Genomic DNA, 140,674 nt, shown 5'->3' on the forward strand with positions numbered 1-140,674 from the left:
TCTCAGCTGCTCTTCTCTTCTTCTCCTCCTCTATGCGGGAGAAGAAAACATACACAATCTCTTCCTCATCTGATGACAAGGTGTACTTGACGACATCCTGAAAGCATGCTCTTTTTTCACAAAGCTGCACTCCGAGCTCCTCTTCCACAGCTGCAGGGAGGCAGGAGCCTGACCGAACCCTTGCCTGCCTTTCACTTCTCTGCTGAACCTGCAAGACAGGTCAAGGAAGCTTTTAATCTCCCTTCCAAGCACACTCAGAGCCTCTCTACAAGCACCAACACAGCAGCCAGTGACACTCCGCTTTCCCAGTGGCACTTCTCCCGCAAGCTCTGATCCCTCCTGACAACATAAAGGACCAAAGGGAATAGCGACTTGCACAGCAGGACACCTGCACTGCATTCATCCCAGAGAAAGACTGGTGATGGGGGTCCAGCCGCGCTGATTCTTCCTGCAGCACACTATTTCTTCTGCTGCTTGACTTGCACCAGACACTCAGCAATCTTAAGCTAGTAGTTGCAATATTCAGCCTCAAGCCCCGTAAGCAAATAGAGCCCACAGACAACTTCTCATAGGGGCTCTTTGCAACGCAGAAAGCAACCTCAATACGGCGCAAGCAACCTCCCCCCATCCCCTCCAGCAGAAACTGAAGTGTCCATCACCAGGGCAAAGCTGCAGCTCCCCAGTGGCATCTGCTATTCCCTAGGATCTCTTTCCTCACATCAAGAATGAGCGAAAGGCATTTGCATTGCCAGAGCAGAACTCCAAAAGGAAATCCTGCTGCCAGGCTCAGCAGCCCAGAGCACACAAGCCTCACACGCCCTCCTGAGCTCCAGTTTCCCCCTCACAATCACATACACTCACTCCGCAGACCGTCTCTTCTGAGGACTGCTGCTCTTCCTTCTCCTGCTTGTCTATGTGGGAGAAGTAAACAAACACTGTTTCCTCCTCCTCTGGCCCCAGGTGGTAGATGTACACATCCTTCACACTTGGCTTTCTCGCTCGAGGAAGATCATCAGCCCTCTCATCCTGGCTGGTCGAGGGTAGGCAGAGGTCAGGCCGCAGGTTTGTCAGCGTCTGTGACATCCGCCGAACCTGCATTGGCATCAGAGCAGCATTTGCATGACAGGTCTCCCCTCACTCGGACACACTGAACATCCTGCACGAGAGCAGCCGGTGCCTGCAGGAGCTGGGTCCTCAGCAGCCCCCAAGACTGCTGCTGCCTCAGGCACCCAAGGCAGCGGAAACCCCTGCCCAGTCAGGGACACTGCAGTTGTAACTGGAGAAAGGCCACAGCCGCCTCCACGCAGCCCTCAGCGCATGTCCCAGCCTCACCAAGGCTCACCAGCGCTGCCAGGCAAACCCTCTTGCTCAGGCACAGAGCTCGCACAGAGCAGAGCAAAGGAGGGGAAGGAATTGCTGTGGGCTCAACAGCAGCTATGCCTGCAGCCCTGCTGTGGGCTTCAGCACAGCACACTGAATGACCCTAAACACCCCCTGTGAGCCCTGCCCTTACCAGCAGCAGCAGTCCTCAGCACTCAGGGCTCAGCTTCCTGCTTCCCCAACACCCAACAGACCGCCAACGGCCCTTTACTAACACTGGCGCTTCTCTCGGACCACACACTCCATTCCTCGTGCTCCTTTGCCTCTTAGGCCTCTTTTCTTCAGGAAAAGACCCCCAGGGGAAATACTGGGCTCCTCTTCCAACATTCCTCAAACGAGCTCCCTTCTCTTCACTTGCCTTGCTTGTCTTTTCAGCAAAACCCACGGGAAAGGGAAAGGTGCAGCTCCCGGGGGCTTCAGATTTTAGCAAAGTCACGATGCCCCTGCCCCGCTCCTCGGCAGCAACAAGGCACCTCCAACCCTGCATCCCTGGGGAACCTTCAAGGCGCAGGTCCCCTGCAGTACGGCAAAGGCCTTTCCTGGCTGAACGTTTAGAAAGGCTTCCTGTACCTGGGTCCTCTCTGACTCTTCCGCTTCTGCCTTTGCTTTCGGAGCTGCCCTTTCTTTCTTCTCCTCCGCCTCAGACCAGCATTCCCAGAGACCTCTTTGCTCCGGCAGAACAGACGGGAAGCCTGTGGGCTGGAGGGCCACAGAAAAGACACAGCAAGCAGCATTCTTGGCATCTGCTTCTTTCCAGGGCCCAAAGGTAATTTCTCACCCCCTCTTCGGCCCCTTCTCTTCAGCACTCCTCTCAGTGGTCTCAGGCACAAAAGCTAATACTGGCCAGACAGAAAATGCCTGCTCTCTTCTGAACAAGGAGCTAAGGGATCACTGAGAGAAACAGAAGGTTTCTCCTTTCATTCTCCTGAAAGGCCCAGCACGTACCTTTCCACTCAGAGCAGGGCCAAAGTGGGGCTTCAAATGGGATTCCTGAGAAGGCAGTAGCGGCAAAGGCAGAGAGAAAAGACAGCTCAGCCTGCGCTTTTTCAAGCAAGCCCCTGGAAAGGTCACGGCGGGCTCGAAAGAACTCTTAGGAAGAGGGCTTTTCTACCCACTGCCCGCAGAACCGCGCTTTGCCACGCGCCCCTGTGGCACAAGAACCACCTCAATCACTATCACATACCTGCCCTGCCCTCTCTTGGCTTTTATTAGGAGGGCTCACAGCTGGCAGCCTGCCTTCCGCACTTGGCTTCCTCCTGCCTTTCTCCAGCTTCTTTGAGGAGCTCCCGCGGATGGCTGGGAGCACACTGAAAATACACAGCACGGGGGTCTGGTGTGAGCAGAGCGGGACTTTGCTCTCCAGACCACGCTCACAAGCTGGGCACCTGCTTCTGCAGCACAAGGCACTTCTGCACAACAATGACGTGGCTTCAACTAAAGGCATTCACTCCCACAGAGACAGACATCAGCCCCAGCTGAAACGGCAAGCCTACACGACATGCCCAGAGGAAAGCTCCAGATGGCAAATACAGGCTCCCTCCTGAGGCAGCACAGACAGAAGCCAGCTCTTCTGCAAGCACAGGCCGCAGAAGACACCGTTAACCCACACCCCCACCCTGGCAGTTGCATTCACCACAGCTCCATGCTCCTAACCCTCCGGGTTTAGGCATGGAGAATGCTTTTGCACTGGCGACTCTCGGGCAAGAATGCAGCAAGTGCTCAAGGGACAAAAGCATGCCTACCATTTACCCATCCCTGCACTCTTGCGTGCCAGGCATAAAAACAGCCTGTAGTCCAAAGAAGAAGTTTCTAGGGAACTCAGGAAACCTGAAACACTGCCAATGCCCACTGCTCTGTCCCTTTGACTCGGCATTCCTCCAGCACTCCTGGCCCACGTGGAAATCCTCCTCTGAGGCACCAACAACTAAGCCTTTGGTGGAAGGGCCACCTCATCCAGGCACACAGACTTGCAAGCCTGCTGCTCGCTGTCCCCTCACACCTCTCCGCAAAAGACCCTCCTTCCCCCGTGCTGCTGGGCGGGCAAGCAAGGGCACTGCACAAAGGGAAGCCACGCTCGTTTGGGGAGATACGCACCTGAGGCACTCCGCTTCCGCAGCAGCATTCCTTCCTCCCACCTCTTCCACCTGACTCTTCTCTGCCTCCTGCACTAGGCTGCTCGCTGCTGCTCGAAGCACCCGCACACTTGGCTTGGAAAGCATCCTGCGAGAGCGGGCACACACTCTCTCTTACACTCGGCATGGAGCCCTCCTCTCTCCCAAAGGCCCTGTGCACATACACTCCCAACTGGACTTACAGCCCACAGCTCCAGAGAAGTTTCTCCTACTTGCTGGAGGATGCTGAGAGGTGCTTGCCCACAGGGTCTACCCGAGTCGTTCCCATGCCCAGCAAAAGCAGAGCCTCCTGGGCCAGTACAGCTCCACCACCCAGCAACGTGTCTTTCTCACCCCGCAGGCGGGCACCGCTATCCAAATGCCACAGGCCTTGCTGCACCTGGGCCACACGTACCTTTTCAGGCAGGTGCCGCTGGCCTTGTAGCTTGCAGATGACTCTCCTTTATATAGCTCCCACTCCTCCATCATCCAGCAAGTGGACGAATCCTGCACATGCACACAGATTCTCAGACAACCTTCCGACTGTGCACTGCTGCTGCCCACACCACAACACCCACCAGCGACTCCCCACAGGAGCACTTTGCAGCAGCGCGACAACCCAGAAACGCTGGAGCTCAAGGTGCTCTCCGGGAGAAACTCATGCGTCACCGGTGCATCCCTGCTGCTCCCCACCGGACCCCACTACCCCACCGGGGCCTCGCTCCTCACATCAACAACAAGCAGAGAGAATGGCCATTGCCAGAGCAGAACTCCAGAAGCAAGGCCTGCTGCCAGGCTCAGCAGCTCAGAGCACACAATCCTCACAAGCCCTCCCGAGCTCCGCTCTCACCCTCACAATCACACACACTCACTCCGCAGACTGTCTCTTCTGAGGACTGCTGCTCTTTCTTCTTGTCTATGTGGGAGAAGTAAACAAACACTGTTTCCTCCTCCTCTGGCCCCAGGTGGTAGATGTACACATCCTCAATGCTCGGCTTTCTCGCTCGAGGTGGATCCTCGGCCCTCTCATCCTGGCTGGTCATCGGCAGGCAGAGATCAGGCCGCAGGTTTGTCAGTGTCTGTGACATCCGCCGAATCTGCATTGGCATCAGAGCAGCATTTGCATGCTAGGTCTCTCCTCACTCGGACACACTGAACATCCTGCACGACAGCAGTCAGCGACTGCAGGAGCTGGGTCCTCAGCAGCCCCCAAGACTGCTGCTGCCTCAGGCACCCAAGGCAGCGGAAACCCCTGCTCAGGCAGGGATGCTGCAGTTGCCCTTAGGGCATGTCCCAGCCTCACCAAGGCCTACCACCACTGCCAGACAGACCCTCTCACTCAGGCACAGAGCTCGCATATAGCAGAGCAAAGGAGGGGAAGGAATTGCTGTGGGCTGAGCAGGAGCTAAGGCTGCAGCCCTGCTGTGGGCTTCAGCACAGCACACAGAATGACCCTAAAGAGCCAGGCGGACCTCACGTTTTACCCTTACCGGGACTGCACATGGCCTCACTTCCTGCTTCCCTAACACCCAACAGACCCGCAACGGCCCTTTACTAACACTAGCACTTCTCTTGGACCACAGAGCCCATTCCGGATGGTTCTTGGCCTCCTCTAGATGCCTTTCAAGGCACCTGGGACAGGTCCCCGAAGCACCTTCGAGCCTCAGATCCCCCAGAGTAGAAGAAAGGCTTTTCCTGTCTCAAGGTTTAAAAACACTTCCTGTACCTGGGTCCTCTCAGCCTCTTCCATTTCTCTCGTGGCCTTCAGTGATGCCCTTTCTCGCTTTGGCTTTGGCTTTGCTGACGATTCTGCGCCTCTGCCTTCCGCACTTGCCTTCCTCCTGCCTTTCTCCACCTTGCTCAAGGAGCTCCCTTGCGCAGCTGCGAGCACACTGCAAACGCACAGCAGCGGGAGGCGGTGTGAGCACAGGGGCAGTTTGGTCTCCACCCCAAGCTCACCAGCTGGGCTCTTGCTTCTGCAGCACATGGCACTTCTGCAGGGCAAGCACCTGGGTTCAAATGCACGTGTTCATTTCCACAGAGGCACAGAGACCCCCAGGCTGAAATGCCCCCAGCATTAAACCAACAAAGCATGCCCACAAAAATCCTCACGATGCCCAGATCCAGGCTCCCTCTTGACACAGCAAGCAGTGGGGCCAGCTCTTCTGCAGGCACAGGCTCTGAGAGACACCACTCCCCCCGAATCCGCCGCCTTGCCTGGCACTTCCATTTAGCACTGCTCCCTGGTCCAAAATACTCTGTGTTTGGGCACGTCAAATGTAGTATCATGGGGAGCCAGGGCCCAAGAGGGAGCAAGTTACACAGGCAGCAAAGCGTGCCTGCCTTTTACCTGTCCCTGCCACTCTCTTGGGCCAGCCACAAGACAACTTTTCAGAGGAAGGAGAAGGCTTCAGCCTCACCATGTCAAACTGAAATCTGGACAAGACTCTCTGCTCTGTATCCTGGGTGCCAGGATGACTGCAATTTCACTCTGCCATGCAAAGCAACATGCTTTCCCTTCCAAGAAAGAGCTCCCGCATGTTTAAGCCATTCTGACTTGGGACTCGTTGCCCCTTGGCAACAGCCCAGAGAATGGGACCAAGCTCCCACAAACATCTCCTCTCTTTGAAAGGCATTGCAAGAGCATTCAGTCTTGCCCCCATCCTCAGACAATGCCTATAGGCCCCCAGTACTCTTGTCCCCAGCAGAAAGCGATGCTGGGTACTTAAACATGAAGGCTCTCAGAAAAGGGCACTCATCTCCCACAGGCTACGTGTGCACCGAGTCTCCAAAAACCTTGTAACCTGAAGGCAGAGGCCGGAGAAACAGGAAGCAAACATGGGGGTCTCCCAAGAACTCCCTGGCTGCTGGCCAGCCACCAAGGCATCAGCAGTCAGGATGACACATGCTCAAAGGCAGTCAGAGCTGCTAGAAACACGGTGTCCAAAGAAAAGGTCTCCCTCAAACAACCCCAAGAGTACAGGGTCACTTCCACAACTGTCTCACCTGCCAGGAGCAGCTTTGCCCTTGCCCCTGTCTCCCCTTCCCTTCTCCAGAGTGACCGCAGTTGCTCTGCGTTGAGGAGGCTGCTCTTGCAAGACGAGGTGCTTGGCAGGAAGATTTCCTGAAAGCAGGAGACAAGAAGACACTTTGGGACAGTGTTGTGGAGACTTCTGGAACAGGAAGGATATGCAAATCTCCTCAAGCCTGTGGTAAAACTCCCATGCCTCCAGCCTTGTTTCCCGGGCACTCCTAGGCCCGTCCAGACGCTGGCTCCTCTCCAACTTGCCATTTTTACTGTGCAGCATCATTTCTTCTGCTACTGCTTTTCTCATGCTCTAGCCCAGTCACATGCTGGAAAAGGGGGCTTGTGGGCATGTGCTGCTGACCTCAGAGAGTCTCTCTGGGGGCAGGAAGCTCACTCAAGGGGAACACAGTCTTGGATCTCTCTACTGTTCTCCTATGCCGACAGGTCCCCTCTTGACACCGTCAAGGCAAAGGCATTGTTCTGGGCATGAGGATGAGAAATTCAGAAAGACAGGTTACACCTTGCTTTGAAAATGAAAGGAAGTTGTGGCACAGCTTGCCAGACTTTTCACCAGCTCCTCAAGGTGACTCTTCCCCTCAGAGACAAACAGAGGAATCCCTGAGACAGGTGAACCCTTGCGTTACCTACAGCTCCAGGCCCAACCTCTGACTGGCCTCACGGTTGACTCCTTTCTGCACCGCCTCCTCCAACACAAGAGTCGCTTCCAATGCACACCAGGGCATGGATTCCCCTTGCAAGTGGGGGAAAGTGTAACTCGGAGGCATCCACTGCAGGTGGGAGGGCTGGGCTGCCCTGAGGCCTGCTTCCCTCATGAGCTTTCCCAGAACGGCTAAGCAGCATCACGTCTAGTGCCTCAGGCTGCCCGAGCCATCACATTGGCACCCTGGCTCTGATGCCCCAGCCAGGAGCCCTGGCGGCCAAGGCACAAACCCCAGACACTAATCAGCTCTGCCATTACCTTTCTTGCCACCGCAGTCAGCCTCTCTCTTCTCCTCTTCCTGGCTCGCCTTCGCACGTGCCACGCGCCTCACAGCTGGTCTCCCAGCTACACTCTCCAGCTTGTACCTGGACACAGGAAAAACATATCACTCGGGACGCAGGGCACCACCCTTCCTTGGCACCTTGGGGGAATAATGGGCACACAGTGGTACTGGGGAGCTTCTCTGAAGCCCATCTTTTTCCAAAGCAGACTATGCCCCATCCTGGACGAGTGTAGTAGCAAGCTGAGAAACGTGCAGAAGTCCTCCTGGAACCACAAACCCACCACCACCTGCCGGGGGGCACCAGCTTCCTCATCAAGCTCTTCCAGGCCTTCCCCCTCCTTCCCGTGAGAAAGCTCCTTGCAACCTCAGTCCTCTCGGCTGCCGTTGCACACCACCTCCCATCTCCTGTGGGAGCCAGCCGCTAAGAAGCAAATGTACTCACTCGGGAAATACAATGACACGACCAGAAAGGGTCTGAGAAGCAGCAGTTCTGGTGCCCGAGAGGACTGAATCCCTCATCGCTGGCATCTGCAAGGCGAGAGACACAGGTGAGAGGATGCCAAGACGAGTAGCTCAGGGCTCACAAGGGCAGCAAATCTTCCCACTGCTCAGAGAAGCAGCTTCCTCTCAGCAATGCTGCAACAAAGAACTGCCTTCCTCTCAACAGCCCCTCACAGAGTCACCGTAGCAGCTGCCGGGAAATCAGTGAGCAAGGGTAAGAGCACTGGCAGGCTTTGGGCAAGGGAAGGAATCCAGAGACACAGCCCACGCACCAGGTCTTTCCCAACGCAGAGGCCGATGGAGGCAAGCACATGAGAAGGCATTGCACTAGCCAGCCTTCCTGGCTGCTGCCTTTTCCCGGATGCCTTGAGTTGATGCCTCGTGAGCTGAGAACAGAGGGCAGCTCAGCGGTGGCAGTAACCCGCCCCCCCCCAGGGTCTCCTCACACTCAGGCCGCTGCCTCTGCACCCCTGAGGTGGTGAGAGAAAAAGCCCAGCCTTTGCCTTTGTACAGTGGGTAACAACTGGGAGGGCCAAACCTCTGCGGTGTACTCAAGGGGCTGCTGAGGGTCCTGCCCTGGGACTCCCTGGAACAAAGGCGGCAGAAAACCCCTGGCCCAGAGAATGGCCTGAAGAGACACCACAGACTCGGACGGAAGGAAGAGACAGAGCTGGGAACCAGGGCCGGGCTACGGCTAAGTTGCATCTCCAGCTTAGTCCTAAGGGGCTCAGCTTGAACTGCTCTCACATGTCCTCTTTCTGGCTGCACCTGAAAGCCCACAAGAAGGACGGGGCTCAGCTACAGACCTGGGGAAGAGCATGGGCTGCAATAATGTTCTCTGTGGCCACCACTAGCAGCGTGCAGATGCACACATCAGGAAAAGCCCTGCTTTGGGCTCCTCCGCCTCCAGGGGCCCTCGGAAGAGCTGCTCAGCACAACTAGACCAACACAGTGACAGCGGCAAAAGGGGTCTGCTGCCAGCTGGGCCTTGGTCTGCTTGTGTCTCCGCTTCCCGTCACCAATCCAAACATGATCCTAACGCAAAAAGGCGCTAAACTGTAGCTTGCTGGAAGGCGAGATCTCCAGGAAGAAAATACATTATCAGCCTGCCCTTTCCTTTGATCTTTTTCCCTGACCACATCACAACGGAACCCTGGGCTGCAGGGAGCGTTGGTTGGACCCAGTACAGAAATTCCCAGGCTCTGCTCTGCCACCAAGGTCTCAGAATGTTCCAGAAGAACGGGGCAGGGAGCTGCCGGTACTCGAGGCCACAGCTATGCGGGTGCCCAGAAAGGTCGTGGCAGGCCAGTAAAAATCCATCCACTTGGCTAGGATTTCCAAAGGACTAGAAGCAGCGGCACAGAAATGGAAACGGTACCCTAAGAGAAGCTGCTACCAGCTGTGCCGTCCCATTCAGCCTTTGCAGCAAGTCTCTGTAGAACCTCATTTTCACGTTGCTTCCTTGAATGACAAGCATGCCAATGTGCTTCAGAACAAAGGCAACATTCTTCCCGCTCTCCAGGCAGCGGCAGAAAAGATGCACGGTCTCCTCTATGCAGGCCTGCACTCTTTTCCGAGGCACAGAGATGTCCGAGGCTATGCGAGCATACTTCAGGGGCTCAGCTTGCTTGTGACCTAGGAAGCAGCAGAAGAGCCACACAGTCACTAACAGAGCGCCTGAGCAGGCAAGACCAGAGTGTCAGCAGCTTGGAGCTCTCCAAGCAGGACCCTGATTCGGGGCTGTCTTCTTTAACGTGCGGGAAAAGCTCATGGGGGAAGCTGACACCATCCCTCCCCAGGACAACTCCCAAGCACTCTACAAGCGCGTGTGCCAAGTGTACTGCAACATTTTCTTCCCCACACAGCTAGAAGGAACGGGTCCCTGCCATCTCCTAGGAACATGACACATGACGGCAGGACAAGGAGAGCAGCAAGGGGGGCAAGTTCCTCCACTCTGTGCATTCCAGCCTGGGAGAGCTTTAGCTGTGCCATGTCTCATGGCTTCAAGGAGGAAGGAGAACACAAGCATTGCACCGCAGCCCGTCAGAGCCTTCCAGCTACCCTCAGCACCTCAGAAGTGCACAGCTGTTCAAGCAAGACATCCAGAGAGGGAGTATAGTGGTAATGCGCATAATGATGTCTGGATTATTTTAAAAAATCGGAAGCTGTTCTCAGGACCTGGTGACACAATTCTCAATTTCTAACAATCACTGACAAACAGCAGTTGTGCACTCCCCAGAGAGGTCCCCAGGGCAAGCAACAGTCTCCACCTGTCTTCTTACCAGGAGCGTAGGCCTCACGGTGGGTGAGGCCGTGAACCGCTGCAATATTCTGCGCAAGGCGGAAGACGGGTCTGCGAACAGTCAGGAGACCAGCCTTCCCACCCCCAAGTTGCTCAGTAACAACGTCCAAGGTCCCAAGCCGAATAATTCGGACTCCCTGAAAACAGCAAAGAAGAGGAGACGTATGAGACTCTTAGGTGGAGAGGCTTCTAACCTGTGAGCGCATGGCAACGGTGCTTGGTGGCCTGCCCACCCTTGGAACGCTTTGGAGAAGCCCTGGAGAGGTTCTTTGGAAGAATTTCCTAGAGATGTTCACCCCTCTCCTCTTCACCCTCTCCAAACTACCAGGAAAAGCAGAGAGGTCATCCCTCCCCTCACAGAACATGCACAAGAAGGCTTTCCTGGGGAGGCCCAGGACGGCAAACCCACCTGGTTCAGCATCAGCTGCCGTACAATGTAGTCCGATACACCTTCCCAGATAGCAAGGCGCTCTGCAAAATAAGGGAAAGACACGTCATGCTAGGGTGGGCCACCTCACAACCGTTCAGCACATGCCGAAGCAAGGAGATGGCAAGTGCAAGCTTCTTCAAAGAGCCTCCCCCTCCCCAATGTCAGCCCAGTGCCGACAGGCACTCAGCAGCTAAGGTGGGAACCACCTTGAGGTGAGAACCTTGTATCTGCTCCCTGGAGGGGTCTGGAGCTGAAACAGAGCCATTAGCATGCAGACACCTTTCCATGGGACATCCACAGTGTGCCCCGAGCTCAAAGCCTGCTCTACCAGTCTGCAGCTACAAGGAGAACCAAGGGGAAGGAGTAGAGGCAGTGGCTGGGATCCTGCCCAAAAAGCCCTGCTGAGCTGAACAGAAGTCCAAGGTTTCCTTTCCAGCACAGGTGTTCCCAGCAGCCTCTCCAGAGCCCAGCAACAGCTGCAGGACCCCTCAGCCTTCTTCAGGCAGGGCTCCTTTCCTTCCAGATGCAGCTCTCACAGGGCGGCCCCCTCCCTCGGGTATTGGCAATGCATTTCCACGATGCCGAGGGCACGATGCTGTGCCCATGGCAGTTCAGGGACTCAGAGCATCCGCAGGGTCTCCCCTGCAGGGCAAGTCTCCCCGTATGGCATCCCTGCATGCCCAGGCTCTGCACGTCTACTGCAGCAGCTCCAGTTCTTTCTCCCAGCAGGAGCTGGGCTGCCCGAGCCCCTTCTGCCAGGCCAGCAGGGTCCCTCACCACTGGGACTTCTGCCCAGCGGTGCCACGAGATGGCAGGGCATCATGCTTGGGACGCAGGAGTCCTGGCAGCCACACTGGCACCTGAGCCAGAGAGGACCATCAGTCGGGGCTTTGGCCGCAGCCTCCAGCTCCCTCCAAGCACACTTTCCACAGCCATGTTCAGCATTAATGATCTCTGTGACAGCTCCCGGGGAAGCGCTCCCAAACTTCTTACCCTCTAAGGGAAGCGTTAGCACCCGCTGTCCACGCTGCCTCCCCTGGCCAGCGTCCCAGAGCTCCATCCTTCTCCTCCCTGCTCTGGGTCACCCCTACAGCAGGAGGTGATGAGGAAACACCACCGCCTCCTCTTCCTCCTCCTCTTCCACACTTCACGGTAGCCCGTGCTGCCCTGGCCTCCCCTCGCTGACTCCCGCTCGGCCTTGGCGGCTCCTCGCAGCAGACTGGTGCCAAGAGCAGCTCCAGTGCCTGGGCTCCGCCAGACTGGCCAGGACGTGTGTGGAGAGGCTGTGTCCGTGTGCGAGAGGGCAGCGGTCACTGTGACACGGGATGTCCCCTGTGAGCACAGCCCGTGTCACAGAGGGGCACAGCCATACTCGTCCCCACGCCCCCCTCACCCACTTGGAGGCAGGCACTGCATGGGATGCTTGGGGGCTGCCCCTGACCCCATGCAGGTCGTGCGGCAGGGACAACCCCACTGGAGGTCCTGCCTGGGCTGGGCATTATGGCTGCTCTCACCCGGCCATGGCCCTGTGCACGAAACCTGGTGGTGAGGGAGGGCGGTGAGCACGGTGCTGCGCTCGCCCCACGGCGACACAGCCGACGTGGCTGCCGTCACTGGGGCAGGAAGCGCTGACAACTGACTGCCACAAAACCTCCACCAATTCCTTCGCGGTGACTGAAACATTCTTCCAGCACCTTGAACCCACGGTCCTGCCCTTGGCAGTTTGCTTGTGCAGAAAACTGGCAGGGAATCCCCGCTCAGCGCTGTCAACCTGGCACTTGGCATCAGGTTAAATGCAAGTTCCCAGGATTTCAAAAAGATGCCCGAAGGAACATCTCTAAGACACAAGAGACCCTCCGAGGTGTTCCACAGATCTCCGCTCCGAACACACACAAACCGGGGGTAGAAATGCCTTAGGAGGTGAGGAACTAAGAAGCACGGAAATGCAACCCATCCACACACGGAAATAACCCACTGCTCAAGAAGGGCTCAGCAACTAGGTCTTTCAAAAACTCTCAGCTGCACACCTCCCCACCAAGCAGAAGGCAGGAGTCAAAGCAGTACGTCGGCTAAGACAAAGAGGAAGCCTTCTGAAAACTTCTGCCTCAGGAACAGAGACTGAAAGCAGTTTCTAAGGGCTCTTTTCCTTTTTGGTATTTGGTTTTTCTATTTCCTTTCCAAAAGAATAGCAGGTGCTCCAAGGATACATTGGTCTTTTTTCAACAGAAATCATGCTTTTGCCAAAGGTAGGCTCCCCAGGGCAGCTGGTACCATCACTGCTGCGCTCTCTCCCTCTTGGATCAGATGCACAAAGACTTCTTACAACAGAACTGCAGCTTTCGTAGGACACACGGAATATTTGCCGTCAAGATGCTACTGAAGTCCTGCTGAAGAAATTGGGAAGTTTGTGCTAAAGGCAACTTCATCCCTCTGGAAACTCATTCTCCTTCAGCACATGCTGCTATTTCAGAAGGTAGCACTCAAGACAGGGCCAAGACGCAGCACAGGGAAAGAGCTGCTGCAGGAAAAGCTCCAGGCACTGGAGCCAGGGCCACAGAAGGAGCGGAAACTCAAGCAGAAATGCTGCGGGAGGGGGAACCTGGCCAACGCCCACACACCCCTCCCGTGCAGCCATCCCCCTCAAAGCAAGACCCACGTGCCCTCTGCCACCCGCAGAGCCGCCACACTGCAGGCCCCGGGGCCAGGCCACCAGCCCCCTGCGCTGCAGCCAGACCTCCGGCAGAGCAGAGGGGCACAGCTCCTGGAGCGGGCCCGGGTGCCGCTGCCCTGCCGCTGCTCGGTGTGCTGTGCCGAGGGCCTGGCGGTCTCTGCTGCCTGGGCTACCCCCGCAGCTGCATCACAGCGTTTCCCCTCCTTTCTCCCCTGCGTGTGCTGCTCTGGGGCTGCTCTGGGGCTCCCTGGGGCTCCCGGTGTGGGACGGAGGAGCGGGGGGGTGAAGCTCCTGTGCTGACACTGATGCTGAGGGTCCCCGCGCAGCCGAGACGGCCCTGACCAGCCTCCACCGCAGGCGGCTCCGAGCCACGGGGCCGCCCGCAGCAGGGGCGCAAGAGCCGGGGGCTCCCGTGGGGCCGGAGGCGGCCCAGGCCCGGCCGGGCCTCGCCCAGCCGCTGCTGGCACACGGCCGGGCTGCGGCGGCTCCGGCCCCCCCGCCCGCACAGCCGCTCGCTCCGCCCCGACAGCGGCCTTCGGCCCCGGCGCTGCAGCTCCCGGCGCCGCGGCTAAAGGCTCCGGGCGGCCCCGCGCCGGCAGACGCCGCCCCGCGCCGCAGCAGCTGCCTCCCGGCCCCGCCCCGCCCCGGCCCCGCCCCTCGCCGCCCTCCTCCGTGCCAGTGCGCATGCTCCGCCCCACCCCGTCACTGCTCCGCCCCTCCCCTCGGGGACCCGCCCCCCGCGGCCCCAGGCCCGCCCAGCGCACGCGCACTGACGACCCTTTCAGGCCCGCCCCGCCTCCGTCTTTCCCAGCCCCACCGGAGCCAATGGGGGAGCGCCGGGTGGGAGGGTCCTGGGCGCGGGAGGCGTCACTTCCGGCGGTGGGGGCGGGGCCCGTGTGGCCATGGTGCCGGCGCAGGTGCCCGCTGGCCCCGCCGCCACCTGGCCCTGGCGCGGCACCGCTCTGCGGCCGCCGAGAAGCAGCTGCGGCAGCGACGGGCGTTGGCGGCGGCTGCACAGGGAGCCCAGAGTGACGCTGCCGTGCGGCAGCTGCTCCTGTACGTGGAGCCTGCAGCGGTGGCTGCTGCCCGTGGCCCAGGCCGTGAGCGAGGGGCAGCGGCGCCCGCGCTGGCCCTGGGCTGCGGCAGTTGTGCTGCAGGGCAGCGTCCGCAGGGAAACGCTGCTGCCGGGCGCTGCTGCCGCAGGGCCCCGCTCTGCTCTGGGGCCTGGGCGAGGCTCGGGGAGGGGCGGGTGAGAAAGCTCTGTGCTGGGCTGTGGCGGCTGCTGCCTGTGAGCATCCCAGGGACACAGAGGGGGTTTTTGGCTGCGCTGCGGCCTGTCAGGGGCCGAGAAGGCCTGAGGTGTGAGAGCTGCAGCACTGGTGGCACCGCAGGCAGCCGTGGAGGAGTGAGCGGAACAGAGCAGCTGCTTTCTTTGCTGCTTCTGCCGCTGAATGCTCTGGCCTGGTGGAAAGCAGAAACGCTCTGGGTGTGCGTGGGCAACTGGTGGGGAAAGTAGACAGGCAGGAGCTGGTGTTGTAGTGTGGCGGGGCAGTGCAGCTTTCAGTTGTTCGTGATTAACTGTGAAAATTTAAGTGTTTTTTTCTTCAGCTTCAAGTGATGAACTGTCCTCACCGGGCAAAGGGGAAGGATGTGAGCAAGCCCTTGCACGGCGAGTGTTTTCAGAGCATTGACAGGTTATGGCCTGTCTTTCCCAACGTTTCCAATATTCCTCAACCCCAATAACCTTATTCCTTACAAGCATGGCCGCGTAGTTAAGCTGTTAGCCCTGAAGGTCACATTGTGAGACTAGCCAGTAGTGATGCTACTGGCTGGGACTGGGAGCCAAAGAGCTGCAAAGACGAGATTTTGTTGAAGAAAGCTTGAAGAAGACTTACAGTGTTTCCTACTCTTTGCATCAGCTGTGAATCACTTGACAAAATAGTTCCAGCAACTGTTGCCTTCTGCCTAGTGAGGAAGCGTGCAGCGCAGACCGAGCTCCGGAGCAGAGCTTTAGCAGGACCTTATTAAAGTGGGTATTTGTGAGTTGCTTTTCTGTCTTTCTTCCCTGTCGGACGTAGACTTTTCTTTTCCTGGAGCTTTCAGAAGGTCAGGATGAACTCGTTAGCTTTGGACCTTCAGTGGCTCAGTACTCTTTAGCGTGTCGCTTTCCTTGAGGAAGGAGGCAAGCTTTACATCTCAGCCTGGGTAGTCCATTGTTGCTAGCAGCACTGAGAAAGCAGCGTTGGGTGCTCGAAGGGGTGTTGCTGGAAGGCCTGTGAGAAAGGGGGGAGAGATGTGGTGGTGGTGGGAGAAGTAGCTGTGTCTGAGTGGGCAAGGTGTGTGGGGTGCTGCTGAGATGCTGCAGCGGTGTCAGTAGCTGCCGGTAGAGAGGCCTTCCTGTGTTTTGGTGGGAGGTTCTGCCCATGGAGGCCTGGGTGGAAGAGCATGGCCAGACTGGCGCAAGGAGGAGAAAGGGAGGGGTTACCCATCGTTCAAGTAATGAAGACGCCTTATTGTTCGTAGGTGTCATGTATTGCGGAAAACCCTGGCTCTTCTGTTAAGTCCTTGTGCAACTGTGTGGCTTTTCATCCGTTCTTTTCTCTTTGTGACCACCTGTGTGTCCCGTGGCCTGAGGAGGTGTCGTGGGAGCTAGCCCTAGGCCTGATGTTACCGTGCTGCGTGAATGTGAGAGGCTACTCTACTTCTGCTGCCAGCAGGAGGGATCTCATGTCAGTAGAGTGACCTGTAGTCCAGGCATTGTGTTCTGGTTGTGTGCCTCTAGCCATGGGCAGCAGCCAGTGCATTTGAGCGGAAAGCCTAAAATGTTTAGGTGGAGGAAATGTAAATCAGCCAGAGCACTTATGCTCCTTGTGCCTCTGTCGGAAGCTATGGGAGGCAGCAAGGTGTGCCTGGAAAGAAAGAAAGAAAAGGCAGAAAGAAAAATCGCTGTGGCTGAAGTGGCTTTGTAAGGTTCATGTGAAAGGGAAAATGTGCGTTCAAAAGTGTATGAGAGAGGCTTTAGTGTGCCAGTGGGTTTCTGTGGTGTAGGCTGAACTGTGTTCTCACCTCACAGCAGTGACCATTGCTTTGTAGTGGCTGGCCGCTTGCAGGGACGGGAGATGATAAAGCTCTGGTGCCCCCTTGGGCGCCTTTTCCTTAGCTTAATCGTGGAGTTACAGAAAATTCTTAACTAATTCCTTTGTAACTGTTGGCAATTTTGTTGGTGGGTTGTTTTTTGTGATGGCAGAGCTTCCAAAAGAAGTAAGTGACTTGCAGCTTTTCTGGACAAGCCTGGTTGCATTGTTTGCATTACTATTTATTTGAGGAAAGCTTGTCTTGTGGTGCAACTGAGAAGCTCTGCTGGAGAGCCAGAAGCAGCCTCTGTTGTTGCAAAATGGCTAGTACGGGCCAGTGTGGAGTCTCAGAACGAACCCGCTAGCAGCTGCCCTACTTCAGTTCTCACGAGCTTTCACAGGCTTGTTTGTTGGAGTTGAGACTTTCTCCTCAGGCAGTCAGGATTAGCTGTCTGCACTAGCACGCCTAAGCATAGAGCTCTGTACATTTATTTCTCCTTACAAGTCGGCTTGAATTTTTTCTCTCAACACGTTGCCCTCTTTCAGTGCAGCTATGAAGGGCGGTGATCTTTGGGGCCAGCTGGGCTCTCTGTTACCCTGCTGGATTGCCTGCCTCGAAAGCACCATGGGATAGCATGAGTGTCCATTGTAGGTCTCCCCTCTGCAAAGGTGGATGCTTGGTGACAAAAATAGCTATTTTTGGAGGCGAAGGGATGCATGTAGGAAGCAGTGCAATGTGTGTGTGTTTGCTTGGTCTTCAGAGTCTGCATGGTTCTACTCGTGCTCCCTTCCAACGGAGGATAATCCGCCTCCTGACTAGCCTCTAGAATGCAAGTGAACGTCTTCAAGACGTGTTTGTCACTCAGTGAGGTGGTCTTTAGTCAGAGTGAGCTAACAGTGCTTTGGGTGCAAGGGTGGTTGGAAACATCCAAGTTTTGCCTTGCAGGATAACACCTGGTTTGCAGTATTCCTCCGCAGTAGATGCCCAAGCGCTTGACAGAGGAGGTGCTGGTGGCTTGCCTGTGTCCCAGGTAGTGAAAGTGCTGCAGAGAAAGAAAGGGCTCCTGCTGTGCGTTGAGGGAAGAAAGTGGGAAAGGAGCCCAGCTTTCCCTTCTCTCCTCACCTTGTTGCTCTGGAAGAATTGTGCTAGGTGCTGACAGGATATTTTCCCCTGCTCATGCAGGCAACAGAGGTCGTAGCCGGATGCAGCACTGCAAAAAGCCTTTCGTAGCTAGGAGGTGGATTCCTCAGAATCGACTGGGACAGCAGTGACAAGAGCTGAGTTCTGTCTTTCTGTGCTTCTCGCAGGCGTTGGAGAGCAGCGGAACAGCCTGCAGACATGAAGGGACTAAAGAGTCCCATGAGCAGGACAAACCAGTGAAGCAAGGCAGTGCAGAGGTAAGCTTCTGTTGTTTATCATTTCTGTTTTAGGGAAAGATGATAGAGTATATTCAGCCGTAAATATTTGCCCTCTTCCGTGTATGTTGTTGAGTGAAGAATGCTGTTGTGCCAGTTCTTTTTCCCCTGGGAAGGGGCAGCATTCTTCGGCAGATGGCACTTTCAGGGAGGATTCCTGCTGTCATGTCTTTTGTTGCTGTGCCATTCTGAGCACTCTGCACTGCGCTCTTTGAATTCTTCCCCTCTTGCCTGTTGAGTGTAACACTTCAAAGCCCACCATGCATCAGCTTAGTTGACTCACAGTACAAGGTTGCAGCATGTGTTGAGTCTCCTCTTAGGCATTTGGTGAGCTACACGATGCATCTTTTGCCTTTCAGTTGTGATAAGGACTGAGATGAGAAGTACAAGCCTGACTGTGGAAATGAGCATGATCAGTCTGAGTCTCACCTGCAGGCCTATCTAGGGAGTCTTTGCTGAGCTTCTTAACGCTTGTTCAAAGCAAAGCACCTCTGTGGCTTTCTTGCATCTCTTTAAGCGTGGAAGCAGTAGCACGTGGTTGCAGAGTTTGAAAGCAGCCATGCCGAAATGGTGCTGGTTTATTGATTGTGTGTGCAGAATATCCTTCTCGCACTTGTCTGCATGATCAAGATGTTTTTGCATTGCCTGTTAGTCAGGCTGTGCTTGCTTGCTAGCACTGGGCTTGGAAAGGGCTAGCAAAAGAAGGTCTTCCTAAAGGCTGCAGAGTAGTGCTGTGGCCTGAGGAGAAAGGGTGTTTTTGGTTTACGCAGCCTCCACAAGCAGAAGATGCTGTTGCAGATCCGATTGTCGGACTCCTGAGTGGTCACCTCTGTTTCCCGTGGCACTGTCAGTTCGGTTGCCGTGGAAGCTGACCACCTTCCAGACCTTCCAGGTTACTGTCTGAGCTGCCTTGGTGTGCAGAATGCCTGCTGTGGTTGGCTGAAAGCTCGCTGTTGCGAGGGCTGCAGCCTGCTGTGGGAGACGAGGCATTTGCTGTCCTTGTGTTCATTGCTCCTCTGCTTTCTTGTGTTTACTAGTCCTGGTGACTTCTGTCAGCTTGTGCTCTTGCTTCTTGCACCTGTTAGCCCTGCCATGAAAACAGGTGGAAAGAACGCTGCCCTTCAAAGTAAGCACTGTGAGACAAAACACCAGGCTGCTGTGGCTAACTGAGCAGCCAACCGAGGAAGGCAGTGATGCTGTGCTCTGAAAGACGATTGCAGTTTCCAAGCTCTAGCTTCGGAGGCTTGAGAGGCCTTGTTTCAGCTGCCTGCTGCGCAGAGGTTAGTGTGCTGAGGACTTTGTCTCCTGGAGCTGTGTCTTTTCAGGCCACGGCGAGAGGGCTCATTGCTGCCTTTGAGGAAGGCAAGCCGGGGAAGATGCTGCCCCTGGAGAGTGTGTGTGAGTTTGCTTTCCAAAGGTCTTTGCTGACCTGCCGCTGCAGATCTCAGCCGTGTCCGTGGGCAGCTTCTGATTTTCAGCCTTGAGAAGCACAGTATTCCCGAGAGCACCTGTACGTCTTGTGTGGTGATGCTGCGCACAGTTAGTCACACCTCAGATACTCAAGAATACTCAGAATACTGAAGAACCTAGGTGAGTTGGAGCGGGTGACAAGTGTTTCTAGGCAACTCTGTAGTAAGCAAGCAAGCACCGAAGCGTGGGAACAGAAGCTGAGACTGGAGCTCTCTCAGGCAGCTGCCTGCTCCCGTTTTGGCAGCAGCAAAGTGTTTGAACCAGCCGTTTCCAGGTATGTTAGGTGGCCTAACACCAATCGCTAGCTGGCCTGGCATCCTTAGATGTCTTTGCCACTGATGTAGAGGTAGTGAGGACGGTTACAGCAAGAGCTTGGCAGAGCAGATGGGCTGCTGAGCTCAACGGGAGTTTTTTTCAGCCTGGTGCTCTCTTGGACAGTGTTGAACTTGTACCGCCTCGGAGGGAGAATCGGAGCAGGGCCGTATATAGTGATTCTTTTCCTGAGCCTCTTCTTCCGGCAGGCTGTGGCCTGGGAGCTTCCGCAGCTAGATGCAGTAGCTTTAGATAACCTTCCTGGTGTTTGTTCTTCCAGAAGCACCCCCGCTCTGTGGGCTCTAAGGACACCATGAATCTACAGAAGGGCCGAACGAAATTCCATCCTCAGATTTCCTGTTGCTTTTCTCAGGATGTTTGCTTTACTTCTTCTGAGCTCTGCTGAGCAAGGGGCTTGTGGTTTCGTGGACATCTCCTTTGACTGGTTGGGTCCCTTTGCCAATCGGCATTATTGGTCACAGCCTGTCACTGCGCATGTAAAGTTAAGATTTGGGATTTTTCTCCGACAGATGCTTTGCTTCCCCTGCAGAGAATATCCACGGACACTGTCTTGCCCAGTCGTTGAGTGTCCTTTGATGCTTCTGCAGCAATTTTCTGTTGGCCTAAAAGACGGAGATGAATGAATGCTTTTTTGTGTTTTGTTTCCAACAGGCAGCCCTTGCTGGAAGCAAACAAGTCAAAGAGACGCCTGGAGCTGTTTTTATCTGGAGTGGTTCTGCAGAGCCTGGAGTCCTGTGTATGAGAGCACAGCTTTGACTGGAAAAAGGACCTGGAACTCCTCTTCACAGGGGCCCTAAGTGGTGCTAAGGAGGCTAAGCTGTTAGAGAAAGCCCATCAGCATCTCCTGCTCTTCTTAGTGTACCAGCTGAGAGGGCAAGTGGGCCAGGAAACCAGCACAGAGGAAGCTTCTCCCTCTGTTCTCCCTTCTCCATTAGGAAAATCCACACCACCTGAATAGAGGCAACTGTGTTTTTTTTTTCTGTGCAAGTTCAGCAGGTTATGTCTGCAGAGACAAGTGTGTCATCTGAGCCGGGCATGTGAAGCCCCTCAACAGTTGCAGATGTCTTGCCCAGAGGAAAGAGGAGGGGAAGTTCTGTTGCTGTGAAGTGTCTGGGGCAGGGCCTGGAGTCTTACAGCTCTCTGCATGTTTGGTGCGTAGGCGCAGGTCAGGGGGTTCACGGGGCAGAGCTGTATTGTCTGTCTTGCTTTCTGGTACCTGCTTCCCACCAGTAGCTGTGCAATTCTTCCTGGGCCAGGGACTGCTGTGAATGGCTTTGTGATGTGTGTGGTGCCTGTGTCTTTTGGGGAGGAATGTGTTTTACTCTTTGCCCTGTTAGACCAGTAGTTGTTTTCAGGTGCAGCTTTTCCTCAGGGGCTTGCAAGCTGTTATTACTGAAGTAAAAGTGTTAGCATCTGCCCATCTTCTGAAATCAAGTTCACCAGTCCCCTCCTGTCCCTTTCATCCACTGGTGTGCCTTTGCATGCAGAATGTCAGCCAAGAGACTAAGGCAGGCCTGTGCTGCTCGCAAAGCCGCCAGTTCTGTGGGCTCTTGCAGTGCCTTGCCACTGAAGGAGGCTACTTTCTGGTTTCAGCTGCCTACTTCCCCTGGACAGTGCTGGGCTTTCCAAGGAGCAGAGGGCCAAGTGGTCATTCGGTTGACTGAGGAGATCTGGCCAATGGCTGTCACCGTGGAGCACATCTCCAAGGCAGTCTCTCCTTCCGGGGAAGTCAGCAGCGCCCCCAAAGATTTTGCTGTCTCCCTAAGTCTCTGCCTTGCACCTCCGTGGAGGGCGGGGAGGGAACGAGGCCCTGCGGCCCTGGCCGAAAGCTGCAAAGGAGCCTTGTATCTCCTGGCGGCTTCTCCCAGAGAAGCGTGGGCTGGTTTCTGCAGAGCACTGCATCCCTGCGTGGGGTGCGTGGTGGCCCACGGTGGTGGTATGCCACTCGGGCTTGCTGAATGCTCTCTGGCCAAGGGTCTTGGAGCGCTTGCTCAGAGCAGCCTCACCCACACCCACACTAAGCTCTTCTCGGCTCCTGCTAGAGGAGCGGCACACGAGGCAGGGTTGCCCAGTTGCACCTCAGCAGACACTTTTCCTTCAGCTCTGCTTGAGCGTGACATGCTCCCCTTGTCGCTTGCCTTTGAGGGCGTGGATGAGGAAGCAGCAGAAGAAACTCTCCTGGGGCTCTTTGTGTTTGAGGTGGACCAGGAGGCTGTTCAGACCTTCCGCCTCAAGGTACCGGGAGTGCGTGTGGGCACGACGCGAGCAGCAGACTGAGGTTTGCCTGCAAGTGCTTGGACGACAGAGCGTGGAGGATGAGCCAAAGCATCCTGTGCCTTTTGGCTGTGGCAGGGGAAGCACGGCTGCCTCCTCTGCCAGGGCTGTGTTTGGTTCCCCAGCAGGGATGGGGCTGGCAGAGGAAGCGCCCTTGCTGTGCTGTCGCTCTTTCCACCCGAGCAACAATGGCTGCCTCCGTTTCCTTTACAGAAGCAGCTGCCCAGAGCCTTCTGCTACATCGAATTCCAGGTGCAGAGCAACTGGGGGAACCCCAGGTACACGTGCATTTATCGAGTGCAGGTTCATGGGGTGATGGCAAGGCAGAACTACCAGCTGAGCCACGAGACAAGAGAGTTTCTGTAATCCGGAATAAAAAGAGAAGATGTGGCAGCTCTCGTTCATGTTTTTTTGCCCCACCTGGAGCTTGATTCTTGAGGCAGACTATAGGGCATGTGCGTGGTGAGCATCTGAAGAGAGAGGCAGGAGAGGCGCTGGGTCTCTGCAAAGCATGGCTATGCATCCAGGAAGTCTGAGGGCACTCGGCTTGCTCTGAGAACATTCTGCAGAGTAAAGGAGGAAGGAGACTCTTTGAAAAGGATCCTCCACAGGTCCTGTGATCTGTAGCAGAGGCATGTGCCACCTTGTCTCTGCAGGGCCAGTGAGCCTGCCTCAGCCCTCAGCTCCCGCAGTGCTAGTTCCGCTTGCATCTCTCCTGAGGAAAGGACCTTTCTGGCAGCGTTGAAAGATGGGCCCTGTCTTTGGCTCTGGGGGCAGGGCAGGGTCCTTGGACTCCAAGCGAAAGCCCCAGCTAGTGCAGCTGCAGCTTTTGCAGCTGAGTGGATAGCCTGCAAGTTCTCATTTCATGGGAGAGCAGCACGCCAAGGCAGGGAATACATTGCAGCGGGCAGAGCAGAGGAGTTGAAAGCAGCCCTCTCAGCAAGAGTGTGCCCACTCTCTCCCTTCTTCAGTGGTGGTGGGAGACCCAGAGGGCTTGAGGCTGTCCTGCCTTTCCCACTCCTCACCCACATAGTAACTACTAAGGCAGCGGAGCTGCCTGCATGCAGGCAGTGTGGCCAAAGGCAGTCCTGCCTGACTATACACACGACAAGTGCATTGTAGAAGTACCAAGTAGCTTGCACTGCTCAAGGAAGTTCCCCAAGAAGTGTCTGAATGCTCCAGGGAACACGCTGCCAAGGATCTTTGCAGAGTTGAGTGCCATGCACTCATATTTTCTAAACACACAACATCCCCCGCTAAGTACCTAAGCCAGTGTGAAGCCACAGCAGTCCCAGTCCCGCTCTCCTGTGGTCTGCACAAGGCTTGGGTTGGGATTTGGGTTTGGCTTTGCTGGGGGGCTTGGCTGGCTCTTGCCTTCTGCACCTGCTGGCAGCAGTGGAAGACTAGACAAGAGGGGCAGTCAGCGTGAGCACAGAGTGGTCTGCTCTGCTTCTTGGCCTCAGCAGCTGTGTGCTTGCTGCGTCAGCTCCTGTAGAGCGAGCACATGGAGCAATGTGAGCTGACACGCCACAGTTGCTAGGCCTCGCCTGTGTCCAGTTGTGACCGTGCCAGTTCAAGGGAGGCACTGCAAAACTGGAGCGGCTGCAGGAGGGAACTGCAGAAACTGTGGCCTGGAACATCAGGGCCTGGCGTGCACTGAGTAGGACTCATTTCCCCTGAGCAGTCTGCCCTGGCACCTCCAGCCCTGGCCAGGAGCCTAACTGAAGCTCCAGCCCTCTCCTCGTGGGAGCTGTCTGGAAGCTGTAGCCGTCTCCGTAGAATCACAGAATCATAGAATCCTAGAATCGGTAAGGTTGGAAAGGACCTCTGGAGATCATCTAGTGCAACCTCCCTGCTCCAGTAGGGTCACCTAAAGCATGTTAGACAGGGTTGCATCAAAGTGGGCTTTGAATATCTCCAGAGAAGAAGCCTCCGCAACCTCTCTGGGCAACCTGTTCCAGGGCTCTGTCACTCTCACAGTGAAGAAATTCCTCCTCATATTCTGGCAGAACTTTCTGTGGTTCATTTTTTGCCCATTGCCTCTTGTGCTTTCGCATGGGACAGCTGAAAAGAGTTTAGCCTCATCCCCTTGACACCCTCCCCAGGATGTATAAGGGAGGATGTATAAGTATACACATTGATAAGATCCCCCCTCAGCCTTCTCTTCCCCAGGCTGAAGAGGCCCAGCTCTCGCAGACGTTCCTCAGAGGGCAGACGCTCCAGCCCTCTGATCATCTTTGTAGCCCTACCCTGGACTCTCTCCAGCAGCTCCATGTCTCTCTTCTACTGGGGAATGCAGAACTGGACACAGTACTTGAGATGAGGCCTCCCCAGGGCTGAGGAGAGGGGCAGCATCACCTCCCTCGACTTGCTGGCAACACTCTTCCCAATACACCCCAGAACACCATTGGCCTTCTTGGCCACAAGGGCACATTTCTGGCTCATGGTCAATTTGTCATCCACCAGCACTCCCAGGTCCTTCTCTGCAGAGCTGCTCTCCAGAAGGTCAGCCCCCAGCTTGTACTGGTGCCAAGGGTTATTATTCCCTAGGTGCAGGACTCTGCACTTGCCCTTGTTGAACCTCAGGAGGTTCCTCGCCGCCCAGCCCTCCAGCGTGGCCAGCTCTCTCTGAATGGCAGCACAGCCCTCAGCTGTAGCAGCCACTCCTCCCAGCTTGGTATCATCTGCAAACTTACTGAGGAGCCACTCTGTCCCTTCGTCCAGGTCATTGATGAAGAAGTTGATCAGGATGGGACCCAGTACTGAGCCCTGGCAAACTCCAATAGCCACAGGCCTCCAGCTCCGCAGCACTGATGACGACCCTCTGAGCTCTGCCTTTCAGCCAGTTCTCAATCCACCTCACTGTCCACTCATCTAACCCACGCTTCTTGAGCTTCTCTAGGAGGATGTCAGGGGAGACAGTGTCAAGAGCCTGTTCTAGTTAGATTCCCGGGGGCCAAACATCCGGTTTGGCCAGGCAGCACAAACTCACACACACACACACACAAACACTCTTCAATAGCAAGCAGTTTATTAGTAGATACTTACAAACAGACCGACCCAATGGTAATCTCGAGAAGGAGCACCTCAGTGCTTGTCCTGATCATCTGCATGGCGAGAGGGAGAGTCGGCAGGCACAATCTTTTCGGGCGTCCCCGAGGAGGCAACGTGGTCCTCTGTTGTGTAGCAGCCTCACCCTCCTTTGGAAAACTCCGGCATTTATGATTACTTGCAGTAGGCGAGAGTCCCGGCACCTGGGGCCAGCAAGTGCAGGGAGTCTAGTCCAACTCCGCCCCGGTTGCATAACCGGGCTCTGATACTGCACACGTGTGCAGACTTATTTCGGGGCCACATTTGACTTTGGGGGTCGCTATTTCACTACTCTTCAGCTTCTGACCTTCATGTTGACTGCTTCTCATGGTGATTCTGTGGCTTCCAGACCATATATGTGTTCACTATATGTGACCAACCGCTGTTCTTTCTCACAGATTTCCATGACCTTGTTAGTTACTTGTTTGTATCCCGCTTAACACAGCGGTATTGTTCTAGGCACTAAGAAGTTACAGCACTAGACTATTCTCACCAAATAGCAGGTGGTACAGATACAAAAGTTGCAACACGGACCATTCCCATCAAGTATCACGTAGCACGGATACAGAGCCTTGCTGAAGTCAAGGGACACAACGTCCACTGCTCTCCCCTCATCTACCCAGCCAGTCACGCCATCAGAGAAGGCTATCAGATTGGTTAAGCAGGATTTCCCCTTGGTGAATCCATGCTGACTACTCCTGATCACCTTCTTTTCCTCCATGTGTCTGGAGACAACATCCAGGATGAGCTGTTCCTTCACCTTTCCAGCGATGGAGGTGAGACTGACCGGCCTATAGTTGCCTGGGTCCTCCTTCTTGCCCTTTTTGAAGGGTGGAGTGACACTGGCTTTCTTGCAGTCCTCAGGCACCTCTCCAGTTCTCCAGGACTTTTCAAAGTTGAGGGAGGATGGCCTGGCAACAACATCCGCCAGCTCCCTCAGTACCCGTGGGCACATTCCGTCTGGGCCCATGCATTTGTGAATGTCAGGCTTGCCCAGATCTCTAATCCTCTCCTCCTCAACCAAAGGAAAGTCTTCCTTTCTCCAGACTTTCTCCCTTTGCTTCCAGGCTCCGGGATTCTTGAGGGCTGCCGTTAGCAGTGAAGACTTTAGCAAAGAAGGCATTCGGTAATTCTGCCTTCTCTGTAGCCTTTGTCACCAGGGCCCTGTATCCGTACTACCTGATACTTCATGGGAATGGTCCGTATTGTAACTTTTGTATCTGTAATACCTGATACTTGGTGAGGATGGTCCAGTGTTGTAACTTTTTAGTGCCTAGAACAATACCGCTGTGTTAAGCGGCATACAAATAAGTAACTAACAAGGTCTTGGAAATCCATGGGAAAGAACAGCAGTTGGATACATATAGATTCTGTGGCTTCCAGAATCTCCTTCTTGAGATTACCATCGGGTCACTCTGTTTGTAAGTATCTACTAATAAACTGCTTGCTACTGAACAGTGTTTGTGTGTGAGTTTGTGCTGGCTGGCCAAACCGGATGTTTGGCCCCCGGGAATCTAACTACAACAGGCCCCCGCCCCATTTGGTAGTGGGCCCGCATTTTCACTAGCCCTCCTCTTGCTACTGATGTATTTGAAGAAGCCCGCCCTGTTGTCCTTAACATCCCTTGCCACACTCAACTCCAAATGGGCCTTTGCCTTCCTTGCTACATCTCTACACACTCTGACAGCAGTCCTATAAGTCTCCCAAGTAGCCTGCCCCCTCTTCCACATTCTCTGTACTTTCTGCTTCTGTTTGAGTTTTGCCAGGAGCTCCTTGCTCACCCCTGCAGGTCTCCTGCCCCCTTTGCTGGACTTCTTTCTCCTTGGGGTGCACTGCTCTTGAGCTTGGAGGAAGTGATGCTTGAATACTAGCCAGCTCTCCTGGACCCTCCTTCCTTCTATGCCCTTAACCCATGAGATTCCTCCAAGTAGGTCTCTGAAGAGCCCAAAGTCTGCCCTCCTGAACTCCAGGGTTGCAATCATGCTTATTGGTTGAAGTCTCCCATGAGATCATGAGGCTCCTTCCAGCTGTCTGTAGAAGGCCTCACTGACTTCCTCTTCCTGGTCAGGTGGCCTGCAGTAGACACCCATGGCAGTGTCCCCCATGCTAGCCTGCCCTTTGTTCTTCACCCATAAGCTCTCGACTGCCTCCTCCTCCACCACCCCTAGGCAGAGCTCGATGCATTCCAGTTGCTCTCTCACATGAAGGGCAACTCCCCACTACCTCGCCTTCCTGGCTTGTCTTTCCTAAAAAGCACATAGCCATCCATGACAGCATTCCAGTCAGGCGAGCTATCACACCGTACCTCTGTAATTGCAATGAGATCATGGCCCTGCGACCACACACACATCTCCGGTTCTTCCTGTTTATTCCCCATGCTGCATGCCTTGGTGTACAAGCACTTCAGAGAGGTAGTCATGCATGCAGCTTTCCCAGGAAGGGTGATGTGTCTGCTGCTTGTGTCTCTTGGGGAGGAATGTGTTTTACTCTTTGCCCTGTTAGACCAGTAGTTGTTTTCTGGTGCAGCTTTTCCTCAGGGGCTTGCAAGCTGTTATTACTGAAGTGAAAGTGTTTTTGCTGAGATGTCCTGCTTTGCATGCATGTAGGAGGAGAATGGACAAAGCCATGCTGCCTGCAGAGTGGCAGGTGTTGAGTGTTCTCCAGATGAATGTTGTCACCTCCAAGAATTGCTTATCTTAGAGATCGGAGCCATGTAGTATAATATAGTATATAGAGAGGAGGTTATTTTAGATATTGGGGGTATGTAGTATAATATATATTCTATATTTTTATGTATATGATAAATGTGACTGTCATTCCCGTATCACAGTTATAATTTCAAATCCTCAGATCTTGCCACTGTGCAAAAGAAGTGACATGGTCATCATTCTGGGGTCATCCCCCACTACCTTCCTGTGCCTCTCCCCTCCCCTCAGAGCTCTCCTCTCCATGGGGAAGGTTTTCTCACCCGCTTCATGACCTTACAGTGCCTGCCTGCCTGCAACCCCAAAAGATTGCTGCAAGAGAAGTGACCTCCCAAAGCAGCTGCCAGCCATGCCACCTTTCCCTGCCTCTGCCTCCGCCCTCTTCAGGAGCTCTCCTTTCTGCTGGGGGTTTTGTGCTGCCCCCGCTGAGCTCACAGTGCCCACCCGCCTGCTTGCCTGCTGATGGCCTCTCAGGCCGCAGTCACAGAGGTGATCTGAGTCACTGTTGCGGGAGGGGGCATGGTGTGTGGGGCACTCTCCTCCCACGACATGGCCATGACGAGCACAGGCCTGTTGTCTGCTGGTGCTCTGAGAGCTTCAGCAGAAAGCAGCGTTCAGAGCCTCATGCTGGGCTGCGGGCTGCCATGGGGGAAGCTGGGCTTGCCTCTTAGCTGGCACTGCTCCTGGGCCAGGGCTGCCCCATGGAGTGCTGCCCCTTCACTGTCTCTGCAGCTGAAGGGGGCAGGAGGAGAGTCTTGTAGCGGTTGCTGCTCGCATGCTCTGGCCCTCCCAGGGAGGGTTGATGGAGAGGAACAAACCCCTTCCCTGAGTCCCCTCTGCCAGCCCGTGCAGCACTGCTGTGTGTGTCACACCTGTCGCCAGCAGCAGCAGCAGGAGGCAGTGGGCTGAGGGAAATGTCCTCTCCAGGGTGATGTGCCCACAGCTCCAAGTGCCGCCTGGGTGCACGGCAGAGGGGCCACGGGAGCAGGTGGCTCTCATCCTGGCCAGGGAGCTGTCCACAGCCCTGAGGTGGGCAGCAGGGCTCCGCCTGCGCTGCTCTGCCCACCAGCACCCAGCAGCTGCTGAAGGGCAGTGTGCCCTCCCCTGAGGCTGGCACCAGGCCTGGGATCAGGGACGTTCCCATTCCTGCAGCACTGGTCCCATTCCCGACTGTCCTGATGCCAGAGCTGCCCCGGCAGGGCCCCTGCTAGGGCTTTCTGTGGTGCAGCGTGTTCAGCTGCTAACCAAAAGGTGGCTGATTGGAGCCCACCTAGAAACGGTGCCCTCTTGGTGGGGTGCCTGGGGAGTTGTGCTGCCCGGCAGCCTGGGTTTTGCTCATGGTCCCCTTGAACCAGTGCAGAGGAAGCTGCGCTAATCCTGTGCCTCTGCTTCAGGCTGCTGAGTTGCTCGGGGAGGGGGCTGTCTCCTGAACCTGGGCTGCTGTGAACAGAGGGGTTGTTGCTGGCACGGCTCGTATCATTGACCTTCCCAGTCACACCTGTGTTTGTGTGTGTGCGTGCGTGCGTGTGTGTGTGTGTATGCGTGCGTGCGTGCAGAGCTGGGTCTTGCTGAAGAGTGTTACCCAGGAAGGGAATGGGGAGGAGATCAGCAGTGCTAGGATCACCACGGAGCACAAGGCACACACTTGACTACAGCTAAAACAGAGTAAATCCAGGTTTAGTGACTGCTGTGCCTTCTGCCCTGTGTCCCCCTCCAAAGGAGAGAAGAAAGGGAACCATGAGGAGCCACAAGAGAATGCCACAAGCTTTCCCAAAGCATCTCATGGACGTGCCTGCACCAGCCCCTTGATGTGCTGGGACTCTCCCAGGGAGTGCTCTTTTCTGACCCCAGGAACTGACCTGGGAAACCCAGAGGGAAAAGGGAACATTCCCCCTCCTCACACCCGACGGGAGAGTGTGGGGCTCTGCAACTCAGCACTGCCTTCAAGAACACAGGACGCGTTGTTCAGACTTCTCACTGTTGCACAGCCCTGGTGTGCAAAAACAGAGCCAAAAGTCCAGGAGCACCTGCTCTAGCTGGATTTGTTGCACACAAAGTTGAAGAATACCAACTGACCTGAAGAGCAGGGCAAAGAGGGGGCCAAAGGGTTACAGCGATGCCCTGCTCACCCCTTCTGCACTGTGCACATGGGCTCAAACCTTGCTTGGATGGCTGGCCACTTCCTCTGCTCCCTCCTCTCACTTGAGCTCAGTCACTACAAAAGGCAAATTCTCTGCAGGTCCATCCCTGGAGAGCAGACTCTGGGGCAGCAGAGCTGCTGGTGGCTGGGACATGCGTGCTGCTGTGGGACATCCTTTCTGGACCATGCGGGATGGCCAGAGAAGCTGAAGAGCACTATGGAGGTTGCACACGTGTCGCGGAGAACCTGAGCTGAGATGCTTGTGCCATGCCCATCCCTGATGGGAAGGACAGAAGAGGCAAGGGCATGTAGCTGTGCTGGGTAGTTGTGTGTGTCCTTCTCTGAATTCCTGAAGAGGGAGAAGAAAGGGGTACAGTGCGACGGGGCAGTGAAAGAGGCCGTCTGAGTCCCTGCTCCAGCACCTGTGTGGGGACATGGGCGCTGTTGTGACATGTGCCTAAGGTGCAGACAGCTCTGCCAGAGCCGCCCATGGCAGGGTGAGTCCTTCATTCACCCTGAGCACAACATGGAGGGAGAGGACAGCACTCACAGTCCAGTGTGTGCTCGATCCTCGGCCTGACTTGTGAGCTGCAGAGAGGCTGAGACTGGTGACCGAGCAGGATGTCCTGGGTGACAGTGCAGGCTGAGCTCCTGATGGCAGAGTAGGGCTCAGCAGCAGCAAGAGCAGCCAAGAGGAGCAAAGCAGCTGGTGGGTTTGCAGGAGCAGGGCTTCTGCCTCTGTGCAGAGAGGGCCTGCGGGGGCTGCAAGGTGCTGCAGCTGGGCTGGCCAGGCCAGTCTGGTGGGTGAGCAGGAGGAAAAGAGCACATGGCCGCTGCCTTCCCTGGCAGGTGCCTCTTGACTCCACCAGCTGATAAGCCAGCAGCAGGCAGGCCAGAGGACAGCTGCTGGGAGGTCCTCCAGGGCGTCGGAGAGCCTGCCCAGCAGGATCACAGATCCCTGACTCCATCCTCTGCCACTACTGCTTGCTCTCCTCCTCCTTCAACACCTTCCACAAGCACAGGGGCCCTGAGACCTTTTGGTGAAGGCTGAGGCTAAGGCGGCACAGAGTAGCTCGGCCGCATGTGCTTTCCTCTCCTTAAGTCAACCACCCCATGCAGCAAGGTACCTCTATCTTTCTCAGCCTACTCCTTTGGCTCAGGAAGCTCCTGTTCTCCTTGACGTCCCTTGCAAGGCTCAGCTCCAGCCGCACTCTGGCCTTCTTGACACCATCCCTGCACAGCCAGGACTTCTCGCTCTAGTACCTCCCTTGTAGCCTCTCCCTGCTTCCACCTCCTCTGTGCTCCCTTTTTTTCCACTGCACTTCCACCAGGAGGTGCTGGCTCAGCCAAGCCAGTCTCGTCCTACTGCTGCTCATTTGCCTGCATATCAAGCAGGGTTGTCCCTGTGCTTAGTAGGTGCTGTCCTCACATACCTGCCAGTTTTCCCCTGATCCTTTGCCCTGCAGACCTGCTTCCATGACATCCCCCTACCAGTTCCCCGACAAGGGGGAAGTTTCCTCACATAAGGTGCCCACTCTGGACTCTGCTACTCTCTTTCCACACTCCCCTCAGAGTCTGCAACTCCACTGATTCATCGTCGCTACAGCCAAGGCAGCCAGGGACTACCCTGGCCACACCCTCACGGTTGTGAGCTTCCAATGCCAGCCCTTGCTATCCCCAGGATTCCCTTCACACCCCCAAAACCAAGCCCTCAGTGCAACAAACAGGCACACCATACTTGAGTGGGCTCCCCTCTGGCGACCAGCACTGGCCCCAGGAAACAGAGGCCCTGGCTCAACTCTTGCCGCCTCACGAGGGCCAAACGAGCTCTTCCCACCTCCCTGACAAGGCAGCAATGCCCTTGCAGCAGGCGATGTGCTGTCATGAAAGGGCTGACTCCACTCCTCCGACTGGCACCCACAGAGAGCAGGAGGTCCCTGACACATCATGGGCACAGCTGCAGACAAACAGTTACCGCATGACCTCAGGAGAGAGCTGCCCTGCGAGCAGGCACGGACACTCAAGCCCATGCTCCTGATCTTTCCTTTCTTGGACCGCTGACATTCACAGGCCAAGGAAACAGTCACGGCCATTTGGAGAGGTGCTTTAATCCACAGGAACAAAGTTCTGCGTGTGTTCCAGGATGGCTGGCAGTCACTGGGGCCTCTCCTGCTGGCTGGGGAGGTGACTCTCCTCCTCACAGCTAAAGAACAAGAAAGGAAGATGCTAAGGGTGATGCACACAGAGAAAGAGAGAGCAATACAGCAAGAGTATTTCCAGCCGTGCGTGTTTGGATGTGCTTCTGAAGGGCATTTCCACGCTCACTATGATGTGAGCCAGTGCCCTGGCTCCACCCCAGGCCCTTGGTCAGCTCTTGGTCAGCCTGAGACTGAGTCTGGTGCGGCCAAGACTGAGGCTGAACGCACCGAGGCTGCGGAGAGGTGCGTAGTATCAAGGCCTGACTCAAACCAGTGGCCCTGGCCCTGGCATTCTGGCACCTCCGGGGGTGCCCCTCACTGCCCCTCAACACTGCCAGGCTTCTCCTGGAGCTGGCACACACTTACTCCCTCTCCTGTGTCTCCCGCCTCTCAGCTGCTCTTCTCTTCTTCTCCTCCTCTATGCGGGAGAAGAAAACATACACAATCTCTTCCTCATCTGATGACAAGGTGTACTTGACGACATCCTGAAAGCATGCTCTTTTTTCACAAAGCTGCACTCCGAGCTCCTCTTCCACAGCTGCAGGGAGGCAGGAGCCTGACCGAACCCTTGCCTGCCTTTCACTTCTCTGCTGAACCTGCAAGACAGGTCAAGGAAGCTTTTAATCTCCCTTCCAAGCACACTCAGAGCCTCTCTACAAGCACCAACACAGCAGCCAGTGACACTCCTCTTTCCCAGTGGCACTTCTCCCGCAAGCTCTGATCCCTCCTGACAACATAAAGGACCAAAGGGAATAGCGACTTGCACAGCAGGACACCTGCACTGCATTCATCCCAGAGAAAGACTGGTGATGGGGGTCCAGCCGCGCTGATTCTTCCTGCAGCACACTATTTCTTCTGCTGCTTGACTTGCACCAGACACTCAGCAATCTTAAGCTAGTAGTTGCAATATTCAGCCTCAAGCCCCGTAAGCAAATAGAGCCCACAGACAACTTCTCATAGGGGCTCTTTGCAACGCAGAAAGCAACCTCAATACGGCGCAAGCAACCTCCCCCCATCCCCTCCAGCAGAAACTGAAGTGTCCATCACCAGGGCAAAGCTGCAGCTCCCCAGTGGCATCTGCTATTCCCTAGGATCTCTTTCCTCACATCAAGAATGAGCGAAAGGCATTTGCATTGCCAGAGCAGAACTCCAAAAGGAAATCCTGCTGCCAGGCTCAGCAGCCCAGAGCACACAAGCCTCACACGCCCTCCTGAGCTCCAGTTTCCCCCTCACAATCACATACACTCACTCCGCAGACCGTCTCTTCTGAGGACTGCTGCTCTTCCTTCTCCTGCTTGTCTATGTGGGAGAAGTAAACAAACACTGTTTCCTCCTCCTCTGGCCCCAGGTGGTAGATGTACACATCCTTCACACTTGGCTTTCTCGCTCGAGGAAGATCATCAGCCCTCTCATCCTGGCTGGTCGAGGGTAGGCAGAGGTCAGGCCGCAGGTTTGTCAGCGTCTGTGACATCCGCCGAACCTGCATTGGCATCAGAGCAGCATTTGCATGACAGGTCTCCCCTCACTCGGACACACTGAACATCCTGCACGAGAGCAGCCGGTGCCTGCAGGAGCAGGGTCCTCAGCAGCCCCCAAGACTGCTGCTGCCTCAGGCACCCAAGGCAGCGGAAACCCCTGCCCAGTCAGGGACACTGCAGTTGTAACTGGAGAAAGGCCACAGCCGCCTCCACGCAGCCCTCAGCGCATGTCCCAGCCTCACCAAGGCTCACCAGCGCTGCCAGGCAAACCCTCTTGCTCAGGCACAGAGCTCGCACAGAGCAGAGCAAAGGAGGGGAAGGAATTGCTGTGGGCTCAACAGCAGCTATGCCTGCAGCCCTGCTGTGGGCTTCAGCACAGCACACTGAATGACCCTAAACACCCCCTGTGAGCCCTGCCCTTACCAGCAGCAGCAGTCCTCAGCACTCAGGGCTCAGCTTCCTGCTTCCCCAACACCCAACAGACCGCCAACGGCCCTTTACTAACACTGGCGCTTCTCTCGGACCACACACTCCATTCCTCGTGCTCCTTTGCCTCTTAGGCCTCTTTTCTTCAGGAAAAGACCCCCAGGGGAAATACTGGGCTCCTCTTCCAACATTCCTCAAACGAGCTCCCTTCTCTTCACTTGCCTTGCTTGTCTTTTCAGCAAAACCCACGGGAAAGGGAAAGGTGCAGCTCCCGGGGGCTTCAGATTTTAGCAAAGTCACGATGCCCCTGCCCCGCTCCTCGGCAGCAACAAGGCACCTCCAACCCTGCATCCCTGGGGAACCTTCAAGGCGCAGGTCCCCTGCAGTACGGCAAAGGCCTTTCCTGGCTGAACGTTTAGAAAGGCTTCCTGTACCTGGGTCCTCTCCGACTCTTCCGCTTCTGCCTTTGCTTTCGGAGCTGCCCTTTCTTTCTTCTCCTCCGCCTCAGACCAGCATTCCCACAGACCTCTTTGCTCCGGCAGAACAGACGGGAAGCCTGTGGGCTGGAGGGCCACAGAAAAGACACGGCAAGCAGCATTCTTGGCATCTGCTTCTTTCCAGGGCCCAAAGGTAATTTCTCACCCCCTCTTCGGCCCCTTCTCTTCAGCACTCCTCTCAGCGGTCTCAGGCACAAAAGCTAGTACTGGCCAGACAGAAAATGCCTGCTCTCTTCTGAACAAGGAGCTAAGGGATCACTGAGAGAAACAGAAGGTTTCTCCTTTCATTCTCCTGAAAGGCCCAGCACGTACCTTTCCACTCAGAGCAGGGCCAAAGAGGGGCTTCAAATGGGATTCCTGAGAAGGCAGTAGCGGCAAAGGCAGAGAAAAGACAGCTCAGCCTGCGCTTTTTCAAGCAAGCCCCTGGAAAGGTCACGGCGGGCTCGAAAGAACTCTTAGGAAGAGGGCTTTTCTACCCACTGCCCGCAGAACCGCGCTTTGCCACGCGCCCCTGTGGCACAAGAACCACCTCAATCACTATCACGTACCTGCCCTGCCCTCTCTTGGCTTTTATTAGGAGGGCTCACAGCTGGCAGCCTGCCTTCCGCACACGGCTTCCTCCTGCCTTTCTCCAGCTTCTTTGAGGAGCTCCCGCGGATGGCTGGGAGCACACTGAAAATACACAGCACGGGGGTCTGGTGTGAGCAGAGCGGGGCTTTGCTCTCCAGACCACGCTCACAAGCTGGGCACCTGCTTCTGCAGCACAAGGCACTTCTGCACGACAATCACGTGGCTTCAACTAAAGGCATTCACTCCCACAGAGACAGACATCAGCCCCAGCTGAAACGGCAAGTCTACACGACATGCCCAGAGGAAAGCTCCAGATGCCCAAATACAGGCTCCCTCCTGAGGCAGCACAGACAGAAGCCAGCTCTTCTGCAAGCACAGGCCGCGGAAGACACCATTAACCCACACCCCCACCCTGGCAGTTGCATTCACCACAGCTCCATGCTCCTAACCCTCCGGGTTTAGGCATGGAGAATGCTTTTGCACTGGCGACTCTCGGTCAAGAATGCAGCAAGTGCTCAACGGACAAAAGCATGCCTACCATTTACTCATCCCTGCACTCTTGCGTGCCAGGCATAAAAACAGCCTGTAGTCCAAAGAAGAAGTTTCTAGGGAACTCAGGAAACCTGAAACACTGGCAATGCCCACTGCTCTGTCCCTTTGACTCGGCATTCCTCCAGCACTCCTGGCCCACGTGGAAATCCTCCTCTGAGGCACCAACAACTCAGCCTTTGGTGGAAGGGCCACCTCATCCAGGCACACAGACTTGCAAGCCTGCTGCTTGCTGTCCCCTCACACCTCTCCGCAAAAGACCCTCCTTCCCCTGTGCTGCTGGGCGGGCAAGCAAGGGCACTGCACAAAGGGAAGCCACGCTCGTTTGGGGAGATACGCACCTGAGGCACTCCGCTTCCGCAGCAGCATTCCTTCCTCCCACCTCTTCCACCTGACTCTTCTCTGCCTCCTGCACTAGGCTGCTCGCTGCTGCTCGAAGCACACGCACACTTGGCTTGGAAAGCATCCTGCGAGAGCGGGCACACACTCTCTCTTACACTTGGCATGGAGCCCTCCTCTCTCCCAAAGGCTCTGTGCACATACACTCCCAACTGGACTTACAGCCCACAGCTCCAGAGAAGTTTCTCCTACTTGCTGGAGGATGCAGAGAGGTGCTTGCCCACAGGGTCTACTCGAGTCGTTCCCATGCCCAGCAAAAGCAGAGCCTCCTGGGCCAGTACAGCTCCACCACCCAGCAACGTGTCTTTCTCACCCCGCAGGCGGGCACCGCTATCCAAATGCCACAGGCCTTGCTGCACCTGGGCCACACGTACCTTTTCAGGCAGGTGCCGCTGGCCTTGTAGCTTGCAGATGACTCTCCTTTATATATCTCCCAATCCTCCATCATCCAGCAAGTGGACGAATCCTGCACATGCACACAGATTCTCAGACAACCTTCCGACTGTGCACTGCTGCTGCCCACACCACAACACCCACCAGCGACTCCCCACAGGAGCACTTTGCAGCAGCGCGACAACCCAGAAACGCTGGAGCTCAAGGTGCTCTCCGGGAGAAACTCATGCGTCACCAGTGCATCCCTGCTGCTCCCCACCGGACCCCACTACCCCACCGGGGCCTCGCTCCTCACATCAACAACAAGCAGAGAGAATGGTCATTGCCAGAGCAGAACTCCAGAAGCAAGGCCTGCTGCCAGGCTCAGCAGCTCAGAGCACACAATCCTCACAAGCCCTCCCGAGCTCCGCTCTCACCCTCACAATCACACACACTCACTCCGCAGACTGTCTCTTCTGAGGACTGCTGCTCTTTCTTCTTGTCTATGTGGGAGAAGTAAACAAACACTGTTTCCTCCTCCTCTGGCCCCAGGTGGTAGATGTACACATCCTCAATGCTCGGCTTTCTCGCTCGAGCGGGATCCTCGGCCCTCTCATCCTGGTTGGTCATCGGCAGGCGGAGGTCAGGCCGCAGGTTTGTCAGCGTCTGTGACATCCGCCGAATCTGCATTGGCATCAGAGCAGCATTTGCATGCTAGGTCTCTCCTCACTCGGACACACTGAACATCCTGCACGAGAGCAGCCAGCGACTGCAGGAGCTGGGTCCTCAGCAGCCCCCAAGACTGCTGCTGCCTCAGGCACCCAAGGCAGCGGAAACCCCTGCTCAGGCAGGGATGCTGCAGTTGCCCTTAGGGCATGTCCCAGCCTCACCAAGGCCTACCACCACTGCCAGACAGACCCTCTCACTCAGGCACAGAGCTCGCATATAGCAGAGCAAAGGAGGGGAAGGAATTGCTGTGGGCTGAGCAGGAGCTAAGGCTGCAGCCCTGCTGTGGGCTTCAGCACAGCACACAGAATGACCCTAAAGAGCCAGGCGGACCTCACGTTTTACCCTTACCGGGACTGCACATGGCCTCACTTCCTGCTTCCCTAACACCCAACAGACCCGCAACGGACCTTTACTAACACTAGCACTTCTCTTGGACCACAGAGCCCATTCCGGATGGTTCTTGGCCTCCTCTAGATGCCTTTCAAGGCACCTGGGACAGGTCCCCGAAGCACCTTCGAGCCTCAGCTCCCCCAGAGTAGAAGAAAGGCTTTTCCTGTCTCAAGGTTTAAAAACGCTTCCTGTACCTGGGTCCTCTCAGCCTCTTCCATTTCTCTCGTGGCCTTCAGTGATGCCCTTTCTCGCTTTGGCTTTGGCTTTGCTGACGATTCTGCGCCTCTGCCTTCCGCACTTGCCTTCCTCCTGCCTTTCTCCACCTTGCTCAAGGAGCTCCCTTGCGCGGCTGCGAGCACACTGCAAACGCACAGCAGCGGGAGGCGGTGTGAGCACAGGGGCAGTTTGGTCTCTACCCCAAGCTCACCAGCTGGGCTCTTGCTTCTGCAGCACATGGCACTTCTGCAGGGCAAGCACCTGGGTTCAAATGCACGTGTTCATTTCCACAGAGGCACAGAGACCCCCAGGCTGAAATGCCCCCAGCATTAAACCAACAAAGCATGCCCACAAAAATCCTCACGATGCCCAGATCCAGGCTCCCTCTTGACACAGCAAGCAGTGGGGCCAGCTCTTCTGCAGGCACAGGCTCTGAGAGACACCACTCCCCCCGACCCCACCGCCTTGCCTGGCACTTCCATTTAGCACTGCTCCCTGGTCCAAAATACTCTGTGTTTGGGCACGTCAAATGTAGTATCATGGGGAGCCAGGGCCCAAGAGGGAGCAAGTTACACAGGCAGCAAAGCGTGCCTGCCTTTTACCTGTCCCTGCCACTCTCTTGGGCCAGCCACAAGACAACTTTTCAGAGGAAGGAGAAGGCTTCAGCCTCACCATGTCAAACTGAAATCTGGACAAGACTCTCTGCTCTGTATCCTGGGTGCCAGGATGACTGCACTTTCACTCTGCCATGCAAAGCAACATGCTTTCCCTTCCAAGAAAGAGCTCCCGCATGTTTAAGCCATTCTGACTTGGGACTCGTTGCCCCTTGGCAACAGCCCAGAGAATGGGACCAAGCTCCCACAAACATCTCCTCTCTTTGAAAGGCATTGCAAGAGCATTCAGTCTTGCCCCCATCCTCAGACAATGCCTATAGGCCCCCAGTACTCTTGTCCCCAGCAGAAAGGGATGCTGGGTACTTAAACATGAAGGCTCTCAGAAAAGGGCACTCATCTCCCACAGGCTACGTGTGCACCGAGTCTCCAAAAACCTTGTAACCTGAAGGCAGAGGCCGGAGAAACAGGAAGCAAACACGGGGGTCTCCCAAGAACTCCCTGGCTGCTGGCCAGCCACCAAGGCATCAGCAGTCAGGATGACACATGCTCAAAGGCAGTCAGAGCTGCTAGAAACACGGTGTCCAAAGAAAAGGTCTCCCTCAAACAACCCCAAGAGTACAGGGTCACTTCCACAACTGTCTCACCTGCCAGGAGCAGCTTTGCCCTTGCCCCTGTCTCCCCTTCCCTTCTCCAGAGTGACCGCAGTTGCTCTGCGTTGAGGAGGCTGCTCTTGCAAGACGAGGTGCTTGGCAGGAAGATTTCCTGAAAGCAGGAGACAAGAAGACACTTTGGGACAGTGTTGTGGAGACTTCTGGAACAGGAAGGATATGCAAATCTCCTCAAGCCTGTGGTAAAACTCCCATGCCTACAGCCTTGTTTCCCGGGCACTCCTAGGCCTGTCCAGACGCTGGCTCCTCTCCAACTTGCCGTTTTTACTGTGCAGCATCATTTCTTCTGCTACTGCTTTTCTCATGCTCTAGCCCAGTCACATGCTGGAAAAGGGGGCTTGTGGGCATGTGCTGTTGACCTCAGAGAGTCTCTCTGGGGGCAGGAAGCTCACTCAAGGGGAACACAGTCTTGGATCTCTCTACTGTTCTCCTATGCCGACAGGTCCCCTCTTGACACCGTCAAGGCAAAGGCATTGTTCTGGGCATGAGGATGAGAAATTCAGAAAGACAGGTTACACCTTGCTTTGAAAATGAAAGGAAGTCGTGGCACAGCTTGCCAGACTTTTCACCAGCTCCTCAAGGTGACTCTTCCCCTCAGAGACAAACACACGAATCCCTGAGACAGGTGAACCCTTGCGTTACCTACAGCTCCAGGCCCAACCTCTGACTGGCCTCACGGTTGACTCCTTTCTGCACCGCCTCCTCCAACACAAGAGTCGCTTCCAATGCACACCAGGGCATGGATTCCCCTTGCAAGTGGGGGAAAGTGTAACTCGGAGGCATTCACTGCAGGTGGGAGGGCTGGGCTGCCCTGAGGCCTGCTTCCCTCATGAGCTTTCCCAGAACGGCTAAGCAGCATCACGTCTAGTGCCTCAGGCTGCCCGAGCCATCACACTGGCACCCTGGCTCTGATGCCCCAGCCAGGAGCCCTGGCGGCCAAGGCACAAACCCCGGACACTAATCAGCTCTGCCATTACCTTTCTTGCCACCGCAGTCAGCCTCTCTCTTCTCCTCTTCCTGGCTCGCCTTCGCACGTGCCACGCGCCTCACAGCTGGTCTCCCAGCTACACTCTCCAGCTTGTACCTGGACACAGGAAAAACACATCACTCGGGACGCAGGGCACCACCCTTCCTTGGCACCTTGGGGGAATAATGGGCACACAGTGGTACTGGGGAGCTTCTCTGAAGCCCATCTTTTTCCAAAGCAGACTATGCCCCATCCTGGCCTTCCCCCTCCTTCCCGTGAGAAAGCTCCTTGCAACCTCAGTCCTCTCGGCTGCCGTTGCACACCACCTCCCATCTCCTGTGGGAGCCAGCCGCTAAGAAGCAAATGTACTCACTCGGGAAAGACAATGACACGACCAGAAAGGGTCTGAGAAGCAGCAGTTCTGGTGCCCGAGAGGACTGAATCCCTCATCGCTGGCATCTGCAAGGCGAGAGACACAGGTGAGAGGATGCCAAGACGAGTAGCTCAGGGCTCACAAGGGCAGCAAATCTTCCCACTGCTCAGAGAAGCAGCTTCCTCTCAGCAATGCTGCAACAAAGAACCGCCTTCCTCTCAACAGCCCCTCACAGAGACACCGTAGCAGCTGCCGGGAAATCAGTGAGCAAGGGTAAGAGCACTGGCAGGCTTTGGGCAAGGGAAGGAATCCAGAGACTCAGCCCACGCACCAGGTCTTTCCCAACGCAGAGGCCGATGGAGGCAAGCACATGAGAAGGCATTGCACTAGCCAGCCTTCCTGGCTGCTGCCTTTTCCCGGATGCCTTGAGTTGATGCCTCGTGAGCTGAGAACAGAGGGCGGCTCAGCGGTGGCAGTAACCCGCCCCCCCCAGGGTCTCCTCACACTCAGGCCGCTGCCTCTGCACCCCTGAGGTGGTGAGAGAAAAAGCCCAGCCTTTGCCTTTGTACAGTGGGTAACAACTGGGAGGGCCAAACCTCTGCGGTGTACTCAAGGGGCTGCTGAGGGTCCTGCCCTGGGACTCCCTGGAACAAAGGCGGCAGAAAACCCCTGGCCCAGAGAATGGCCTGAAGAGACACCACAGACTCGGACGGAAGGAAGAGACAGAGCTGGGAACCAGGGCCGGGCTACGGCTAAGTTGCATCTCCAGCTTAGTCCTAAGGGGCTCAGCTTGAACTGCTCTCACATGTCCTCTTTCTGGCTGCACCTGAAAGCCCACGGGAAGGACAGGGCTCAGCTACAGACCTGGGGAAGAGCATGGGCTGCAATAATGTTCTCTGTGGCCACCACTAGCAGCGTGCAGATGCACACATCAGGAAAAGCCCTGCTTTGGGCTCCTCCGCCTCCAGGGGCCCTCGGAAGAGCTGCTCAGCACAACTAGACCAACACGGTGACAGCGGCAAAAGGGGTCTGCTGCCAGCTGGGCCTTGGTCTGCTTGTGTCTCCGCTTCCCGTCACCAATCCAAACATGATCCTAACGCAAAAAGGCGCTAAACTGTAGCTTGCTGGAAGGCGAGATCTCCAGGAAGAAAATACATAATCAGCCTGCCCTTTCCTTTGATCTTTTTCCCTGACCACATCACAACGGGAGCCTGGGCTGCAGGGAGCGTTGGTTGGACCCAGTACAGAAATTCCCAGGCTCTGCTCTGCCACCAAGGTCTCAGAATGTTCCAGAAGAACGGGGCAGGGAGCTGCCGGTACTCGAGGCCACAGCTATGCGGGTGCCCAGAAAGGTCGTGGCAGGCCAGTAAAAATCCATCCACTTGGCTAGGATTTCCAAAGGACTAGAAGCAGCGGCACAGAAATGGAAACGGTACCCTAAGAGAAGCTGCTACCAGCTGTGCCGTCCCATTCAGCCTTTGCAGCAAGTCTCTGTAGAACCTCATTTTCACGTTGCTTCCTTGAATGACAAGCATGCCAATGTGCTTCAGAACAAAGGCAACATTCTTCCCGCTCTCCAGGCAGTGGCAGAAAAGATCCACGGTCTCCTCTATGCAGGCCTGCACTCTTTTCCGAGGCACAGAGATGTCCGAGGCTATGCGAGCATACTTCAGGGGCTCAGCTTGCTTGTGACCTAGGAAGCAGCAGAAGAGCCACACAGTCACTAACAGAGCGCCTGAGCAGGCAAGACCAGAGTGTCAGCAGCTTGGAGCTCTCCAAGCAGGACCCTGATTCGGGGCTGTCTTCTTTAACGTGCGGGAAAAGCTCATGGGGGAAGCTGACACCATCCCTCCCCAGGACAACTCCCAAGCACTCTACAAGCGCGTGTGCCAAGTGTACTGCAACATTTTCTTCCCCACACAGCTAGAAGGAACGGGTCCCTGCCATCTCCTAGGAACATGACACATGACGGCAGGACAAGGAGAGCAGCAAGGGGGGCAAGTTCCTCCACTCTGTGCATTCCAGCCTGGGAGAGCTTTAGCTGTGCCATGTCTCATGGCTTCAAGGAGGAAGGAGAACACAAGCATTGCACCGCAGCCCGTCAGAGCCTTCCAGCTACCCTCAGCACCTCAGAAGTGCACAGCTGTTCAAGCAAGACATCCAGAGAGGGAGTATAGTGGTAATGCGCATAATGATGTCTGGATTATTTTAAAAAATCGGAAGCTGTTCTCAGGACCTGGTGACGCAATTCTCAATTTCTAACAATCACTGACAAACAGCAGTTGTGCACTCCCCAGAGAGGTCCCCAGGGCAAGCAACAGTCTCCACCTGTCTTCTTACCAGGAGCGTAGGCCTCACAGTGGGTGAGGCCGTGAACCGCTGCAATATTCTGCGCAAGGCGGAAGACGGGTCTGCGAACAGTCAGGAGACCAGCCTTCCCACCCCCAAGTTGCTCAGTAACAACGTCCAAGGTCCCAAGCCGAATAATTCGGACTCCCTGAAAACAGCAAAGAAGAGGAGACGTATGAGACTCTTAGGTGGAGAGGCTTCTAACCTGTGAGCACATGGCAACGGTGCTTGGTGGCCTGCCCACCCTTGGAACGCTTTGGAGAAGCCCTGGAGAGGTTCTTTGGAAGAATTTCCTAGAGATGTTCACCCCTCTCCTCTTCACCCTCTCCAAACTACCAGGAAAAGCAGAGAGGTCATCCCTCCCCTCACAGAACATGCACAAGAAGGCTTTCCTGAGGAGGCCCAGGACGGCAAACCCACCTGGTTCAGCATCAGCTGCCGTACAATGTAGTCCGATACACCTTCCCAGATAGCAAGGCGCTCTGCAAAATAAGGGAAAGACACGTCATGCTAGGGTGGGCCACCTCACAACCGTTCAGCACATGCCGAAGCAAGGAGATGGCAAGTGCAAGCGTCTTCAAAGAGCCTCCCCCTCCCCAATGTCAGCCCAGTGCCGACAGGCACTCAGCAGCTAAGGTGGGAACCACCTTGAGGTGAGAACCTTGTAGCTGCTCCCTGGAGGGGTCTGGAGCTGAAACAGAGCCATTAGCACGCAGACACCTTTCCATGGGACATCCACAGTGTGCCCCGAGCTCAAAGCCTGCTCTACCAGTCTGCAGCTACAAGGAGAACCAAGGGGAAGGAGTAGAGGCAGTGGCTGGGATCCTACCCAAAAAGCCCTGCTGAGCTGAACAGAAGTCCAAGGTTTCCTTTCCAGCACAGGTGTTCCCAGCAGCCTCTCCAGAGCCCAGCAACAGCTGCAGGACCCCTCAGCCTTCTTCAGGCAGGGCTCCTTTCCTTCCAGACGCAGCTCTAACAGGGCGGCCCCCTCCCTCGGGATATTAGCAATGCATTTCCACGATGCCGAGGGCACGATGCTGTGCCCATGGCAGTTCAGGGGCTCAGAGCATCCGCAGGGTCTCCCCTGCAGGGCAAGTCTCCCCGTATGGCATCCCTGCATGCCCAGGCTCTGCATGTCTACTGGAGCAGCTCCAGTACTTTCTCCCAGCAGGAGCTGGGCTGCCCGAGCCCCTTCTGCCAGGCCAGCAGGGTCCCTCACCACCGGGACTTCTGCCCAGCGGTGCCACGAGATGGCAGGGCATCATGCTTGGGACGCAGGAGTCCTGGCAGCCACACTGGCACCTGAGCCAGAGAGGACCATCAGTCGGGGCTTTGGCCGCAGCCTCCAGCTCCCTCCAAGCACACTTTCCACAGCCATGTTCAGCATTAATGATCTCTGTGACAGCTCCCGGGGAAGCGCTCCCAAACTTCTTACCCTCTAAGGGAAGCGTTGGCACCCGCTGTCCACGCTGCCTCCCGTGGCCAGCGTCCCAGAGCTCCATCCTTCTCCTCCCTGCTCTGGGTCACCCCTACAGCAGGAGGTGATGAGGAAACACCACCGCCTCCTCTTCCTCCTCCTCTTCCACACTTCACGGTAGCCCGTGCTGCCCCGGCCTCCCCTCGCTGACTCCCGCTCGGCCTTGGCGGCTCCTCGCAGCAGACTGGTGCCGAGAGCAGCTCCAGTGCCTGGGCTCCGCCAGCCTGGCCAGGACGTGTGTGGAGAGGCTGTGTCCGTGTGCGAGAGGGCAGCGGTCACTGTGACACGGGATGTCCCCTGTGAGCACAGCCCGTGTCACAGAGGGGCACAGCCATACTCGTCCCCACGCCCCCCTCACCCACTTGGAGGCAGGCACTGCATGGGATGCTCGGGGGCTGCCCCTGACCCCATGCAGGTCGTGCGGCAGGGACAACCCCACTGGAGGTCCTGCCTGGGCTGGGCATTATGGCTGCTCTCACCCGGCCATGGCCCTGTGCACGAAACCTGGTGGTGAGGGAGGGCGGTGAGCATGGTGCTGCGCTCGCCCCACGGCGACACAGCCGACGTGGCTGCCGTCACTGGGGCAGGAAGCGCTGACAACTGACTGCCACAAAACCTCCACCAATTCCTTCGCGGTGACTGAAACATTCTTCCGGCACCTTGAAACCACGGTCCTGCCCTTGGCAGTTTGCTTGTGCAGAAAACTGGCAGGGAATCCCCGCTCAGCGCTGTCAACCTGGCACTTGGCATCAGGTTAAATGCAAGTTCCCAGGATTTCAAAAAGATGCCCGAAGGACCATATTTAAGACACAAGAGACCCTCCGAGGTGTTCCACAGATCTCCGCTCTGAACACACTCAAACCGGGGGTAGAAATGCCTTAGGAGGTGAGGAACTAAGAAGCACGGAAATGCAACCCATCCACACACGGAAATAACCCACTGCTCAAGAAGGGCTCAGCAACTAGGTCTTTCAAAAACTCTCAGCTGCACACCTCCCCACCAAGCAGAAGGCAGGAGTCAAAGCAGTACGTCAGCTAAGACAAAGAGGAAGCCTTCTGAAAACTTCTGCCTCAGGAACAGAGACTGAAAGCAGTTTCTAAGGGCTCTTTTCCTTTTTGGTGTTTGGTTTTTCTATTTCCTTTCCAAAAGAATAGCAGGTGCTCCAGGGATACTTTGGTCTTTTTTCAACAGAAATCATGCTTTTGCCAAAGGTAGGCTCCCCAGGGCAGCTGGTACCATCACTGCTGCGCTCTCTCCCTCTTGGATCAGATGCACAAAAACTTCTTACAACAGAACTGCAGCTTTCGTAGGACACACGGAATATTTGCCGTCAAGATGCTACTGAAGTCCTGCTGAAGAAATTGGGAAGTTTGTGCTAAAGGCAACTTCATCCCTCTGGAAACTCATTCTCCTTCAGCACATGCTGCTATTTCAGAAGGTAGCACTCAAGACAGGGCCAAGACGCAGCACAAGGAAAGAGCTGCTGCAGGAAAAGCTCCAGGCACTGGAGCCAGGGCCACAGAAGGAGCAGAAACTCAAGCAGAAATGCTGTGGGAGGGGGAACCTGGCCAACGCCCACACACCCCTCCCGTGCAGCCATCCCCCTCAAAGCAAGACCCGCGTGCCCTCTGCCACCCGCAGAGCCGCCACACTGCAGGCCCCGGGGCCAGGCCACCAGCCCCCTGCGCTGCAGCCAGACCTCCGGCAGAGCAGAGGGGCACAGCTCCTGGCGCGGGCCCGGGTGCCGCTGCCCTGCCGCTGCTCGGTGTGCTGTGCCGAGGGCCTGGCGGTCTCTGCTGCCTGGGCTTCCCCACGCAGCTGCATCACAGCGTTTCCCCTCCTTTCTCCCCTGCGTGTGCTGCTCTGGGGCTGCTCTGGGGCTCCCTGGGGCTCCCGGTGTGGGACGGAGGAGCGGGGGGGTGAAGCTCCTGTGCTGACACTGATGCTGAGGGTCCCCGCGCAGCCGAGACGGCCCTGACCAGCCTCCACCGCAGGCGGCTCCGAGCCACGGGGCCGCCCGCAGCAGGGGCGCAAGAGCCGGGGGCTCCCGTGGGGCCGGAGGCGGCCCAGGCCCAGTCGGGCCTCGCCCAGCCGCTCCTGGCACACGGCTGGGCTGCGGCGGCTCCGGCCCCCCCGCACGCACAGCCGCTCGCTCCGCCCCGACAGCGGCCTTCGGCCCTGGCGCTGCAGCTCCCGGCGCCGCGGCTAAAGGCTCCGGGTGGCCCCGCGCCGGCAGACGCCGCCCCGCGCCGCAGCAGCCGCCTCCCGGCCCCGCCCCGCCCCGGCCCCGCCCCTCGCCGCCCTCCTCCGTGCCAGTGCGCATGCTCCGCCCCACCCCGTCACTGCTCCGCCCCTCCCCTCGGGGACCCGCCCCCCGCGGCCCCAGGCCCGCCCAGCGCACGCGCACTGATGACCCTTTCACGCCTGCCCCGCCTCCGTCTTTCCCAGCCCCACTGGAGCCAATGGGGGAGCGCCAGGTGGGAGGGTCCTGGGCGCGGGAGGCATCACTTCCGGCTGTGGGGGCGGGGCCCGTGTGGCCATGGTGCCGGCGCAGGTGCCCGCTGGCCCCGCCGCCGCCTGGCCCTGGCGCGGCGCCGCTCTGCGGCCGCCGAGAAGCAGCTGCGGCAGCGACGGGCGTTGGCGGCGGCTGCACAGGGAGCCCAGAGTGACGCTGCCGTGCGGCAGCTGCTCCTGTACGTGCAGCCTGCAGCGGTGGCTGTTGCCCGCGGCCCAGGCCGTGAGCGAGGGGCAGCGGCGCCCGCGCTGGCCCTGGGCTGCGGCACTTGTGCTGCAGGGCAGCGTCCGCGGGGAAACGCTGCTGCCGGGCGCTGCTGCCGCAGGGCCCCGCTCTGCTCTGGGGCCTGGGCGAGGCTCGGGGAGGGGCGGGTAAGAAAGCTCTGTGCTGGGCTGTGGTGGCTGCTGCCTGTGAGCATCCCAGGGACACAGAGGGGGTTTTTGGCTGCGCTGCGGCCTGTCAGGGGCCGAGAAGGCCTGAGGTGTGAGAGCTGCAGCACTGGTGGCACCGCAGGCAGCCCTGGAGGAGTGAGCGGAACAGAGCAGCTGCTTTCTTTGCTGCTTCTGCCGCTGAATGCTCTGGCCTGGTTGAAAGCAGAAACGCTCTGGGTGTGCGTGGGCAACTGGTGGGGAAAGTAGACAGGCAGGAGCTGGTGTTGTAGTGTGGCGGGGCAGTGCAGCTTTCAGTTGTTCGTGATTAACTGTGAAAATTTAAGTGTTTTTTTCTTCAGCTTCAAGTGATGAACTGTCCTCACCGGGCAAAGGGGAAGGATGTGAGCAAGCCCTTGCACGGCGAGTGTTTTCAGAGCATTGACAGGTTATGGCCTGTCTTTCCCAACGTTTCCAATATTCCTCAACCCCAATAACCTTATTCCTTACAAGCATTGCCGCGTAGTTAAGCTGTTAGCCCTGAAGGTCACGTTGTGAGACTAGCCAGTAGTGATGCTACTGGCTGGGACTGGGAGCCAAAGAGCTGCAAAGACGAGATTTTGTTGAAGAAAGCTTGAAGAAGACTTACAGTGTTTCCTACTCTTTGCATCAGCTGTGAATCACTTGACAAAATAGTTCCAGCAACTGTTGCCTTCTGCCTAGTGAGGAAGCGTGCAGCGCAGACCGAGCTCCGGAGCAGAGCTTTAGCAGGACCTTATTAAAGTGGGTATTTGTGAGTTGCTTTTCTGTCTTTCTTCCCTGTCGGACGTAGACTTTTCTTTTCCTGGAGCTTTCAGAAGGTCAGAATGAACTCGTTAGCTTTGGACCTTCAGTGGCTCAGTACTCTTTAGCGTGTCGCTTTCCTTGAGGAAGGAGGCAAGCTTTACATCTCAGCCTGGGTAGTCCATTGTTGCTAGCAGCACTGAGAAAGCAGCGTTGGGTGCTCGAAGGGGTGTTGCTGGAAGGCCTGTGAGAAAGGGGGGAGAGATGTGGTGGTGGTGGGAGAAGTAGCTGTGTCTGAGTGGGCAAGGTGTGTGGGGTGCTGCTGAGATGCTGCAGCGGTGTCAGTAGCTGCCGGTAGAGAGGCCTTCCTGTGTTTTGGTGGGAGGTTCTGCCCATGGAGGCCTGGGTGGAAGAGCGTGGCCAGACTGGCGCAAGGAGGAGAAAGGGAGGGGTTACCCATTGTTCAAGTAATGAAGACGCCTTATTGTGTCATGTATTGCGGAAAACCCTGGCTCTTCTGTTAAGTCCTTGTGACTGCAACTGTGTGGCTTTTCATCCGTTCTTTTCTCTTTGTGACCACCTGTGTGTCCCGTGGCCTGAGGAGGTGTCGTGGGAGCTAGCCCTAGGCCTGATGTTACCGTGCTGCGTGAATGTGAGAGGCTACTCTACTTCTGCTGCCAGCAGGAGGGATCTCATGTCAGTAGAGTGACCTGTAGTCCAGGCATTGTGTTCTGGTTGTGTGCCTCTAGCCATGGGCAGCAGCCAGTGCATTTGAGCGGAAAGCCTAAAATGTTTAGGTGGAGGAAATGTAAATCAGCCAGAGCACTTATGCTCCTTGTGCCTCTGTCGGAAGCTATGGGAGGCAGCAAGGTGTGCCTGGAAAGAAAGAAAGAAAAGGCAGAAAGAAAAATCGCTGTGGCTGAAGTGGCTTTGTAAGGTTCATGTGAAAGGGAAAATGTGCGTTCGAAAGTGTATGAGAGAGGCTTTAGTGTGCCAGTGGGTTTCTGTGGTGTAGGCTGAACTGTGTTCTCACCTCACAGCAGTGACCATTGCTTTGTAGTGGCTGGCCGCTTGCAGGGACGGGAGATGATAAAGCCCTGGTGCCCCCTTGGGCGCCTTTTCCTTAGCTTAATCGTGGAGTTACAGAAAATTCTTAACTAATTCCTTTGTAACTGTTGGCAATTTTGTTGGTGGGTTGTTTTTTGTGATGGCAGAGCTTCCAAAAGAAGTAAGTGACTTGCAGCTTTTCTGGACAAGCCTGGTTGCTTTGTTTGCATTACTATTTATTTGAGGAAAGCTTGTCTTGTGGTGCAACTGAGAAGCTCTGCATGGTTCTACTCGTGCTCCCTTCCAACGGAGGATAATCCGCCTCCTGACTAGCCTCTAGAATGCAAGTGAACGTCTTCAAGACGTGTTTGTCACTCAGTGAGGTGGTCTTTAGTCAGAGTGAGCTAACAGTGCTTTGGGTGCAAGGGTGGTTGGAAACATCCAAGTTTTGCCTTGCAGGATAACACCTGGTTTGCAGTATTCCTCCGCAGTAGATGCCCAAGCGCTTGACAGAGGAGGTGCTGGTGGCTTGCCTGTGTCCCAGGTAGTGAAAGTGCTGCAGAGAAAGAAAGGGCTCCTGCTGTGCGTTGAGGGAAGAAAGTGGGAAAGGAGCCCAGCTTTCCCTTCTCTCCTCACCTTGTTGCTCTGGAAGAATTGTGCTAGGTGCTGACAGGATATTTTCCCCTGCTCATGCAGGCAACAGAGGTCGTAGCCGGATGCAGCACTGCAAAAAGCCTTTCGTAGCTAGGAGGTGGATTCCTCAGAATCGACTGGGACAGCAGTGACAAGAGCTGAGTTCTGTCTTTCTGTGCTTCTCGCAGGCGTTGGAGAGCAGCGGAACAGCCTGCAGACATGAAGGGACTAAAGAGTCCCATGAGCAGGACAAACCAGTGAAGCAAGGCAGTGCAGAGGTAAGCTTCTGTTGTTTATCATTTCTGTTTTAGGGAAAGATGATAGAGTATATTCAGCCGTAGATATTTGCCCTCTTCCGTGTATGTTGTTGAGTGAAGAATGCTGTTCTGCCAGTTGTTTTTCCCCTGGGAAGGGGCAGCATTCTTCGGCAGATGGCACTTTCAGGGAGGATTCCTGCTGTCATGTCTTTTGTTGCTGTGCCATTCTGAGCACTCTGCACTGCGCTCTTTGAATTCTTCCCCTCTTGCCTGTTGAGTGTAACACTTCAAAGCCCACCATGCATCAGCTTAGTTGACTCACAGTACAAGGTTGCAGCATGTGTTGAGTCTCCTCTTAGGCATTTGGTGAGCTACACGATGCATCTTTTGCCTTTCAGTTGTGATAAGGACTGAGATGAGAAGTACAAGCCTGACTGTGGAAATGAGCATGATCAGTCTGAGTCTCACCTGCAGGCCTATCTAGGGAGTCTTTGCTGAGCTTCTTAACGCTTGTTCAAAGCAAAGCACCTCTGTGGCTTTCTTGCATCTCTTTAAGCGTGGAAGCAGTAGCACGTGGTTGCAGAGTTTGAAAGCAGCCATGCCGAAATGGTGCTGGTTTATTGATTGTGTGTGCAGAATATCCTTCTCGCACTTGTCTGCATGATCAAGATGTTTTTGCATTGCCTGTTAGTCAGGCTGTGCTTGCTTGCTAGCACTGGGCTTGGAAAGGGCTAGCAAAAGAAGGTCTTCCTAAAGGCTGCAGAGTAGTGCTGTGGCCTGAGGAGAAAGGGTGTTTTTGGTTTACGCAGCCTCCACAAGCAGAAGATGCTGTTGCAGATCCGATTGTCGGACTCCCGAGTGGTCACCTCTGTTTCCCGTGGCACTGTCAGTTCAGTTGCCGTGGAAGCTGACCACCTTCCAGACCTTCCAGGTTACTGTCTGAGCTGCCTTGGTGCGCAGAATGCCTGCTGTGGTTGGCTGAAAGCTCGCTGTTGCGAGGGCTGCAGCCTGCTGTGGGAGACGAGGCATTTGCTGTCCTTGTGTTCATTGCTCCTCTGCTTTCTTGTGTTTACTAGTCCTGGTGACTTCTGTCAGCTTGTGCTCTTGCTTCTTGCACCTGTTAGCCCTGCCATGAAAACAGGTGGAAAGAACGCTGCCCTTCAAAGTAAGCACTGTGAGACAAAACACCAGGCTGCTGTGGCTAACTGAGCAGCCAACCGAGGAAGGCAGTGATGCTGTGCTCTGAAAGACTATTGCAGTTTCCAAGCTCTAGCTTCGGAGGCTTGAGAGGCCTTGTTTCAGCTGCCTGCTGCGCAGAGGTTAGTGTGCTGAGGACTTTGTCTCCTGGAGCTGTGTCTTTTCAGGCCACGGCGAGAGGGCTCATTGCTGCCTTTGAGGAAGGCAAGCCGGGGAAGATGCTGCCCCTGGAGAGTGTGTGTGAGTTTGCTTTCCAAAGGTCTTTGCTGACCTGCCGCTGCAGATCTCAGCCGTGTCCGTGGGCAGCTTCTGATTTTCAGCCTTGAGAAGCACAGTATTCCCGAGAGCACCTGTACGTCTTGTGTGGTGATGCTGCGCACAGTTAGTCACACCTCAGATACTCAAGAATACTCAGAATACTGAAGAACCTAGGTGAGTTGGAGCGGGTGACAAGTGTTTCTAGGCAACTCTGTAGTAAGCAAGCAAGCACCGAAGTGTGGGAACAGAAGCTGAGACTGGAGCTCTCTCAGGCAGCTGCCTGCTCCCGTTTTGGCAGCAGCTAATTGTTTGAACCAGCCGTTTCCAGGTATGTTAGGTGGCCTAACACCAATCGCTAGCTGGCCTGGCATCCTTAGATGTCTTTGCCACTGATGTAGAGGTAGTGAGGACGGTTACAGCAAGAGCTTGGCAGAGCAGATGGGCTGCTGAGCTCAACGGGAGTTTTTTTCAGCCTGGTGCTCTCTTGGACAGTGTTGAACTTGTACCGCCTCGGAGGGAGAATCGGAGCAGGGCCGTATATAGTGATTCTTTTCCTGAGCCTCTTCTTCCGGCAGGCTGTGGCCTGGGAGCTTCCGCAGCCAGGTGCAGTAGCTTTAGATAACCTTCCTGGTGTTTGTTCTTCCAGAAGCACCCCCGCTCTGTGGGCTCTAAGGACACCATGAATCTACAGAAGGGCCGAACGAAATTCCATCCTCAGATTTCCTGTTGCTTTTCTCAGGATGTTTGCTTTACTTCTTCTGAGCTCTGCTGAGCAAGGGGCTTGTGGTTTCGTGGACATCTCCTTTGACTGGTTGGGTCCCTTTGCCAATCGGCATTATTGGTCACAGCCTGTCACTGCGCATGTAAAGTTAAGATTTGGGATTTTTCTCCGACAGATGCTTTGCTTCCCCTGCAGAGAATATCCACGGACACTGTCTTGCCCAGTCGTTGAGTGTCCTTTGATGCTTCTGCAGCAATTTTCTGTTGGCCTAAAAGACGGAGATGAATGAATGCTTTTTTGTTTTTTGTTTCCAACAGGCAGCCCTTGCTGGAAGCAAACAAGTCAAAGAGACGCCTGGAGCTGTTTTTATCTGGAGTGGTTCTGCAGAGCCTGGAGTCCTGTGTATGAGAGCACAGCTTTGACTGGAAAAAGGACCTGGAACTCCTCTTCACAGTGGCCCTAAGTGGTGCTAAGGAGGCTAAGCTGTTAGAGAAAGCCCATCAGCATCTCCTGCTCTTCTTAGTGTACCAGCTGAGAGGGCAAGTGGGCCAGGAAACCAGCACAGAGGAAGCTTCTCCCTCTGTTCTCCCTTCTCCATTAGGAAAATCCACACCACCTGAATAGAGGCAACTGTGTTTTTTTTTTCTGTGCAAGTTCAGCAGGTTATGTCTGCAGAGACAAGTGTGTCATCTGAGCCGGGCATGTGAAGCCCCTCAACAGTTGCAGATGTCTTGCCCAGAGGAAAGAGGAGGGGAAGTTCTGTTGCTGTGAAGTGTCTGGGGCAGGGCCTGGAGTCTTACAGCTCTCTGCATGTTTGGTGCGTAGGAGCAGGTCAGGAAGTTCACGGGGCAGAGCTGTATTGTCTGTCTTGCTTTCTGGTACCTGCTTCCCACCAGTAGCTGTGCAATTCTTCCTGGGCCAGGGACTGCAGCGAATGGCTTTATGATGTGTGTGGTGCCTGTGTCTTTTGGGGAGGAATGTGTTTTACTCTTTGCCCTGTTAGACCAGTAGTTGTTTTCAGGTGCAGCTTTTCCTCAGGGGCTTGCAAGCTGTTATTACTGAAGTAAAAGTGTTAGCATCTGCCCATCTTCTGAAATCAAGTTCACCAGTCCCCTCCTGTCCCTTTCATCCACTGGTGTGCCTTTGCATGCAGAATGTCAGCCAAGAGACTAAGGCCGGCCTGTGCTGCTCGCAAAGCCGCCAGTTCTGTGGGCTCTTGCAGTGCCTTGCCACTGAAGGAGGCTGCTTTCTGGTTTCAGCTGCCTACTTCCCCCGGACAGTGCTGGGTTTTCCAAGGAGCAGAGGGCCAAGTGGTCATTCGGTTGCCTGAGGAGATCTGGCCAATGGCTGTCACCGTGGAGCACATCTCCAAGGCAGTCTCTCCTTCTGGGGAAGTCAGCAGCGCCCCCAAAGATTTTGTTGTCTCCGTAAGTCTCTGCCTTGCACCTCCGCGGGGGGCGGGGAGGGAACGAGACCCTGCGGCCCCGGCCGAAAGCTGCAAAGGAGCCTTGTTTCTCCTGGCGACTTCTCCCAGAGAAGCGTGGGCTGGTTTCTGCAGAGCATTGCATCCCTGCGTAGGGTGGCGCACGGTGGTGGTATGCCACTCGGGCTTGCTGAATGCTCTCTGGCCAAGGGTCTTGGAGCGCTTGCTCAGAGCAGCCTCACCCACACCCACACTAAGCTCTTCTCGGCTCCTGCTAGAGGAGCGGCACATGAGGCAGGGTTGCCCAGTTGCACCTCAGCAGACACTTTTCCTTCAGCTCTGCTTGAGCGTGACGTGCTCCCCTTGTCGCTTGCCTTTGAGGGCGTGGATGAGGAAGCAGCAGAAGAAACTCTCCTGGGGCTCTTTGTGTTTGAGGTGGACCAGGAGGCTGTTCAGACCTTCCGCCTCAAGGTACCGGGAGTGCGTGTGGGCACGACGCGAGCAGCAGACTGAGGTTTGCCTGCAAGTGCTTGGACGACAGAGCGTGGAGGATGAGCCAAAGCATCCTGTGCCTTGTGGCTGTGGCAGGGGAAGCACGGCTGCCTCCTCTGCCAGGGCTGCGTTTGGTTCCCCAGCAGGGATGGGGCTGGCAGAGGAAGCGCCCTTGCTGTGCTGTCGCTCTTTCCACCCGAGCAATGATGGCTGCCTCCGTTTCCTTTACAGAAGCAGCTGCCCAGAGCCTTCTGCTACATCGAATTCCAGGTGCAGAGCAACTGGGGGAACCCCAGGTACACGTGCATTTATCGAGTGCAGGTTCATGGGGTGATGGCAAGGCAGAACTACCAGCTGAGCCACAAGACGAGAGTTTCTGTAATCCGGAATAAAAAGAGAAGATGTGGCAGCTCTCGTTCATGTTTTTTTGCCCCACCTGGAGCTTGATTCTTGAGGCAGACTATAGGGCATGTGCGTGGTGAGCATCTGAAGAGAGAGGCAGGAGAGGCGCTGGGTCTCTGCAAAGCATGGCTAGGCATCCAGGACGTCTGAGGGCACTCGGCTTGCTACGAGAACATTCTGCAGAGTAAAGGAGGAAGGAGACTCTTTGAAAAGGATCCTCCACAGGTCCTGTGATCTGTAGCAGAGGCATGTGCCACCTTGTCTCTGCAGGGCCAGTGAGCCTGCCTCAGCCCTCAGCTCCTGCAGTGCTAGTTCCGCTTGCATCTCTCCTGAGGAAAGGACCTTTCTGGCAGCGTTGAAAGATGGGCCCTGTCTTTGGCTCTGGGGGCAGGGCAGGGTCCTTGGACTCCAAGCGAAAGCCCCAGCTAGTGCAGCTGCAGCTTTTGCAGCTGAGTGGATAGCCTGCAAGTTCTCATTTCATGGGAGAGCAGCACGCCAAGGCAGGGAATACATTGCAGCGGGCAGAGCAGAGGAGTTGAAAGCAGGCCTCTCAGCAAGAGTGTGCCCACTCTCTCCCTTCTTCAGCAGTGGTGGGAGACCCAGAGGGCTTGAGGCTGTCCTGCCTTTCCCACTCCTCACCCACATAGTAACTACTAAGGCAGCGGAGCTGCCTGCATGCAGGCAGTGTGGCCAAAGGCGGCCCTGCCTGACTATACACACGACAAGTGCATTGTAGAAGTACCAAGTAGCTTGCACTGCTCAAGGAAGTTCCCCAAGAAGTGTCTGAATGCTCCAGGGAACACGCTGCCAAGGATCTTTGCAGAGTTGAGTGCCATGCACTCATATTTTCTAAACACACGACAGCCCCCGCTAAGTACCTAAGCCAGTGTGAAGCCACAGCAGTCCCAGTCCCGCTCTCCTGTGGTCTGCACAAGGCTTGGGTTAGGATTTGGGTTTGGCTTTGCTGGAGGGCTTGGCTGGCTCTTGCCTTCTGCACCTGCTGGCAGCAGTGGAAGACTAGACAAGAGGGGCAGTCAGCGTGAGCACAGAGTGGTCTGCTGTCCTTCTTGGCCTCAGCAGCTGTGTGCTTGCTGCGTCAGCTCCTGTAGAGCGAGCACATGGAGCAATGTGAGCTGACACGCCACAGTTGCTAGGCCTCGCCTGTGTCCAGTTGTGACCGTGCCAGTTCAAGGGAGGCACTGCAAAACTGGAGCGGCTGCAGGAGGGAACTGCAGAAACTGTGGCCTGGAACATCAGGGCCTGGCGTGCACTGAGTAGGACTCATTTCCCCTGAGCAGTCTGCCCTGGCACCTCCAGCCCTGGCCAGGAGCCTAACTGAAGCTCCAGCCCTCTCCTCGTGGGAGCTGTCTGGAAGCTGTAGCCGTCTCCGTAGAATCACAGAATCATAGAATCCTAGAATCGGTAAGGTTGGAAAGGACCTCTGGAGATCATCTAGTGCAACCTCCCTGCTCAAGTAGGGTCACCTAAAGCATGTTAGACAGGGTTGCATCAAAGTGGGCTTTGAATATCTCCAGAGAAGAAGCCTCCGCAACCTCTCTGGGCAACCTGTTCCAGGGCTCTGTCATTCTCACAGTGAAGAAATTCCTCCTCATACTCTGGCAGAACTTTCTGTGGTTCATTTTTTGCCCATTGCCTCTTGTGCTTTCGCATGAGACAGCTGAAAAGAGTTTAGCCTCATCCCCTTGACACCCTCCCCAGGATGTATAAGGGAGGATGTATAAGTATACACATTGATAAGATCCCCCCTCAGCCTTCTCTTCCCCAGGCTGAAGAGGCCCAGCTCTCGCAGACGTTCCTCAGAGGGCAGACGCTCCAGCCCTCTGATCACCTTTGTAGCCCTACGCTGGACTCTCTCCAGCAGCTCCATGTCTCTCTTCTACTGGGGAACGCAGAACTGGACACAGTACTTGAGATGAGGCCTCCTCAGGGCTGAGGAGAGGGGCAGCATCACCTCCCTCGACTTGCTGGCAACACTCTTCCCAATACACCCCAGAATACCATTGGCCTTCTTGGCCACAAGGGCACATTTCTGGCTCATGGTCAATTTGTCACCACCACCAGCACTCCCAGGTCCTTCTCTGCAGAGCTGCTCTCCAGAAGGTCAGCCCCCAGCTTGTACTGGTGCCGAGGGTTATTATTCCCTAGGTGCAGGACTCTGCACTTGCCCTTGTTGAACCTCAGGAGGTTCCTCGCCGCCCAGCCCTCCAGCGTGGCCAGCTCTCTCTGAATGGCAGCACAGCCCTCAGCTGTAGCAGCCACTCCTCCCAGCTTGGTATCATCTGCAAACTTACTGAGGAGCCACTCTGTCCCTTCGTCCAGGTCATTGATGAAGAAGTTGAACAGAATGGGACCCAGTACTGAGCCCTGGCAAACTCCAATAGCCACAGGCCTCCAGCTCCGCAGCACTGATGACGACCCTCTGAGTTCTGCCTTTCAGCCAGTTCTCAATCCACCTCACTGTCCACTCATCTAACCCACGCTTCTTGAGCTTCTCTAGGAGGATGTCAGGGGAGACAGTGTCAAGAGCCTGTTCTAGTTAGATTCCCGGGGGCCAAACATCCGGTTTGGCCAGGCAGCACAAACTCACACACACACACACACAAACACTCTTCAATAGCAAGCAGTTTATTAGTAGATACTTACAAACAGACCGACCCAATGGTAATCTCGAGAAGGAGCACCTCAGTGCTTGTCCTGATCATCTGCATGGCGAGAGGGAGAGTCGGCAGGCACAATCTTTTCGGGCGTCCCCGAGGAGGCAACGTGGTCCTCTGTTGTGTAGCAGCCTCACCCTCCTTTGGAAAACTCCGGCATTTATGATTACTTGCAGTAGGCGAGAGTCCCGGCACCTGGGGCCAGCAAGTGCAGGGAGTCTAGCCCAACTCCGCCCCGGTTGCATAACCGGGCTCTGATACTGCACACGTGTGCAGACTTATTTCGGGGCCACATTTGACTTTGGGGGTCGCTATTTCACTGCTCTTCAGCTTCTGACCTTCATGTTGACTGCTTCTCATGGTGATTCTGTGGCTGGAAGCCACAGAATCTATATGTGACCAACCGCTGTTCTTTCTCACAGATTTCCATGACCTTGTTAGTTACTTGTTTGTATCCCGCTTAACACAGCGGTATTGTTCTAGGCACTAAGAAGTTACAACACTAGACTATTCTCACCAAATAGCAGGTGGTACAGATACAAAAGTTGCAACACGGACCATTCCCATCAAGTATCACGTAGCACGGATACAGAGCCTTGCTGAAGTCAAGGGACACAACGTCCACTGCTCTCCCCTCATCTACCCAGCCAGTCACGCCATCAGAGAAGGCTATCAGATTGGTTAAGCAGGATTTCCCCTTGGTGAATCCATGCTGACTACTCCTGATCACCTTCTTTTCCTCCATGTGTCTGGAGACAACATCCAGGATGAGCTGTTCCTTCACCTTTCCAGCGATGGAGGTGAGACTGACCGGCCTATAGTTGCCTGGGTCCTCCTTCTTGCCCTTTTTGAAGGGTGGAGTGACATTGGCTTTCTTCCAGTCCTCAGGCACCTCTCCAGTTCTCCAAGACTTTTCAAAGTTGAGGGAGGATGGCCTGGCAACAACATCCGCCAGCTCCCTCAGTACCCGTGGGCACATTCCGTCTGGGCCCATGCATTTGTGAATGTCAGGCTTGCCCAGATCTCTAATCCTCTCCTCCTCAACCAAAGGAAAGTCTTCCTTTCTCCAGACTTTCTCCCTTTGCTTCCAGGCTCCGGGATTCTTGAGGGCTGCCGTTAGCAGTGAAGACTTTAGCAAAGAAGGCATTTGGTAATTCTGCCTTCTCTGTAGCCTTTGTCACCAGGGCCCTGTATCCGTACTACCTGATACTTCATGGGAATGGTCCGTATTGTAACTTTTGTATCTGTACTACCTGATACTTGGTGAGAATGGTCTAGTGTTGTAACTTTTTAGTGCCTAGAACAATACCGCTGTGTTAAGCGGCATACAAATAAGTAACTAACAAGGTCTTGGAAATCCATGGGAAAGAACAGCAGTTGGATACATATAGATTCTGTGGCTTCCAGAATCTCCTTCTTGAGATTACCATCGGGTCACTCTGTTTGTAAGTATCTACTAATAAACTGCTTGCTACTGAACAGTGTTTGTGTGTGAGTTTGTGCTGGCTGGCCAAACCGGATGTTTGGCCCCCGGGAATCTAACTACAACAGGCCCCCGCCCCATTTGGTAGTGGGCCCGCATTTTCACTAGCCCTCCTCTTGCTACTGATGTATTTGAAGAAGCCCGCCCTGTTGTCCTTAACATCCCTTGCCACACTCAACTCCAAATGGGCCTTCGCCTTCCTTGCTACATCTCTACACACTCTGACAGCAGTCCTATAAGTCTCCCAAGTAGCCTGTCCCCTCTTCCACATTCTCTGTACTTTCTGCTTCTGTTTGAGTTTTGCCAGGAGCTCCTTGCTCACCCCTGCAGGTCTCCTGCCCCCTTTGCTGGACTTCTTTCTCCTTGGGGTGCACTGCTCTTGAGCTTGGAGGAAGTGATGCTTGAATACTAGCCAGCTCTCCTGGACCCTCCTTCCTTCTATGCCCTTAACCCATGAGATTCCTCCAAGTAGGTCTCTGAAGAGCCCAAAGTCTGCCCTCCTGAACTCCAGGGTTGCAATCATGCTTATTGGTTGAAGTCTCCCATGAGAACCCGGGCCTGTGATCGTGAGGCTCCTTCCAGCTGTCTGTAGAAGGCCTCACTGACTTCCTCTTCCTGGTCAGGTGGCCTGCAGTAGACACCCACGGCAGTGTCCCCCATGCTAGCCTGCCCTTTGTTCTTCACCCATAAGCTCTCGACTGCCTCCTCCTCCACCACCCCTAGGCAGAGCTCGATGCATTCCAGTTGCTCTCTCACATGAAGGGCAACTCCCCACTACCTCGCCTTCCTGGCTTGTCTTTCCTAAAAAGCACATAGCCATCCATGACAGCATTCCAGTCAGGCGAGCTATCACACCGTACCTCTGTAATTGCAACGAGATCATGGCCCTGCGACCACACACACATCTCCGGTTCTTCCTGTTTATTCCCCATGCTGCATGCCTTGGTGTACAAGCACTTCAGAGAGGTAGTCATGCATGCAGCTTTCCCAGGAAGGGTGATGTGTCTGCTGCTTGTGTCTCTTGGGGAGGAATGTGTTTTACTCTTTGCCCTGTTAGACCAGTAGTTGTTTTCTGGTGCAGCTTTTCCTCAGGGGCTTGCAAGCTGTTATTACTGAAGTGAAAGTGTTTTTGCTGAGATGTCCTGCTTTGCATGCATGTAGGAGGAGAATGGACAAAGCCATGCTGCCTGCAGAGTGGCAGGTGTTGAGTGTTCTCCAGATGAATGTTGTCACCTCCAAGAATTGCTTATCTTAGAGATCGGAGCCATGTAGTATAATATAGTATATAGAGAGGAGGTTATTTTAGATATTGGGGGTATGTAGTATAATATATATTCTATATTTTTATGTATATGATAAATGTGACTGTCATTCCCGTATCACAGTTATAATTTCAAATCCTCAGATCTTGCCACTGTGCAAAAGAAGTGACATGGTCATCATTCTGGGGTCATCCCCCACTACCTTCCTGTGCCTCTCCCCTCCCCTCAGAGCTCTCCTCTCCATGGGGAAGGTTTTCTCACCCGCTTCATGACCTTACAGTGCCTGCCTGCCTGCAACCCCAAAAGATTGCTGCAAGAGAAGTGACCTCCCAAAGCAGCTGCCAGCCATGCCACCTTTCCCTGCCTCTGCCTCCGCCCTCTTCAGGAGCTCTCCTTTCTGCTGGGGGTTTTGTGCTGCCCCCGCTGAGCTCACAGTGCCCACCCGCCTGCTTGCCTGCTGATGGCCTCTCAGGCCGCAGTCACAGAGGTGATCTGAGTCACTGTTGCGGGAGGGGGCATGGTGTGTGGGGCACTCTCCTCCCACGACATGGCCCTGACGAGCACAGGCCTGTTGTCTGCTGGTGCTCTGAGAGCTTCAGCAGAAAGCAGCGTTCAGAGCCTCGTGCTGGGCTGCGGGCTGTCATGGGGGAAGCTGGGCTTGCCTCTTAGCTGGCACTGCTCCTGGGCCAGGGCTGCCCCATGGAGTGCTGCCCCTTCACTGTCTCTGCAGCTGAAGGGGGCAGGAGGAGAGTCTTGTAGCGGTTGCTGCTCGCATGCTCTGGCCCTCCCAGGGAGGGTTGATGGAGAGGGACAAACCCCTTCCCTGAGTCCCCTCTGCCAGCCCGTGCAGCACTGCTGTGTGTGTCACACCTGTCGCCAGCAGCAGCAGCAGGAGGCAGTGGGCTGAGGGAAATGTCCTCTCCAGGGTGATGTGCCCACAGCTCCAAGTGCCGCCTGGGTGCACGGCAGAGGGGCCACGGGAGCAGGTGGCTCTCATCCTGGCCAGGGAGCTGTCCACAGCCCTGAGGTGGGCAGCAGGGCTCCGCCTGCGCTGCTCTGCCCACCAGCACCCAGCAGCTGCTGAAGGGCAGCGTGCCCTCCCCTGAGGCTGGCACCAGGCCTGGGATCAGGGACGTTCCCATTCCTGCAGCACTGGTCCCATTCCCGACTGTCCTGATGCCAGAGCTGCCCCGGCAGGGCCCCTGCTAGGGCTTTCTGTGGTGCAGCGTGTTCAGCTGCTAACCAAAAGGTGGCTGATTGGAGCCCACCTAGAAACGGTGCCCTCTTGGTGGGGTGCCTGGGGAGTTGTGCTGCCCGGCAGCCTGGGTTTTGCTCATGGTCCCCTTGAACCAGTGCAGAGGAAGCTGCGCTAATCCTGTGCCTCTGCTTCAGGCTGCTGAGTTGCTCGGGGAGGGGGCTGTCTCCTGAACCTGGGCTGCTGTGAACAGAGGGGTTGTTGCTGGCACGGCTCGTATCATTGACCTTCCCAGTCACACCTGTGTTTGTGTGTGTGCGTGCGTGCGTGTGTGTGTGTGTATGCGTGCGTGCGTGCAGAGCTGGGTCTTGCTGAAGAGTGTTACCCAGGAAGGGAATGGGGAGGAGATCAGCAGTGCTAGGATCACCACGGAGCACAAGGCACACACTTGACTACAGCTAAAACAGAGTAAATCCAGGTTTAGTGACTGCTGTGCCTTCTGCCCTGTGTCCCCCTCCAAAGGAGAGAAGAAAGGGAACCATGAGGAGCCACAAGAGAATGCCACAAGCTTTCCCAAAGCATCTCATGGACGTGCCTGCACCAGCCCCTTGATGTGCTGGGACTCTCCCAGGGAGTGCTCTTTTCTGACCCCAGGAACTGACCTGGGAAACCCAGAGGGAAAAGGGAACATTCCCCCTCCTCACACCCGACGGGAGAGTGTGGGGCTCTGCAACTCAGCACTGCCTTCAAGAACACAGGACGCGTTGTTCAGACTTCTCACTGTTGCACAGCCCTGGTGTGCAAAAACAGAGCCAAAAGTCCAGGAGCACCTGCTCTAGCTGGATTTGTTGCACACAAAGTTGAAGAATACCAACTGACCTGAAGAGCAGGGCAAAGGGTTACAGCGATGCCCTGCTCACCCCTTCTGCACTGTGCACATGGGCTCAAACCTTGCTTGGATGGCTGGCCACTTCCTCTGCTCCCTCCTCTCACTTGAGCTCAGTCACTACAAAAGGCAAATTCTCTGCAGGTCCATCCCTGGAGAGCAGACTCTGGGGCAGCAGAGCTGCTGGTGGCTGGGACATGCGTGCTGCTGTGGGACATCCTTTCTGGACCATGCGGGATGGCCAGAGAAGCTGAAGAGCACTATGGAGGTTGCACACGTGTCGCGGAGAACCTGAGCTGAGATGCTTGTGCCATGCCCATCCCTGATGGGAAGGACAGAAGAGGCAAGGGCGTGTAGCTGTGCTGGGTAGTTGTGTGTGTCCTTCTCTGAATTCCTGAAGAGGGAGAAGAAAGGGGTACAGTGCGACGGGGTAGTGAAAGAGGCCGTCTGAGTCCCTGCTCCAGCACCTGTGTGGGGACGTGGGCGCTGTTGTGACATGTGCCTGAGGTGCAGACAGCTCTGCCAGAGCCGCCCATGGCAGGGTGAGTCCTTCATTCACCCTGAGCACAACATGGAGGGAGAGGACAGCACTCACAGTCCAGTGTGTGCTCGATCCTCGGCCTGACTTGTGAGCTGGAGAGAGGCTGAGACTGGTGACCGAGCAGGATGTCCTGGGTGACAGTGGTAGCTGAGCCCCTGATGGCAGAGCAGGGCTCAGCAGCAGCAAGAGCAGCCAAGAGGAGCAAAGCAGCTGGTGGGTTTGCAGGAGCAGGGCTTCTGCCTCTGTGCAGAGAGGGCCTGCGGGGGCGGCAAGGTGCTGCAGCTGGGCTGGCCAGGCCAGTCTGGTGGGTGAGCAGGAGGAAAAGAGCACATGGCTGCTGCCTTCCCTGGCAGGTGCCTCTTGACTCTGCCAGCTGATAAGCCAGCAGCAGGCAGGCCAGAGGACAGCTGCTGGGAGGTCCTCCAGGGCGTCGGAGAGCCTGCCCAGCCGGATCAAAGATCCCTGACTCCATCCTCTGCCACTACTGCTTGCTCTCCTCCTCCTTCAACACCTTCCACAAGCACAGGGGCCCTGAGACCTTTTGGTGAAGGCTGAGGCTAAGGCGGCACAGAGTAGCTCGGCCGCATGTGCTTTCCTCTCCTTAAGTCAACCACCCCATGCAGCAAGGTACCTCTGTCTTTCTCAGCCTACTCCTTTGGCTCAGGAAGCTCCTGTTCTCCTTGACGTCCCTTGCAAGGCTCAGCTCCAGCCGCACTCTGGCCTTCTTGACACCATCCCTGCACAGCCAGGACTTCTCGCTCTAGTACCTCCCTTGTAGCCTCTCCCTGCTTCCACCTCCTCTGTGCTCCCTTTTTTTTCCACTGCACTTCCACCAGGAGGTGCTGGCTCAGCCAAGCCAGTCTCGTCCTACCGCTGCTCATTTGCCTGCATATCAAGCAGGGTTGTCCCTGTGCTTAGTAGGTGCTGTCCTCACATACCTGCCAGTTTTCCCCTGATCCTTTGCCCTGCAGACCTGCTTCCATGACATCCCCCTACCAGTTCCCCGACAAGGGGGAAGTTTCCTCACATAAGGTGCCCACTCTGGACTCTGCTACTCTCTTTCCACACTCCCCTCAGAGTCTGCAACTCCACTGTTTCATGGTCGCTACAGCCAAGGCAGCCAGGGACTACCCTGGCCACACCCTCACGGTTGTGAGCTTCCAATGCCAGCCCTTGCTATCCCCAGGATTCCCTTCACACCCCCAAAACCAAGCCCTCAGTGCAACAAACAGGCACACCATACTTGAGTGGGCTCCCCTCTGGCGACCAGCACTGGCCCCAGGAAACAGAGGCCCTGGCTCAACTCTTGCCGCCTCACGAGGGCCAAACGAGCTCTTCCCACCTCCCTGACAAGGCAGCAATGCCCTTGCAGCAGGCGATGGGCTGCCATGAAAGGGCTGACTCCACTCCTCCGACTGGCACCCACAGAGAGCAGGAGGTCCCTGACACATCATGGGCACAGCTGCAGACAAACAGTTACCGCATGACCTCAGGAGAGAGCTGCCCTGCGAGCAGGCACGGACACTCAAGCCCATGCTCCTGATCTTTCCTTTCTTGGACCCGCTGACATTCACAGGCCAAGGAAACAGTCACGGCCATTTGGAGAGGTGCTTTAATCCACAGGAACAAAGTTCTGCGTGGGTTCCAGGATGGCTGGCAGTCACTGGGGCCTCTCCTGCTGGCTGGGGAGGTGACTCTCCTCCTCACAGCTAAAGAACAAGAAAGGGAGATGCTAAGGGTGATGCACACAGAGAAAGAGAGAGCAATACAGCAAGAGTATTTCCAGCCGTGCGTGTTTGGATGTGCTTCTGAAGGGCATTTCCACGCTCACTATGATGTGAGCCAGTGCCCTGGCTCCACCCCAGGCCCTTGGTCAGCTCTTGGTCAGCCTGAGACTGAGTCTGGTGCGGCCAAGACTGAGGCTGAACGCACCGAGGCTGCGGAGAGGTGCGTAGTATCAAGGCCTGACTCAAACCAGTGGCCCTGGCCCTGGCATTCTGGCACCTCCGGGGGTGCCCCTCACTGCCCCTCAACACTGCCAGGCTTCTCCTGGAGCTGGCACACACTTACTCCCTCTCCTGTGTCTCCCGCCTCTCAGCTGCTCTTCTCTTCTTCTCCTCCTCTATGCGGGAGAAGAAAACATACACAATCTCTTCCTCATCTGATGACAAGGTGTACTTGACAACATCCTGAAAGCATGCCCTTTTTTCACAAAGCTGCCCTCCGAGCTCCTCTTCCACAGCTGCAGGGAGGCAGGAGCCTGACCGAACCCTTGCCTGCCTTTCACTTCTCTACTGAACCTGCAAGACAGGTCAAGGAAGCTTTTAATCTCCCTTCCAAGCACACTCAGAGCCTCTCTACAAGCACCAACACAGCAGCCAGTGACACTCCACTTTCCTAGTGGCACTTCTCCCGCAAGCTCTGATCCCTCCTGACAACATAAAGGACCAAAGGGAATAGTGACTTGCACAGCAGGACACCTGCACTGCATTCATCCCAGAGAAAGACTGGTGATGGGGGTCCAGCAGCGCTGATTCTTCCTGCAGCACACTATTTCTTCTGCTGCTTGACTTGCACCAGACACTCAGCAATCTTAAGCTAGTAGTTGCAATATTCAGCCTCAAGCCCCGTAAGCAAATAGAGCCCACAGACAACTTCTCATAGGGGCTCTTTGTAACGCAGAAAGCAACCTCAACGTGGCGCAAGAAACCTCCCCCCGCCCCCTCCAGCAGAAACTGATGTGTCCATCACCAGGGAAATGCTGCAGCTCCCCAGTAGCCTCTGCTGTTTCCTAGGATCTCTTTCCTCACATCAAGAATGAGCGAAAGGCATTTGCATTGCCAGAGCAGAACTCCAAAAGGAAATCCTGCTGCCAGGCTCAGCAGCCCAGAGCACACAAGCCTCACACGCCCTCCTGAGCTCCAGTTTCCCCCTCACAATCACATACACTCACTCCGCAGACCGTCTCTTCTGAGGACTGCTGCTCTTCCTTCTCCTGCTTGTCTATGTGGGAGAAGTAAACAAACACTGTTTCCTTCTCCTCTGGCCCCAGGTGGTAGATGTACACATCCTTCACACTTGGCTTTCTCGCTCGAGGAAGATCATCAGCCCTCTCATCCTGGCTGGTCGAGGGTAGGCAGAGGTCAGGCCGCAGGTTTGTCAGCGTCTGTGACATCCGCCGAATCTGCATTGGCATCAGAGCAGCATTTGCATGACAGGTCTCCGCTCACTCGGACACGCTGAACATCCTGCACGAGAGCAGCCGGTGCCTGCAGGAGCTGGGTCCTCAGCAGCCCCCAAGACTGCTGCTGCCTCAGGCACCCAAGGCAGCGGAAACCCCTGCCCAGTCAGGGACACTGCAGTTGTAACTGGAGAAAGGCCACAGCCGCCTCCACGCAGCCCTCAGCGCATGTCCCAGCCTCACCAAGGCTCATCAGCGCTGCCAGGCAAACCCTCTTGCTCAGGCACAGAGCTCGCACAGAGCAGAGCAAAGGAGGGGAAGGAATTGCTGTGGGCTCAACAGCAGCTATGCCTGCAGCCCTGCTGTGGGCTTCAGCACAGCACACAGAATGACCCTAAACACCCCCTGTGAGCCCTGCCCTTACCAGCAGCAGCAGTCCTCAGCACTCAGGGCTCAGCTTCCTGCTTCCCCAACACCCAACAGACCGCCAACGGCCCTTTACTAACACTGGCGCTTCTCTCGGACCACACACTCCATTCCTCGTGCTCCTTTGCCTCTTAGGCCTCTTTTCTTCAGGAAAAGACCTCCAGGGGAAATACTGGGCTCCTCTTCCAACATTCCTCAAACAAGCTCCCGTCTCTTCACTTGCCTTGCTTGTCTTTTCAGCAAAACCCACGGGAAAGGGAAAGGTGCAGCTCCCGGGGGCTTCAGATTTTAGCAAAGTCACGATGCCCCTGCCCCGCTCCTCGGCAGCAACAAGGCACCTCCAACCCTGCATCCCTGGGGAACCTTCAAGGCGCAGGTCCCCTGCAGTACGGCAAAGGCCTTTCCTGGCTGAACGTTTAGAAAGGCTTCCTGTACCTGGGTCCTCTCCGACTCTTCCGCTTCTGCCTTTGCTTTCGGAGCTGCCCTTTCTTTCTTCTCCTCCGCCTCAGACCAGCATGCCCAGAGAGCTCTTTGCTCCGGCAGAACAGACGGGAAGCCTGTGGGCTGGAGGGCCACAGAAAAGACACGGCAAGCAGCATTCTTGGCATCTGCTTCTTTCCAGGGCCCAAAGGTAATTTCTCACCCCCTCTTCGGCCCCTTCTCTTCAGCACTCCTCTCAGCGGTCTCAGGCACAAAAGCTAGTACTGGCTAGACAGAAAATGCCTGCTCTCTTCTGACCAAGGAGCTAAGGGATCACTGAGAGAAACAGAAGGTTTCTCCTTTCATTCTCCTGAAAGGCCCAGCACGTACCTTTCCACTCAGAGCAGGGCCAAAGAGGGGCTTCAAATGGGATTCCTGAGAAGGCAGTAGTGGCAAAGGCAGAGAGAAAAGACAGCTCAGCCTGTGCTTTTTCAAGCAAGCCCCTGGAAAGGTCACGGCGGGCTCGAAAGAACTCTTAGGAAGAGGGCTTTTCTACCCACTGCCCGCAGAACCGCGCTTTGCCACGCGCCCCTGTGGCACAAGAACCACCTCAATCACTATCACGTACCTGCCCTGCCCTCTCTTGGCTTTTATTAGGAGGGCTCACAGCTGGCAGCCTGCCTTCCGCACTTGGCTTCCTCCTGCCTTTCTCCAGCTTCTTTGAGGAGCTCCCGCGGATGGCTGGGAGCACACTGAAAATACACAGCATGGGGGGCTGGTGTGAGCAGAGCGGGACTTTACTCTCCAGACCACGCTCACAAGCTGGGCACCTGCTTCTGCAGCACAAGGCACTTCTGCACGACAATGACGTGGCTTCAACTAAAGGCATTCACTCCCACAGAGACAGACATCAGCCCCAGCTGAAACGGCAAGCCTACACAACATGCCCAGAGGAAAGCTCCAGATGCCCAAATCCAGGCTCCCTCCTGAGGCAGCACAGACAGAAGCCAGCTCTTCTGCAAGCACAGGCCGCAGAAGACACCATTAACCCACACCCCCACCCTGGCAGTTGCATTCACCACAGCTCCATGCTCCTAACCCTCCGGGTTTAGGCATGGAGAATGCTTTTGCACTGGCGACTCTCGGGCAAGAATGCAGCAAGTGCTCAACGGACAAAAGCATGCCTACCATTTACCCATCCCTGCACTCTTGCGTGCCAGGCATAAAAACAGCCTGTAGTCCAAAGAAGAAGTTTCTAGGGAACTCAGGAAACCTGAAACACTGCCAATGCCCACTGCTCTGTCCCTTTGACTCGGCATTCCTCCAGCACTCCTGGCCCACGTGGAAATCCTCCTCTGAGGCACCAACAACTAAGCCTTTGGTGGAAGGGCCACCTCATCCAGGCACACAGACTTGCAAGCCTGCTGCTCGCTGTCCCCTCACACCTCTCTGCAAAAGACCCTCCTTCCCCCGTGCTGCTGGGCGGGCAAGCAAGGGCACTGCACAAAGGGAAGCCACGCTCGTTTGGGGAGATACGCACCTGAGGCACTCCGCTTCCGCAGCAGCATTCCTTCCTCCCACCTCTTCCACCTGACTCTTCTCTGCCTCCTGCACTAGGCTGCTCGCTGCTGCTCGAAGCACACGCACACTTGGCTTGGAAAGCATCCTGCGAGAGCGGGCACACACTCTCTCTTACACTCGGCATGGAGCCCTCCTCTCTCCGAAAGGCCCTGTGCACATACACTCCCAACTGGACTTACAGCCCACAGCTCCAGAGAAGTTTCTCCTACTTGCTGGAAGATGCTGAGAGGTGCTTGCCCACAGGGTCTACCCGAGTCGTTCCCATGCCCAGCAAAAGCAGAGCCTCCTGGGCCAGTACAGCTCCACCACCCAGCAACGTGTCTTTCTCACCCCGCAGGCGGGCACCGCTATCCAAATGCCACAGGCCTTGCTGCACCTGGGCCACACGTACCTTTTCAGGCAGGTGCCGCTGGCCTTGTAGCTTGCAGATGACTCTCCTTTATATAGCTCCCACTCCTCCATCATCCAGCAAGTGGACGAATCCTGCACATGCACACAGATTCTCAGACAACCTTCCGACTGTGCACTGCTGTTGCCCACACCACAACACCCACCAGAGACTCCCCACAGGAGCACTTTGCAGCAGCGCGACAACCCAGAAACGCTGGAGCTCAAGGTGCTCTCCGGGAGAAACTCATGCGTCACCGGTGCATCCCTGCTGCTCCCCACCGGACCCCACTACCCCACCGGGGCCTCGCTCCTCACATCAACAACAAGCAGAGAGAATGGTCATTGCCAGAGCAGAACTCCAGAAGCAAGGCCTGCTGCCAGGCTCAGCAGCTCAGAGCACACAATCCTCACAAGCCCTCCCGAGCTCCGCTCTCACCCTCACAATCACACACACTCACTCCGCAGACTGTCTCTTCTGAGGACTGCTGCTCTTTCTTCTTGTCTATGTGGGAGAAGTAAACAAACACTGTTTCCTCCTCCTCTGGCCCCAGGTGGTAGATGTACACATCCTCAATGCTCGGCTTTCTCGCTCGAGCGGGATCCTCGGCCCTCTCATCCTGGCTGGTCATCGGCAGGCGGAGGTCAGGCCGCAGGTTTGTCAGCGTCTGTGACATCCGCCGAATCTGCATTGGCATCAGAGCAGCATTTGCATGCTAGGTCTCTCCTCACTCGGACACACTGAACATCCTGCACAACAGCAGCCAGCGACTGCAGGAGCTGGGTCCTCAGCAGCCCCCAAGACTGCTGCTGCCTCAGGCACCCAAGGCAGCGGAAACCCCTGCTCAGGCAGGGATGCTGCAGTTGCCCTTAGGGCATGTCCCAGCCTCACCAAGGCCTACCACCACTGCCAGACAGACCCTCTCACTCAGGCACAGAGCTCGCATATAGCAGAGCAAAGGAGGGGAAGGAATTGCTGTGGGCTGAGCGGGAGCTAAGGCTGCAGCCCTGCTGTGGGCTTCAGCACAGCACACAGAATGACCCTAAAGAGCCAGGCGGACCTCACGTTTTACCCTTACCAGGACTGCACATGGCCTCACTTCCTGCTTCCCTAACACCCAACAGACCCGCAACGGACCTTTACTAACACTAGCACTTCTCTTGGACCACAGAGCCCATTCCGGATGGTTCTTGGCCTCCTCTAGATGCCTTTCAAGGCACCTGGGACAGGTCCCCGAAGCACCTTCGAGCCTCAGCTCCCCCAGAGTAGAAGAAAGGCTTTTCCTGTCTCAAGGTTTAAAAATGCTTCCTGTACCTGGGTCCTCTCAGCCTCTTCCATTTCTCTCGTGGCCTTCAGTGATGCCCTTTCTCGCTTTGGCTTTGGCTTTGCTGACGATTCTGCGCCTCTGCCTTCCGCACTTGCCTTCCTCCTGCCTTTCTCCACCTTGCTCAAGGAGCTCCCTTGCGCGGCTGCGAGCACACTGCAAACGCACAGCAGCGGGAGGCGGTGTGAGCACAGGGGCAGTTTGGTCTCCACCCCAAGCTCACCAGCTGGGCTCTTGCTTCTGCAGCACATGGCACTTCTGCAGGGCAAGCACCTGGGTTCAAATGCACGTGTTCATTTCCACAGAGGCACAGAGACCCCCAGGCTGAAATGCCCCCAGCATTAAACCAACAAAGCATGCCCACAAAAATCCTCACGATGCCCAGATCCAGGCTCCCTCTTGACACAGCAAGCAGTGGGGCCAGCTCTTCTGCAGGCACAGGCTCTGAGAGACACCACTCCCCCCGACCCCACCGCCTTGCCTGGCACTTCCATTTAGCACTGCTCCCTGGTCCAAAATACTCTGTGTTTGGGCACGTCAAATGTAGTATCATGGGGAGCCAGGGCCCAAGAGGGAGCAAGTTACACAGGCAGCAAAGCGTGCCTGCCTTTTACCTGTCCCTGCCACTCTCTTGGGCCAGCCACAAGACAACTTTTCAGAGGAAGGAGAAGGCTTCAGCCTCACCATGTCAAACTGAAATCTGGACAAGACTCTGCTCTGTATCCTGGGTGCCAGGATGACTGCAATTTCACTCTGCCATGCAAAGCAACATGCTTCCCCTTCCAAGAAAGAGCTCCCGCATGTTTAAGCCATTCTGACTTGGGACTCGTTGCCCCTTGGCAACAGCCCAGAGAATGGGACCAAGCTCCCACAAACATCTCCTCTCTTTGAAAGGCATTGCAAGAGCATTCAGTCTTGCCCCCATCCTCAGACAATGCCTATAGGCCCCCAGTACTCTTGTCCCCAGCAGAAAGGGATGCTGGGTACTTAAACATGAAGGCTCTCAGAAAAGGGCACTCATCTCCCACAGGCTACGTGTGCACCGAGTCTCCAAAAACCTTGTAACCTGAAGGCAGAGGCCGGAGAAACAGGAAGCAAACATGGGGGTCTCCCAAGAACTCCCTGGCTGCTGGCCAGCCACCAAGGCATCAGCAGTCAGGATGACACATGCTCAAAGGCAGTCAGAGCTGCTAGAAACACGGTGTCCAAAGAAAAGGTCTCCCTCAAACAACCCCAAGAGTACAGGGTCACTTCCACAACTGTCTCACCTGCCAGGAGCAGCTTTGCCCTTGCCCCTGTCTCCCCTTCCCTTCTCCAGAGTGACCGCAGTTGCTCTGCGTTGAGGAGGCTGCTCTTGCAAGACGAGGTGCTTGGCAGGAAGATTTCCTGAAAGCAGGAGACAAGAAGACACTTTGGGACAGTGTTGTGGAGACTTCTGGAACAGGAAGGATATGCAAATCTCCTCAAGCCTGTGGTAAAACTCCCATGCCTACAGCCTTGTTTCCCGGGCACTCCTAGGCCTGTCCAGACGCTGGCTCCTCTCCAACTTGCCGTTTTTACTGTGCAGCATCATTTCTTCTGCTACTGCTTTTCTCATGCTCTAGCCCAGTCACATGCTGGAAAAGGGGGCTTGTGGGCATGTGCTGCTGACCTCAGAGAGTCTCTCTGGGGGCAGGAAGCTCACTCAAGGGGAACACAGTCTTGGATCTCTCTACTGTTCTCCTATGCCGACAGGTCCCCTCTTGACACCGTCAAGGCAAAGGCATTGTTCTGGGCATGAGGATGAGAAATTCAGAAAGACAGGTTACACCTTGCTTTGAAAATGAAAGGAAGTCGTGGCACAGCTTGCCAGACTTTTCACCAGCTCCTCAAGGTGACTCTTCCCCTCAGAGACAAACACACGAATCCCTGAGACAGGTGAACCCTTGCGTTACCTACAGCTCCAGGCCCAACCTCTGACTGGCCTCACGGTTGACTCCTTTCTGCACCGCCTCCTCCAACACAAGAGTCGCTTCCAATGCACACCAGGGCATGGATTCCCCTTGCAAGTGGGGGAAAGTGTAACTCGGAGGCATCCACTGCAGGTGGGAGGGCTGGGCTGCCCTGAGGCCTGCTTCCCTCATGAGCTTTCCCAGAACGGCTAAGCAGCATCACGTCTAGTGCCTCAGGCTGCCCGAGCCATCACACTGGCACCCTGGCTCTGATGCCCCAGCCAGGAGCCCTGGCGGCCAAGGCACAAACCCAGGACACTAATCAGCTCTGCCATTACCTTTCTTGCCACCGCAGTCAGCCTCTCTCTTCTCCTCTTCCTGGCTCGCCTTCGCATGTGCCACGCGCCTCACAGCTGGTCTCCCAGCTACACTCTCCAGCTTGTACCTGGACACAGGAAAAACACATCACTCGGGACGCAGGGCACCACCCTTCCTTGGCACCTTGGGGGAATAATGGGCACACAGTGGTACTGGGGAGCTTCTCTGAAGCCCATCTTTTTCCAAAGCAGACTATGCCCCATCCTGGCCTTCCCCCTCCTTCCCGTGAGAAAGCTCCTTGCAACCTCAGTCCTCTCGGCTGCCGTTGCACACCACCTCCCATCTCCTGTGGGAGCCAGCCGCTAAGAAGAAAATGGACTCACTCGGGAAAGACAATGACACGACCAGAAAGGGTCTGAGAAGCAGCAGTTCTGGTGCCCGAGAGGACTGAATCCCTCATCGCTGGCATCTGCAAGGCGAGAGACACAGGTGAGAGGATGCCAAGACGAGTAGCTCAGGGCTCACAAGGGCAGCAAATCTTCCCACTGCTCAGAGAAGCAGCTTCCTCTCAGCAATGCTGCAACAAAGAACCGCCTTCCTCTCAACAGCCCCTCACAGAGACACCGTAGCAGCTGCCGGGAAATCAGTGAGCAAGGGTAAGAGCACTGGCAGGCTTTGGGCAAGGGAAGGAATCCAGAGACGCAGCCCACACACCAGGTCTTTCCCAACGCAGAGGCCGATGGAGGCAAGCACATGAGAAGGCATTGCACTAGCCAGCCTTCCTGGCTGCTGCCTTTTCCCGGATGCCTTGAGTTGATGCCTCGTGAGCTGAGAACAGAGGGCGGCTCAGCGGTGGCATTAACCCGCCCCCCCCCCAGGGTCTCCTCACACTCAGGCCGCTGCCTCTGCACCCCTGAGGTGGTGAGAGAAAAAGCCCAGCCTTTGCCTTTGTACAGTGGGTAACAACTGGGAGGGCCAAACCTCTGCGGTGTACTCAAGGGGCTGCTGAGGGTCCTGCCCTGGGACTCCCTGGAACAAAGGCGGCAGAAAACCCCTGGCCCAGAGAATGGCCTGAAGAGACACCACAGACTCGGACGGAAGGAAGAGACAGAGCTGGGAACCAGGGCCAGGCTACGGCTAAGTTGCATCTCCAGCTTAGTCCTAAGGGGCTCAGCTTGAACTGCTCTCACATGTCCTCTTTCTGGCTGCACCTGAAAGCCCACGGGAAGGACGGGGCTCAGCTACAGACCTGGGGAAGAGCATGACTGCAATAATGTTCTCTGTGGCCACCACTAGCAGCGTGCAGATGCACACATCAGGAAAAGCCCTGCTTTGGGCTCCTCCGCTTCCAGGGGCCCTCGGAAGAGCTGCTCAGCACAACTAGACCAACACAGTGACAGCGGCAAAAGGGGTCTGCTGCCAGCTGGGCCTTGGTCTGCTTGTGTCTCCGCTTCCCGTCACCAATCCAAACATGATCCTAACGCAAAAAGGCGCTAAACTGTAGCTTGCTGGAAGGCGAGATCTCCAGGAAGAAAATACATAATCAGCCTGCCCTTTCCTTTGATCTTTTTCCCTGACCACATCACAACGGGACCCTGGGCTGCAGGGAGCGTTGGTTTGACCCAGTACAGAAATTCCCAGGCTCTGCTCTGCCACCAAGGTCTCAGAATGTTCCAGAAGAACGGGGCAGGGAGCTGCCGGTACTCGAGGCCACAGCTATGCGGGTGCCCAGAAAGGTCGTGGCAGGCCAGTAAAAATCCATCCACTTGGCTAGGATTTCCAAAGGACTAGAAGCAGCGGCACAGAAATGGAAACGGTACCCTAAGAGAAGCTGCTACCAGCTGTGCCGTCCCATTCAGCCTTTGCAGCAAGTCTCTGTAGAACCTCATTTTCACGTTGCTTCCTTGAATGACAAGCATGCCAATGTGCTTCAGAACAAAGGCAACATTCTTCCCGCTCTCCAGGCAGCGGCAGAAAAGATGCACGGTCTCCTCTATGCAGGCCTGCACTCTTTTCCGAGGCACAGAGATGTCCGAGGCTATGCGAGCATACTTCAGGGGCTCAGCTTGCTTGTGACCTAGGAAGCAGCAGAAGAGCCACACAGTCACTAACAGAGCGCCTGAGCAGGCAAGACCAGAGTGTCAGCAGCTTGGAGCTCTCCAAGCAGGACCCTGATTCGGGGCTGTCTTCTTTAACGTGCGGGAAAAGCTCATGGGGGAAGCTGACACCATCCCTCCCCAGGACAACTCCCAAGCACTCTACAAGCGCGTGTGCCAAGTGTACTGCAACATTTTCTTCCCCACACAGCTAGAAGGAACGGGTCCCTGCCATCTCCTAGGAACATGACACATGACGGCAGGACAAGGAGAGCAGCAAGGGGGGCAAGTTCCTCCACTCTGTGCATTCCAGCCTGGGAGAGCTTTAGCTGTGCCATGTCTCATGGCTTCAAGGAGGAAGGAGAACACAAGCATTGCACCGCAGCCCGTCAGAGCCTTCCAGCTACCCTCAGCACCTCAGAAGTGCACAGCTGTTCAAGCAAGACATCCAGAGAGGGAGTATAGTGGTAATGCGCATAATGATGTCTGGATTATTTTAAAAAATCGGAAGCTGTTCTCAGGACCTGGTGACGCAATTCTCAATTTCTAACAGTCACTGACAAACAGCAGTTGTGCACTCCCCAGAGAGGTCCCCAGGGCAAGCAACAGTCTCCACCTGTCTTCTTACCAGGAGCGTAGGCCTCACGGTGGGTGAGGCCGTGAACCGCTGCAATATTCTGCGCAAGGCGGAAGACGGGTCTGCGAACAGTCAGGAGACCAGCCTTCCCACCCCCAAGTTGCTCAGTAACAACGTCCAAGGTCCCAAGCCGAATAATTCGGACTCCCTGAAAACAGCAAAGAAGAGGAGACGTATGAGACTCTTAGGTGGAGAGGCTGCTAACCTGTGAGCGCATGGCAACGGTGCTTGGTGGCCTGCCCACCCTTGGAACGCTTTGGAGAAGCCCTGGAGAGGTTCTTTGGAAGAATTTCCTAGAGATGTTCACCCCTCTCCTCTTCACCCTCTCCAAACTACCAGGAAAAGCAGAGAGGTCATCCCTCCCCTCACAGAACATGCACAAGAAGGCTTTCCTGAGGAGGCCCAGGACGGCAAACCCACCTGGTTCAGCATCAGCTGCCGTACAATGTAGTCCGATACACCTTCCCAGATAGCAAGGCGCTCTGCAAAATAAGGGAAAGGCACGTCATGCTAGGGTGGGCCACCTCACAACCGTTCAGCACATGCCGAAGCAAGGAGATGGCAAGTGCAAGCGTCTTCAAAGAGCCTCCCCCTCCCCAATGTCAGCCCAGTGCCGACAGGCACTCAGCAGCTAAGGTGGGAACCACCTTGAGGTGAGAACCTTGTAGCTGCTCCCTGGAGGGGTCTGGAGCTGAAACAGAGCCATTAGCACGCAGACACCTTTCCATGGGACATCCACAGTGTGCCCCGAGCTCAAAGCCTGCTCTACCAGTCTGCAGCTACAAGGAGAACCAAGGGGAAGGAGTAGAGGCAGTGGCTGGGATCCTACCCAAAAAGCCCTGCTGAGCTGAACAGAAGTCCAAGGTTTCCTTTCCAGCACAGGTGTTCCCAGCAGATTCTCCAGAGCCCAGCAACAGCTGCAGGACCCCTCAGCCTTCTTCAGGCAGGGCTCCTTTCCTTCCAGACGCAGCTCTAACAGGGCGGCCCCCTCCCTCGGGATATTAGCAATGCATTTCCACGATGCCGAGGGCAGGATGCTGTGCCCATGGCAGTTCAGGGGCTCAGAGCATCCACAGGGTCTCCCCTGCAGGGCAAGTCTCCCCGTATGGCATCCCTGCATGCCCAGGCTCTGCATGTCTACTGGAGCAGCTCCAGTATTTTCCCCCAGCAGGAGCTGGGCTGCCCGAGCCCCTTCTGCCAGGCCAGCAGGGTCCCTCACCACCGGGACTTCTGCCCAGCGGTGCCACGAGATGGCAGGGCATCATGCTTGGGACGCAGGAGTCCTGGCAGCCACACTGGCACCTGAGCCAGAGAGGACCATCAGTCGGGGCTTTGGCCGCAGCCTCCAGCTCCCTCCAAGCACACTTTCCACAGCCATGTTCAGCATTAATGATCTCTGTGACAGCTCCCGGGGAAGCGCTCCCAAACTTCTTACCCTCTAAGGGAAGCGTTGGCACCCGCTGTCCACGCTGCCTCCCGTGGCCAGCGTCCCAGAGCTCCATCCTTCTCCTCCCTGCTCTGGGTCACCCCTACAGCAGGAGGTGATGAGGAAACACCACCGCCTCCTCTTCCTCCTCCTCTTCCACACTTCACGGTAGCCCGTGCTGCCCCGGCCTCCCCTCGCTGACTCCTGCTCGGACTTGGCGGCTCCTCGCAGCAGACTGGTGCTGAGAGCAGCTCCAGTGCCTGGGCTCCGCCAGCCTGGCCAGGACGTGTGTGGAGAGGCTGTGTCCGTGTGCGAGAGGGCAGCGGTCACTGTGACACGGGATGTCCCCTGTGAGCACAGCCCGTGTCACAGAGGGGCACAGCCATACTCGTCCCCACGCCCCCCTCACCCACTTGGAGGCAGGCACTGCATGGGATGCTCGGGGGCTGCCCCTGACCCCATGCAGGTCGTGCGGCAGGGACAACCCCACTGGAGGTCCTGCCTGGGCTGGGCATTATGGCTGCTCTCACCCGGCCATGGCCCCATGCACGAAACCTGGTGGTGAGGGAGGGCGGTGGGCACGGTGCTGCGCTCGCCCCACGGCGACACAGCCGATGTGGCTGCCGTCACTGGGGCAGGAAGCGCTGACAACTGACTGCCACAAAACCTCCACCAATTCCTTCGCGGTGACTGAAACATTCTTCCGGCACCTTGAACCCACTGTCCTGCCCTTGGCAGTTTGCTTGTGCAGAAAACTGGCAGGGAATCCCCGCTCAGCGCTGTCAACCTGGCACTTGGCATCAGGTTAAATGCAAGTTCCCAGGATTTCAAAAAGATGCCTGAAGGACCATCTTTAAGACACAAGAGACCCTCCGAGGTGTTCCACAGATCTCCGCTCCGAACACACTCAAATCGGGGGTAGAAATGCCTTAGGAGGTGAGGAACTAAGAAGCACGGAAATGCAACCCATCCACACACGGAAATAACCCACTGCTCAAGAAGGGCTCAGCAACTAGGTCTTTCAAAAACTCTCAGCTGCACACCTCCCCACCAAGCAGAAGGCAGGAGTCAAAGCAGTACGTCGGCTAAGACAAAGAGGAAGCCTTCTGAAAACTTCTGCCTCAGGAACAGAGACTGAAAGCAGTTTCTAAGGGCTCTTTTCCTTTTTGGTATTTGGTTTTTCTATTTCCTTTCCAAAAGAATAGCAGGTGCTCCAAGGATACATTGGTCTTTTTTCAACAGAAATCATGCTTTTGCCAAAGGTAGGCTCCCCAGGGCAGCTGGTACCATCACTGCTGCACTCTCTCCCTCTTGGATCAGATGCACAAAGACTTCTTACAGCATAACTGCAGCTTTCGTAGGACACACGGAATATTTGCCGTCAAGATGCTACTGAAGTCCTGCTGAAGAAATTGGGAAGTTTGTGCTAAAGGCAACTTCATCCCTCTGGAAACTCATTCTCCTTCAGCACATGCTGCTATTTCAGAAGGTAGCACTCAAGACAGGGCCAAGACGCAGCACAGGGAAAGAGCTGCTGCAGGAAAAGCTCCAGGCACTGGAGCCAGGGCCACAGAAGGAGCGGAAACTCAAGCAGAAATGCTGCGGGAGGGGGACCAACGCCCACACACCCCTCCCGTGCAGCCATCCCCCTCAAAGCAAGACCCGCGTGCCCTCTGCCACCCGCAGAGCCGCCACACTGCAGGCCTCGGGGCCAGGCCACCAGCCCCCTGCGCTGCAGCCAGACCTCCGGCAGAGCAGAGGGGCACGGCTCCTGGCGCGGGCCCGGGTGCCGCTGCCCTGCCGCTGCTCGGTGTGCTGTGCCGAGGGCCTGGCGGTCTCTGCTGCCTGGGCTTCCCCCCGCAGCTGCATCACAGCGTTTCCCCTCCTTTCTCCCCTGCGTGTGCTGCTCTGGGGCTGCTCTGGGGCTCCCTGGGGCTCCCGGTGTGGGACGGAGGAGCGGGGGGGTGAAGTTCCTGTGCTGACACTGATACTGAGGGTCCCCGCACAGCCGAGACGGCCCTGACCAGCCTCCACCGCAGGCGGCTCCGAGCCACGGGGCCGCCCGCAGCAGGGGCGCAAGAGCCGGGGGCTCCCGTGGGGCCGGAGGCGGCCCAGGCCCGGTCGGGCCTCGCCCAGCCGCTCCTGGCACACGGCTGGGCTGCGGCGGCTCCGGCCCCCCCGCACGCACAGCCGCTCGCTCCGCCCCGACAGCGGCCTTCGGCCCTGGCGCTGCAGCTCCCGGCGCCACGGCTAAAGGCTCCGGGCGGCCCCGCGCCGGCAGACGCCGCCCCGCGCCGCAGCAGCCGCCTCCCGGCCCCGCCCCGCCCCGGCCCCGCCCCTCGCCGCCCTCCTCCGTGCCAGTGCGCATGCTCCGCCCCACCCCGTCACTGCTCCGCCCCTCCCCTCGGGGACCCGCCCCCCGCGGCCCCAGGCCCGCCCAGCGCACGCGCACTGACGACCCTTTCACGCCCGCCCCGCCTCCGTCTTTCCCAGCCCCACGGGAGCCAATGGGGGAGCGCCGGGTGGGAGGGTCCTGGGCGCGGGAGGCGTCACTTCCGGAGTGTGGGGGCGGGGCCCGTGTGGCCATGGTGCCGGCGCAGGTGCCCACTGGCCCCGCCGCCGCCTGGCCCTGGCGCGGCGCCGCTCTGCGGCCGCCGAGTAGCAGCTGCGGCAGCGACGGGCGTTGGCGGCGGCTGCACAGGGAGCCCAGAGCGAAGCTGCCATGCGGCAGCTGCTCCTGTACGTGGAGCCTGCGGCGGTGGCTGCTGCCCGCGGCCCAGGCCGTGAGCGAGGGGCAGCGGCGCCCGCGCTGGCCCTGGGCTGCGGCACTTGTGCTGCAGGGCAGCGTCCGCGGGGAAACGCTGCTGCCGGGCGCTGCTGCCGCAGGGCCCCGCTCTGCTCTGGGGCCTGGGCGAGACTCGGGGACGGGAGGGGACAGGAGGGGAGGGGCGGGTGAGAAAGCTCTGTGCTGGGCTGTGGCGGCTGCTGCCTGTGAGCATCCCAGGGACACAGAGGGGGGTTTTGGTCTGTGCTGCGGACTGAGAAGGCCTGAGGGGTGAGAGCTGCAGCACTGGTGGCACCGCAGGCAGACGTGGAGGAGCGAGTGGAACAGAGCAGGTCGTAAGCGAGGGGCAGCAGTGCCCGTTTGGAAGGGAATGCGATTAAAACCACACAGACTCTGAAGACCAAGCAAACACATCCCTCCTTGGTAGAGCCCATGTCTGGAAGGTCTGAGTTCCTCTGATTTATTTGTCCCTTCTGCTGCTGCAAGAGGAGGCAGAAGTAAAAGGAAAAAGTGATGTGTGGTGTTGGAGAGCTGTAGCAGGATGGAAATGGAGCATGAGTTTGCCATTGCCCTGCGAGTGGAGCACTCCTGAACCCTTTGCTTGATCACTTCCTGTGCAGTGTTGGGGACAATCTGTGTCAGAAGGAGGGAGGGAAGTGGAAGAGCACAACCCTGCTCGTGAGTGCGTTGGGAGCCTGCCTGCAGGGGCTGGGCAGCTGTTGGACAAGATCTGCTTACCCTTTGTCTTCAGTAACTCGCTGGCCTTGCTGCGGGAGAAGATCCGTGAGCAGGAGCTCCTAGAAGAGCAGGTGGCTCGCCTACGTGCCGAGACGGGTGCTGCGAAGGAAGCCATCCTGCAGTCGGTGGAAGAGGTTTTTGAGGAGAGTGAGATGGTCAAGAAGAAGAGAGCGGTAGGGAGGCTGGCATTTCATCAAAGACCTTGCTATCATTTGGAGGCTCCCTCCTGCTGCTTCCTCTTGGCCCTTTGGAGAGTCAGCTCTGTCCTCTTGCTGCGCAGCACGCAGCTGGCTCTCGGGGCTCCTTGGGGCCCTGACTGGTGACCTGAGGCAGGTCTGCAGCGTGGCTCTGGAGACTGCTGTTCTCCGCGAGTCCTCACTCGGCTCATCAGAAAGCACTGACCCAAAGGGGTGGTGCCTTTCTCAGCAAGCCTTGCCTTTGGTGGACTGACCCCGAGGCTCTCCTTTGCTCTGGGCAAACCCTCAGTGTTCATGCCGAAGTGCCCCTCGATGAGTGTGTGTCATTCTCCGTGCTCACCTCCGTCTCTGCCTTGGCAATGTTTTTCCCAGGCCTTTCTCAACTTGAGAAGCACTTGAGCAGATAGGGGCAAAGTACCTGGAGACGATGGACTGGGCTCTGAAAAGCACAGGAGTGCGTAGGGAAAGCCTGCTGGCACTCGCCTGCTGTATGGCCCTGCCAGAAAGGCTGCGCAGCCGGGCTTGCAGCCTCAGAAATACCGGCTAGCTCAGTGCTTCTGCTAGCCTCCGGCCTGTCCTAGGCAGCTGCTTTGCATGTGCATTTCAGGGGCTACCATCGACGAGGAGAGAACATCCAGCACCTACAGCGGGCAAGGCAGTGAGGCTTGCTGGCTTTGCGTTCCGTTCTTGTTGGTGGCCAACCCTCCGGATACTATTTTGCAGGTAATAGCGTGGAGAGCATGACTTCCAAGGCAGTGCCTTGCTTTCAAGTTGGGGCCCCAAGCCCCAAGCCCCTCCCTCCACAGCAGCAGGACTGCTCAGCCCTGCAGGGCTCACCCTCTGCCAGAGCATCACCTGCACTTCCCCCCAGTGCTGCCTTCCCTCCTGGAGGGCAACAGAGCTGAAGCCAATGGCAGGAGCCAGCCCACAACCCCTGCTGGCAGTTTGCTGGGGACCTTTGTTCTTGGCAGCTGCGTTTTCCCTCCTCAACTCCAGTGGTCCCTTGCCAGAGAAAGAGGAAGCTGTGTGTGGGGGGGGGCTGCCAAGCCACTGAGGCAAGGACAGCACCTCCTGCAGGCCCCCAAGGCTGGCAGGATGTGTCGCATTGCAGGAAGCGTGGCGACTGACGGGAGCCTCGTCTCTCCCGCGCAGTCTTTGAAGGCTCCTGGGGTGAGGTCCGCTAGGGAGACCTGTCCTGTCTCTGAATGCTGTGCAAAATCAGAGCAGGGTTTTGCAAAGGCAGTAGAGCCTAACTGTTTGCTAATGAAGATTTCCATCTTCTGAAATCAAGTTCACCAGTCCCCTCCTGTCCCTTTCATCCACTGGTGTGCCTTTGCATGCAGAATGTCAGCCAAGAGACTAAGGAGGCCGGCCTGTGCTGCTCGCAAAGCCACCAGTTCTGTGGGCTCTTGCAGTGCCTTGCCACTGAAGGAGGCTGCTTTCTGGTTTCAGCTGCCTACTTCCCCTGGACACTGCTGGGCTTTCCAAGGAGCAGAGGGCCAAGTGGTCATTTGGTTGCCTGAGGAGATCTGGCCAATGGCTGTCACCGTGGAGCACATCTCCAAGGCAGTCTTTCCTTCCGGGGAAGTCAGCAGTGCCCCCAAAGATTTTGCTGTCTCCGTAAGTCTCGGCCTTGCACCTCCGCGGGGGGCGGGGAGGGAACGAGGCCCTGCGGCCCTGACCGAAAGCTGCAAAGGAGCCTTGTTTCTCCTGGCAGCTTCTCCCAGAGAAGCGTGGGCTGGTTTCTGCAGAGCACTGCATCCCTGCGTGGGGTGCGTGGTGGCCCACGGTGGTGGTATGCCACTCGGGCTTGCTGAATGCTCTCAGGCCAAGGGTCTTGGAGCGCTTGCTCAGAGCAGCCTCACCCACACCCACACTAAGCTCTTCTCGGCTCCTGCTAGAGGAGCGGCACACGAGGCAGGGTTGCCCAGTTCCGCCTCAGCAGACACTTTTCCTTCAGCTCTGCTTGAGCATGACGTGCTCCCCTTGTCACTTGCCTTTGAGGGCGTGGATGAGGAAGCAGCAGCAGAAACTCTCCTGGGGCTCTTTGTGTTTGAGGTGGACCAGGAGGCTGTTCAGACCTTCCGCCTCAAGGTACCGGGAGTGCGTGTGGGCACGACGCGAGCAGCAGACTGAGGTTTGCCTGCAAGTGCTTGGACGACAGAGCGTGGAGGATGAGCCAAAGCATCCTGTGCCTTGTGGCTGTGGCAGGGGAAGCACGGCTGCCTCCTCTGCCAGGGCTGCGTTTGGTTCCCCAGCAGGGATGGGGCTGGCAGAGGAAGCGCCCTTGCTGTGCTGTCGCTCTTTCCACCCGAGCAATGATGGCTGCCTCCGTTTCCTTTACAGAAGCAGCTGCCCAGAGCCTTCTGCTACATCGAATTCCAGGTGCAGAGCAACTGGGGGAACCCCAGGTACACGTGCATTTATCGAGTGCAGGTTCATGGGGTGATGACAAGGCAGAACTACCAGCTGAGCCACAAGACGAGAGTTTCTGTAATCCGGAATAAAAAGAGAAGATGTGGCAGCTCTCGTTCATGTTTTTTTGCCCCACCTGGAGCTTGATTCTTGAGGCAGACTATAGGGCATGTGCGTGGTGAGCATCTGAAGAGAGAGGCAGGAGAGGCGCTGGGTCTCTGCAAAGCATGGCTATGCATCCAGGAAGTCTGAGGGCACTCGGCTTGCTCCGAGAACATTCTGCAGAGTAAAGGAGGAAGGAGACTCTTTGAAAAGGATCCTCCACAGGTCCTGTGATCTGTAGCAGAGGCATGTGCCACCTTGTCTCTGCAGGGCCAGTGAGCCTGCCTCAGCCCTCAGCTCCTGCAGTGCTAGTTCCGCTTGCATCTCTCCTGAGGAAAGGACCTTTCTGGCAGCGTTGAAAGATGGGCCCTGTCTTTGGCTCTGGGGGCAGGGCAGGGTCCTTGGACTCCAAGCGAAAGCCCCAGCTAGTGCAGCTGCAGCTTTTGCAGCTGAGTGGATAGCCTGCAAGTTCTCATTTCATGGGAGAGCAGCATGCCAAGGCAGGGAATACATTGCAGCGGGCAGAGCAGAGGAGTTGAAAGCAGGCCTCTAGCAAGAGTGTGCCCACTCTCTCCCTTCTTCAGCAGTGGTGGGAGACCCAGAGGGCTTGAGGCTGTCCTGCCTTTCCCACTCCTCACCCACATAGTAACTACTAAGGCAGCGGAGCTGCCTGCATGCAGGCAGTGTGGCCAAAGGCGGCCCTGCCTGACTATACACACGACAAGTGCATTGTAGAAGTACCAAGTAGCTTGCACTGCTCAAGGAAGTTCCCCAAGAAGTGTCTGAATGCTCCAGGGAACACGCTGCCAAGGATCTTTGCAGAGTTGAGTGCCATGCACTCATATTTTCTAAACACACAACATCCCCCGCTAAGTACCTAAGCCAGTGTGAAGCCACAGCAGTCCCAGTCCCGCTCTCCTGTGGTCTGCACAAGGCTTGGGTTGGGATTTGGGTTTGGCTTTGCTGGGGGGCTTGGCTGGCTCTTGCCTTCTGCACCTGCTGGCAGCAGTGGAAGACTAGACAAGAGGGGCAGTCAGCGTGAGCACAGAGTGGTCTACTCTCCTTCTTGGCCTCAGCAGCTGTGTGCTTGCTGCGTCAGCTCCTGTAGAGCGAGCACATGGAGCAATGTGAGCTGACACGCCACAGTTGCTAGGCCTCGCCTGTGTCCAGTTGTGACCGTGCCAGTTCAAGGGAGGCACTGCAAAACTGGAGCGGCTGCAGGAGGGAACTGCAGAAACTGTGGCCTGGAACATCAGGGCCTGGCGTGCACTGAGTAGGACTCATTTCCCCTGAGCAGTCTGCCCTGGCACCTCCAGCCCTGGCCAGGAGCCTAACTGAAGCTCCAGTCCTCTCCTCGTGGGAGCTGTCTGGAAGCTGTAGCCGTCTCCGTAGAATCACAGAATCATAGAATCCTAGAATCGGTAAGGTTGGAAAGGACCTCTGGAGATCATCTAGTGCAACCTCCCTGCTCAAGTAGGGTCACCTAAAGCATGTTAGACAGGGTTGCATCAAAGTGGGCTTTGAATATCTCCAGAGAAGAAGCCTCCGCAACCTCTCTGGGCAACCTGTTCCAGGGCTCTGTCACTCTCACAGTGAAGAAATTCCTCCTCATACTCTGGCAGAACTTTCTGTGGTTCATTTTTTGCCCATTGCCTCTTGTGCTTTCGCATGAGACAGCTGAAAAGAGTTTAGCCTCATCCCCTTGACACCCTCCCCAGGATGTATAAGGGAGGATGTATAAGTATACACATTGATAAGATCCCCCCTCAGCCTTCTCTTCCCCAGGCTGAAGAGGCCCAGCTCTCGCAGACGTTCCTCAGAGGGCAGACGCTCCAGCCCTCTGATCACCTTTGTAGCCCTACGCTGGACTCTCTCCAGCAGCTCCATGTCTCTCTTCTACTGGGGAATGCAGAACTGGACACAGTACTTGAGATGAGGCCTCCCCAGGGCTGAGGAGAGGGGCAGCATCACCTCCCTCGACTTGCTGGCAACACTCTTCCCAATACACCCCAGAATACCATTGGCCTTCTTGGCCACAAGGGCACATTTCTGGCTCATGGTCAATTTGTCATCCACCAGCACTCCCAGGTCCTTCTCTGCAGAGCTGCTCTCCAGAAGGTCAGCCCCCAGCTTGTACTGGTGCTGAGGGTTATTATTCCCTAGGTGCAGGACTCTGCACTTGCCCTTGTTGAACCTCAGGAGGTTCCTCGCCGCCCAGCCCTCCAGCGTGGCCAGCTCTCTCTGAATGGCAGCACAGCCCTCAGCTGTAGCAGCCACTCCTCCCAGCTTGGTATCATCTGCAAACTTACTGAGGAGCCACTCTGTCCCTTCGTCCAGGTCATTGATGAAGAAGTTGAACAGAATGGGACCCAGTACTGAGCCCTGGCAAACTCCAATAGCCACAGGCCTCCAGCTCCGCAGCACTGATGACGACCCTCTGAGCTCTACCTTTCAGCCAGTTCTCAATCCACCTCAGTGTCCACTCATCTAACCCACGCTTCTTGAGCTTCTCTAGGAGGATGTCAGGGGAGACAGTGTCAAGAGCCTGTTCTAGTTAGATTCCCGGGGGCCAAACATCCGGTTTGGCCAGGCAGCACAAACTCACACACACACACACACACACAAACACTCTTCAGTAGCAAGCAGTTTATTAGTAGATACTTACAAGCAGACCGACCCAATGGTAATCTCAAGAAGGAGCACCTCAGTGCTTGTCCCGATCGTCTGCATGGCGAGAGGGAGAGTCGGCAGGCACAATCTTTTCGGGCGTCCCCGAGGAGGCAACGTGGTCCTCTGTTGTGTAGCAGCCTCACCCTCCTTTGGAAAACTCTGGCATTTATGATTACTTGTGGTATGCGAGAGTCCCTGCATCTGGGGCCAGCGAGTGCAGGGAGTCTAGCCCAACTCCGCCCCGGTTGCATAACCGGGCTCTGATACTGCACACGTGTGCAGACTTATTTCGGGGCCACATTTGACTTTGGGGGTCGCTATTTCACTACTCTTCAGCTTCTGACCTTCATGTTGACTGCTTCTCATGGTGATTCTGTGGCTGGAAGCCACAGAATCTATATGTGACCAACCGCTGTTCTTTCTCACAGATTTCCATGACCTTGTTAGTTACTTGTTTGTATCCCGCTTAACACAGCGGTATTGTTCTGGGCACTAAGAAGTTACAGCACTAGACTATTCTCACCAAATAGCAGGTGGTACAGATACAAAAGTTGCAACACGGACCATTCCCATCAAGTATCACGTAGCACGGATACAGAGCCTTGCTGAAGTCAAGGGACACAACGTCCACTGCTCTCCCCTCATCTACCCAGCCAGTCACGCCATCAGAGAAGGCTATCAGATTGGTTAAGCAGGATTTCCCCTTGGTGAATCCATGCTGACTACTCCTGATCACCTTCTTTTCCTCCATGTGTCTGGAGACAACATCCAGGATGAGCTGTTCCTTCACCTTTCCAGCGATGGAGGTGAGACTGACCGGCCTATAGTTGCCTGGGTCCTCCTTCTTGCCCTTTTTGAAGGGTGGAGTGACACTGGCTTTCTTGCAGTCCTCAGGCACCTCTCCAGTTCTCCAGGACTTTTCAAAGTTGAGGGAGGATGGCCTGGCAACAACATCCGCCAGCTCCCTCAGTACCCGTGGGCACATTCCGTCTGGGCCCATGCATTTGTGAATGTCAGGCTTGCCCAGATCTCTAATCCTCTCCTCCTCAACCAAAGGAAAGTCTTCCTTTCTCCAGACTTTCTCCCTTTGCTTCCAGGCTCCGGGATTCTTAAGGGCTGCCGTTAGCAGTGAAGACTTTAGCAAAGAAGGCATTCGGTAATTCTGCCTTCTCTGTAGCCTTTGTCACCAGGGCCCTGTATCCGTACTACCTGATACTTCATGGGAATGGTCCGTATTGTAACTTTTGTATCTGTACTACCTGATACTTGGTGAGGATGGTCTAGTGTTGTAACTTTTTAGTGCCTAGAACAATACCGCTGTGTTAAGCGGCATACAAATAAGTAACTAACAAGGTCTTGGAAATCCGTGGGAAAGAACAGCAGTTGGATACATATAGATTCTGTGGCTTCCAGAATCTCCTTCTTGAGATTACCATCGGGTCGGTCTGTTTGTAAGTATCTACTAATAAACTGCTTGCTACTGAACAGTGTTTGTGTGTGAGTTTGTGCTGGCTGGCCAAACCGGATGTTTGGCCCCCGGGAATCCAACTACAACAGGCCCCCGCCCCATTTGGTAGTGGGCCCGCATTTTCACTAGCCCTCCTCTTGCTACTGATGTATTTGAAGAAGCCCGCCCTGTTGTCCTTAACATCCCTTGCCACACTCAACTCCAAATGGGCCTTCGCCTTCCTTGCTACATCTCTACACACTCTGACAGCAGTCCTATAAGTCTCCCAAGTAGCCTGCCCCCTCTTCCACATTCTCTGTACTTTCTGCTTCTGTTTGAGTTTTGCCAGGAGCTCCTTGCTCACCCCTGCAGGTCTCCTGCCCCCTTTGCTGGACTTCTTTCTCCTTGGGGTGCACTGCTCTTGAGCTTGGAGGAAGTGATGCTTGAATACTAGCCAGCTCTCCTGGACCCTCCTTCCTTCTATGCCCTTAACCCATGAGATTCCTCCAAGTAGGTCTCTGAAGAGCCCAAAGTCTGCCCTCCTGAACTCCAGGGTTGCAATCGTGCTTATTGGTTGAAGTCTCCCATGAGAACCCGGGCCTGTGATCGTGAGGCTCCTTCCAGCTGTCTGTAGAAGGCCTCACTGACTTCCTCTTCCTGGTCAGGTGGCCTGCAGTAGACACCCACGGCAGTGTCCCCCATGCTAGCCTGCCCTTTGTTCTTCACCCATAAGCTCTCGACTGCCTCCTCCTCCACCACCCCTAGGCAGAGCTTGATGCATTCCAGTTGCTCTCTCACATGAAGGGCAACTCCCCACTACCTCGCCTTCCTGGCTTGTCTTTCCTAAAAAGCACATAGCCATCCATGACAGCATTCCAGTCAGGCGAGCTATCACACCGTACCTCTGTAATTGCAACGAGATCATGGCCCTGCGACCACACACACATCTCCGGTTCTTCCTGTTTATTCCCCATGCTGCATGCCTTGGTGTACAAGCACTTCAGAGAGGTAGTCATGCATGCAGCTTTCCCAGGAAGGGTGATGTGTCTGCTGCTTGTGTCTCTTGGGGAGGAATGTGTTTTACTCTTTGCCCTGTTAGACCAGTAGTTGTTTTCAGGTGCAGCTTTTCCTCAGGGGCTTGCAAGCTCTTATTACTGAAGTGAAAGTGTTTTTGCTGAGATGTCCTGCTTTGCATGCATGTAGGAGGAGAATGGACAAAGCCATGCTGCCTGCAGAGTGGCAGGTGTTGAGTGTTCTCCAGATGAATGTTGTCACCTCCAAGAATTGCTTATCTTAGAGATCGGAGCCATGTAGTATAATATAGTATATAGAGAGGAGGTTATTTTAGATATTGGGGGTATGTAGTATAACATATATTCTATATTTTTATGTATATGATAAATGTGACTGTCATTCCCGTATCACAGTTATAATTTCAAATCCTCAGATCTTGCCACTGTGCAAAAGAAGTGACATGGTCATCATTCTGGGGTCATCCCCCACTACCTTCCTGTGCCTCTCCCCTCCCCTCAGAGCTCTCCTCTCCATGGGGAAGGTTTTCTCACCCGCTTCATGACCTTACAGTGCCTGCCTGCCTGCAACCCCAAAAGATTGCTGCAAGAGAAGTGACCTCCCAAAGCAGCTGCCAGCCATGCCACCTTTCCCTGCCTCTGCCTCCGCCCTCTTCAGGAGCTCTCCTTTCTGCTGGGGGTTTTGTGCTGCCCCCGCTGAGCTCACAGTGCCCACCCGCCTGCTTGCCTGCTGATGGCCTCTCAGGCCGCAGTCACAGAGGTGATCTGAGTCACTGTTGCGGGAGGGGGCATGGTGTGTGGGGCACTCTCCTCCCACGACATGGCCATGACGAGCACAGGCCTGTTGTCTGCTGGTGCTCTGAGAGCTTCAGCAGAAAGCAGCGTTCAGAGCCTCGTGCTGGGCTGCGGGCTGCCATGGGGGAAGCTGGGCTTGCCTCTTAGCTGGCGCTGCTCCTGGGCCAGGGCTGCCCCATGGAGTGCTGCCCCTTCACTGTCTCTGCAGCTGAAGGGGGCAGGAGGAGAGTCTTGTAGCGGTTGCTGCTCGCATGCTCTGGCCCTCCCAGGGAGGGTTGATGGAGAGGGACAAACCCCTTCCCTGAGTCCCCTCTGCCAGCCCGTGCAGCACTGCTGTGTGTGTCACACCTGTCACCAGCAGCAGCAGCAGGAGGCAGTGGGCTGAGGGAAATGTCCTCTCCAGGGTGATGTGCCCACAGCTCCAAGTGCTGCCTGGGTACACGGCAGAGGGGCCACGGGAGCAGGTGGCTCTGATCCTGGCCAGGGAGCTGTCCATAGCCCTGAGGTGGGCAGCAGGGCTCCGCCTGCGCTGCTCTGCCCACCAGCACCCAGCAGCTGCTGAAGGGCAGCGTGCCCTCCCCTGAGGCTGGCACCAGGCCTGGGATCAGGGACGTTCCCATTCCTGCAGCACTGGTCCCATTCCTGACTGTCCTGATGCCAGAGCTGCCCCGGCAGGGCCCCTGCTAGGGCTTTCTGTGGTGCAGCGTGTTCAGCTGCTAACCAAAAGGTGGCTGATTGGAGCCCACCTAGAAACGGTGCCCTCTTGGTGGGGTGCCTGGGGAGTTGTGCTGCCCGGCAGCCTGGGTTTTGCTCATGGTCCCCTTGAACCAGTGCAGAGGAAGCTGCGGTAATCCTGTGCCTCTGCTTCAGGCTGCTGAGTTGCTCGGGGAGGGGGCTGTCTCCTGAACCTGGGCTGCTGTGAACAGAGGGGTTGTTGCTGGCACGGCTCGTATCATTGACCTTCCCAGTCACACCTGTGTTTGTGTGTGTGTGTGCGTGTGTGTGTGTGTGTATGCATGTGTGCGTGCAGAGCTGGGTCTTGCTGAAGAGTGTTACCCAGGAAGGGAATGGGGAGGAGATCAGCAGTGCTAGGATCACCACGGAGCACAAGGCACACACTTGACTACAGCTAAAACAGAGTAAATCCAGGTTTAGTGACTGCTGTGCCTTCTGCCCTGTGTCCCCCTCCAAAGGAGAGAAGAAAGGGAACCATGAGGAGCCACAAGAGAATGCCACAAGCTTTCCCAAAGCATCTCATGGACGTGCCTGCACCAGCCCCTTGATGTGCTGGGACTCTCCCAGGGAGTGCTCTTTTCTGACCCCAGGAACTGACCTGGGAAACCCAGAGGGAAAAGGGAACATTCCCCCTCCTCACACCCGACGGGAGAGTGTGGGGCTCTGCAACTCAGCACTGCCTTCAAGAACACAGGACGCGTTGTTCAGACTTCTCACTGTTGCACAGCCCTGGCGTGCAAAAACAGAGCCAAAAGTCCAGGAGCACCTGCTCTAGCTGGATTTGTTGCACACAAAGTTGAAGAATACCAACTGACCTGAAGAGCAGGGCAAAGAGGGGGCCAAAGGGTTACAGCGATGCCCTGCTCACCCCTTCTGCACTGTGCACATGGGCTCAAACCTTGCTTGGATGGCTGGCCACTTCCTCTGCTCCCTCCTCTCACTTGAGCTCAGTCACTACAAAAGGCAAATTCTCTGCAGGTCCATCCCTGGAGAGCAGACTCTGGGGCAGCAGAGCTGCTGGTGGCTGGGACATGCGTGCTGCTGTGGGACATCCTTTCTGGACCATGCGGGATGGCCAGAGAAGCTGAAGAGCACTATGGAGGTTGCACACGTGTCGCGGAGAACCTGAGCTGAGATGCTTGTGCCATGCCCATCCCTGATGGGAAGGACAGAAGAGGCAAGGGCGTGTAGCTGTGCTGGGTAGTTGTGTGTGTCCTTCTCTGAATTCCTGAAGAGGGAGAAGAAAGGGGTACAGTGCGACGGGGCAGTGAAAGAGGCCGTCTGAGTCCCTGCTCCAGCACCTGTGTGGGGACGTGGGCGCTGTTGTGACATGTGCCTGAGGTGCAGACAGCTCTGCCAGAGCCGCCCATGGCAGGGTGAGTCCTTCATTCACCCTGAGCACAACATGGAGGGAGAGGACAGCACTCACAGTCCAGTGTGTGCTCGATCCTCGGCCTGACTTGTGAGCTGGAGAGAGGCTGAGACTGGTGACCGAGCAGGATGTCCTGGGTGACAGTGGTAGCTGAGCCCCTGATGGCAGAGCAGGGCTCAGCAGCAGCAAGAGCAGCCAAGAGGAGCAAAGCAGCTGGTGGGTTTGCAGGAGCAGGGCTTCTGCCTCTGTGCAGAGAGGGCCTGCGGGGGCTGCAAGGTGCTGCAGCTGGGCTGGCCAGGCCAGTCTGGTGGGTGAGCAGGAGGAAAAGAGCACATGGCCGCTGCCTTCCCTGGCAGGTGCCTCTTGACTCTGCCAGCTGATAAGCCAGCAGCAGGCAGGCCAGAGGACAGCTGCTGGGAGGTCCTCCAGGGCGTCGGAGAGCCTGCCCAGCCGGATCAAAGATCCCTGACTCCATCCTCTGCCACTACTGCTTGCTCTCCTCCTCCTTCAACACCTTCCACAAGCACAGGGGCCCTGAGACCTTTTGGTGAAGGCTGAGGCTAAGGCGGCACAGAGTAGCTCGGCCGCATGTGCTTTCCTCTCCTTAAGTCAACCACCCCATGCAGCAAGGTACCTCTGTCTTTCTCAGCCTACTCCTTTGGCTCAGGAAGCTCCTGTTCTCCTTGACGTCCCTTGCAAGGCTCAGCTCCAGCCGCACTCTGGCCTTCTTGACACCATCCCTGCACAGCCAGGACTTCTCGCTCTAGTACCTCCCTTGTAGCCTCTCCCTGCTTCCACCTCCTCTGTGCTCCCTTTTTTTTCCACTGCACTTCCACCAGGAGGTGCTGGCTCAGCCAAGCCAGTCTCGTCCTACTGCTGCTCATTTGCCTGCATATCAAGCAGGGTTGTCCCTGTGCTTAGTAGGTGCTGTCCTCACATACCTGCCAGTTTTCCCCTGATCCTTTGCCCTGCAGACCTGCTTCCATGACATCCCCCTACCAGTTCCCCGACAAGGGGGAAGTTTCCTCACATAAGGTGCCCACTCTGGACTCTGCTACTCTCTTTCCACACTCCCCTCAGAGTCTGCAACTCCACTGTTTCATGGTCGCTACAGCCAAGGCAGCCAGGGACTACCCTGGCCACACCCTCACGGTTGTGAGCTTCCAATGCCAGCCCTTGCTATCCCCAGGATTCCCTTCACACCCCCAAAACCAAGCCCTCAGTGCAACAAACAGGCACACCATACTTGAGTGGGCTCCCCTCTGGCGACCAGCACTGGCCCCAGGAAACAGAGGCCCTGGCTCAACTCTTGCCGCCTCACGAGGGCCAAACGAGTTCTTCCCACCTCCCTGACAAGGCAGCATGCCCTTGCAGCAGGCGATGTGCTGTCATGAAAGGGCTGACTCCACTCCTCCGACTGGCACCCACAGAGAGCAGGAGGTCCCTGACACATCATGGGCACAGCTGCAGACAAACAGTTACCGCATGACCTCAGGAGAGAGCTGCCCTGCGAGCAGGCACGGACACTCAAGCCCATGCTCCTGATCTTTCCTTTCTTGGACCCGCTGACATTCACAGGCCAAGGAAACAGTCACGGCCATTTGGAGAGGTGCTTTAATCCACAGGAACAAAGTTCTGCGTGTGTTCCAGGATGGCTGGCAGTCACTGGGGCCTCTCCTGCTGGCTGGGGAGGTGACTCTCCTCCTCACAGCTAAAGAACAAGAAAGGAAGATGCTAAGGGTGATGCACACAGAGAAAGAGAGAGCAATACAGCAAGAGTATTTCCAGCCGTGCGTGTTTGGATGTGCTTCTGAAGGGCATTTCCACGCTCACTATGATGTGAGCCAGTGCCCTGGCTCCACCCCAGGCCCTTGGTCAGCTCTTGGTCAGCCTGAGACTGAGTCTGGTGCGGCCAAGACTGAGGCTGAACGCACCGAGGCTGCGGAGAGGTGCGTAGTATCAAGGCCTGACTCAAACCAGTGGCCCTGGCCCTGGCATTCTGGCACCTCCGGGGGTGCCCCTCACTGCCCCTCAACACTGCCAGGCTTCTCCTGGAGCTGGCACACACTTACTCCCTCTCCTGTGTCTCCCGCCTCTCAGCTGCTCTTCTCTTCTTCTCCTCCTCTATGCGGGAGAAGAAAACATACACAATCTCTTCCTCATCTGATGACAAGGTGTACTTGACGACATCCTGAAAGCATGCTCTTTTTTCACAAAGCTGCCCTCCGAGCTCCTCTTCCGCAGCTGCAGGGAGGCAGGAGCCTGACCGAACCCTTGCTGCCTTTCACTTCTCTGCTGAACCTGCAAGACAGGTCAAGGAAGCTTTTAATCTCCCTTCCAAGCACACTCAGAGCCTCTCTACAAGCACCAACACAGCAGCCAGTGACACTCCGCTTTCCCAGTGGCACTTCTCCCGCAAGCTCTGATCCCTCCTGACAACATAAAGGACCAAAGGGAATAGCGACTTGCACAGCAGGACACCTGCACTGCATTCATCCCAGAGAAAGACTGGTGATGGGGGTCCAGCCGCGCTGATTCTTCCTGCAGCACACTATTTCTTCTGCTGCTTGATTTACACCAGACACTCAGCAATCTTAAGCTAGTAGTTGCAATATTCAGCCTCAAGCCCCGTAAGCAAATAGAGCCCACAGACAACTTCTCATAGGGGCTCTTTGCAACGCAGAAAGCAACCTCAACGTGGCGCAAGCAACCTCCCCCCACCCCCTCCAGCAGAAACTGATGCGTCCATCACCAGGGCAAAGCTGCAGCTCCCCAGTGGCCTCTGCTGTTCCCTAGGATCTCTTTCCTCACATCAAGAATGAGCGAAAGGCATTTGCATTGCCAGAGCAGAACTCCAAAAGGAAATCCTGCTGCCAGGCTCAGCAGCCCAGAGCACACAAGCCTCACACGCCCTCCTGAGCTCCAGTTTCACCCTCACAATCACATACACTCACTCCACAGACCGTCTCTTCTGAGGACTGCTGCTCTTCCTTCTCCTGCTTGTCTATGTGGGAGAAGTAAACAAACACTGTTTCCTCCTCCTCTGGCCCCAGGTGGTAGATGTACACATCCTTCACACTTGGCTTTCTCGCTCGAGGAAGATCATCAGCCCTCTCATCCTGGCTGGTCGAGGGTAGGCAGAGGTCAGGCCGCAGGTTTGTTAGCGTCTGTGACATCCGCCGAACCTGCATTGGCATCAGAGCAGCATTTGCATGACAGGTCTCCCCTCACTCGGACACGCTGAACATCCTGCACGACAGCAGCTGGTGCCTGCAGGAGCTGGGTCCTCAGCAGCCCCCAAGACTGCTGCTGCCTCAGGCACCCAAGGCAGCGGAAACCCCTGCCCAGTCAGGGACGCTGCAGTTGTAACTGGAGAAAGGCCACAGCCGCCTCCACGCAGCCCTCAGCGCATGTCCCAGCCTCACCAAGGCTCATCAGCGCTGCCAGGCAAACCCTCTTGCTCAGGCACAGAGCTCGCACAGAGCAGAGCAAAGGAGGGGAAGGAATTGCTGTGGGCTCAACAGGAGCTATGCCTGCAGCCCTGCTGTGGGCTTCAGCACAGCACACAGAATGACCCTAAACACCCCCTGTGACCCCTGCCCTTACCAGCAGCAGCAGTCCTCAGCACTCAGGGCTCAGCTTCCTGCTTCCCCAACACCCAACAGACCGCCAACGGCCCTTTACTAACACTGGCGCTTCTCTCGGACCACACACTCCATTCCTCGTGCTCCTTTGCCTCTTAGGCCTCTTTTCTTCAGGAAAAGACCTCCAGGGGAAATACTGGGCTCCTCTTCCAACATTCCTCAAACGAGCTCCCTTCTCTTCACTTGCCTTGCTTGTCTTTTCAGCAAAACCCACGGGAAAGGGAAAGGTGCAGCTCCCGGGGGCTTCAGATTTTAGCAAAGTCACGATGCCCCTGCCCCGCTCCTCGGCAGCAACAAGGCACCTCCAACCCTGCATCCCTGGGGAACCTTCAAGGCGCAGGTCCCCTGCAGTACGGCAAAGGCCTTTCCTGGCTGAACGTTTAGAAAGGCTCCCTGTACCTGGGTCCTCTCCGACTCTTCCGCTTCTGCCTTTGCTTTCGGAGCTGCCCTTTCTTTCTTCTCCTCCGCCTCAGACCAGCATGCCCAGAGACCTCTTTGCTCCGGCAGAACAGACGGGAAGCCTGTGGGCTGGAGGGCCACAGAAAAGACACGGCAAGCAGCATTCTTGGCATCTGCTTCTTTCCAGGGCCCAAAGGTAATTTCTCACCCCCTCTTCGGCCCCTTCTCTTCAGCACTCCTCTCAGCGGTCTCAGGCACAAAAGCTAGTACTGGGCAGACAGAAAATGCCTGCTCTCTTCTGACCAAGGAGCTAAGCGATCACTGAGAGAAACAGAAGGTTTCTCCTTTCATTCTCCTGAAAGGCCCAGCACGTACCTTTCCACTCAGAGCAGGGCCAAAGAGGGGCTTCAAATGGGATTCCTGAGAAGGCAGTAGCGGCAAAGGCAGAGAGAAAAGACAGCTCAGCCTGCGCTTTTTCAAGCAAGCCCCTGGAAAGGTCACGGCGGGCTCGAAAGAACTCTTAGGAAGAGGGCTTTTCTACCCACTGCCCGCAGAACCGCACTTTGCCACACGCCCCTGTGGCACAAGAACCACCTCAATCACTATCACATACCTGCCCTGCCCTCTCTTGGCTTTTATTAGGAGGGCTCACAGCTGGCAGCCTGCCTTCCGCACTTGCCTTCCTCCTGCCTTTCTCCAGCTTCTTTGAGGAGCTCCCGCGGATGGCTGGGAGCACACTGAAAATACACAGCACGGGGGTCTGGTGTGAGCAGAGCGGGACTTTGCTCTCCAGACCACGCTCACAAGCTGGGCACCTGCTTCTGCAGCACAAGGCACTTCTGCACGACAATGACGTGGCTTCAACTAAAGGCATTCACTCCCACAGAGACAGACATCAGCCCCAGCTGAAACGGCCAGCCTACATGAGATGCCCAGAGGAAAGCTCCAGATGCCCAAATCCAGGCTCCCTCCTGAGGCAGCACAGACAGAAGCCAGCTCTTCTGCAAGCACAGGCTGCGGAAGACACCGTTAACCCACACCCCCACCCTGGCAGTTGCATTCACCACAGCTCCATGCTCCTAACCCTCCGGGTTTAGGCATGGAGAATGCTTTTGCACTGGCGACTCTCGGGCAAGAATGCAGCAAGTGCTCAAGGGACAAAAGCATGCCTACCATTTACCCATCCCTGCACTCTTGCGTGCCAGGCATAAAAACAGCCTGTAGTCCAAAGAAGAAGTTTCTAGGGAACTCAGGAAACCTGAAACACTGGCAATGCCCACTGCTCTGTCCCTTTGACTCGGCATTCCTCCAGCACTCCTGGCCCACGTGGAAATCCTCCTCTGAGGCACCAACAACTCAGCCTTTGGTGGAAGGGCCACCTCATCCAGGCACACAGACTTGCAAGCCTGCTGCTCGCTGTCCCCTCACACCTCTCCGCAAAAGACCCTCCTTCCCCCGTGCTGCTGGGCGGGCAAGCAAGGGCACTGCACAAAGGGAAGCCACGCTCGTTTGGGGAGATACGCACCTGAGGCACTCTGCTTCCGCAGCAGCATTCCTTCCTCCCACCTCTTCCACCTGACTCTTCTCTGCCTCCTGCACTAGGCTGCTCGCTGCTGCTCGAAGCACACGCACACTTGGCTTGGAAAGCATCCTGCGAGAGCGGGCACACACTCTCTCTTACACTCGGCATGGAGCCCTCCTCTCTCCCAAAGGCCCTGTGCACATACACTCCCAACTGGACTTACAGCCCACAGCTCCAGAGAAGTTTCTCCTACTTGCTGGAAGATGCTGAGAGGTGCTTGCCCACAGGGTCTACCTGAGTCGTTCCCATGCCCAGCAAAAGCAGAGCCTCCTGGGCCAGTACAGCTCCACCACCCAGCAACGTGTCTTTCTCACCCCGCAGGCGGGCACCGCTATCCAAATGCCACAGGCCTTGCTGCACCTGGGCCACACGTACCTTTTCAGGCAGGTGCCGCTGGCCTTGTAGCTTGCAGATGACTCTCCTTTATATAGCTCCCACTCCTCCATCATCCAGCAAGTGGACGAATCCTGCACATGCACACAGATTCTCAGACAACCTTCCGACTGTGCACTGCTGCTGCCCACACCACAACACCCACCAGCGACTCCCCACAGGAGCATTTGCAGCAGCGCGACAACCCAGAAACGCTGGAGCTCAAGGTGCTCTCCGGGAGAAACTCATGCGTCACCGGTGCATCCCTGCTGCTCCCCACCGGACCCCACTACCCCACCGGGGCCTCGCTCCTCACATCAACAACAAGCAGAGAGAATAGTCATTGCCAGAGCAGAACTCCAGAAGCAAGGCCTGCTGCCAGGCTCAGCAGCTCAGAGCACACAATCCTCACAAGCCCTCCCGAGCTCCGCTCTCACCCTCACAATCACACACTCACTCCGCAGACTGTCTCTTCTGAGGACTGCTGCTCTTTCTTCTTGTCTATGTGGGAGAAGTAAACAAACACTGTTTCCTCCTGCTCTGGCCCCAGGTGGTAGATGTACACATCCTCAATGCTCAGCTTTCTCGCTCGAGCGGGATCCTCGGCCCTCTCATCCTGGCTGGTCATCGGCAGGCGGAGGTCAGGCCGCAGGTTTGTCAGCGTCTGTGACATCCGCCGAATCTGCATTGGCATCAGAGCAGCATTTGCATGCTAGGTCTCTCCTCACTCGGACACACTGAACATCCTGCACGACAGCAGCCAGCGACTGCAGGAGCTGGGTCCTCAGCAGCCCCCAAGACTGCTGCTGCCTCAGGCACCCAAGGCAGCGGAAACCCCTGCTCAGGCAGGGATGCTGCAGTTGCCCTTAGGGCATGTCCCAGCCTCACCAAGGCCTACCACCACTGCCAGACAGACCCTCTCACTCAGGCACAGAGCTCGCATATAGCAGAGCAAAGGAGGGGAAGGAATTGCTGTGGGCTGAGCGGGAGCTAAGGCTGCAGCCCTGCTGTGGGCTTCAGCACAGCACACAGAATGACCCTAAAGAGCCAGGCGGACCTCACGTTTTACCCTTACCGGGACTGCACATGGCCTCACTTCCTGCTTCCCTAACACCCAACAGACCCGCAACGGCCCTTTACTAACACTAGCACTTCTCTTGGACCACAGAGCCCATTCCGGATGGTTCTTGGCCTCCTCTAGATGCCTTTCAAGGCACCTGGGACAGGTCCCTGAAGCACCTTCGAGCCTCAGATCCCCCAGAGTAGAAGAAAGGCTTTTCCTGTCTCAAGGTTTAAAAACGCTTCCTGTACCTGGGTCTTCTCAGCCTCTTCCATTTCTCTCATGGCCTTCAGTGATGCCCTTTCTCGCTTTGGCTTTGGCTTTGCTGACGATTCTGCGCCTCTGCCTTCCGCACTTGCCTTCCTTCTGCCTTTCTCCACCTTGCTCAAGGAGCTCCCTTGCGCGGCTGCGAGCACACTGCAAACGCACAGCAGCGGGAGGCGGTGTGAGCACAGGGGCAGTTTGGTCTCCACCCCAAGCTCACCAGCTGGGCTCTTGCTTCTGCAGCACATGGCACTTCTGCAGGGCAAGCACCTGGGTTCAAATGCACGTGTTCATTTCCACAGAGGCACAGAGACCCCCAGGCTGAAATGCCCCCAGCATTAAACCAACAAAGCATGCCCACAAAAATCCTCACGATGCCCAGATCCAGGCTCCCTCTTGACACAGCAAGCAGTGGGGCCAGCTCTTCTGCAGGCACAGGCTCTGAGAGACACCACTCCCCCCGACCCCACCGCCTTGCCTGGCACTTCCATTTAGCACTGCTCCCTGGTCCAAAATACTCTGTGTTTGGGCACGTCAAATGTAGTATCATGGGGAGCCAGGGCCCAAGAGGGAGCAAGTTACACAGGCAGCAAAGCGTGCCTGCCTTTTACCTGTCCCTGCCACTCTCTTGGGCCAGCCACAAGACAACTTTTCAGAGGAAGGAGAAGGCTTCAGCCTCACCATGTCAAACTGAAATCTGGACAAGACTCTCTGCTCTGTATCCTGGGTGCCAGGATGACTGCAATTTCACTCTGCCATGCAAAGCAACATGCTTTCCCTTCCAAGAAAGAGCTCCCGCATGTTTAAGCCATTCTGACTTGGGACTCGTTGCCCCTTGGCAACAGCCCAGAGAATGGGACCAAGCTCCCACAAACATCTCCTCTCTTTGAAAGGCATTGCAAGAGCATTCAGTCTTGCCCCCATCCTCAGACAATGCCTATAGGCCCCCAGTACTCTTGTCCCCAGCAGAAAGGGATGCTGGGTACTTAAACATGAAGGCTCTCAGAAAAGGGCACTCATCTCCCACAGGCTACGTGTGCACTGAGTCTCCAAAAACCTTGTAACCTGAAGGCAGAGGCGGGAGAAACAGGAAGCAAACATGGGGGTCTCCCAAGAACTCCCTGGCTGCTGGCCAGCCACCAAGGCATCAGCAGTCAGGATGACACATGCTCAAAGGCATTCAGAGCTGCTAGAAACACGGTGTCCAAAGGAAAGGTCTCCCTCAAACAACCCCAAGAGTACAGGCTCACCCTCATCCACTTCCACAACTGTCTCACCTGCCAGGAGCAGCTTTGCCCTTGCCCCTGTCTCCCCTTCCCTTCTCCAGAGTGACCGCAGTTGCTCTGCGTTGAGGAGGCTGCTCTTGCAAGACGAGGTGCTTGCCAGGAAGATTTCCTGAAAGCAGGAGACAAGAAGACACTTTGGGACAGTGTTGTGGAGACTTCTGGAACAGGAAGGATATGCAAATCTCCTCAAGCCTGTGGTAAAACTCCCATGCCTCCAGCCTTGTTTCCCGGGCACTCCTAGGCCCGTCCAGACGCTGGCTCCTCTCCAACTTGCCGTTTTTACTGTGCAGCATCATTTCTTCTGCTACTGCTTTTCTCATGCTCTAGCCCAGTCACATGCTGGAAAAGGGGGCTTGTGGGCATGTGCTGCTGACCTCAGAGAGTCTCTCTGGGGGCAGGAAGCTCACTCAAGGGGAACACAGTCTTGGATCTCTCTACTGTTCTCCTATGCCGACAGGTCCCCTCTTGACACCGTCAAGGCAAAGGCATTGTTCTGGGCATGAGGATGAGAAATTCAGAAAGACAGGTTACACCTTGCCTTGAAAATGAAAGGAAGTCGTGGCACAGCTTGCCAGACTTTTCACCAGCTCCTCAAGGTGACTCTTCCCCTCACAGCTAAACACACGAATCCCTGAGACAGGTGAACCCTTGCGTTACCTACAGCTCCAGGCCCAACCTCTGACTGGCCTCACGGTTGACTCCTTTCTGCACCGCCTCCTCCAACACAAGAGTAGCTTCCAATGCACACCAGGGCATGGATTCCCCTTGCAAGTGGGGGAAAGTGTAACTCGGAGGCATCCACTGCAGGTGGGAGGGCTGGGCTGCCCTGAGGCCTGCTTCCCTCATGAGCTTTCCCAGAACGGCTAAGCAGCATCACGTCTAGTGCCTCAGGCTGCCCGAGCCATCACACTGGCACCCTGGCTCTGATGCCCCAGCCAGGAGCCCTGGCGGCCAAGGCACAAACCCCAGACACTAATCAGCTCTGCCATTACCTTTCTTGCCACCGCAGTCAGCCTCTCTCTTCTCCTCTTCCTGGCTCGCCTTCGCATGTGCCACGCGCCTCACAGCTGGTCTCCCAGCTACACTCTCCAGCTTGTACCTGGACACAGGAAAAACACATCACTCGGGACGCAGGGCACCACCCTTCCTTGGCACCTTGGGGGAATAATGGGCACACAGTGGTACTGGGGAGCTTCTCTGAAGCCCATCTTTTTCCAAAGCAGACTATGCCCCATCCTGGACGAGTGTAGTAGCAAGCTGAGAAACGTGCAGAAGTCCTCCTGGAACCACAAACCCACCACCACCCGCCGGGGGGCACCAGCTTCCTCATCAAGCTCTTCCAGGCCTTCCCCCTCCTTCCCGTGAGAAAGCTCCTTGCAACCTCAGTCCTCTCGGCTGCCGTTGCACACCACCTCCCATCTCCTGTGGGAGCCAGCCGCTAAGAAGCAAATGTACTCACTCGGGAAAGACAATGACACGACCAGAAAGGGTCTGAGAAGCAGCAGTTCTGGTGCCCGAGAGGACTGCATCCCTCATCGCTGGCATCTGCAAGGCGAGAGACACAGGTGAGATGATGCCAAGACGAGTAGCTCAGGGCTCACAAGGGCAGCAAATCTTCCCACTGCTCAGAGAAGCAGCTTCCTCTCAGCAATGCTGCAACAAAGAACTGCCTTCCTCTCAACAGCCCCTCACAGAGACACCGTAGCAGCTGCCGGGAAATCAGTGAGCAAGGGTAAGAGCACTGGCAGGCTTTGGGCAAGGGAAGGAATCCAGAGACTCAGCCCAGGCACCAGGTCTTTCCCAACGCAGAGGCCGATGGAGGCAAGCACAGGAGAAGGCATTGCACTAGCCAGCCTTCCTGGCTGCTGCCTTTTCCCGGATGCCTTGAGTTGATGCCTCGTGAGCTGAGAACAGAGGGCGGCTCAGCGGTGGCAGTAACCCGCCCCCCCCCCAGGGTCTCCTCACACTCAGGCCGCTGCCTCTGCACCCCTGAGGTGGTGAGAGAAAAAGCCCAGCCTTTGCCTTTGTACAGTGGGTAACAACTGGGAGGGCCAAACCTCTGCGGTGTACTCAAGGGGCTGCTGAGGGTCCTGCCCTGGGACTCCCTGGAACAAAGGCGGCAGAAAACCCCTGGCCCAGAGAATGGCCTGAAGAGACACCACAGACTCGGACGGAAGGAAGAGACAGAGCTGGGAACCAGGGCCAGGCTACGGCTAAGTTGCATCTCCAGCTTAGTCCTAAGGGGCTCAGCTTGAACTGCTCTCACATGTCCTCTTTCTGGCTGCACCTGAAAGCCCACGGGAAGGACGGGGCTCAGCTACAGACCTGGGGAAGAGCATGGGCTGCAATAATGTTCTCTGTGGCCACCACTAGCAGCGTGCAGATGCACACATCAGGAAAAGCCCTGCTTTGGGCTCCTCCGCCTCCAGGGGCCCTCGGAAGAGCTGCTCAGCACAACTAGACCAACACAGTGACAGCGGCAAAAGGGGTCTGCTGCCAGCTGGGCCTTGGTCTGCTTGTGTCTCCGCTTCCCGTCACCAATCCAAACATGATCCTAACGCAAAAAGGCGCTAAACTGTAGCTTGCTGGAAGGCGAGATCTCCAGGAAGAAAATACATAATCAGCCTGCCCTTTCCTTTGATCTTTTTCCCTGACCACATCACAACGGGACCCTGGGCTGCAGGGAGCGTTGGTTGGACCCAGTACAGAAATTCCCAGGCTCTGCTCTGCCACCAAGGTCTCAGAATGTTCCAGAAGAACGGGGCAGGGAGCTGCCGGTACTTGAGGCCACAGCTATGCGGGTGCCCAGAAAGGTCGTGGCAGGCCAGTAAAAATCCATCCACTTGGCTAGGATTTCCAAAGGACTAGAAGCAGCGGCACAGAAATGGAAACGGTACCCTAAGAGAAGCTGCTACCAGCTGTGCCGTCCCATTCAGCCTTTGCAGCAAGTCTCTGTAGAACCTCATTTTCACGTTGCTTCCTTGAATGACAAGCATGCCAACGTGCTTCAGAACAAAGGCAACATTCTTCCCGCTCTCCAGGCAGCGGCAGAAAAGATCCACGGTCTCCTCTATGCAGGCCTGCACTCTTTTCCGAGGCACAGAGATGTCCGAGGCTATGTGAGCATACTTCAGGGGCTCAGCTTGCTTGTGACCTAGGAAGCAGCAGAAGAGCCACACAGTCACTAACAGAGCGCCTGAGCAGGCAAGACCAGAGTGTCAGCAGCTTGGAGCTCTCCAAGCAGGACCCTGATTCGGGGCTGTCTTCTTTAACGTGCGGGAAAAGCTCATGGGGGAAGCTGACACCATCCCTCCCCAGGACAACTCCCAAGCACTCTACAAGCGCGTGTGCCAAGTGTACTGCAACATTTTCTTCCCCACACAGCTAGAAGGAACGGGTCCCTGCCATCTCCTAGGAACATGACACATGACGGCAGGACAAGGAGAGCAGCAAGGGGGGCAAGTTCCTCCACTCTGTGCATTCCAGCCTGGGAGAGCTTTAGCTGTGCCATGTCTCATGGCTTCAAGGAGGAAGGAGAACACAAGCATTGCACCGCAGCCCGTCAGAACCTTCCAGCTACCCTCAGCACCTCAGAAGTGCACAGCTGTTCAAGCAAGACATCCAGAGAGGGAGTGTTGTTGCAATGTGCATAATGATGTCTGGATTATTTTAAAAAATCGGAAGCTGTTCTCAGGACCTGGTGACGCAATTCTCAATTTCTAACAGTCACTGACAAACAGCAGTTGTGCACTCCCCAGAGAGGTCCCCAGGGCAAGCAACAGTCTCCACCTGTCTTCTTACCAGGAGCGTAGGCCTCACGGTGGGTGAGGCCGTGAACCGCTGCAATATTCTGCGCAAGGTGGAAGACAGGTCTGCGAACAGTCAGGAGACCAGCCTTCCCACCCCCAAGTTGCTCAGTAACAACGTCCAAGGTCCCAAGCCGAATAATTCGGACTCCCTGAAAACAGCAAAGAAGAGGAGACGTATGAGACTCTTAGGTGGAAAGGCTGCTAACCTGTGAGCGCATGGCAACGGTGCTTGGTGGCCTGCCCACCCTTGGAACGCTTTGGAGAAGCCCTGGAGAGGTTCTTTGGAAGAATTTCCTAGAGATGTTCACCCCTCTCCTCTTCACCCTCTCCAAACTACCAGGAAAAGCAGAGAGGTCATCCCTCCCCTCACAGAACATGCACAAGAAGGCTTTCCTGAGGAGGCCCAGGACGGCAAACCCACCTGGTTCAGCATCAGCTGCCGTACAATGTAGTCTGATACACCTTCCCAGATAGCAAGGCGCTCTGCAAAATAAGGGAAAGGCACGTCATGCTAGGGTGGGCCACCTCACAACCGTTCAGCACATGCCGAAGCAAGGAGATGGCAAGTGCAAGCATCTTCAAAGAGCCTCCCCCTCCCCAATGTCAGCCCAGTGCCGACAGGCACTCAGCAGCTAAGGTGGGAACCACCTTGAGGTGAGAACCTTGTATCTGCTCCCTGGAGGGGTCTGGAGCTGAAACAGAGCCATTAGCACGCAGATACCTTTCCATGGGACATCCACAGTGTGCCCCGAGCTCAAAGCCTGCTCTACCAGTCTGCAGCTACAAGGAGAACCAAGGGGAAGGAGTAGAGGCAGTGGCTGGGATGCTACCCAAAAAGCCCTGCTGAGCTGAACAGAAGTCCAAGGTTTCCTTTCCAGCACAGGTGTTCCCAGCAGCCTCTCCAGAGCCCAGCAACAGCTGCAGGACCCCTCAGCCTTCTTCAGGCAGGGCTCCTTTCCTTCCAGACACAGCTCTAACAGGGCGGCCCCCTCCCTCGGGATATTGGCAATGCATTTCCACGATGCCGAGGGCACGATGCTGTGCCCATGGCAGTTCAGGGGCTCAGAGCATCCGCAGGGTCTCCCCTGCAGGGCAAGTCTCCCCGTATGGCATCCCTGCATGCCCAGGCTCTGCACGTCTACTGGAGAAGCTCCAGCTCTTTCCTGCTGGGGGAAAGGCCAGCAGGGTCCCTCACCACCGGGACTTCTGCCCAGCGGTGCCACGAGATGGCAGGGCATCATGCTTGGGACGCAGGAGTCCTGGCAGCCACACTGGCACCTGAGCCAGAGAGGACCATCAGTCGGGGCTTTGGCCGCAGCCTCCAGCTCCCTCCAAGCACACTTTCCACAGCCATGTTCAGCATTAATGATCTCTGTGACAGCTCCCGGGGAAGCACTCCCAAACTTCTTACCCTCTAAGGGAAGCGTTGGCACCCGCTGTCCACGCTGCCTCCCGTGGCCAGCGTCCCAGAGCTCCATCCTTCTCCTCCCTGCTCTGGGTCACCCCTACAGCAGGAGGTGATGAGGAAACACCACCGCCTCCTCTTCCTCCTCCTCTTCCACACTTCACGGTAGCCCGTGCTGCCCCGGCCTCCCCTTGCTGACTCCCGCTCGGCCTTGGCGGCTCCTCGCAGCAGACTGGTGCCGAGAGCAGCTCCAGTGCCTGGGCTCCGCCAGCCTGGCCAGGACGTGTGTGGAGAGGCTGTGTCCGTGTGCGAGAGGGCAGCGGTCACTGTGACACGGGATGTCCCCTGTGAGCACAGCCCGTGTCACAGAGGGGCACAGCCATACTCGTCCCCACGCCCCCCTCGCCCACTTGGAGGCAGGCACTGCATGGGATGCTTGGGGGCTGCCCCTGACCCCATGCAGGTGGTGCAGCAGGGACAAACCCACTGGAGGTCCTGCCTGGGCTGGGCATTATGGCTGCTCTCACCCGGCCATGGCCCCGTGCACGAAACCTGGTGGTGAGGGAGGGCGGTGGGCACGGTGCTGCGCTCGCCACACGGCGACACAGCTGACGTGGCTGCCATCACTGGGGCAGGAAGCGCTGACAACTGACTGCCACAAAACCTCCACCAATTCCTTCGCAGTGACTGAAACATTCTTCCAGCACCTTGAAACCACGGTCCTGCCCTTGGCAGTTTGCTTGTGCAGAAAACTGGCAGGGAATCCCCGCTCAGCGCTGTCAACCTGGCACTTGGCATCAGGTTAAATGCAAGTTCTCAGGATTTCAAAAAGATGCCCGAAGGACCATCTTTAAGACACAAGAGACCCTCCGAGGTGTTCCACAGATCTCCGCTCCGAACACACTCAAACCGGGGGTAGAAATGCCTTAGGAGGTGAGGAACTAAGAAGGACGGAAATGCAACCCATCCACACACGGAAATAACCCACTGCTCAAGAAGGGCTCAGCAACTAGGTCTTTCAAAAACTCTCAGCTGCACACCTCCCCACCAAGCAGAAGGCAGGAGTCAAAGCAGTACGTCGGCTAAGACAAAGAGGAAGCCTTCTGAAAACTTCTGCCTCAGGAACAGAGACTGAAAGCAGTTTCTAAGGGCTCTTTTCCTTTTTGGTATTTGGTTTTTCTATTTCCTTTCCAAAAGAATAGCAGGTGCTCCAGGGATACTTTGGTCTTTTTTCAACAGAAATCATGCTTTTGCCAAAGGTAGGCTCCCCAGGGCAGCTGGTACCATCACTGCTGCGCTCTCTCCCTCTTGGATCAGATGCACAAAGACTTCTTACAACATAACTGCAGCTTTCGTAGGACACACGGAATATTTGCCGTCAAGATGCTACTGAAGTCCTGCTGAAGAAATTGGGAAGTTTGTGCTAAAGGCAACTTCATCCCTCTGGAAACTCATTCTCCTTCAGCACATGCTGCTATTTCAGAAGGTAGCACTCAAGACAGGGCCAAGACGCAGCACAAGGAAAGAGCTGCTGCAGGAAAAGCTCCAGGCACTGGAGCCAGGGCCACAGAAGGAGCAGAAACTCAAGCAGAAATGCTGCGGGAGGGGGAACCTGGCCAACGCCCTCCCACCCCTCCCGTGCAGCCATCCCCGTCAAAGCAAGACCCGCGTGCCCTCTGCCACCCGCAGAGCCGCCACACTGCAGGCCCCGGGGCCAGGCCACCAGCCCCCTGCGCTGCAGCCAGACCTCCGGCAGAGCAGAGGGGCACAGCTCCTGGCGCGGGCCCGGGTGCCGCTGCCCTGCCGCTGCTCGGTGTGCTGTGCCGAGGGCCTGGCGGTCTCTGCTGCCTGGGCTTCCCCCCGCAGCTGCATCACAGCGTTTCCCCTCCTTTCTCCCCTGCGTGTGCAGCTCTGGGGCTGCTCTGGGGCTCCCTGGGGCTCCCGGTGTGGGACAGAGGAGCGGGGGGGGGGTGAAGCTCCTGTGCTGACACTGATGCTGAGGGTCCCCGCGCAGCCGAGACGGCCCTGACCAGCCTCCACCGCAGGCGGCTCCGAGCCACGGGGCCGCCCGCAGCAGGGGCGCAAGAGCCGGGGGCTCCCGTGGGGTCGGAGGCGGCCCAGGCCCGGCCAGGCCTCGCCCAGCCGCTCCTGGCACACGGCCGGGCTGCGGCGGCTCCGGCCCCCCCGCACGCACAGCCGCTCGCTCCGCCCCGACAGCGGCCTTCGGCCCCGGCGCTGCAGCTCCCGGCGCCGCGGCTAAAGGCTCCGGGCGGCCCCGCGCCGGCAGACGCCGCCCCGCGCCGCAGCAGCCGCCTCCCGGCCCCGCCCCGCCCCGGCCCCGCCCCTCGCCGCCCTCCTCCGTGCCAGTGCGCATGCTCCGCCCCACCCCGTCACTGCTCCGCCCCTCCCCTCGGGGACCCGCCCCCCGCGGCCCCAGGCCCGCCCAGCGCACGCGCACTGACGACCCTTTCACGCCCGCCCCGCCTCCGTCTTTCCCAGCCCCACGGGAGCCAATGGGGGAGCGCCGGGTGGGAGGGTCCTGGGCGCGGGAGGCGTCACTTCCGGCGGTGGGGGCGGGGCCCGTGTGGCCATGGTGCCGGCGCAGGTGCCCGCTGGCCCCGCCGCTGCCTGGCCCTGGCGCGGCGCCGCTCTGCGGCCGCCGAGAAGCAGCTGCGGCAGCGACGGGCGTTGGCGGCGGCTGCACAGGGAGCCCAGAGCGACGCTGCCACGCGGCAGCTGCTCCTGTACGTGGAGCCTGCGGCGGTGGCTGCTGCCCGCGGCCCAGGCCGTGAGCGAGGGGCAGCGGCGCCCGCGCTGGCCCTGGGCTGCGGCACTTGTGCTGCAGGGCAGCGTCCGCGGGGAAACGCTGCTGCCGGGCGCTGCTGCCGCAGGGCCCCGCTCTGCTCTGGGGCCTGGGCGAGACTCGGGGACGGGAGGGGACAGGAGGGGAGGGGCGGGTGAGAAAGCTCTGTGCTGGGCTGTGGCGGCTGCTGCCTGTGAGCATCCCAGGGACACAGAGGGGGTTTTTGGGTGCGCTGCGGCCTGTCAGGGGCCGAGAAGGCCTGAGGTGTGAGAGCTGCAGCTCTGGTGGCACCGCAGGTAGCCGTGGAGGAGTTAGCGGAACAGAGCAGCTGCTTTCTTTGCTGCTTCTGCCGCTGAATGCTCTGGCCTGGTGGAAAGCAGAAACGCTCTGGGTGTGCGTGGGCAACTGGTGGGGAAAGTAGACAGGCAGGAGCTGGTGTTGTAGTGTGGCGGGGCAGTGCAGCTTTCAGTTGTTCGTGATTAACTGTGAAAATTTAAGTGTTTTTTTCTTCAGCTTCAAGTGATGAACTGTCCTCACCGGGCAAAGCGGAAGGATGTGAGCAAGCCCTTGCACGGCGAGTGTTTTCAGAGCATTGACAGGTTATGGCCTGTCTTTCCCAACGTTTCCAATATTCCTCAACCCCAATAACCTTATTCCTTACAAGCATGGCCGCGTAGTTAAGCTGTTAGCCCTGAAGGTCACATTGTGAGACTAGCCAGTAGTGATGCTACTGGCTGGGACTGGGAGCCAAAGAGCTGCAAAGACGAGATTTTGTTGAAGAAAGCTTGAAGAAGACTTACAGTGTTTCCTACTCTTTGCATCAGCTGTGAATCACTTGACAAAATAGTTCCAGCAACTGTTGCCTTCTGCCTAGTGAGGAAGCGTGTAGCGCAGACCGAGCTCCGGAGCAGAGCTTTAGCAGGACCTTATTAAAGTGGGTATTTGTGAGTTGCTTTTCTGTCTTTCTTCCCTGTCGGACGTAGACTTTTCTTTTCCTGGAGCTTTCAGAAGGTCAGGATGAACTCGTTAGCTTTGGACCTTCAGTGGCTCAGTACCCTTTAGCGTGTCGCTTTCCTTGAGGAAGGAGGCAAGCTTTACATCTCAGCCTGGGTAGTCCATTGTTGCTAGCAGCACTGAGAAAGCAGCGTTGGGTGCTCGAAGGGGTGTTGCTGGAAGGCCTGTGAGAAAGGGGGGAGAGATGTGGTGGTGGTGGGAGAAGTAGCTGTGTCTGAGTGGGCAAGGTGTGTGGGGTGCTGCTGAGATGCTGCAGCGGTGTCAGTAGCTGCCGGTAGAGAGGCCTTCCTGTGTTTTGGTGGGAGGTTCTGCCCATGGAGGCCTGGGTGGAAGAGCGTGGCCAGACTGGTGCAAGGAGGAGAAAGGGAGGGGTTACCCATCGTTCAAGTAATGAAGACGCCTTATTGTTCGTAGGTGTCATGTATTGCGGAAAACCCTGGCTCTTCTGTTAAGTCCTTGTGACTGCAACTGTGTGGCTTTTCATCCGTTCTTTTCTCTTTGTGACCACCTGTGTGTCCCGTGGCCTGAGGAGGTGTCGTGGGAGCTAGCCCTAGGCCTGATGTTACCGTGCTGCGTGAATGTGAGAGGCTACTCTACTTCTGCTGCCAGCAGGAGGGATCTCATGTCAGTAGAGTGACCTGTAGTCCAGGCATTGTGTTCTGGTTGTGTGCCTCTAGCCATGGGCAGCAGCCAGTGCATTTGAGCGGAAAGCCGAAAATGTTTAGGTGGAGGAAATGTAAATCAGCCAGAGCACTTATGCTCCTTGTGCCTCTGTCGGAAGCTATGGGAGGCAGCAAGGTGTGCCTGGAAAGAAAGAAAGAAAAGGCAGAAAGAAAAATCGCTGTGGCTGAAGTGGCTTTGTAAGGTTCATGTGAAAGGGAAAATGTGTGTTCGAAAGTGTATGAGAGAGGCTTTAGTGTGCCAGTGGGTTTCTGTGGTTCTACTACTACTACTACTACTACTTCAGTTCTCATGAACTTTCACAGGCTTGTTTGTTGGAGTTGAGACTTTCTCCTCAGGCAGTCAGGATTAGCTGTCTGCACTAGCACTCCTAAGCATAGAGCTCTGTACATTTATTTCTCCTTACAAGTCGGCTTGAATTTTTTCTCTCAACACGTTGCCCTCTTTCAGTGCAGCTATGAAGGGCGGTGATCTTTGGGGCCAGCTGGGCTCTCTGTTACCCTGCTGGATTGCCTGCCTCGAAAGCACCATGGGATAGCATGAGTGTCCGTTGTAGGTCTCCCCTCTGCAAAGGTGGATGCTTGGTGACAAAAATAGCTGTTTTTGGAGGCGAAGGGATGCATGTAGGAAGCAGTGCAATGTGTGTGTGTTTGCTTGGTCTTCAGAGTCTGCATGGTTCTACTCGTGCTCCCTTCCAACGGAGGATAATCCGCCTCCTGACTAGCCTCTAGAATGCAAGTGAACGTCTTCAAGACGTGTTTGTCACTCAGTGAGGTGGTCTTTAGTCAGAGTGAGCTAACAGTGCTTTGGGTGCAAGGGTGGTTGGAAACATCCAAGTTTTGCCTTGCAGGATAACACCTGGTTTGCAGTATTCCTCCGCAGTAGATGCCCAAGCGCTTGACAGAGGAGGTGCTGGTGGCTTGCCTGTGTCCCAGGTAGTGAAAGTGCTGCAGAGAAAGAAAGGGCTCCTGCTGTGCGTTGAGGGAAGAAAGTGGGAAAGGAGCCCAGCTTTCCATTCTCTCCTCACCTTGTTGCTCTGGAAGAATTGTGCTAGGTGCTGACAGGATATTTTCCCCTGCTCATGCAGGCAACAGAGGTCGTAGCCGGATGCAGCACTGCAAAAAGCCTTTCGTAGCTAGGAGGTGGATTCCTCAGAATCGACTGGGACAGCAGTGACAAGAGCTGAGTTCTGTCTTTCTGTGCTTCTCTCAGGCGTTGGAGAGCAGCGGAACAGCCTGCAGACATGAAGGGACTAAAGAGTCCCATGAGCAGGACAAACCAGTGAAGCAAGGCAGTGCAGAGGTAAGCTTCTGTTGTTTATCATTTCTGTTTTAGGGAAAGATGATAGAGTATATTCAGCCGTAAATATTTGCCCTCTTCCGTGTATGTTGTTGAGTGAAGAATGCTGTTGTGCCAGTTGTTTTTCCCCTGGGAAGGGGCAGCATTCTTCGGCAGATGGCACTTTCAGGGCGGATTCCTGCTGTCATGTCTTTTGTTGCTGTGCCATTCTGAGCACTCTGCACTGCGCTCTTTGAATTCTTCCCCTCTTGCCTGTTGAGTGTAACACTTCAAAGCCCACCATGCATCAGCTTAGTTGACTCACAGTACAAGGTTGCAGCATGTGTTGAGTCTCCTCTTAGGCATTTGGTGAGCTACACGATGCATCTTTTGCCTTTCAGTTGTGATAAGGACTGAGATGAGAAGTACAAGCCTGACCGTGGAAATGAGCATGATCAGTCTGAGTCTCACCTGCAGGCCTATCTAGGGAGTCTTTGCTGAGCTTCTTAACGCTTGTTCAAAGCAAAGCACTTCTGTGGCTTTCTTGCATCTCTTTAAGCGTGGAAGCAGTAGCACGTGGTTGCAGAGTTTGAAAGCAGCCATGCCGAAATGGTGCTGGTTTATTGATTGTGTGTGCAGAATATCCTTCTCGCACTTGTCTGCATGATCAAGACGTTTTTGCATTGCCTGTTAGTCAGGCTGTGCTTGCTTGCTAGCACTGGGCTTGGAAAGGGCTAGCAAAAGAAGGTCTTCCTAAAGGCTGCAGAGTAGTGCTGTGGCCTGAGGAGAAAGGGTGTTTTTGGTTTACGCAGCCTCCACAAGCAGAAGATGCTGTTGCAGATCCGATTGTCGGACTCCCGAGTGGTCACCTCTGTTTCCCGTGGCACTGTCAGTTCAGTTGCTGTGGAAGCTGACCACCTTCCAGACCTTCCAGGTTACTGTCTGAGCTGCCTTGGTGCGCAGAATGCCTGCTGTGGTTGGCTGAAAGCTCGCTGTTGCGAGGGCTGCAGCCTGCTGTGGGAGACGAGGCATTTGCTGTCCTTGTGTTCATTGCTCCTCTGCTTTCTTGTGTTTACTAGTCCTGGTGACTTCTGTCAGCTTGTGCTCTTGCTTCTTGCACCTGTTAGCCCTGCCATGAAAACAGGTGGAAAGAACGCTGCCCTTCAAAGTAAGCACTGTGAGACAAAACACCAGGCTGCTGTGGCTAACTGAGCAGCAAACCGAGGAAGGCAGTGATGCTGTGCTCTGAAAGACTATTGCAGTTTCCAAGCTCTAGCTTCAGAGGCTTGAGAGGCCTTGTTTCAGCTGCCTGCTGCGCAGAGGTTAGTGTGCTGAGGACTTTGTCTCCTGGAGCTGTGTCTTTTCAGGCCACGGCGAGAGGGCTCATTGCTGCCTTTGAGGAAGGCAAGCCGGGGAAGATGCTGCCCCTGGAGAGTGTGTGTGAGTTTGCTTTCCAAAGGTCTTTGCTGACCTGCCGCTGCAGATCTCAGCCGTGTCCGTGGGCAGCTTCTGATTTTCAGCCTTGAGAAGCACAGTATTCCCGAGAGCACCTGTACGTCTTGTGTGGTGATGCTGCGCACAGTTAGTCACACCTCAGATACTCAAGAATACTCAGAATACTGAAGAACCTAGGTGAGTTGGAGCGGGTGACAAGTGTTTCTAGGCAACTCTGTAGTAAGCAAGCAAGCACCGAAGCGTGGGAACAGAAGCTGAGACTGGAGCTCTCTCAGGCAGCTGCCTGCTCCCGTTTTGGCAGCAGCAAAGTGTTTGAACCAGCCGTTTCCAGGTATGTTAGGTGGCCTAACACCAATCGCTAGCTGGCCTGGCATCCTTAGATGTCTTTGCCACTGATGTAGAGGTAGTGAGGACGGTTACAGCAAGAGCTTGGCAGAGCAGATGGGCTGCTGAGCTCAACGGGAGTTTTTTTCAGCCTGGTGCTCTCTTGGACAGTGTTGAACTTGTACCGCCTCGGAGGGAGAATCGGAGCAGGGCCGTATATAGTGATTCTTTTCCTTAGCCTCTTCTTCTGGCAGGCTGTGGCCTGGGAGCTTCCGCAGCCAGATGCAGTAGCTTTAGATAACCTTCCTGGTGTTTGTTCTTCCAGAAGCACCCCCGCTCTGTGGGCTCTAAGGACACCATGAATCTACAGAAGGGCCGAACGAAATTCCATCCTCAGATTTCCTGTTGCTTTTCTCGGGATGTTTGCTTTACTTCTTCTGAGCTCTGCTGAGCAAGGGGCTTGTGGTTTCGTGGACATCTCCTTTGACTGGTTGGGTCCCTTTGCCAATCGGCATTATTGGTCACAGCCTGTCACTGCGCATGTAAAGTTAAGATTTGGGATTTTTCTCCGACAGATGCTTTGCTTCCCCTGCAGAGAATATCCACGGACACTGTCTTGCCCAGTCGTTGAGTGTCCTTTGATGCTTCTGCAGCAATTTTCTGTTGGCCTAAAAGACGGAGATGAATGAATGCTTTTTTGTGTTTTGTTTCCAACAGGCAGCCCTTGCCGGAAGCAAACAAGTCAAAGAGACGCCTGGAGCTGTTTTTATCTGGAGTGGTTCTGCAGAGCCTGGAGTCCTGTGTATGAGAGCACAGCTTTGACTGGAAAAAGGACCTGGAACTCCTCTTCACAGGGGCCCTAAGTGGTGCTAAGGAGGCTAAGCTGTTAGAGAAAGCCCATCAGCATCTCCTGCTCTTCTTAGTGTACCAGCTGAGAGGGCAAGTGGGCCAGGAAACCAGCACAGAGGAAGCTTCTCCCTCTGTTCTCCCTTCTCCATTAGGAAAATCCACACCACCTGAATAGAGGCAACTGTGTTTTTTTTTTCTGTGCAAGTTCAGCAGGTTATGTCTGCAGAGACAAGTGTGTCATCTGAGCCGGGCATGTGAAGCCCCTCAACAGTTGCAGATGTCTTGCCGAGAGGAAAGAGGAGGGGAAGTTCTGTTGCTGTGAAGTGTCTGGGGCAGGGCCTGGAGTCTTACAGCTCTCTGCATGTTTGGTGCGTAGGAGCAGGTCAGGAAGTTCACAGGGCAGAGCTGTATTGTCTGTCTTGCTTTCTGGTACCTGCTTCCCAGCAGTAGCTGTGCAATTCTTCCTGGGCCAGGGACTGCAGCGAATGGCTTTGTGATGTGTGTGGTGCCAGTGTCTTTTGGGGAGGAATGTGTTTTACTCTTTGCCCTGTTAGACCAGTAGTTGTTTTCAGGTGCAGCTTTTCCTCAGGGGCTTGCAAGCTGTTATTACTGAAGTAAAAGTGTTAGCATCTGCCCATCTTCTGAAATCAAGTTCACCAGTCCCCTCCTGTCCCTTTCATCCACTGGTGTGCCTTTGCATGCAGAATGTCAGCCAAGAGACTAAGGCAGGCCTGTGCTGCTCGCAAAGCTGCCAGTTCTGTGGGCTCTTGCAGTGCCTTGCCACTGAAGGAGGCTACTTTCTGGTTTCAGCTGCCTACTTCCTCTGGACAGTGCTGGGTTTTCCAAATAGCAGAGGGCCGAGTGGTCATTCGGTTGCCTGAGGAGATCTGGCCAATGGCTGTCACCGTGGAGCACATCTCCAAGGCAGTCTCTCCTTCCGGGCAAGTCAGCAGCGCCCCCAAAGATTTTGCTGTCTCCGTAAGTCTCTGCCTTGCACCTCCGCGGGGGGCGGGGAGGGAACGAGGCCCTGCGGCCCTGGCCGAAAGCTGCAAAGGAGCCTTGTTTCTCCTGGCGGCTTCTCCCAGAGAAGTGTGGGCTGGTTTCTGCAGAGCACTGCATCCCTGCGTGGGGTGCGTGGTGGCCCACGGTGGTGGTATGCCACTCGGGCTTGCTGAATGCTCTCAGGCCAAGGGTCTTGGAGCGGTTGCTCAGAGCAGCCTCACCCACACCCACACTAAGCTCTTCTTGGCTCCTGCTAGAGGAGCGGCACACGAGGCAGGGTTGCCCGGTTGCACCTCAGCAGACACTTTTCCTTCAGCTCTGCTTGAGCATGACGTGCTCCCCTTGTCGCTTGCCTTTGAGGGCGTGGATGAGGAAGCAGCAGCAGAAACTCTCCTGGGGCTCTTTGTGTTTGAGGTGGACCAGGAGGCTGTTCAGACCTTCCGCCTCAAGGTACCGGGAGTGCGTGTGGGCACGACGCGAGCAGCAGACTGAGGTTTGCCTGCAAGTGCTTGGACGACAGAGCGTGGAGGATGAGCCAAAGCATCCTGTGCCTTGTGGCTGTGGCAGGGGAAGCACGGCTGCCTCCTCTGCCAGGGCTGCGTTTGGTTCCCCAGCAGGGATGGGGCTGGCAGAGGAAGCGCCCTTGCTGTGCTGTCGCTCTTTCCACCCGAGCAATGATGGCTGCCTCCGTTTCCTTTACAGAAGCAGCTGCCCAGAGCCTTCCGCTACATCGAATTCCAGGTGCAGAGCAACTGGGGGAACCCCAGGTACACGTGCATTTATCGAGTGCAGGTTCATGGGGTGATGGCAAGGCAGAACTACCAGCTGAGCCACGAGACAAGAGAGTTTCTGTAATCCAGAATAAAAAGAGAAGATGTGGCAGCTCTCGTTCATGTTTTTTTGCCCCACCTGGAGCTTGATTCTTGAGGCAGACTATAGGGCATGTGCGTGGTGAGCATCTGAAGAGAGAGGCAGGAGAGGCGCTGGGTCTCTGCAAAGCATGGCTATGCATCCAGGAAGTCTGAGGGCACTCGGCTTGCTCTGAGAACATTCTGCAGAGTAAAGGAGGAAGGAGACTCTTTGAAAAGGATCCTCCACAGGTCCTGTGATCTGTAGCAGAGGCATGTGCCACCTTGTCTCTGCAGGGCCAGTGAGCCTGCCTCAGCCCTGAGCAGTCTGCCCTGGCACCTCCAGCCCTGGCCAGGAGCCTAACTGAAGCTCCAGCCCTCTCCTCGTGGGAGCTGTCTGGAAGCTGTAGCCGTCTCCGTAGAATCACAGAATCATAGAATCCTAGAATCGGTAAGGTTGGAAAGGACCTCTGGAGATCATCTAGTGCAACCTCCCTGCTCCAGTAGGGTCACCTAAAGCATGTTAGACAGGGTTGCATCAAAGTGGGCTTTGAATATCTCCAGAGAAGAAGCCTCCGCAACCTCTCTGGGCAACCTGTTCCAGGGCTCTGTCACTCTCACAGTGAAGAAATTCCTCCTCATACTCTGGCAGAACTTTCTGTGGTTCATTTTTTGCCCATTGCCTCTTGTCCTTTCGCATGAGACAGCTGAAAAGAGTTTAGCCTCATCCCCTTGACACCCTCCCCAGGATGTATAAGGGAGGATGTATAAGTATACACATTGATAAGATCCCCACTCAGCCTTCTCTTCCCCAGGCTGAAGAGGCCCAGCTCTCGCAGACGTTCCTCAGAGGGCAGACGCTCCAGCCCTCTGATCACCTTTGTAGCCCTACGCTGGACTCTCTCCAGCAGCTCCATGTCTCTCTTCTACTGGGGAATGCAGAACTGGACACAGTACTTGAGATGAGGCCTCCCCAGGGCTGAGGAGAGGGGCAGCATCACCTCCCTCGACTTGCTGGCAACACTCTTCCCAATACACCCCAGAATACCATTGGCCTTCTTGGCCACAAGGGCACATTTCTGGCTCATGGTCAATTTGTCATCCACCAGCACTCCCAGGTCCTTCTCTGCAGAGCTGCTCTCCAGAAGGTCAGCCCCCAGCTTGTACTGGTGCCAAGGGTTATTATTCCCTAGGTGCAGGACTCTGCACTTGCCCTTGTTGAACCTCAGGAGGTTCCTCGCCGCCCAGCCCTCCAGCGTGGCACAGCCCTCAGCTGTAGCAGCCACTCCTCCCAGCTTGGTATCATCTGCAAACTTACTGAGGAGCCACTCTGTCCCTTCGTCCAGGTCATTGATGAAGAAGTTGATCAGGATGGGACCCAGTACTGAGCCCTGGCAAACTCCAATAGCCACAGGCCTCCAGCTCCGCACCACTGATGATGACCCTCTGAGTTCTGCCTTTCAGCCAGTTCTCAATCCACCTCAGTGTCCACTCATCTAACCCACGCTTCTTGAGCTTCTCTAGGAGGATGTCAGGGGAGACAGTGTCAAGAGCCTGTTCTAGTTAGATTCCTTGGGGCCAAACATCCGGTTTGGCCAGCCAGCACAAACTCACACACACACACGCACAAACACTCTTCAGTAGCAAGCAGTTTATTAGTAGATACTTACAAACAGACCGACCCAATGGTAATCTCGAGAAGGACCACCTCAGTGCTTGTCCTGATCGTCTGCATGGCGAGAGGGAGAGTCGGCAGGCACAATCTTTTCGGGCGTCCCCGAGGAGGCAACGTGGTCCTCTGTTGTGTAGCAGCCTCACCCTCCTTTGGAAAACTCCGGCATTTATGATTACTTGCAGTAGGCGAGAGTCCCGGCACCTGGGGCCAGCAGGGAGTCTAGCCCAACTCCGCCCCGGTTGCATAACCGGGCTCTGATACTGCACACATGTGCAGACTTATTTCGGGGCCACATTTGACTTTGGGGGTTGCTATTTCACTACTCTTCAGCTTCTGACCTTCATGTTGACTGCTTCTCATGGTGATTCTGTGGCTGGAAGCCACAGAATCTATATGTGACCAACCGCTGTTCTTTCTCACAGATTTCCATGACCTTGTTAGTTACTTGTTTGTATCCCGCTTAACACAGCGGTATTGTTCTAGGCACTAAGAAGTTACAGCACTAGACTATTCTCACCAAATAGCAGGTGGTACAGATACAAAAGTTGCAACACGGACCATTCCCATCAAGTATCACGTAGCACGGATACAGAGCCTTGCTGAAGTCAAGGGACACAACGTCTACTGCTCTCCCCTCATCTACCCAGCCAGTCACGCCATCAGAGAAGGCTATCAGATTGGTTAAGCAGGATTTCCCCTTGGTGAATCCATGCTGACTACTCCTGATCACCTTCTTTTCCTCCATGTGTCTGGAGACAACATCCAGGATGAGCTGTTCCATCACCTTTCCAGCGATGGAGGTGAGACTGACCGGCCTATAGTTGCCTGGGTCCTCCTTCTTGCCCTTTTTGAAGGGTGGAGTGACACTGGCTTTCTTGCAGTCCTCAGGCACCTCTCCAGTTCTCCAGGACTTTTCAAAGTTGAGGGAGGATGGCCTGGCAACAACATCCGCCAGCTCCCTCAGTACCCGTGGGCACATTCCGTCTGGGCCCATGCATTTGTGAATGTCAGGCTTGCCCAGATCTCTAATCCTCTCCTCCTCAACCAAAGGAAAGTCTTCCTTTCTCCAGACTTTCTCCCTTTGCTTCCAGGCTCCGGGATTCTTGAGGGCTGCCGTTAGCAGTGAAGACTTTAGCAAAGAAGGCATTCGGTAATTCTGCCTTCTCTGTAGCCTTTGTCACCAGGGCCCTGTATCCGTACTACCTGATACTTCATGGGAATGGTCCGTATTGTAACTTTTGTATCTGTACTACCTGATACTTGGTGAGAATGGTCCAGTGTTGTAACTTTTTAGTGCCTAGAACAATACCGCTGTGTTAAGTGGCATACAAATAAGTAACTAACAAGGTCTTGGAAATCCGTGGGAAAGAACAGCAGTTGGATACATATAGATTCTGTGGCTTCCAGAATCTCCTTCTTGAGATTACCATCGGGTCACTCTGTTTGTAAGTATCTACTAATAAACTGCTTGCTACTGAACAGTGTTTGTGTGTGAGTTTGTGCTGGCTGGCCAAACCGGATGTTTGGCCCCCGGGAATCTAACTACAACAGGCCCCCGCCCCATTTGGTAGTGGGCCCGCATTTTCACTAGCCCTCCTCTTGCTACTGATGTATTTGAAGAAGCCCGCCCTGTTGTCCTTAACATCCCTTGCCACACTCAACTCCAAATGGGCCTTTGCCTTCCTTGCTACATCTCTACACACTCTGACAGCAGTCCTATAAGTCTCCCAAGTAGCCTGCCCCCTCTTCCACATTCTCTGTACTTTCTGCTTCTGTTTGAGTTTTGCCAGGAGCTCCTTGCTCACCCCTGCAGGTCTCCTGCCCCCTTTGCTGGACTTCTTTCTCCTTGGGGTGCACTGCTCTTGAGCTTGGAGGAAGTGATGCTTGAATACTAGCCAGCTCTCCTGGACCCTCCTTCCTTCTATGCCCTTAACCCATGAGATTCCTCCAAGTAGGTCTCTGAAGAGCCCAAAGTCTGCCCTCCTGAACTCCAGGGTTGCAATCGTGCTTATTGGTTGAAGTCTCCCATGAGAACCCGGGCCTGTGATCGTGAGGCTCCTTCCAGCTGTCTGTAGAAGGCCTCACTGACTTCCTCTTCCTGGTCAGGTGGCCTGCAGTAGACACCCACGGCAGTGTCCCCCATGCTAGCCTGCCCTTTGTTCTTCACCCATAAGCTCTCGACTGCCTCCTCCTCCACCACCCCTAGGCAGAGCTCGATGCATTCCAGTTGCTCTCTCACATGAAGGGCAACTCCCCACTACCTCGCCTTCCTGGCTTGTCTTTCCTAAAAAGCACATAGCCATCCATGACAGCATTCCAGTCAGGCGAGCTATCACACCGTACCTCTGTAATTGCAACGAGATCATGGCCCTGCGACCACACACACATCTCCGGTTCTTCCTGTTTATTCCCCATGCTGCATGCCTTGGTGTACAAGCACTTCAGAGAGGTAGTCATGCATGCAGCTTTCCCAGGAAGGGTGATGTGTCTGCTGCTTGTGTCTCTTGGGGAGGAATGTGTTTTACTCTTTGCCCTGTTAGACCAGTAGTTGTTTTCAGGTGCAGCTTTTCCTCAGGGGCTTGCAAGCTCTTATTACTGAAGTGAAAGTGTTTTTGCTGAGATGTCCTGCTTTGCATGCATGTAGGAGGAGAATGGACAAAGCCATGCTGCCTGCAGAGTGGCAGGTGTTGAGTGTTCTCCAGATGAATGTTGTCACCTCCAAGAATTGCTTATCTTAGAGATCGGAGCCATGTAGTATAATATAGTATATAGAGAGGAGGTTATTTTAGATATTGGGGGTATGTAGTATAATATATATTCTATATTTTTATGTATATGATAAATGTGACTGTCATTCCCGTATCACAGTGATAATTTCAAATCCTCAGATCTTGCCACTGTGCAAAAGAAGTGACATGGTCATCATTCTGGGGTCATCCCCCACTACCTTCCTGTGCCTCTCCCCTCCCCTCAGAGCTCTCCTCTCCATGGGGAAGGTTTTCTCACCCGCTTCATGACCTTACAGTGCCTGCCTGCCTGCAACCCCAAAAGATTGCTGCAAGAGAAGTGACCTCCCAAAGCAGCTGCCAGCCATGCCACCTTTCCCTGCCTCTGCCTCCGCCCTCTTCAGGAGCTCTCCTTTCTGCTGGGGGTTTTGTGCTGCCCCCGCTGAGCTCACAGTGCCCACCCGCCTGCTTGCCTGCTGATGGCCTCTCAGGCCGCAGTCACAGAGGTGATCTGAGTCACTGTTGCGGGAGGGGGCATGGTGTGTGGGGCACTCTCCTCCCACGACATGGCCCTGACGAGCACAGGCCTGTTGTCTGCTGGTGCTCTGAGAGCTTCAGCAGAAAGCAGCGTTCAGAGCCTCGTGCTGGGCTGCGGGCTGCCATGGGGGAAGCTGGGCTTGCCTCTTAGCTGGCGCTGCTCCTGGGCCAGGGCTGCCCCATGGAGTGCTGCCCCTTCACTGTCTCTGCAGCTGAAGGGGGCAGGAGGAGAGTCTTGTAGCGGTTGCTGCTCGCATGCTCTGGCCCTCCCAGGGAGGGTTGATGGAGAGGGACAAACCCCTTCCCTGAGTCCCCTCTGCCAGCCCGTGCAGCACTGCTGTGTGTGTCACACCTGTCACCAGCAGCAGCAGCAGGAGGCAGTGGGCTGAGGGAAATGTCCTCTCCAGGGTGATGTGCCCACAGCTCCAAGTGCCGCCTGGGTACACGGCAGAGGCGCCACGGGAGCAGGTGGCTCTGATCCTGGCCAGGGAGCTGTCCACAGCCCTGAGGTGGGCAGCAGGGCTCCGCCTGCGCTGCTCTGCCCACCAGCACCCAGCAGCTGCTGAAGGGCAGCGTGCCCTCCCCTGAGGCTGGCACCAGGCCTGGGATCAGGGACGTTCCCATTCCTGCAGCACTGGTCCCATTCCCGACTGTCCTGATGCCAGAGCTGCCCCGGGAGGGCCCCTAGTAGGGCTTTCTGTGGTGCAGCGTGTTCAGCTGCTAACCAAAAGCTGGCTGATTGGAGCCCACCTAGAAACGGTGCCCTCTTGGTGGGGTGCCTGGGGAGTTGTGCTGCCCGGCAGCCTGGGTTTTGCTCATGGTCCCCTTGAACCAGTGCAGAGGAAGCTGCGCTAATCCTGTGCCTCTGCTTCAGGCTGCTGAGTTGCTCGGGGAGGGGGCTGTCTCCTGAACCTGGGCTGCTGTGAACAGAGGGGTTGTTGCTGGCACGGCTCGTATCATTGACCTTCCCAGTCACACCTGTGTTTGTGTGTGTGTGTGCGTGTGTGTGTGTGTGTATGCGTGTGTGCGTGCAGAGCTGGGTCTTGCTGAAGAGTGTTACCCAGGAAGGGAATGGGGAGGAGATCAGCAGTGCTAGGATCACCACGGAGTACAAGGCACACACTTGACTACAGTTAAAACAGAGTAAATCCAGGTTTAGTGACTGCTGTGCCTTCTGCCCTGTGTCCCCCTCCAAAGGAGAGAAGAAAGGGAACCATGAGGAGCCACAAGAGAATGCCACAAGCTTTCCCAAAGCATCTCATGGACGTGCCTGCACCAGCCCCTTGATGTGCTGGGACTCTCCCAGGGAGTGCTCTTTTCTGACCCCAGGAACTGACCTGGGAAACCCAGAGGGAAAAGGGAACATTCCCCCTCCTCACACCCGACGGGAGAGTGTGGGGCTCTGCAACTCAGCACTGCCTTCAAGAACACAGGACGCGTTGTTCAGACTTCTCACTGTTGCACAGCCCTGGCGTGCAAAAACAGAGCCAAAAGTCCAGGAGCACCTGCTCTAGCTGGATTCGTTGCACACAAAGTTGAAGAATACCAACTGACCTGAAGAGCAGGGCAAAGAGGGGGCCAAAGGGTTACAGCAATGCCCTGCTCACCCCTTCTGCACTGTGCACATGGGCTCAAACCTTGCTTGGATGGCTGGCCACTTCCTCTGCTCCCTCCTCTCACTTGAGCTCAGTCACTACAAAAGGCAAATTCTCTGCAGGTCCATCCCTGGAGAGCAGACTCTGGGGCAGCAGAGCTGCTGGTGGCTGGGACATGCGTGCTGCTGTGGGACATCCTTTCTGGACCATGCGGGATGGCCAGAGAAGCTGAAGAGCACTATGGAGGTTGCACACGTGTCGCGGAGAACCTGAGCTGAGATGCTTGTGCCATGCCCATCCCTGATGGGAAGGACAGAAGAGGCAAGGGCGTGTAGCTGTGCTGGGTAGTTGTGTGTGTCCTTCTCTGAATTCCTGAAGAGGGAGAAGAAAGGGGTACAGTGCGACGGGGCAGTGAAAGAGGCCGTCTGAGTCCCTGCTCCAGCACCTGTGTGGGGACGTGGGCGCTGTTGTGACATGTGCCTGAGGTGCAGACAGCTCTGCCAGAGCCGCCCATGGCAGGGTGAGTCCTTCATTCACCCTGAGCACAACATGGAGGGAGAGGACAGCACTCACAGTCCAGTGTGTGCTCGATCCTCGGCCTGACTTGTGAGCTGGAGAGAGGCTGAGACTGGTGACCGAGCAGGATGTCCTGGGTGACAGTGGTAGCTGAGCCCCTGATGGCAGAGCAGGGCTCAGCAGCAGCAAGAGCAGCCAAGAGGAGCAAAGCAGCTGGTGGGTTTGCAGGAGCAGGGCTTCTGCCTCTGTGCAGAGAGGGCCTGCGGGGGCTGCAAGGTGCTGCAGCTGGGCTGGCCAGGCCAGTCTGGTGGGTGAGCAGGAGGAAAAGAGCACATGGCCGCTGCCTTCCCTGGCAGGTGCCTCTTGACTCTGCCAGCTGATAAGCCAGCAGCAGGCAGGCCAGAGGACAGCTGCTGGGAGGTCCTCCAGGGCGTCGGAGAGCCTGCCCAGCCGGATCAAAGATCCCTGACTCCATCCTCTGCCACTACTGCTTGCTCTCCTCCTCCTTCAACACCTTCCACAAGCACAGGGGCCCTGAGACCTTTTGGTGAAGGCTGAGGCTAAGGCGGCACAGAGTAGCTCGGCCGCATGTGCTTTCCTCTCCTTAAGTCAACCACCCCATGCAGCAAGGTACCTCTGTCTTTCTCAGCCTACTCCTTTGGCTCAGGAAGCTCCTGTTCTCCTTGACGTCCCTTGCAAGGCTCAGCTCCAGCCGCACTCTGGCCTTCTTGACACCATCCCTGCACAGCCAGGACTTCTCGCTCTAGTACCTCCCTTGTAGCCTCTCCCTGCTTCCACCTCCTCTGTGCTCCCTTTTTTTTCCACTGCACTTCCACCAGGAGGTGCTGGCTCAGCCAAGCCAGTCTCGTCCTACTGCTGCTCATTTGCCTGCATATCAAGCAGGGTTGTCCCTGTGCTTAGTAGGTGCTGTCCTCACATACCTGCCAGTTTTCCCCTGATCCTTTGCCCTGCAGACCTGCTTCCATGACATCCCCCTACCAGTTCCCCGACAAGGGGGAAGTTTCCTCACATAAGGTGCCCACTCTGGACTCTGCTACTCTCTTTCCACACTCCCCTCAGAGTCTGCAACTCCACTGATTCATGGTCGCTACAGCCAAGGCAGCCAGGGACTACCCTGGCCACACCCTCACGGTTGTGAGCTTCCAATGCCAGCCCTTGCTATCCCCAGGATTCCCTTCACACCCCCAAAACCAAGCCCTCAGTGCAACAAACAGGCACACCATACTTGAGTGGGCTCCCCTCTGGCGACCAGCACTGGCCCCAGGAAACAGAGGCCCTGGCTCAACTCTTGCCGCCTCACGAGGGCCAAACGAGCTCTTCCCACCTCCCTGACAAGGCAGCATGCCCTTGCAGCAGGCGATGTGCTGTCATGAAAGGGCTGACTCCACTCCTCCGACTGGCACCCACAGAGAGCAGGAGGTCCCTGACACATCATGGGCACAGCTGCAGACAAACAGTTACCGCATGACCTCAGGAGAGAGCTGCCCTGCGAGCAGGCACGGACACTCAAGCCCATGCTCCTGATCTTTCCTTTCTTGGACCCGCTGACATTCACAGGCCAAGGAAACAGTCACGGCCATTTGGAGAGGTGCTTTAATCCACAGGAACAAAGTTCTCCGTGTGTTCCAGGATGGCTGGCAGTCACTGGGGCCTCTCCTGCTGGCTGGGGAGGTGACTCTCCTCCTCACAGCTAAAGAACAAGAAAGGAAGATGCTAAGGGTGATGCACACAGAGAAAGAGAGAGCAATACAGCAAGAGTATTTCCAGCCGTGCGTGTTTGGATGTGCTTCTGAAGGGCATTTCCACGCTCACTATGATGTGAGCCAGTGCCCTGGCTCCACCCCAGGCCCTTGGTCAGCTCTTGGTCAGCCTGAGACTGAGTCTGGTGCGGCCAAGACTGAGGCTGAACGCACCGAGGCTGCGGAGAGGTGCGTAGTATCAAGGCCTGACTCAAACCAGTGGCCCTGGCCCTGGCATTCTGGCACCTCCGGGGGTGCCCCTCACTGCCCCTCAACACTGCCAGGCTTCTCCTGGAGCTGGCACACACTTACTCCCTCTCCTGTGTCTCCCGCCTCTCAGCTGCTCTTCTCTTCTTCTCCTCCTCTATGCGGGAGAAGAAAACATACACAATCTCTTCCTCATCTGATGACAAGGTGTACTTGACGACATCCTGAAAGCATGCTCTTTTTTCACAAAGCTGCCCTCCGAGCTCCTCTTCCACAGCTGCAGGGAGGCAGGAGCCTGACCGAACCCTTGCCTGCCTTTCACTTCTCTGCTGAACCTGCAAGACAGGTCAAGGAAGCTTTTAATCTCCCTTCCAAGCACACTCAGAGCCTCTCTACAAGCACCAACACAGCAGCCAGTGACACTCCGCTTTCCCAGTGGCACTTCTCCCGCAAGCTCTGATCCCTCCTGACAACATAAAGGACCAAAGGGAATAGCGACTTGCACAGCAGGACACCTGCACTGCATTCATCCCAGAGAAAGACTGGTGATGGGGGTCCAGCCGCGCTGATTCTTCCTGCAGCACACTATTTCTTCTGCTGCTTGACTTGCACCAGACACTCAGCAATCTTAAGCTAGTAGTTGCAATATTCAGCCTCAAGCCCCGTAAGCAAATAGAGCCCACAGACAACTTCTCATAGGGGCTCTTTGCAACGCAGAAAGCAACCTCAATACGGCGCAAGCAACCTCCCCCCATTCCCTCCAGCTGAAACTGATGCGTCCATCACCAGGGCAAAGCTGCAGCTCCCCAGTGGCCTCTGCTGTTCCCTAGGATCTCTTTCCTCACATCAAGAATGAGCGAAAGGCATTTGCATTGCCAGAGCAGAACTCCAAAAGGAAATCCTGCTGCCAGGCTCAGCAGCCCAGAGCACACAAGCCTCACACGCCCTCCTGAGCTCCAGTTTCCCCCTCACAATCACATACACTCACTCCGCAGACCGTCTCTTCTGAGGACTGCTGCTCTTCCTTCTCCTGCTTGTCTATGTGGGAGAAGTAAACAAACACTGTTTCCTCCTCCTCTGGCCCCAGGTGGTAGATGTACACATCCTTCACACTTGGCTTTCTCGCTCGAGGAAGATCATCAGCCCTCTCATCCTGGCTGGTCGAGGGTAGGCAGAGGTCAGGCCGCAGGTTTGTCAGCGTCTGTGACATCCGCCGAACCTGCATTGGCATCAGAGCAGCATTTGCATGACAGGTCTCCCCTCACTCGGACACGCTGAACATCCTGCACGAGAGCAGCCGGTGCCTGCAGGAGCTGGGTCCTCAGCAGCCCCCAAGACTGCTGCTGCCTCAGGCACCCAAGGCAGCGGAAACCCCTGCCCAGTCAGGGACGCTGCAGTTGTAACTGGAGAAAGGCCACAGCCGCCTCCACGCAGCCCTCAGCGCATGTCCCAGCCTCACCAAGGCTCACCAGCGCTGCCAGGCAAACCCTCTTGCTCAGGCACAGAGCTCGCACAGAGCAGAGCAAAGGAGGGGAAGGAATTGCTGTGGGCTCAACAGGAGCTATGCCTGCAGCCCTGCTGTGGGCTTCAGCACAGCACACTGAATGACCCTAAACACCCCCTGTGAGCCCCGCCCTTACCAGCAGCAGCAGTCCTCAGCACTCAGGGCTCAGCTTCCTGCTTCCCCAACACCCAACAGACCGCCAACGGCCCTTTACTAACACTGGCGCTTCTCTCGGACCACACACTCCATTCCTCGTGCTCCTTTGCCTCTTAGGCCTCTTTTCTTCAGGAAAAGACCTCCAGGGGAAATACTGGGCTCCTCTTCCAACATTCCTCAAACGAGCTCCCTTCTCTTCACTTGCCTTGCTTGTCTTTTCAGCAAAACCCACGGGAAAGGGAAAGGTGCAGCTCCCGGGGGCTTCAGATTTTAGCAAAGTCACGATGCCCCTGCCCCGCTCCTCGGCAGCAACAAGGCACCTCCAACCCTGCATCCCTGGGGAACCTTCAAGGCGCAGGTCCCCTGCAGTACGGCAAAGGCCTTTCCTGGCTGAACGTTTAGAAAGGCTCCCTGTACCTGGGTCCTCTCCGACTCTTCCGCTTCTGCCTTTGCTTTCGGAGCTGCCCTTTCTTTCTTCTCCTCCGCCTCAGACCAGCATGCCCAGAGACCTCTTTGCTCCGGCAGAACAGACGGGAAGCCTGTGGGCTGGAGGGCCACAGAAAAGACACGGCAAGCAGCATTCTTGGCATCTGCTTCTTTCCAGGGCCCAAAGGTAATTTCTCACCCCCTCTTCGGACCCTTCTCTTCAGCACTCCTCTCAGCGGTCTCAGGCACAAATGCTAATACTGGCCAGACAGAAAATGCCTGCTCTCTTCTGACCAAGGAGCTAAGGGATCACTGAGAGAAACAGAAGGTTTCTCCTTTCATTCTCCTGAAAAGCCCAGCACGTACCTTTCCACTCAGAGCAGGGCCAAAGAGGGGCTTCAAATGGGATTCCTGAGAAGGCAGTAGCGGCAAAGGCAGAGAGAAAAGACAGCTCAGCCTGCGCTGAGCTTACTTGAAAAGCAAGCCCCTGGAAAGGTCACGGCGGGCTCGAAAGAACTCTGAGGAAGAGGGCTTTTCTACCCACTGCCCGCAGAACCGCGCTTTGCCACGCGCCCCTGTGGCACAAGAACCACCTCAATCTCTATCACATACCTGCCCTGCCCTCTCTTGGCTTTTATTAGGAGGGCTCACAGCTGGCAGCCTGCCTTCCGCACTTGGCTTCCTCCTGCCTTTCTCCAGCTTCTTTGAGGAGCTCCCGCGGATGGCTGGGAGCACACTGAAAATACACAGCACGGGGGTCTGGTGTGAGCAGAGCGGGACTTTGCTCTCCAGACCACGCTCACAAGCTGGGCACCTGCTTCTGCAGCACAAGGCACTTCTGCACGACAATGACGTGGCTTCAACTAAAGGCATTCACTCCCACAGAGACAGACATCAGCCCCAGCTGAAACGGCCAGCCTACATGACATGCCCAGAGGAAAGCTCCAGATGCCCAAATACAGGCTCCCTCCTGAGGCAGCACAGACAGAAGCCAGCTCTTCTGCAAGCACAGGCAGCGGAAGACTCCGTTAACCCACACCCCCACCCTGGCAGTTGCATTCACCACAGCTCCATGCTCCTAACCCTCCGGGTTTAGGCATGGAGAATGCTTTTGCACTGGCGACTCTCGGGCAAGAATGCAGCAAGTGCTCAAGGGACAAAAGCATGCCTACCATTTACCCATCCCTGCACTCTTGCGTGCCAGGCATAAAAACAGCCTGTAGTCCAAAGAAGAAGTTTCTAGGGAACTCAGGAAACCTGAAACACTGGCAATGCCCACTGCTCTGTCCCTTTGACTCGGCATTCCTCCAGCACTCCTGGCCCACGTGGAAATCCTCCTCTGAGGCACCAACAACTAAGCCTTTGGTGGAAGGGCCACCTCATCCAGGCACACAGACTTGCAAGCCTGCTGCTCGCTGTCCCCTCACACCTCTCCGCAAAAGACCCTCCTTCCCCCGTGCTGCTGGGCGGGCAAGCAAGGGCACTGCACAAAGGGAAGCCACGCTCGTTTGGGGAGATACGCACCTGAGGCACTCCGCTTCCGCAGCAGCATTCCTTCCTCCCACCTCTTCCACCTGACTCTTCTCTGCCTCCTGCACTAGGCTGCTCGCTGCTGCTCGAAGCACCCGCACACTTGGCTTGGAAAGCATCCTGCGAGAGCGGGCACACACTCTCTCTTACACTCGGCATGGAGCCCTCCTCTCTCCCAAAGGCCCTGTGCACATACACTCCCAACTGGACTTACAGCCCACAGCTCCAGAGAAGTTTCTCCTACTTGCTGGAAGATGCTGAGAGGTGCTTGCCCACAGGGTCTACCCGAGTCGTTCCCATGCCCAGCAAAAGCAGAGCCTCCTGGGCCAGTACAGCTCCACCACCCAGCAACGTGTCTTTCTCACCCCGCAGGCGGGCACCGCTATCCAAATGCCACAGGCCTTGCTGCACCTGGGCCACACGTACCTTTTCAGGCAGGTGCCGCTGGCCTTGTAGCTTGCAGATGACTCTCCTTTATATAGCTCCCACTCCTCCATCATCCAGCAAGTGGACGAATCCTGCACATGCACACAGATTCTCAGACAACCTTCCGACTGTGCACTGCTGCTGCCCACACCACAACACCCACCAGACACTCCCCACAGGAGCACTTTGCAGCAGCGCGACAACCCAGAAACGCTGGAGCTCAAGGTGCTCTCCGGGAGAAACTCATGCGTCACCGGTGCATCCCTGCTGCTCCCCACCGGACCCCACTACCCCACCGGGGCCTCGCTCCTCACATCAACAACAAGCAGAGAGAATGGTCATTGCCAGAGCAGAACTCCAGAAGCAAGGCCTGCTGCCAGGCTCAGCAGCTCAGAGCACACAATCCTCACAAGCCCTCCCGAGCTCTGCTCTCACCCTCACAATCACACACACTCACACTGCAGACTGTCTCTTCTGAGGACTGCTGCTCTTTCTTCTTGTCTATGTGGGAGAAGTAAACAAACACTGTTTCCTCCTCCTCTGGACCCAGGTGGTAGATGTACACATCCTCAATGCTCGGCTTTCTCGCTCGAGCGGGATCCTCGGCCCTCTCATCCTGGCTGGTCATCGGCAGGCAGAGATCAGGCCGCAGGTTTGTCAGTGTCTGTGACATCCGCCGAATCTGCATTGGCATCAGAGCAGCATTTGCATGCTAGGTCTCTCCTCACTCGGACACACTGAACATCCTGCACGACAGCAGCCAGCGACTGCAGGAGCTGGGTCCTCAGCAGCCCCCAAGACTGCTGCTGCCTCAGGCACCCAAGGCAGCGGAAACCCCTGCTCAGGCAGGGATGCTGCAGTTGCCCTTAGGGCATGTCCCAGCCTCACCAAGGCCTACCACCACTGCCAGACAGACCCTCTCACTCAGGCACAGAGCTCGCATATAGCAGAGCAAAGGAGGGGAAGGAATTGCTGTGGGCTGAGCGGGAGCTAAGGCTGCAGCCCTGCTGTGGGCTTCAGCACAGCACACAGAATGACCTTAGATAGCCAGGCGGACCTCACGTTTTACCCTTACCAGGACTGCACATGGCCTCACTTCCTGCTTCCCTAACACCCAACAGACCCGCAACAGCCCTTTACTAACACTAGCACTTCTCTTGGACCACAGAGCCCATTCCGGATGGTTCTTGGCCTCCTCTAGATGCCTTTCAAGGCACCTGGGACAGGTCCCCGAAGCACCTTCGAGCCTCAGCTCCCCCAGAGTAGAAGAAAGGCTTTTCCTGTCTCAAGGTTTAAAAACGCTTCCTGTACCTGGGTCTTCTCTGCCTCTTCCATTTCTCTCGTGGCCTTCAGTGATGCCCTTTCTCGCTTTGGCTTTGGCTTTGCTGACGATTCTGCGCCTCTGCCTTCCGCACTTGCCTTCCTCCTGCCTTTCTCCACCTTGCTCAAGGAGCTCCCTTGGGCAGCTGCGAGCACACTGCAAACGCACAGCAGCGGGAGGCGGTGTGAGCACAGGGGCAGTTTGGTCTCCACCCCAAGCTCACCAGCTGGGCTCTTGCTTCTGCAGCACATGGCACTTCTGCAGGGCAAGCACCTGGGTTCAAATGCACGTGTTCATTTCCACAGAGGCACAGAGACCCCCAGGCTGAAATGCCCCCAGCATTAAACCAACAAAGCATGCCCACAAAAATCCTCACGATGCCCAGATCCAGGCTCCCTCTTGACACAGCAAGCAGTGGTGCCAGCTCTTCTGCAGGCACAGGCTCTGAGAGACACCACTCCCCCTGACCCCACCGCCTTGCCTGGCACTTCCATTTAGCACTGCTCCCTGGTCCAAAATACTCTGTGTTTGGGCACGTCAAATGTAGTATCATGGGGAGCCAGGGCCCAAGAGGGAGCAAGTTACACAGGCAGCAAAGCGTGCCTGCCTTTTACCTGTCCCTGCCACTCTCTTGGGCCAGCCACAAGACAACTTTTCAGAGGAAGGAGAAGGCTTCAGCCTCACTATGTCAAACTGAAATCTGGACAAGACTCTCTGCTCTGTATCCTGGGTGCCAGGATGACTGCAATTTCACTCTGCCATGCAAAGCAACATGCTTTCCCTTCCAAGAAAGAGCTCCCGCATGTTTAAGCCATTCTGACTTGGGACTCGTTGCCCCTTGGCAACAGCCCAGAGAATGGGACCAAGCTCCCACAAACATCTCCTCTCTTTGAAAGGCATTGCAAGAGCATTCAGTCTTGCCCCCATCCTCAGACAATGCCTATAGGCCCCCAGTACTCTTGTCCCCAGCAGAAAGCGATGCTGGGTACTTAAACATGAAGGCTCTCAGAAAAGGGCACTCATCTTCCACAGGCTACGTGTGCACCGAGTCTCCAAAAACCTTGTAACCTGAAGGCAGAGGCGGGAGAAACAGGAAGCAAACACGGGGGTCTCCCAAGAACTCCCTGGCTGCTGGCCAGCCACCAAGGCATCAGCAGTCAGGATGACCCATGCTCAAAGGCATTCAGAGCTGCTAGAAACACGGTGTCCAAAGGAAAGGTCTCCCTCAAACAACCCCAAGAGTACAGGCTCACCCTCATCCACTTCCACAACTGTCTCACCTGCCAGGAGCAGCTTTGCCCTTGCCCCTGTCTCCCCTTCCCTTCTCCAGAGTGACCGCAGTTGCTCTGCGTTGAGGAGGCTGCTCTTGCAAGACGAGGTGCTTGCCAGGAAGATTTCCTGAAAGCAGGAGACAAGAAGACACTTTGGGACAGTGTTGTGGAGACTTCTGGAACAGGAAGGATATGCAAATCTCCTCAAGCCTGTGGTAAAACTCCCATGCCTCCAGCCTTGTTTCCCGGGCACTCCTAGGCCCGTCCAGATGCTGGCTCCTCTCCAACTTGCCGTTTTTACTGTGCAGCATCATTTCTTCTGCTACTGCTTTTCTCATGCTCTAGCCCAGTCACATGCTTGAAAAGGGGGCTTGTGGGCATGTGCTGCTGACCTCAGAGAGTCTCTCTGGGGGCAGGAAGCTCACTCAAGGGGAACACAGTCTTGGATCTCTCTACTGTTCTCCTATGCCGACAGGTCCCCTCTTGACACCGTCAAGGCAAAGGCATTGTTCTGGGCATGAGGATGAGAAATTCAGAAAGACAGGTTACACCTTGCTTTGAAAATGAAAGGAAGTCGTGGCACAGCTTGCCAGACTTTTCACCAGCTCCTCAAGGTGACTCTTCCCCTCAGAGACAAACACACGAATCCCTGAGACAGGTGAACCCTTGCGTTACCTACAGCTCCAGGCCCAACCTCTGACTGGCCTCACGGTTGACTCCTTTCTGCACCGCCTCCTCCAACACAAGAGTCGCTTCCAATGCACACCAGGGCATGGATTCCCCTTGCAAGTGGGGGAAAGTGTAACTCGGAGGCATCCACTGCAGGTGGGAGGGCTGGGCTGCCCTGAGGCCTGCTTCCCTCATGAGCTTTCCCAGAACGGCTAAGCAGCATCACGTCTAGTGCCTCAGGCTGCCCGAGCCATCACACTGGCACCCTGGCTCTGATGCCCCAGCCAGGAGCCCTGGCGGCCAAGGCACAAACCCCAGACACTAATCAGCTCTGCCATTACCTTTCTTGCCACCGCAGTCAGCCTCTCTCTTCTCCTCTTCCTGCCTCGCCTTCGCACGTGCCACGCGCCTCACAGCTGGTCTCCCAGCTACACTCTCCAGCTTGTACCTGGACACAGGAAAAACATATCACTCGGGACGCAGGGCACCACCCTTCCTTGGCACCTTGGGGGAATAATGGGCACACAGTGGTACTGGGGAGCTTCTCTGAAGCCCATCTTTTTCCAAAGCAGACTATGCCCCATCCTGGACGAGTGTAGTAGCAAGCTGAGAAACGTGCAGAAGTCCTCCTGGAACCACAAACCCACCACCACCCGCCGGGGGGCACCAGCTTCCTCATCAAGCTCTTCCAGGCCTTCCCCCTCCTTCCCGTGAGAAAGCTCCTTGCAACCTCAGTCCTCTCGGCTGCCGTTGCACACCACCTCCCATCTCCTGTGGGAGCCAGCCGCTAAGAAGAAAATGGACTCACTCGGGAAAGACAATGACACGACCAGAAAGGGTCTGAGAAGCAGCAGTTCTGGTGCCCGAGAGGACTGAATCCCTCATCGCTGGCATCTGCAAGGCGAGAGACACAGGTGAGATGATGCCAAGACGAGTAGCTCAGGGCTCACAAGGGCAGCAAATCTTCCCACTGCTCAGAGAAGCAGCTTCCTCTCAGCAATGCTGCAACAAAGAACTGCCTTCCTCTCAACAGCCCCTCACAGAGACACCGTAGCAGCTGCCGGGAAATCAGTGAGCAAGGGTAAGAGCACTGGCAGGCTTTGGGCAAGGGAAGGAATCCAGAGACGCAGCCCAGGCACCAGGTCTTTCCCAACGCAGAGGCCGATGGAGGCAAGCACAGGAGAAGGCATTGCACTAGCCAGCCTTCCTGGCTGCTGCCTTTTCCCGGATGCCTTGAGTTGATGCCTCGTGAGCTGAGAACAGAGGGCGGCTCAGCGGTGGCAGTAACCCGCCCCCCCCCCCAGGGTCTCCTCACACTCAGGCCGCTGCCTCTGCACCCCTGAGGTGGTGAGAGAAAAAGCCCAGCCTTTGCCTTTGTACAGTGGGTAACAACTGGGAGGGCCAAACCTCTGCGGTGTACTCAAGGGGCTGCTGAGGGTCCTGCCCTGGGACTCCCTGGAACAAAGGCGGCAGAAAACCCCTGGCCCAGAGAATGGCCTGAAGAGACACCACAGACTCGGACGGAAGGAAGAGACAGAGCTGGGAACCAGGGCCAGGCTACGGCTAAGTTGCATCTCCAGCTTAGTCCTAAGGGGCTCAGCTTGAACTGCTCTCACATGTCCTCTTTCTGGCTGCACCTGAAAGCCCACGGGAAGGACGGGGCTCAGCTACAGACCTGGGGAAGAGCATGGGCTGCAATAATGTTCTCTGTGGCCACCACTAGCAGCATGCAGATGCACACATCAGGAAAAGCCCTGCTTTGGGCTCCTCCGCCTCCAGGGGCCCTCGGAAGAGCTGCTCAGCACAACTAGACCAACACAGTGACAGCGGCAAAAGGGGTCTGCTGCCAGCTGGGCCTTGGTCTGCTTGTGTCTCCGCTTCCCGTCACCAATCCAAACATGATCCTAACGCAAAAAGGCGCTAAACTGTAGCTTGCTGGAAGGCGAGATCTCCAGGAAGAAAATACATAATCAGCCTGCCCTTTCCTTTGATCTTTTTCCCTGACCACATCACAACGGGACCCTGGGCTGCAGGGAGCGTTGGTTGGACCCAGTACAGAAATTCCCAGGCTCTGCTCTGCCACCAAGGTCTCAGAATGTTCCAGAAGAACGGGGCAGGGAGCTGCCGGTACTCGAGGCCACAGCTATGCGGGTGCCCAGAAAGGTCGTGGCAGGCCAGTAAAAATCCATCCACTTGGCTAGGATTTCCAAAGGACTAGAAGCAGCGGCACAGAAATGGAAACGGTACCCTAAGAGAAGCTGCTACCAGCTGTGCCGTCCCATTCAGCCTTTGCAGCAAGTCTCTGTAGAACCTCATTTTCACGTTGCTTCCTTGAATGACAAGCATGCCAACGTGCTTCAGAACAAAGGCAACATTCTTCCCGCTCTCCAGGCAGCGGCAGAAAAGATGCACGGTCTCCTCTATGCAGGCCTGCACTCTTTTCCGAGGCACAGAGATGTCCGAGGCTATGCGAGCATACTTCAGGGGCTCAGCTTGCTTGTGACCTAGGAAGCAGCAGAAGAGCCACACAGTCACTAACAGAGCGCCTGAGCAGGCAAGACCAGAGTGTCAGCAGCTTGGAGCTCTCCAAGCAGGACCCTGATTCGGGGCTGTCTTCTTTAACGTGCGGGAAAAGCTCATGGGGGAAGCTGACACCATCCCTCCCCAGGACAACTCCCAAGCACTCTACAAGCGCGTGTGCCAAGTGTACTGCAACATTTTCTTCCCCACACAGCTAGAAGGAACGGGTCCCTGCCATCTCCTAGGAACATGACACATGACGGCAGGACAAGGAGAGCAGCAAGGGGGGCAAGTTCCTCCACTCTGTGCATTCCAGCCTGGGAGAGCTTTAGCTGTGCCATGTCTCATGGCTTCAAGGAGGAAGGAGAACACAAGCATTGCACCGCAGCCCGTCAGAACCTTCCAGCTACCCTCAGCACCTCAGAAGTGCACAGCTGTTCAAGCAAGACATCCAGAGAGGGAGTGTTGTTGCAATGTGCATAATGATGTCTGGATTATTTTAAAAAATCGGAAGCTGTTCTCAGGACCTGGTGACGCAATTCTCAATTTCTAACAATCACTGACAAACAGCAGTTGTGCACTCCCCAGAGAAGTCCCCAGGGCAAGCAACAGTCTCCACCTGTCTTCTTACCAGGAGCGTAGGCCTCACGGTGGGTGAGGCCGTGAACCGCTGCAATATTCTGCGCAAGGCGGAAGACGGGTCTGCGAACAGTCAGGAGACCAGCCTTCCCACCCCCAAGTTGCTCAGTAACAACGTCCAAGGTCCCAAGCCGAATAATTCGGACTCCCTGAAAACAGCAAAGAAGAGGAGACGTATGAGACTCTTAGGTGGAGAGGCTGCTAACCTGTGAGCACATGGCAACGGTGCTTGGTGGCCTGCCCACCCTTGGAACACTTTGGAGAAGCCCTGGAGAGGTTCTTTGGAAGAATTTCCTAGAGATGTTCACCCCTCTCCTCTTCACCCTCTCCAAACTACCAGGAAAAGCAGAGAGGTCATCCCTCCCCTCACAGAACACGCACAAGAAGGCTTTCCTGAGGAGGCCCAGGACGGCAAACCCACCTGGTTCAGCATCAGCTGCCATACAATGTAGTCCGATACACCTTCCCAGATAGCAAGGCGCTCTGCAAAATAAGGGAAAGACACGTCATGCTAGGGTGGGCCACCTCACAACCGTTCAGCACATGCCTAAGCAAGCAGATGGCAAGTGCAAGCGTCTTCAAAGAGCCTCCCCCTCCCCAATGTCAGCCCAGTGCCGACAGGCACTCAGCAGCTAAGGTGGGAACCACCTTGAGGTGAGAACCTTGTAGCTGCTCCCTGGAGGGGTCTGGAGCTGAAACAGAGCCATTAGCACGCAGACACCTTTCCGTGGGACATCCACAGTGTGCCCCGAGCTCAAAGCCTGCTCTACCAGTCTGCAGCTACAAGGAGAACCAAGGGGAAGGAGTAGAGGCAGTGGCTGGGATGCTACCCAAAAAGCCCTGCTGAGCTGAACAGAAGTCCAAGGTTTCCTTTCCAGCACAGGTGTTCCCAGCAGCCTCTCCAGAGCCCAGCAACAGCTGCAGGACCCCTCAGCCTTCTTCAGGCAGGGCTCCTTTCCTTCCAGACGCAGCTCTAACAGGGCGGCCCCCTCCCTCGGGATATTAGCAATGCATTTCCACGATGCCGAGGGCACGATGCTGTGCCCATGGCAGTTCAGGGGCTCAGAGCATCCGCAGGGTCTCCCCTGCAGGGCAAGTCTCCCCGTATGGCATCCCTGCATGCCCAGGCTCTGCACGTCTACTGCAGCAGCTCCAGCTCTTTCCCCCAGCAGGAGCTGGGCTGCCCGAGCCCCTTCTGCCAGGCCAGCAGGGTCCCTCACCACCGGGACTTCTGCCCAGCGGTGCCACGAGATGGCAGGGCATCATGCTTGGGACGCAGGAGTCCTGGCAGCCACACTGGCACCTGAGCCAGAGAGGACCATCAGTCGGGGCTTTGGCCGCAGCCTCCAGCTCCCTCCAAGCACACTTTCCACAGCCATGTTCAGCATTAATGATCTCTGTGACAGCTCCCGGGGAAGCACTCCCAAACTTCTTACCCTCTAAGGGAAGCGTTGGCACCCGCTGTCCACGCTGCCTCCCGTGGCCAGCGTCCCAGAGCTCCATCCTTCTCCTCCCTGCTCTGGGTCACCCCTACAGCAGGAGGTGATGAGGAAACACCACCGCCTCCTCTTCCTCCTCCTCTTCCACACTTCACGGTAGCCCGTGCTGCCCCGGCCTCCCCTCGCTGACTCCCGCTCGGCCTTGGCGGCTCCTCGCAGCAGACTGGTGCCGAGAGCAGCTCCAGTGCCTGGGCTCCGCCAGCCTGGCCAGGACGTGTGTGGAGAGGCTGTGTCCGTGTGCGAGAGGGCAGCGGTCACTGTGACACGGGATGTCCCCTGTGAGCACAGCCCGTGTCACAGAGGGGCACAGCCATACTCGTCCCCACGCCCCCCTCACCCACTTGGAGGCAGGCACTGCATGGGATGCTCGGGGGCTGCCCCTGACCCCATGCAGGTCGTGCGGCAGGGACAGCCCCACTGGAGGTCCTGCCTGGGCTGGGCATTATGGCTGCTCTCACCCAGCCATGGCCCCGTGCACGAAACCTGGTGGTGAGGGAGGGCGGTGGGCACGGTGCTGCGCTCGCCCCACGGCGACACAGCCGACGTGGCTGCCATCACTGGGGCAGGAAGCGCTGACAACTGACTGCCACAAAACCTCCACCAATTCCTTTGCAGTGACTGAAACATTCTTCCAGCACCTTGAAACCACGGTCCTGCCCTTGGCAGTTTGCTTGTGCAGAAAACTGGCAGGGAATCCCCGCTCAGCGCTGTCAACCTGGCACTTGGCATCAGGTTAAATGCAAGTTCTCAGGATTTCAAAAAGATGCCCGAAGGAACATCTGTAAGACACAAGAGACCCTCCGAGGTGTTCCACAGATCTCCGCTCCGAACACACTCAAACCGGGGGTAGAAATGCCTTAGGAGGTGAGGAACTAAGAAGCACGGAAATGCAACCCATCCACACACGGAAATAACCCACTGCTCAAGAAGGGCTCAGCAACTAGGTCTTTCAAAAACTCTCAGCTGCACACCTCCCCACCAAGCAGAAGGCAGGAGTCAAAGCAGTACGTCGGCTAAGACAAAGAGGAAGCCTTCTGAAAACTTCTGCCTCAGGAACAGAGACTGAAAGCAGTTTCTAAGGGCTCTTTTCCTTTTTGGTATTTGGTTTTTCTATTTCCTTTCCAAAAGAATAGCAGGTGCTCCAAGGATACTTTGGTCTTTTTTCAACAGAAATCATGCTTTTGCCAAAGGTAGGCTCCCCAGGGCAGCTGGTACCATCACTGCTGCGCTCTCTCCCTCTTGGATCAGATGCACAAAGACTTCTTACAACAGAACTGCAGCTTTCGTAGGACACACGGAATATTTGCCGTCAAGATGCTACTGAAGTCCTGCTGAAGAAATTGGGAAGTTTGTGCTAAAGGCAACTTCATCCCTCTGGAAACTCATTCTCCTTCAGCACATGCTGCTATTTCAGAAGGTAGCAGTCAAGACAGGGCCAAGACGCAGCACAAGGAAAGAGCTGCTGCAGGAAAAGCTCCAGGCACTGGAGCCAGGGCCACAGAAGGAGCGGAAACTCAAGCAGAAATGCTGCGGGAGGGGGAACCTGGCCAACGCCCACACACCCCTCCCGTGCAGCCATCCCCCTCAAAGCAAGACCCGCGTGCCCTCTGCCACCCGCAGAGCCGCCGCACTGCAGGCCCCGGGGCCAGGCCACGAGCCCCCTGTGCTGCAGCCAGACCTCCGGCAGAGCAGAGGGGCACAGCTCCTGGCACGGGCCCGGGTGCCGCTGCCCTGCCGCTGCTCGGTGTGCTGTGCCGAGGGCCTGGCGGTCTCTGCTGCCTGGGCTACCCCCGCAGCTGCATCACAGCGTTTCCCCTCCTTTCTCCCCTGCGTGTGCAGCTCTGGGGCTGCTCTGGGGCTCCCGGTGTGGGACGGAGGAGCGGGGGGGTGAAGCTCCTGTGCTGACACTGATGCTGAGGGTCCCCGCGCAGCCGAGACGGCCCTGACCAGCCTCCACCGCAGGCGGCTCCGAGCCACGGGGCCGCCCGCAGCAGGGGCGCAAGAGCCGGGGGCTCCCATGGGGCCGGAGGTGGCCCAGGCCCAGCCGGGCCTCGCCCAGCCGCTCCTGGCACACGGCCGGGCTGCGGCGGCTCCGGCCCCCCCGCCCGCACAGCCGCTCGCTCCGCCCCGACAGCGGCCTTCGGCCCCGGCGCTGCAGCTCCCGGCGCCGCGGCTAAAGGCTCCAGGCGGCCCCGCGCCGGCAGACGCCGCCCCGCGCCGCAGCAGTCGCCTCCCGGCCCCGCCCCGCCCCGGCCCCGCCCCTCGCCGCCCTCCTCCGTGCCAGTGCGCATGCTCCGCCCCACCCCGTCACTGCTCCGCCCCTCCCCTCGGGGACCCGCCCCCCGCGGCCCCAGGCCCGCCCAGCGCACGCGCACTGACGACCCTTTCACGCCCGCCCCGCCTCCGTCTTTCCCAGCCCCACGGGAGCCAATGGGGGAGCGCCGGGTGGGAGGGTCCTGGGCGCGGGAGGCGTCACTTCCGGCGGTGGGGGCGGGGCCCGTGTGGCCATGGTGCCGGCGCAGGTGCCCGCTGGCCCCGCCGCCGCCTGGCCCTGGCGCGGCGCCGCTCTGCGGCCGCCGAGAAGCAGCTGCGGCAGCGACGGGCGTTGGCGGCGGCTGCACAGGGAGCCCAGAGCGACGCTGCCGCGCGGCAGCTGCTCCTGTACGTGGAGCCTGCGGCGGTGGCTGCTGCCCGCGGCCCAGGCCGTGAGCGAGGGGCAGCGGCGCCCGCGCTGGCCCTGGGCTGCGGCACTTGTGCTGCAGGGCAGCGTCCGCGGGGAAACGCTGCTGCCGGGCGCTGCTGCCGCAGGGCCCCACTCTGCTCTGGGGCCTGGGCGAGGCTCGGGGAGGGGCGGGTGAGAAAGCTCTGTGCTGGGCTGTGGCGGCTGCTGCCTGTGAGCATCCCAGGGACACAGAGGGGGTTTTTGGCTGCGCTGCGGCCTGTCAGGGGCCGAGAAGGCCTGAGGTGTGAGAGCTGCAGCACTGGTGGCACCGCAGGCAGCCCTGGAGGAGTGAGCGGAACAGAGCAGCTGCTTTCTTTGCTGCTTCTGCCGCTGAATGCTCTGGCCTGGTGGAAAGCAGAAACGCTCTGGGTGTGCGTGGGCAACTGGTGGGGAAAGTAGACAGGCAGGAGCTGGTGTTGTAGTGTGGCGGGGCAGTGCAGCTTTCAGTTGTTCGTGATTAACTGTGAAAATTTAAGTGTTTTTTTCTTCAGCTTCAAGTGATGAACTGTCCTCACCGGGCAAAGGGGAAGGATGTGAGCAAGCCCTTGCACGGCGAGTGTTTTCAGAGCATTGACAGGTTATGGCCTGTCTTTCCCAACGTTTCCAATATTCCTCAACCCCAATAACCTTATTCCTTACAAGCATGGCCGTGTAGTTAAGCTGTTAGCCCTGAAGGTCACATTGTGAGACTAGCCAGTAGTGATGCTACTGGCTGGGACTGGGAGCCAAAGAGCTGCAAAGACGAGATTTTGTTGAAGAAAGCTTGAAGAAGACTTACAGTGTTTCCTACTCTTTGCATCAGCTGTGAATCACTTGACAAAATAGTTCCAGCAACTGTTGCCTTCTGCCTAGTGAGGAAGCGTACAGCGCAGACCGAGCTCCGGAGCAGAGCTTTAGCAGGACCTTATTAAAGTGGGTATTTGTGAGTTGCTTTTCTGTCTTTCTTCCCTGTCGGACGTAGACTTTTCTTTTCCTGGAGCTTTCAGAAGGTCAGGATGAACTCGTTAGCTTTGGACCTTCAGTGGCTCAGTACTCTTTAGCGTGTCGCTTTCCTTGAGGAAGGAGGCAAGCTTTACATCTCAGCCTGGGTAGTCCATTGTTGCTAGCAGCACTGAGAAAGCAGCGTTGGGTGCTCGAAGGGGTGTTGCTGGAAGGCCTGTGAGAAAGGGGGGAGAGATGTGGTGGTGGTGGGAGAAGTAGCTGTGTCTGAGTGGGCAAGGTGTGTGGGGTGCTGCTGAGATGCTGCAGCGGTGTCAGTAGCTGCCGGTAGAGAGGCCTTCCTGTGTTTTGGTGGGAGGTTCTGCCCATGGAGGCCTGGGTGGAAGAGCGTGGCCAGACTGGCGCAAGGAGGAGAAAGGGAGGGGTTACCCATTGTTCAAGTAATGAAGACGCCTTATTGTGTCATGTATTGCGGAAAACCCTGGCTCTTCTGTTAAGTCCTTGTGACTGCAACTGTGTGGCTTTTCATCCGTTCTTTTCTCTTTGTGACCACCTGTGTGTCCCGTGGCCTGAGGAGGTGTCGTGGGAGCTAGCCCTAGGCCTGATGTTACCGTGCTGCGTGAATGTGAGAGGCTACTCTACTTCTGCTGCCAGCAGGAGGGATCTCATGTCAGTAGAGTGACCTGTAGTCCAGGCATTGTGTTCTGGTTGTGTGCCTCTAGCCATGGGCAGCAGCCAGTGCATTTGAGCGGAAAGCCTAAAATGTTTAGGTGGAGGAAATGTAAATCAGCCAGAGCACTTATGCTCCTTGTGCCTCTGTCGGAAGCTATGGGAGGCAGCAAGGTGTGCCTGGAAAGAAAGAAAGAAAAGGCAGAAAGAAAAATCGCTGTGGCTGAAGTGGCTTTGTAAGGTTCATGTGAAAGGGAAAATGTGCGTTCAAAAGTGTATGAGAGAGGCTTTAGTGTGCCAGTGGGTTTCTGTGGTGTAGGCTGAACTGTGTTCTCACCTCACAGCAGTGACCATTGCTTTGTAGTGGCTGGCCGCTTGCAGGGACGGGAGATGATAAAGCCCTGGTGCCCCCTTGGGCGCCTTTTCCTTAGCTTAATCGTGGAGTTACAGAAAATTCTTAACTAATTCCTTTGTAACTGTTGGCAATTTTGTTGGTGGGTTGTTTTTTGTGATGGCAGAGCTTCCAAAAGAAGTAAGTGACTTGCAGCTTTTCTGGACAAGCCTGGTTGCATTGTTTGCATTACTATTTATTTGAGGAAAGCTTGTCTTGTGGTGCAACTGAGAAGCTCTGCTGGAGAGCCAGAAGCAGCCTCTGTTGTTGCAAAATGGCTAGTATGGGCCAGTGTGGAGTCTCAGAACGAACCCGCTAGCAGCTGCCCTACTTCAGTTCTCATGAACTTTCACAGGCTTGTTTGTTGGAGTTGAGACTTTCTCCTCAGGCAGTCAGGATTAGCTGTCTGCACTAGCACTCCTAAGCATAGAGCTCTGTACATTTATTTCTCCTTACAAGTCGGCTTGAATTTTTTCTCTCAACACGTTGCCCTCTTTCAGTGCAGCTATGAAGGGCGGTGATCTTTGGGGCCAGCTGGGCTCTCTGT

This window comes from Rhea pennata, unplaced genomic scaffold, assembly GCF_028389875.1.
Source record: "Rhea pennata isolate bPtePen1 unplaced genomic scaffold, bPtePen1.pri scaffold_23_2, whole genome shotgun sequence".
NCBI lineage: Eukaryota > Metazoa > Chordata > Aves > Rheiformes > Rheidae > Rhea > Rhea pennata.